Source organism: Danio rerio, chromosome 21 (assembly GCF_052040795.2).
Source record: "Danio rerio strain M-AB ecotype USA chromosome 21, GRCz13ab, whole genome shotgun sequence".
In the NCBI taxonomy this organism is placed as follows: domain Eukaryota; kingdom Metazoa; phylum Chordata; class Actinopteri; order Cypriniformes; family Danionidae; genus Danio; species Danio rerio.
In genome coordinates, this window is record NC_141041.1 from 22,219,475 (window position 1) to 22,363,653 (window position 144,179).

General features: G+C 35.6%; 7 protein-coding genes and 1 pseudogene across 13 annotated transcripts; 3 read left to right on the forward strand and 5 right to left on the reverse strand.

Annotated features, from left to right (window-relative positions):
- Positions 1 to 8,482: 8,482 nt before the first annotated feature.
- LOC141379860 (uncharacterized) lies at positions 8,483 to 15,262 on the reverse strand. Its single transcript, XM_087301189.1, has 2 exons — positions 15,038 to 15,262; positions 8,483 to 14,903 (listed from the first exon to the last, which is right to left on the reverse strand). Exon 2 carries the CDS (start codon positions 14,806 to 14,808, stop codon positions 9,115 to 9,117), a length of 5,694 nt encoding a protein of 1,897 aa, XP_087157315.1. The 5' UTR covers positions 14,809 to 14,903; positions 15,038 to 15,262; the 3' UTR covers positions 8,483 to 9,114.
- Positions 15,263 to 32,175: 16,913 nt separating this feature from the next.
- Positions 32,176 to 40,402, forward strand: LOC797311 (succinyl-CoA:3-ketoacid coenzyme A transferase 1, mitochondrial-like; annotated as a pseudogene). The gene is made up of 12 exons (XR_015520299.1): positions 32,176 to 32,584; positions 32,722 to 32,871; positions 32,961 to 33,067; positions 34,492 to 34,543; positions 34,654 to 34,761; positions 36,222 to 36,270; positions 36,646 to 36,718; positions 36,797 to 36,872; positions 36,953 to 37,049; positions 37,397 to 37,477; positions 37,566 to 37,667; positions 40,125 to 40,402. The product of XR_015520299.1 is annotated as a succinyl-CoA:3-ketoacid coenzyme A transferase 1, mitochondrial-like (transcript).
- Positions 40,403 to 42,542: 2,140 nt separating this feature from the next.
- On the forward strand, positions 42,543 to 57,026 carry c7b (complement C7b). Of its 3 annotated transcripts, none has more exons than NM_001386266.2 (18): positions 42,543 to 42,807; positions 44,506 to 44,558; positions 44,646 to 44,721; positions 46,249 to 46,390; positions 46,614 to 46,749; positions 46,834 to 46,972; positions 48,213 to 48,347; positions 48,430 to 48,673; positions 50,826 to 50,939; positions 51,039 to 51,205; positions 51,287 to 51,515; positions 52,995 to 53,166; positions 53,692 to 53,779; positions 53,890 to 54,022; positions 54,737 to 54,925; positions 56,034 to 56,127; positions 56,212 to 56,393; positions 56,748 to 57,026. In NM_001386266.2, the coding sequence occupies exons 1-18, from the start codon at positions 42,769 to 42,771 to the stop codon at positions 56,915 to 56,917; spliced, it is 2,502 nt and encodes an 833-aa protein (NP_001373195.2). In that variant the 5' UTR covers positions 42,543 to 42,768; the 3' UTR covers positions 56,918 to 57,026. The 3 variants fall into 3 exon arrangements, 2 of the variants coding, with proteins under 2 accessions (NP_001373195.2, XP_087156336.1); XR_015519671.1 differs by having other exon boundaries at positions 42,559 to 42,807; positions 51,287 to 51,743; positions 52,099 to 53,166; XM_087300210.1 differs by having other exon boundaries at positions 42,781 to 42,807; positions 46,834 to 47,356; positions 47,452 to 48,347.
- Positions 57,027 to 57,193: 167 nt separating this feature from the next.
- c6.2 (complement component 6, duplicate 2) lies at positions 57,194 to 74,399 on the reverse strand. 3 transcript variants are annotated; one of them, XM_087299369.1, is made up of 18 exons: positions 74,238 to 74,399; positions 71,245 to 71,402; positions 71,017 to 71,173; positions 69,169 to 69,313; positions 68,907 to 69,054; positions 68,622 to 68,754; positions 65,221 to 65,325; positions 64,901 to 65,141; positions 64,645 to 64,767; positions 64,402 to 64,568; positions 63,763 to 63,988; positions 62,782 to 62,950; positions 61,555 to 61,672; positions 61,340 to 61,472; positions 61,036 to 61,230; positions 59,629 to 59,716; positions 57,642 to 57,883; positions 57,194 to 57,550 (listed from the first exon to the last, which is right to left on the reverse strand). In XM_087299369.1, exons 2-18 carry the CDS (start codon positions 71,388 to 71,390, stop codon positions 57,369 to 57,371), a joined length of 2,718 nt encoding a protein of 905 aa, XP_087155495.1. In that variant the 5' UTR covers positions 71,391 to 71,402; positions 74,238 to 74,399; the 3' UTR covers positions 57,194 to 57,368. The 3 variants fall into 3 exon arrangements, with proteins under 3 accessions (XP_087155495.1, NP_956932.3, XP_087155496.1); NM_200638.3 differs by having other exon boundaries at positions 71,245 to 71,419; positions 74,238 to 74,340; XM_087299370.1 differs by lacking the exon at positions 61,036 to 61,230 and having other exon boundaries at positions 71,245 to 71,419.
- A 691-nt stretch (positions 74,400 to 75,090) lies between these two features.
- On the reverse strand, positions 75,091 to 80,441 carry rgs7bpb (regulator of G protein signaling 7 binding protein b). Of its 2 annotated transcripts, none has more exons than XR_015519496.1 (6): positions 80,089 to 80,441; positions 79,390 to 79,556; positions 79,065 to 79,303; positions 78,835 to 78,979; positions 75,909 to 75,979; positions 75,091 to 75,790 (listed from the first exon to the last, which is right to left on the reverse strand). XR_015519496.1 is itself a non-coding variant. In NM_001030069.1 (6 exon segments), coding segments are annotated over 6 exon segments (756 nt in total). In that variant the 5' UTR covers positions 80,239 to 80,441; the 3' UTR covers positions 75,120 to 75,698.
- A 772-nt stretch (positions 80,442 to 81,213) lies between these two features.
- Positions 81,214 to 86,774, reverse strand: rnf180b (ring finger protein 180b). Its single transcript, NM_001110404.1, is given in 7 exon segments — positions 81,214 to 81,824; positions 82,434 to 82,559; positions 82,644 to 82,857; positions 85,160 to 85,792; positions 85,865 to 85,957; positions 86,083 to 86,181; positions 86,606 to 86,774. Coding segments are annotated over 7 exon segments (1,377 nt in total). The 5' UTR covers positions 86,624 to 86,774; the 3' UTR covers positions 81,214 to 81,630.
- Positions 86,775 to 91,475: 4,701 nt separating this feature from the next.
- htr1ab (5-hydroxytryptamine (serotonin) receptor 1A b) lies at positions 91,476 to 92,717 on the forward strand. Its single transcript, NM_001145766.1, is given in 2 exon segments — positions 91,476 to 92,013; positions 92,044 to 92,717. Coding segments are annotated over 2 exon segments (1,212 nt in total).
- A 12,566-nt stretch (positions 92,718 to 105,283) lies between these two features.
- LOC108180727 (uncharacterized) lies at positions 105,284 to 106,413 on the reverse strand. The gene has a single exon (XM_087301289.1). The coding sequence runs from the start codon at positions 106,286 to 106,288 to the stop codon at positions 105,743 to 105,745; it is 546 nt and encodes a 181-aa protein (XP_087157415.1). The 5' UTR covers positions 106,289 to 106,413; the 3' UTR covers positions 105,284 to 105,742.
- Between the last annotated feature and the right edge of the window lie 37,766 nt (positions 106,414 to 144,179).

Here is a 144,179-nt window from a genome sequence, read left to right on the forward strand (position 1 = left end):
AAATCCAATAAAACAAGGTCTAATGGACCTTGTGCCATGCTAAGCAAGCGTCTCTCTCTTTATAGACGTCCGACCGTTTAAGCACTCTTTGGTTGTCAAAAATAAAAAGACACAAATAAATTGTAGTGATGAGACCCTCTATTTAGGATATAAATTTGCCATACATATAATATTTTTAGGTGACGCAGTAGGTAGTGCCGTTGCCTCACAGCAGGAAGGTCACTGGTTCGAGCCTCAGCTGGGTCAGCTACCGTTTCTGTGTGGAGTTTGCATGTTCTCCCTGCATTCGCGTGGGTTTTCCTCCGGGTGCTCCGGTTTCCCCCACAAGTCCAAAGACATGCGGTACAGGTGAATTGGGTGGGCCAAGTTTTCCGTAGTGTATGAGTGTGACTGAGTGTGTGTGTGTGTGGATGTTTCCCAGAGATGGGTTGCGGCCGGAAGGTCATCCGCTGCGTAAAAATTGTGCTGGATAAGTTGGCAGGTTAATTCCACGGTGGCGTGTAATAATAAAGGGACCAAGCCGAAAAGAAAATGAAGGAATAATATTTTTTAGATGCTTGAACTGTTATTGTCACCCTGAATGACCTTTTAGGGGATGTTTGGTGTCTTTTATTTAATTAGTTGTTTTGATGAGTGAAAACCTCCCCTTCAGTGTGTCTTTATGCCATGAACTATGTACTTTTTCAAAGGTCAAAAAGATACTTTCAAGAACAACATTGGCTTATTTTTTTGAGCCCCTCCAAATCATGCTAACAAAAAATGCTGAAAATACCACAATAAGTTCTACTTTACTACTGACCATATTTAAATGCCACAGTTTGACTTCTGACAGATCGGAGCTTTAGTGTGACATCAGTTAAAGCTGCACTAGGTGATCTGCCAAAATGCTAACTGGTTAGCATAATATTTCAAATACAATCCCTCCCCTGCTGTCCAAAGGCACGCCTCCTGAAATCACCAACGCGCACATTAAAGATGACGGACCCACTAGATCATGTCGCTCGCCAGTTAGAAAACTTGATAGTACTTTAAAAATACCACAATTCTGAACGAAAAACTGCATTATATCTAGCACGTTTTCAGTTAGCAAGCAAAACTTGTCATGATGTGCAATATTTCATGCATGCAAGGATCGCATGCAAATAAAGAGCCATCGGCCCTTAATTTTTGTCATAGAATTGTGTATTAGATTAGATTGTACGTCAGATCAACAGCACAGACTGAACTTATAGCACCAGGTTAAACTTTATGACCCCTTTATGGTAATCAAATTGAAAATGAACACAGGCCACAACTGACCATTGAGGATGATCTCCAAAATTAAACCAATGGACTTGTCCTGAACACATGCTGTCCACCAGTCTCCTTGAGGTTAGGTTATTAATATTAAATTAAAGAAAGGAATAAATGATTATACACACTATATAGCCCATGACTGTTAAGACTGTTGCACTCTTTGTGTTGGCAATATGCTCATGTTTATATAGGCCTATTGTTATGTGTGCAACATTTGTATATTTATAGCCACCTCTGAGAAATGTCGGGGTCACGATGGTTTTAAGAAAAGACTTAAAAAGTCATACATTTGAAATAGTGACTGACACCTGCAGAAACCATGGTTGTGATGTTCCATTCCACTATAGACATGGTTACATCAAAACGAGTATTAAATATTAAGCCAAGAATATAAAACCGAATTATGTATACGCTACTATTTTTATAAAGTGATATGTGCAAATAAAAATACACACTTTTGTCTTTGCAGACTTTTCATCTTTGCATAAACTTGTGTTGTATTACAGTTTTTTTTTTTCAGTCGCTTTGGTAAACTTCTCAGATTTGAAATTTGCTGAGCAGTGAGTGCATTTCTCAAAACAGCACATACAAATAGCCAAACAGCATGGATTACCTGCAGAGGCCAGTCTCTTGCTTAAAGTCCTTGGTTCATCTCTCAATGAACATGTCAGTGCCGTCAGAATGACAAGTCCTTGTGTCATTGTGTACGGATAAGACAGTCAAATTACTTACTCATGTTGTCAATGTAACAGCGTACTCTGGATGGACGTCCTCATGTAAGCTACGGCTAATTTATTTCATTGTTTTGCAGCTTGTACTGCGATTCGTTGCCAGATCATGTCATTGTGATACAGAAAGAAAAAGACAGCACTTCATAGGACAAAGAAAACAAAAAACAAACCCAAAACAAAAGTAGAAATGTGAACATAGGACAATCTCCTTTCAGATACACCTCACCTTCGTTAGACAAAGTCCAGATTGACCTGGGAGCAATTTACCAATTATAGATTTAGAAAAAAACGTCTAATGGAAATGTACAGAAAAATGCATTATGACTAAATAGTATGACAACTTGTTCCACTTCTTTTATATATAATATATAACTTGACATTAACTTTTTTCTCACACCCCACGGGTCATTTTTACGAGACAAAATTTTGTTGTTGAAAACTGTAAATTTGACTTTTGCATGCAAAAAGTACTTGAGTAGGAGACATTTTACTCGATTTGGGTCATTAAAATAACTCTGACTACCAATATAATGATATAGGTAGCCTATATCTGCTGTAGTAACTTAAAACCTACAGTAGTTTGACAAAAAAAAAGGGGAAAAAAAAAGAAAAAAAGACCAAAACAATACCCATTCTTGTCTTAAGGAAATTTTTATTGAGCAATTTTTTGAAGAACAGTAAGTTCATGACATGTTAAATATATAGTATATTCTGCTGGTTTTAAACATACATACGTAATAATAAATACAGTCATGTAACATCCATAACATTACCATTATGTCTTAGGACATCTTTGATTAACTTTTTACTACCTTCCCCAAATGTTGACTAATGAAGGTACATTTTTAACAACTATTTACTTGTTAGGCTACTTTATTGTCAAACCACGTTGCGTACAAATGCATTCAACAGACCTGTATGGCAGTGTATTGCTGTACATGACAAATAAAAACACGAGACAGGTGTTTAGAAAGAGAAGTTTATTTTGAACTTACCTTGGTCAATTTCTAAGAGCAGCCCCGAGAGAACTGACAACACCGAGCGAGAACCGCCGTGCTTTATAGGAATGCATATGCAAATGTTTACATGGCGACGTCACTGCTGGGAGTCTCGTTGTCATGGTGAGCGCTGAGGAGAGCACGCCTCCCATTGGACCAAACAGGCTCGGGAATCTCCGTCACGGCGTGACGGCGAGTTGCGGACAAAAACATATTAAATATACTGAATATATATTTTTACATTTTTTTTTTTTGGTGCCGTGTGTTATTCTGGGATGCAGTAGAATAGGGAGACAGATGATTATAATTAAAGACCAATGACTCTGACAAACTCCTAGTGGTGGTAAGCTTCTTATTATCCAAGATCGCCATCTAGCGGTCACATAACCTAATAGCATGTTACTTGGTACTCCACTACATCATGCCCGTAGCCTATGGAAGGCCGTTGGGGCCAAAACGTCTGCAACAAACGTGTTAACGCGTAATTGCGTGTTAACACGTAATTTACGCGTTAACACGTAATTTACGCGTTAACACGTTGGTACGTGTTAACACGTCATTTACGTGTTAACACGCAATTTACGTGTTAACACGTCTTTTTTTAAACTGGTCTCATTTTAAAGTGCTATCATTTACTAATTTCTCCAATTAACCAACTTATTATATGTATAATGTAATTTCACTTAAATCACAATAAATGTTTTGCAGTCAATGATCTGTAGCAGATATTTAGTATTATGAAAGGCCAGACATCTTCTGTTATGTTATGTTTGATGGCATAATAATGCATAATAATAATGTTTGTTATTCAGCTGCTGAGATTTCTTTGAAATATGTGTCCAGAGAAATCAGAATGAGATTTATTTGACAAGTGTCTGCAAACACACAAGGTGTTTTTTTTTCCAGAAGCACATATACATACAGTATATACATACAAATCAACACAAGAACACAGAATGACATAAGTGGATAAAGTAAATAATAAAACATTTTGGATACAAAATCATATACAGTAAGGGTTGTGTATATGTATGAATAAAACAGGAAGCAACTAATCTAATAATAAAGATGTATAGAGAAAGATATGTAGAGATCTGGAGGTTGAGCAGGTGCACTAATCCTCTCCGCTGTCCTGATAGTCCACTGCAGTCTTCTTATGTCTGATTTGGTGATTTCTAGATGGCACTTAGAGTTTTTTTTATCTGATCTTTTTATACATTTATTGTTTGCAAAACTTTACACTATATACTTTTGGTCTCTGTACTGGAAACTCCAAATCACCAAGACAAAACATTCTTGTGTGCAAACAATTGACAATAAATAATTGACAAGTTTTGATAAAACTGTAATTAAGCTCCTTTCTGCCTGTTGAGCAAAGCCCAAGTTATGATATACTAAATTAAAATTACAAGACAAAAAGTCAAAATAATGATTTATTAATTCAAAATAGGACTAAATAAATCTGTAGCAATGACATAACGACAATAGATGGCGACAACTCACCATTTAAATGTGTAACTTAATTCTCTAAAGAGGATTAATCTAATAAAACTTTTTTTTTTTTTATATTTCAGTTATTGAATCTTTAACTGAATGTCATTTTTTTCATGCATGCAGTTTTCATAAACAAGCTAATGAAAGAATTTAAACTCAAATTAATGGTCCATGGTAATTTGACAAGTAACTTTGCAATGTAGTGGGTAACACATGCAGTTTAAGTCAATTCAAAATGAAGTGAATTTAAAGTAATATTTCCCACATTGTCTTTAACTAACCAAGGACAATTTCACAGTATTATTATGCCACAGTATCCATAAAACAAATTCTTCTGGAGTCATAAGTCTTATTTCTTATAGTTATGTTATAAATATTAAGGCGCTGCAAGCAATTTTTCATCTTGACAGGCTGGCAAAATTCGGCATGTACACTCTCTCAAAAACAAAAACAAAAAAAATTGTGGTCAGGCATGCACAAAGCATCTTCTTCCTCACAATGAGTTTCTTACTTCTATCATTCATCCAACCAAGTTCATTCTTCCGAAGTGATCTGGGAACAAGGTCAGCGCTGCAAATAGCCTGTAAAGCCTGCCCTGGCTCATTTAAAGTGACCAGCGCAATGAATGATAATGTCATTAAAAATTAAAACAGTTTAAAACGGGCTTCTCTAGAACTGTAAATATTGCACATTATATAACAAATTGTGTTAAAGTATACAAGCATATAGCTGACTTGTGCACTTCATGCTATTCTTTCTTCTTGCTTATTTTGCAGATAACAGACCAACAAAAATACATTAAAATAAAGATAAAAATTATATCAAATGAGTTTCAAAAAGATATATTTTCCAAGAAAGATATAAAAGTGTATATCCTTTTATAAAAGTGTATATTTATGGGCAGGAACAAAGTTTTTGTTCCTGCCCATAAATAGATTTTTGTTCTGTGGGAAATAGGGGTTTATTTAATGTTACACTGTAATTGGGTTACAAGCCCGTCATTTGTTTGCTACATTTTTAATTTGTCATTATGTTAAAGATTTTCATAAGTATCTGATTTTTCCTTGTTCTAATGTGCTTTCGTTTTCTCCTCACCTGCTGCAGGAGTTTTAAAATCGTAAACAATAATGAACTCTGGTTACAGCACACACAAACCTTAAACGTGCGCACACTACAAGACCAGAAAACTGTGGCACAGCACACTACAAGATATTAGTAAGATTATGATAAGCCTGGTGGAGCACATAACCTGATTGCAGAATAACTCTGCTTTATGATAGGCTAACTAACAAATATTTGACCAACTGCCAGAGCGTACAGCCTGCAGAATGAAAAAAATGCTGCTTGAAAAGAGCACAGTCCAAACAAATGTCTAATATTATGAATAACAAAAATAAAACACAAACTACTATTATTATTATTATTAATAATAATAATAATAATAATAATAATATTATTATTATTACGGATCAGAGAGAAGACAAAGGCAGATTAACAGAGAATAGATATTTAATGATACTTCAAACAATGTTGAGGTTGTTCATAAAAGAAATAACCAATACCAACAAAAAGAAGACAAACAAACAGAACTTAACTTCGGGTTGTAACAAAAACAAGATGATGCCAGTCGAGGTAAACAGTACAGGATTAACAGGACAAGATAACAGACAGGATGACAAACTGGTGAGCAGGCAGGCTACATCGTCAGGTAAATGCTGTCACACCGAAGAGAAATAAGTCTGGCTAATAACAAATAAATCAAACCATAAATGAGTGAGTGTTCTAGGCTTATGTAGTGTGAGCAGTGATGAGCAACAGGTGAAGGTGATTAGTGATTAGTCTGGTGATTGGGGCTGTTCAGGTGCAGTGAATGAATCTGACAGTCCAGAAGGATTCCTGACAATTATTATTATAAGCTAATATCATAATAATGGGATGTGCCGTGCTTTGACTGGCTATTTATTTCAAAAGAAAAATTGTTAGTTGTTGCACTGCATAGCTTATAGTGTGGAAAAATGTAATTCACAATGCAACAAAACCCTGGTCTGCAGTTACAGTACTGTCTCTCCCTCTGAATTTTATTTTCTATACTTAAATTTTCTAAACCTTACATTTTAATGTTTAAGCATTTTATTTCATTGGCTACACATCTGGGTCATAGTAACCACACACACAGAATAAAGTGTGGCTAATGAAAAAAAATGATAGTCTAAGCATATTATAAATTAGCTTGTTAATTTATTCATTTGTTTGAAACCAACACAATTCCCACCAGCTTTTCTTTTTAGGCTTTCAGGACGTTGCCATGAACGGAATAACTGGCTTTATTAATAGCCTAATTGTTATAATTTGACCAACTGCCTATAGGCACAACCTTAAAATGGTTTCTGGCAGTTATAAAAAAATAAACGCATGCACTCAAGGTGTGCTGCAATTCTCTTTCATATATGAAATAAAAGTTTGTATGTTAGAGAGAAACAGAATTGCGGCTCATCGCATGCTTTTACTTAATTTTATAAAAGCCAGTAAGAGATATGCAAACTGGGACATAATGACACCTATTTTAAGGTTTTGCTTCTAGTGGCAGGTGATCAAATATTACCATAATAATCATAATAATAATAATAATTATTATTATTATTATTATTATTAGCAGGTTGTTGTTATTCCGTTCATTGTTATGACAAGGTCCTGTAAGCCTAAAAAGAACAGCTGGGGAGAATCATGTCACTTTTAACAAATAAATAAATATATAAGCTAATTTATAATAAGATTAAATGATAGTTTTTTACCCAAAGTGAATATATATATATATATATATATATATATATATATATATATATATATATATATATATATATATATATATTTAGTATTATATTTATGTTTAGTATAGGGGATAAAATAGTGTAAGTATAAAAAAAACATTTAGTCCCATAGCCTAAACCGAAACAAGTAGGCTATAGGCCATAAGATTTTTATTTTCAGAGAGATAACTGCAGGGCCGGGGTTTTGCATTGTGAATTATGTTTTTCAATACTATAGCTAACAATTTTGCTTTTAAACTACATAGCCAGTCAAAGCACAGTATAATAAGTAAAACTGGCCACAATTTAGTTTGGATGCGATACATTGATTGGAAAATATACATTAAATACAAAGGCTGGTTATTTTACTGGTGATGAGGCACACTACAGTGTAACCTTACATTTTACTCATTATTTTAATTTATATTTTGTTAATTAATACTTAAATGTAAAAATGTCATTGAATCTACTTATAAAGATTTTTTATTAACTTTTGTCTGGTGCAAAGTTTAATAGCTGTTAGTTGTGAAAGTTATTGATGTGCTCTGGCTCCTTTAAGAGAGGTGCACCGGAAAGTAGGAGAAAAGTTTGACAGATGCAATGCTGTTGTAATGCTGATTGTGAATGTCATGTTGATGCTCCAGATTAAAGAAAAAGAAATGAATGATCACCATGGTAACCCTCGTTTATTTATGATACCCACGTTGGAGAGACTGGTGTGTAAACAGCCAGAAATAAGGGTTACAACAGATTTTCAGCAAAAATATTATAAGAAAACTTATTTGACAACCACAGATCCTATCAATCTCATAACAAATGCCCTAAATTACCTAGCCTAGTTGACAGCAAGCATCAAGTGTTTATTGAGACTGTGTCTGTCATCTGTCTTTATGAAGCATTAAACAAAAGCGCATACGGTGACCGCAGTGATGTTCAGCTGACGAGGCGCATTGATTTAGCCTGTAACCTACCCTATAGATTTTTATTTTTTTTTACATGTAATGTTCTTAAACTTTTGTTAAAATGTATATTTATAGTTTAGATATAAAATATAAATATATAAAGGCCTGGATAAATTATGTATTTCATAAAATGATTGTTTATGGACTAAGCAAACTGTAGCTCCCTCCAGCAACAAACGAGCAAGAGTCTTTGGTTTCTACTGACTGGTTTATTTTCATAGCAAGTCTTCAGTTCTCAACATAGAGCAAACCACAAGACATCAGGGGTGTACCAGACTTAAGAACTAAAAAACATACAACAATGAATTACAACAGTGCATTTCCATATCAAATTAATCCAAATCACCACATTAAGGTCACACATAACACTGGATCACATAATCTTAACTAATACAATTTAACTTTATAAATAGCACCGCTCATAAACAAACAGTTAAATGCACACACCAAACAAACAGCAACAACAACACCACACTTCAAATCAAACAAACCCAACAAATCATACAAAACAAACATACCTCATTGGCTGGTTACGGAAGGGAGAAACTCAAGAAAAGCATAAGCATTCCTTAGCTTGTTGAATGCTTGGAAGTGAATGCATTGGTCTCTCTACTCACAGTGGTGCATCATTTTTATAGTTCCCCCTGAAATTAGCTCCGCCTTAATTAGTTCCTAGGTGAACTGGCATAAGATCTTAAACACACATGACATCTGCTACACTCCCACCAAATCACTTGTGATTTTTTCCTTTTTTATAAATCACACTTAAACACAATTATGAAAATTAATGCAACCCATGGAGTGATAGTGTGAAATCAAGCAGTCTTCAATCAGCTTCAAGAAGAATGACTACCTTCTGTATTGGACGCTCAAGGTAACTTGGTTTAGACAATCGCTTACCCTTTCCATCAAGCGAAGAGTCACTCATTAACAACTTGACTTGTCTCACTTTGCCATCCTTTCCTTGGTACACGTCTACCACCTTTGCCAATTTCCACTTGTTACGTGGTGAAACATCATCTTTAAGGATTACTATGTCATTCACTTTAACATTCCTGCGATTCTTATTCCATTTCTGTCTTTGCTGAAGATTTAGAAGATACTCTTTTCTCCAGCGCGACCAGAAGTTGTTGACTAAATACTGCACTTTGCGCCATCGTTTACGGAGATAAAGATCTTCTTTGACAAACTCTCCAGGTGGTGGTTCCACAATCATAGACTTCATTGTCAAGATGTGATTTGGGGTAAGAGGTTCTGGACCTAGAGGGTCATTCAAATGCTCAACAGTCAAAGGCCTGCTATTCACAATAGCCATAACCTCATACAACAGAGTTCGCAGGGAAGTACTGTCAAGTGCCCCAGGACACTGGTCAAGAACAGAAGTCAAAACATTTCTTACGGTACGGATCTGTCTTTCCCAGACACCTCCCATATGACTTGCTGATGGAATGTTCATGATCAACTCGCAGCCAAGTTTCTTTATCTGCTCTTGATCCATTGTTTTCAATGTGCTCATAAATTCTCTGCTTGCCCCCACAAAGTTCGTACCCTGATCACATCGAATTTGGCGAACTGTTCCACGAATGGCTATAAAGGAGCGGAGAGCATTAATAAATGCATCAGTAGACAGAGCATCAAGCATTTCAATGTGTATGGCTCTGGAACACATACAAGTCAACAATAACCCATAGCGTTTGAGTTGCCTTCTACCATCGGTAACATAAAAAGGTCCAAAACAATCCATTCCACACAATAGAAAAGGTGGAGTTGGCTGCACACGATCTTCAGGAAGATCAGCCATTTTCTGTTCTTCTACACACCTTCTAAATTTCCTACATTTCAGGCATTTGTATATGTGAGAAGAAACAGCACTACTGCATCCAAGAATCCATATACCATTGGACCGAAGTTCATTCACGGTCATTCCTCGCCCTTGATGTTGTACTCGTTCGTGATAATGTTTGATTAGTAATGCTGAGAAATGATTTTTCCTTGGAAGAATGGCAGGATATTTTACGTCTAAATGAAGAGTTGCATTTGCCAAGCGACCTCCAACTCGCAGTATGCCTTGATTATCCAGGAAAGGACTTAACTTGTACAATTGGCTTTTGGTTTGAGCATCAGATGTAAATGCTAGTTGTTTCTTGAGACTCGTCATTTCATGGGAAAAGGTTGCTTCTTGAACTAACCGAATGATAAAGAGCTCAGCATCTTTCCTTTGCTCCAAAGTAGTAGGTTCAAAAGCTTTGGATTCAAAACCTTTAGCTTCTCTTACATACCGTTTAAGTCTGGCAATGGCCTTCACCATCCTTGCCCAGTCCGAGAATTTGAGAAGACGTTCTAACAATGATTTTTCTTTATTTGCTTGGATATTGAAAACTTGAACCTTTCGAAGCTCTGGATCATTACTTGTGATCACATCTCCCACCTTAACTTCTTCACTGGGAAGATCTTTCTGCCACAAGAATTTTGGTCCCTTGAGCCAACTCGACGCCACTAGTTGTTCAACCATCAAACCTCTAGAAGCAGAATCTGCAGGATTGTCTTCAGTGCCTACATATTTCCATTGATTCGATTCAGTACTCAACTTGATACGTTGAACACGATTAGCTACAAAAACTTGAAATCTCCTAGCATCATTGTTGATGTATCCCAGAACTACCTTAGAATCAATCCAGAAACATTCCTGTAAATCCTTAATGTCCAATTCTTTCTTCAGCATATCACTGACCCGTACAGCGACCACTGCAGCTGAAAGTTCTAGTCTTGGAATAGTAGTTATTTTTGTTGGTGCAACTCGTGACTTTCCCATGACGAAAGAGCAATGAACCTCACCTGATGCACTGACTGTTCGAAGATAGGAGCATTCCCCATATCCTGAGATGCTAGCATCAGAGAAATGATGGAGTTCAAAACGAATGGCTTCGTTACTTATCTGTGGAACATAACATCGTGGGATCTTCACATCAGCTAAATTTGGCAGATCTAAAAGCCAACGTTCCCATTGAGATTGCAACTCTTCAGGCAATGAATCGTCCCAACTAGCCTTGTTGTAGCACAGCTGTTGTAGGATCTTCTTGCCCACCAAAATGAATGGTGCCATAAATCCAAGTGGATCAAACACAGATGCTATCGTTGACAACACTCCTCTGCGAGTAAATGGATGTTCCTTTACAATGACTCTAAACTGGAATTCATCAGATGCAATTGACCATTGAACACCAAGTGCTCTCTCCACATACATCTCACCCAGATCCAGATCCAAATCCTTTACTCCTTTAGCAAGATCCTCTTGAGGAATTGAAGCGATAACTTTCTTACTGTTGGAAATAAACTTGTGAAGTCGAAGTTTCCCAGTGCTACAGAGTTTCTTAGCTTCAGTCACAAGAGCAATTGCTTCAGCTTCAGTTGGCACACTTACTAATCCATCATCAACGTAAAAGTTCCTTTGGATGAACCTGATAACATCTTCATTGAACATTCCTTTTCCTTCAGCAGCAAGATGTTTAAGACCATAATTTGCACAACCTGGGGAAGAAGCTGCACCAAATAAATGAACTTTCATTTTATACACTGAGGGTTGAGCTTCCAAATTGCCGTTGTCCCACCATAAGAATCGAAGATAATCTCGGTCCTCTGCTTTGACATGAAACTGATGAAACATGCGTTCTATGTCACACATAATGGCAACTGGATTTTTCCTGAAACGACACAAGACACCCACTAGAGTATTTGTCAGCTCTGGGCCTGTCAAAAGATGGTCATTTAAAGAAGTTCCTTGAAACCTTGCAGAACAATCAAAAACAACTCTAATTTTTCCAGGCTTTTTTGGATGATACACTCCATGATGAGGAATGTACCATGCTGAACATTTCTCAGCTTCTTCAGGTGGAACCTTCTCAGCATCTCCACAGGCAATGATTTCATTCATGAAAGCAGTATAATCACTGTAATACTGCATATCCTTCTTAAATCTTCTTGCCAAACATTTGAGACGATATACTGCACAGACTTTATTGTTTGGCAAGTTAGGCCTGTCACCTTTAAATGGTAGTGGCATCTCATAATGTCCAGCCTTATTTAATGATGTACCTGCTTTCATTTTCCCTAGGAATCGAAGATCCTCTTGAGACATACAGCAATCCTCAGATTCTTGCTCACAAAAATCAGATTCAAACACCCTGATGACATCTATTGGAGAAACCACTTCTTTGATTTGTGTTCGACAGACATAGTGCATCTTCGTTTTGAGATTGACAGAAGCAGGTATACTTGGCATTACTTGCCTCACAATAATCTGATGACTTGTTCCATAAATATCGCCAGAGTCAACACATGGATTACCATGACCAATTACACTCCATCCCAAATCGGTCCTCTGTGCAAAAGGTTGATTTCCTTCACCAGCCACTACCTCTCGTGGAAGAAGAGCCTGTGGACAGTTGTATCCAATTAATAAGCCAACATCACAACCTTGTCGAGGAGCAAGGACATCTGCAATATGTTCAAGATGAGGCCATACTCTTGCTGTTTGTGGTGTAGGAATGTGATCTTTGCTGGCAGGAACAAACTCTCTTGAATAGGTTGTTGGCAGAGGAATCCTAGTTTTCGAATAAAATCCTCTAACTTGAAGACCCTTCATTTTAAAACAAGGAACGACTGTAATCTTTGAAGCCATAGTTGCAAGTTTCAATTGAACTGCTTCCTTCTTAACATTCAGTGCATGTGTAGTCTCTTCAAGAATAAAGGTTGTATCACTTTGTGTATCAAGGAGAGCATATACTAGAACCTCTTTCTCTGGTTCAGATGTTGTAGACACCCATACAGGTATAATAGAAGAAGTGCAGGTATTATTAATTTCTTGCATTACCTGGTTCGAAGTTGCCTCATTTAGAACTCTTGTGTGTCTATGCTGATAAGGATCTGTACTCTTCTTAAAGCTTTCAGTCACCCCATGATTTCCAACACTCCTTGAACGATCTTCATGAAGACAGGTAGGATGGTTTTTTGCACAAATGTCACAGACACTTCTGTTTTGACAAATCCTTGATTGATGTCCAGGCTTCAAACATCCAAAGCATAACATCTTCTTATAGACAAACTTGTGTCGTTCAACAACTGTCTTCTCCATGAACTTATGACATTTATGAAGACTATGATCATTTTTTTGACAAAAAACACAACTCACCAAGACGAGGTTGTCTCCACCAGAATTAGTCGCCAACACCTTTCCCACAGAGCTTCGAGTCTTCAACGTCCTTGTTCCTTCTTTATCGCTTGATTTCAGAGCATAAAGTGATGTTATAGGATTGCACACAATCTTGGCTTCCTTTGTAAGGAACTTAACAAATTGGCTGAAACTTGGAAATGTTTTAGTATTTTCTTCAGTTTCCATCACCTCTCTATTCCATCTTGAAGTTAACCAATCAGGCAGCTTGGCAAGAATTTTTTGGTTCTCATTACAATCATTTAACACTTCAAGTTCTTTAATTTGAGGAATGGCAGCCTCACAACTACGAAGGAAATCTACAAACTCTTGTAGTTCCAAACTTTCCTTGGGACCAATCTTTGGCCAAGCATAAAGCTTCTCTCGAAATGATTTGGCTATAAGAAATGGATTTCCATATCTTTCTTCCAAAATCTTCCAAGCTGAACAATAAGCCGAATCTGTTCCAAGAAGAAAATGGCCTTCAAGAGCCTTTTTGACAGAATCTCCTACATACCTCCGTAGATAGAAAATCTTCTCCACTGCAGGAATGGATTTCTTCTCTATTAACATTTGAAAGGACGTTTTCCAATCATTGAACTTAAGTGGATCCCCATTAAAAACCATTGGTTCTGGCACAGGAAGTCGATTGACTCTCATAGATTCAGTCAAAGCCTTGACAAGAGAAGTATTATCTATTTGTGGAGTTGTCACTGTTGGCTGTAAAGTGACATTTTTTGTTGACAAATTATCAGGTCTGTGGTGTCTTTTATCCACATGGATTTCTTTAAATTCACAATCATGAGACAAGTCACTCAAAAGTTCATCATCTTCTGAAGCTTCACTTTGTTCATATATCTGCATACGTGCTTTAGCTGCATTTAACTTCTTAACTGTCTCCAAACGTTCCAGTTCGCGGCGTTTATCTTCTAATAACTTACGTCTAGCTGCATTTTCCACCTCATGCTGAGCTTTCACCTTAGCCTCTTCTTCACGGCGCTTCAAATCATCAGCTTCTTGTTCAGCTATACGCTTCTTATCTTCAGCTTCAAGCTTCTGAAGTTCCTTAAACTGACGATCCTGTTCCTTTAAGACTTCTAAAGTGGCTTCATTAGCAGCAACCTCAGCAGCAGCTTCTTGTTTTTTGGCAGCAGATAAACTTGAAAACTTAGAAGATCTTGACTTACTTTGAGACGATGTAGATGTTCTAGAAATCCTTGTGCCCACACTGACCTCTTCAGATAACTCAATGTCACTCCATCCAGACTCCATTTCCTTATTCCCTTCGAAATAATGCTTCACCAAAACCTCCATTTTCTTTGTGACTGCTTCACAATGGTCTACTCGGCGGCGTGTATCATGGTCAGGAATACTCAAATGGCGTAGATCTTCATACCCAGTGCCTACAACTGCAGAAGCCTTTGTCATTCTTACCATAACATCTTGTATTGATTCAATTGAAGAAGACTCAGATAATAACCACTTTACTTCTTTGACAAGAGATTTCCATTTATCATAACTGACCTTGAATCTCTGTTCATACCTTTCCAACTTCTCTTCTTGCAACTTCTGACCCTTTTCAGTCAGCTTACGAGTCCTCTTTCCTCTTTCATACTCGCAATGAGCCTTGAGTTCTTACTGTAGCTCCCTCCAGCAACAAACGAGCAAGAGTCTTTGGTTTCTACTGACTGGTTTATTTTCATAGCAAGTCTTCAGTTCTCAACATAGAGCAAACCACAAGACATCAGGGGTGTACCAGACTTAAGAACTAAAAAACATACAACAATGAATTACAACAGTGCATTTCCATATCAAATTAATCCAAATCACCACATTAAGGTCACACATAACACTGGATCACATAATCTTAACTAATACAATTTAACTTTATAAATAGCACCGCTCATAAACAAACAGTTAAATGCACACACCAAACAAACAGCAACAACAACACCACACTTCAAATCAAACAAACCCAACAAATCATACAAAACAAACATACCTCATTGGCTGGTTACGGAAGGGAGAAACTCAAGAAAAGCATAAGCATTCCTTAGCTTGTTGAATGCTTGGAAGTGAATGCATTGGTCTCTCTACTCACAGTGGTGCATCATTTTTATAGTTCCCCCTGAAATTAGCTCCGCCTTAATTAGTTCCTAGGTGAACTGGCATAAGATCTTAAACACACATGACATCTGCTACACAAACTGTAATTCTCCAAATAGAAAATGACTAAAGTTGAATTTTTCATTACCTGTGTTAGTCTGGGGTTTAATTTCTCACGAAGGTGAAAAACTCTGATGCATTCAATCTCAGCATTGTCAAAATGAAAATCAAGCAAAAAGAGAGAGAGAGACAGAGTGCATGCGCGAGACGACTCTTATCTCCTTGGTGACGAATCTTCATTGACTGCAGATTCCAGCAGTAAGAGCAGACTGTGAAGGTTTAGTAGCACATTTTTATCCTAAAGTATTGCTGTGCACACAACATAATGAGTGACACATAGTTAAAAAAGAGGATAAACTGTTGGTGCGCGTCTCGCTGGCGCATCTGTGACCAAGACAGAACGTGTTTGTTTGAGATGATCAAGAGCCACGGTATCCAGAAACCACCAAATGAAAAAGATGAACCACATCCAACAGGAGGAACTGTGGATGCCAGGGGAATCTGTCTGAAATGGATGTCTTTGTGTAGTGAACAAGCATGAATAACATGCAGGTTTTAGAGTATTCATGTGAAATTCCTAGCTTCAGCTTACATGTTTTTCATGTTTGTTAACCATTTATTAATATGATTTACCATTAACAAAGCATTTGTTGGTGTAATTAATAACCTTATTGTAGTGTACACTCAGCATTATCTAATGTTACATTTGTTCATTAATGGTTCTTGTAAGCACTAAGGTGTTAACTAATTTATTAATTAACACTGTAACAGACGTTAATAAGAGTTATCTTACATTTCTTCATGTTTAAGGATCACTTTATTTCTATTGTTTATGGGGGACTTTTATTTTGACAAGAAATCGTTTTTTCAGAGCTAAAAAGTTATGATGAGAGAACAGTATGGATAGCGGACATTTCATGACGGTTTAACAGAGCTCGTGTTAAAAAGGACGGTTTGTAAGTTTATTCCTTGCTGCCAAATATGTTGAGCTTCTTTAAAGGAAGTGGAGCAGATGACGTAGGCTCAACGTAGCCATTACGATAGCTCGCATCACCACATTAATATTCACGAGAAGTATTACGAGCTGTTACGACAGACACAATCATCGTGACAACACAGCTACGTTTTACTTGAATTATTCATGATTCAGTGACCGAAGCACTACGCTTAGCTTACGGTGACCTTAGGCTCGTTTGAGGTGCGCCTCGCCTTGACTGCATTGTAAACGAGAGCAGGCGTGCGCAGTAAGAGGAGGGCTCAAAAATTACATCAGAAGTCGGACACCTGCCGAATCTCGCTGTTAAGCCACCTGGAAACGTCACCAGTGGCGGAGATCTCGTTCGCGTTTTTTATCGCAGACGAATGACCTCATGAAAAAATACTATGGTGATTTATAGTAAATATTATAGCATTTTTGAACATGTTTATTCAGTATTGTGTTGTGTTTATAGTTGTTGTGATACCAGAAATATAAAATTTAAATAGGCTATTTTATAACATGGTTCAAAAGCACTACAGTATACATTACTATAGTATTTTTTAATGTGGGAGTGGATGCAATAGAAATATCACTGTTTTTACATAAAGATGGTCAGAATTACAGAAGATGAACAGCTCATTAACTAAAAGGGTGTATTAAAAATATAATTCTGTATATTCAACAAACGTTAAAAGAATAACAAAATAAACAGCTTATACAGAAAGAAAGCTTTCAAGAAACCTAATTTGGCTACATTATAAATGAAGTAGCCATAGCAAGATGCTTTTGAGTGACAAGTCATGACAAATGTTTGTTTGACAAATAAATTCTTAGGGGGTTAATTATATTGACAAGCTTATTAGGTCTATATAAACTGATATTACTCCAGCCAGACTAAAATAAACAGCCCAAGACTTTCTCCAGAATAAAATCTATTAGACTGTAGGAAAAACTATCAAAATATTCTTGGTCTAATAAACATGACTTTTGACTTCACATACATATATATATATATATATATATATATATATATATATATATATATATATACATATGTGTGTGTGTGTCTTGTTTACTACACCCTTTTCACTTCTCATATGAAACCACACAAAGATAAGGCATAATGACAAAACAGTCTGATTATCTTTGTATTTCTGAATATATGTATATATTGGACTGACTTTAATGGAATAATGCTGCATAAAAAATACAATACAAAATTCACACAAACATACAAAAAGTGAAAATGACAACAAACAGGACTTAGAACTGAGAGAGAAATACACACACAAATCCTAATGATTTATTAGTAACATTTAGTTATATTACATAGGTCACGTTATGTTTTACAAAGATGTGTTTTGTTTTTGTTTGTGTGTAAATCTAAATAAATAACCATGTTATGCTCTTTATGACTTTTTTTTTAAATTATCAACGAAAATACAAAAAAAAAGGTATTCAACAAATCCAGGTATAAACCTTAGTAAAACAAGATAATGAAGTGTAATGTGTCAGTCTCATCCAATCAGCATTAAGCTGTGTCGTCAGCCAGTCGTTTCCCATCATGCTTTTGGTAACGCAGTCTTTTGAGAGCAACTGCGGCCGACTGCTCTATCCGAGGTACCTGCCTCGCGATCGCGAGAGTTTTTTGGCGCACGTCAGCGTGACATCAGAGCGAGGCGAAGGCAAGGCGGACACATTTCTAACCGGCATGCATCTTGCGGTGATCACCGGTGATCGATTCTGCGCAGATTTTGGCCAAGTCAAACGAGCCTCTTACCTCATCATCCAAGATCATGACGGGAGAGTAACGTACGCGGAAGTGCGTTAAGAAATACAAACCGAAAGCAGCAAAATACAAAGCAACAGAGTTTTGCTGCTGTTTAATGTCGTTCATCATGGGTAAAACTTTACAATAACAGCATGAATAATGATGTATTAATATGTAAACTAAACATTACTTTATTATTAACTAATGATGAGTTAATGCATGCCAATCATGAATTAACTTTAAGCATGAGTCACGAGTTCATGTGTGAATAACGGCTACCTTAATTGTTAGTACATGTTTATGTCTAATTTAACCATCATGAACTCATGATATGTTAATGTATAATTATATTGTGACTTTTCATGGAAGGGCACATCATCATTAATCCATTCTTAACTACTCATGAACTTCCGATGCACGTCCATCTAGTATTTTTACACTGAATAACAATTGTAAAGTGTGCTGGCAGCATCAACATGAACAGGAATTCATGAGTAGGTAATGATGAGTTAATGGTGATGTGCCCCTCCAAGTCATGACATAATTATACATTAACAACTCACGAGTTCACGTTAGTTACATTTAGCTTAAACTTAAATGTTAATTAGTACATTAATTAACAGCATGTACTAACAAGTAATTAAGGTAGCTGTTATTCACACATGAACTCATGTGACTCATGTTGTAGTTTACATTAGTTCATGATAATTGCATGCATTAACTTATCATAAAATCATTCATTCATTTTCTTGTCGGCTTACTCCCTTTATTAATCTGTGTTCGCTACAACAGAATGAACCGCCAACTTATCTAGCATATGTTCTACTCAGCAGATGCCCTTCCAGCTGCAATGCATCTCTGGGAAACATCCATTTACACTCATTCACGCTCATACAATACGAACAATTTAGCCTACCCAATTCAACTGAACCGCATGTGTTTGTACTGTGGGGGAAACCGGAGCACCCGGAGGAAACCCAAGCGAACGCGGGGAGAACATGCACACAGAACTCCACACAGAAATACCAACTGACCCAGCCGAGGCTCAAACCAGCGACCTTCTTGCTGTGATTCAACAGCGCTACTGCGCCACCACGTTGCTATCATGAATTTATAATAAAGTAATGTTAAGTTTACATATTAATACATCATTATCAATGTACTGTTATTGTAAAGTGTTACCAAATCAATTATATAATTAAAAAAATTATATAATTACAAATAAATATCAAGATATATCATTTAATTATATATATATATATATATATATATATATATATATATATATATATATATATATATATATATATAATCATTTTCAGATAATGATAACTCGTTACAAAGACATAATTTCATTAATTCTTTTTTTAAAAATAATGCAGTGACACATTTAGTTGGATCTTATATGAAAGCAATTGGCATGACTAGAACGCTAGTAAAAGGATTTTCACTCCAGTGTGGTGATACATTAAAGTATTTAGCGGCCTAAAAACACCAATATTACACATGGCCACATCTTATAGGACACATATATCACACAGAATAACAGAATAATGGAAATATATTTACTTTGTGCATGATGTATTCAAATTACTGTAAATATGATTTGCTATTAAGCCATATGAAATGTGTAAATCTGTAAAGTATCTGAAATACAAGTTCATATTTGAATTATATATATTTTTTTTAAATATTGAAAAAATGTCGCCTCACACCAGGAAGATTACTGGTTTGAGCCTCGGCTGGGTCAGTTGGTGTTTCTGTGTGAAGTTTGCATGTTCTCCCTGTCAGAGATGGGCAGTATTTTACATACAAAATTGTAATCTGTATTTCATTGGCTTTATGAAAATGGTTTTATATTTTGTATCAAAATACTTTAGTGTCTTGTATTTTGTATTTTTCAAATACTGTAAAATACTTTGAAAGTCTACATAATGACATAAAATGCGGCCTCTGAGTGATGTTTTCTCAGTTGTTTGCCCAGACTTGAGATCAGAACAGAAAATGTATTAAGAAGGTCATCAATGCTTGAAAATAACAGACAAATGACAGGGGTATATTTGAGAGCAAGGCAACAGTCATTGAAAATGGTATAATGCACAATACCATGAAAAAATATAATATAATGAAAAAAACACCTAAAGACAGTGTACTGAAGTTCACCAATTGGGTAAACGAAGACTTTAAGTTAAAGAAGAACTGAAAAAATCTTGAGAAAATTAGTAAACTGCACAAATAATAGTAGTTCTGGATGGATTGCTGATGTAGATGGCAAGACAATAAGACACACCACATAAAAATAAGCCCTACAGTGGTGACACCTATACTTAAATGGTTGTTTAAAAAGTCAGAATTTTGATCTGCAGGTGCACTTATATAGTTAATGAAGAGGAAAGATGTCTGTCTAAAGATAGCAAAGTGGCAAAATACAGTATATGAGACACACAAATTTAATAATACTCCAGCCTATACAGACTGGTCAAAAACTCCAGATTCCAGACTTTGCAAAAACAGATAAGTCCATTTTTACAGATGACATGTTTTATGTTTTGCATTGGTTACAGCCAAAACCTTATTTTATGTGTAGGCCCTGCATATTGTGTTGTGCTCCACCCTGCTTTTCTCTCTGTCTCTCACCAGCTCTCGGGTTAATTAGCTCCCAGCTGCTAATAATTATGAATCTGCCTGAATCAGAGTGGTTTGGCTTTAAATACAGCCCTCTGAAGCTAGAGAGCTGAGGAACACTTCTCCCCAGCTCTTAAGTGTAGTAGTAGTAGTAGTAGTAGTAGTAGTAGTAGTAGTAGTAGTAGTAGTAGTAGTAGTAGTAGTAGTAGTAGTAGTAGTAGTAGTAGTAGTAGTAGTAAATTTTATTATTATATTGTTCACTTGTGGTTGTGATATTGTTTATTAGTGTTCTTGTAGTTGGATTAAGCCTTAAAGCCAAGTTAACATTATTGTTGCATTTCCATTACTATATAATATTTTGTGTACTTTGAGATTTACTTCCAAGAGTGAATAAAGCGTGAGTATTTTATTTTGTATATCTTTACACCTGTTTATAGTTGAGAGAAAGCTTGGGGAATTTAGTAATTTGATTTTCATCTTTGTTTTTTTTGTTTTTTTTTGTATTCGGTAAGCTTGTCCTCTAAACTTTGTTAGCTGCTTTCTGTTTGTTCAGGCTATACTCACTCCGTTTGACAGTTTAATAGAAATATAGAAACTAATTCTATGGTTTATTTTTTTTCCAAACCATGTGTTGACTCTTTACTCTGGGGCTGAGGATTTAAGTGTTTACCAGGTTTTTAGTTCTAATTCAATATTTTACTAAACCTCTTCATATAACACCTTTTTAAAATATAAGACCGTTAAGAGATGGTGTCAATTTTTTTGGCCACTCAATGGATGGAAACACAATGATGAGATCTAGTCTAACTCATTTGCATTAAATGTTTTTTTTTTAAAGAGATCATCTTCAAGACTGTTGCTGTCAAACATTGTTCACATAGTATAGTCAGTGTAATGGTGAAGGAATGACCAAATATGCCTATTGTGGAGGGTTGGCGAAGAAATTTTCTGCTCTCTTGTAAATGTATTTTTTTTTAATATGTTTTAAAAATAATAAATATATAGTATTTTACTTTGATACATTTGTGCCTGCTGTATTTTGTAGTTTATATTGATACACGTAAAATTGATGGATTTAGGATTTTATTTTAAAATGTGGTTCAGTGTATTTTTGCCCATCCCTGCTCCCCGTGTTGGCTTGGGTTTCCTCCAGGTGCTCTGGTTTCCCCCACAAGTTCAAAGGCATGTGTGTGTGTGCGTGCGCGTGCGTTTTTATTTATTTATATATATATATATATATATATATATATATATATATATATATATATATATATATATATATATATATATATATATATATATATATATATATATATATACATACATACATGTACACACACACACACACATTATAATTACAAATATGTATATGAATGTTCAATTATGTAATACTTTTTAACTATATCATGTTTTATAATATAAAAATCCTATTTTCCCATAATTTTCAGTTAATGATTAAATAACTCTCTTAAAATAAAAAAACATCTTTTATTAGATTAATCATCTTTAGAATTATATTACATATTTAGATGGTTGTTTTTTTTACCGCCTATTGTTGTAATGTAATTTCTACAGAATTATTCAGTCATAAATTTGAGTTATTAAATCATTATTTTGACTTTATCTTGTACTTTTGATTTAGTAAATTATAATTTTGGCTTTGCTTACCTTACATCGTTTGCACAAAGTAATGTTTTGTCTTGGTGATTGGAGCTTCCAGCTATAAAAAATATATAAAAATATCTAGTGCAAAGTTCTGCAAACATTATATATATATATATATATATATATATATATATATATATATATATATATATATATATATATATATATATATATATATATATATATATATAGTTTAGTAATTTATGACATGTTATATACGGTATGAGAATGTAGAATCTGCAGCCACTTCATCTGACAAAACTTCATTTACTGTCTGGTTTGGATCAGCCACCAAATCAGACATAAGACTGCAGCGGATTGCCAGGACAGCGGAGAGGATTAATTCTGTGCACCTGCCCAACATCCAAATCTCTACACATCTTTATCGATCTTTATTATTAGATTGGTTGCTACCTGTTTTTATAGTCATAAATATACACAACCCTTACTATTTATGATTTGTAACCAAAATGTTGTATTATTTACTTTATCCACTTATGCCATTCTTTTTTCCTGTGTTCATTTGTATGTGTGTACTGTATGTATATGTGCTCCTGAAAAAAAAAACACAAAACATTTCTTGTGTTTGCACACACTAATAAATCTCATTCTGATTTCTCTGGACACATTTTTTAAAGAAATCTCAGCAGCTGAATAACAAACATTATTAATATACATTATTATGCCATCAAACATAACATAACAGAAGATGTCTGGCCTTTCATAATACTAAATATCTGCTACAGATCATTGACTGCAAAACATTTATTGTGATTTTAGTGAAATGACATTATACATTTTAAAATAAGCAGTTTCAAGAATGAATAAATGATAGCACTTTAAAATGAGACTAGTTTAAAAAAAAGACGTGTTAACACGTAAATTGCGTGTTAACACGTAAATGACGTGTTAACACGTACCAACGTGTTAACGCGTAAATTACGTGTTAACGCGTAAATTACGTGTTAACACGCAATTACGCGTTAACACGTTTGTTGCAGACGTTTTGGCCCTAACGGCCTTCCATAGTAGCCGGGTGGGGGCATGCCTAGCCCTAACCTAAACGTAAACCCAATTAGTACCTTACTAATTATTAACGAACAGCTAGTTAGTTTATTATGCCAGTAGTGTTAGTTTAATTGTTTGTTAATACTGTGAATTGTGACCTAAACTGAAAAAGTGTTGCCAAAAGGTCCAGCATTTGTCCTTTTAATTATTTTATGTAATTGAATATTATATATTAATCAAATAATGAATATAATATATTTATATTCAATATATATTCCTGTCACGTCAGTGTTTTTGAGGCTGTTTGCTCACTTCATTCGTTTGTTTGTTTTTTTTTTTGTTCTGATCAGATATCCATCCAATCGCTCAAACCACTTCAGAAGGTCATCTGGGATGCGTTTCAGATGAAACTGGACAGGTCTAATCATAACCTGAAATGAGCTTAAGTGAGAATTGGTGTCTGTACTGCAGTTCGTTGGCCTATGCTAAAGCACGTAGTTCAATAGGCCTAGATGTAGACTAAATGAGCAGTCAGTCTTGTTGAGGCTAGCCTACTCCTAATTGAGTGGAGGAACTATGACGTCAATTTGTATGCAAAAACCCGGAAGCGAGTTAGAATTTTAGCATTTCCGGTTCCTTCGTCCCAAAGTCAATGGGTTTTCTCGATGGGGTTTCAGTAAAATCGCTTAAATAAGGTTCGTGGCAAACACAAACTCAAAATACTTTCACGTTTTGTTCTACGACATAAAACACATCACTTACAGCACACTCTTGACTTTTTTAATGGGTTATGCTTCTTTAAAAAGACGCTTGCTATCAAGTTGCTAAATGGGACTACAGGCGGCGTGTCGGAGACATTATACGTCATCGAGCTGATCTGGTCTGGAGCGCAGCTCGCTCGTGTTGGGCATTTGGATTAGTCTGATATTTAGGTGTTTTCATGAATAGTATTATATAGTTTGTAGTATTATTCTAATTGGGAATTCAGATTGTGTGTAGATAATTCCTTCACTTGTAAAGGCTGACGAGACAGATTCATTTGCTAATCATTTATGCTAATTAAACAATATTATGAAGATAACGTCACTGCCTACTAGTGCAGCCGGTCTCTCTCCTGCTCTCAGTAATGCAAACGTATGAATAAACGTGTAGAACTACATGCATGTAGGTCAGTAAATGGTGAGTGCATTTTCATTTTTAGGGTGAACTATCTCTTTAGGGACTCAATACTTTGGTTGCCAAATCCAATAAAACAAGGTCTAATGGACCTTGTGCCATGCTAAGCAAGCGTCTCTCTCTTTATAGACGTCCGACCGTTTAAGCACTCTTTGGTTGTCAAAAATAAAAAGACACAAATAAATTGTAGTGATGAGACCCTCTATTTAGGATATAAATTTGCCATACATATAATATTTTTAGGTGACGCAGTAGGTAGTGCCGTTGCCTCACAGCAGGAAGGTCACTGGTTCGAGCCTCAGCTGGGTCAGCTACCGTTTCTGTGTGGAGTTTGCATGTTCTCCCTGCATTCGCGTGGGTTTTCCTCCGGGTGCTCCGGTTTCCCCCACAAGTCCAAAGACATGCGGTACAGGTGAATTGGGTGGGCCAAGTTTTCCGTAGTGTATGAGTGTGACTGAGTGTGTGTGTGTGTGGATGTTTCCCAGAGATGGGTTGCGGCCGGAAGGTCATCCGCTGCGTAAAAATTGTGCTGGATAAGTTGGCAGGTTAATTCCACGGTGGCGTGTAATAATAAAGGGACCAAGCCGAAAAGAAAATGAAGGAATAATATTTTTTAGATGCTTGAACTGTTATTGTCACCCTGAATGACCTTTTAGGGGATGTTTGGTGTCTTTTATTTAATTAGTTGTTTTGATGAGTGAAAACCTCCCCTTCAGTGTGTCTTTATGCCATGAACTATGTACTTTTTCAAAGGTCAAAAAGATACTTTCAAGAACAACATTGGCTTATTTTTTTGAGCCCCTCCAAATCATGCTAACAAAAAATGCTGAAAATACCACAATAAGTTCTACTTTACTACTGACCATATTTAAATGCCACAGTTTGACTTCTGACAGATCGGAGCTTTAGTGTGACATCAGTTAAAGCTGCACTAGGTGATCTGCCAAAATGCTAACTGGTTAGCATAATATTTCAAATACAATCCCTCCCCTGCTGTCCAAAGGCACGCCTCCTGAAATCACCAACGCGCACATTAAAGATGACGGACCCACTAGATCATGTCGCTCGCCAGTTAGAAAACTTGATAGTACTTTAAAAATACCACAATTCTGAACGAAAAACTGCATTATATCTAGCACGTTTTCAGTTAGCAAGCAAAACTTGTCATGATGTGCAATATTTCATGCATGCAAGGATCGCATGCAAATAAAGAGCCATCGGCCCTTAATTTTTGTCATAGAATTGTGTATTAGATTAGATTGTACGTCAGATCAACAGCACAGACTGAACTTATAGCACCAGGTTAAACTTTATGACCCCTTTATGGTAATCAAATTGAAAATGAACACAGGCCACAACTGACCATTGAGGATGATCTCCAAAATTAAACCAATGGACTTGTCCTGAACACATGCTGTCCACCAGTCTCCTTGAGGTTAGGTTATTAATATTAAATTAAAGAAAGGAATAAATGATTATACACACTATATAGCCCATGACTGTTAAGACTGTTGCACTCTTTGTGTTGGCAATATGCTCATGTTTATATAGGCCTATTGTTATGTGTGCAACATTTGTATATTTATAGCCACCTCTGAGAAATGTCGGGGTCACAATGGTTTTCAGAAAAGACTTAAAAAGTCATACATTTGAAATAGTGACTGACACCTGCAGAAACCATGGTTGTGATGTTCCATTCCACTATAGACATGGTTACATCAAAACGAGTATTAAATATTAAGCCAAAAATATAAAACCGAATTATGTATACGCTACTATTTTTATAAAGTGATATGTGCAAATAAAAATACACACTTTTGTCTTTGCAGACTTTTCATCTTTGCATAAACTTGTGTTGTATTACAGTTTTTTTTTTTTTCAGTCGCTTTGGTAAACTTCTCAGATTTGAAATTTGCTGAGCAGTGAGTGCATTTCTCAAAACAGCACATACAAATAGCCAAACAGCATGGATTACCTGCAGAGGCCAGTCTCTTGCTTAAAGTCCTTGGTTCATCTCTCAATGAACATGTCAGTGCCGTCAGAATGACAAGTCCTTGTGTCATTGTGTACGGATAAGACAGTCAAATTACTTACTCATGTTGTCAATGTAACAGCGTACTCTGGATGGACGTCCTCATGTAAGCTACGGCTAATTTATTTCATTTTTTTGCGGCTTGTACTGTGATTCGTTGCCAGATCATGTCATTGTGATACAGAAAGAAAAAGACAGCACTTCATAGGACAAAGAAAACAAAAAACAAACCCAAAACAAAAGTAGAAATGTGAACATAGGACAATCTCCTTTCAGATACACCTCACCTTCGTTAGACAAAGTCCAGATTGACCTGGGAGCAATTTACCAATTATAGATTTAGAAAAAAACGTCTAATGGAAATGTACAGAAAAATGCATTATGACTAAATAGTATGACAACTTGTTCCACTTCTTTTATATATAATATATAACTTGACATTAACTTTTTTCTCACACCCCACGGGTCATTTTTACGAGACAAAATTTTGTTGTTGAAAACTGTAAATTTGACTTTTGCATGCAAAAAGTACTTGAGTAGGAGACATTTTACTCGATTTGGGTCATTAAAATAACTCTGACTACCAATATAATGATATAGGTAGCCTATATCTGCTGTAGTAACTTAAAACCTACAGTAGTTTGACAAAAAAAAAGGGGAAAAAAAAAGAAAAAAAGACCAAAACAATACCCATTCTTGTCTTAAGGAAATTTTTATTGAGCAATTTTTTGAAGAACAGTAAGTTCATGACATGTTAAATATATAGTATATTCTGCTGGTTTTAAACATACATACGTAATAATAAACACAGTCATGTAACATCCATAACATTACCATTATGTCTTAGGACATCTTTGATTAACTTTTTACTACCTTCCCCAAATGTTGACTAATGAAGGTACATTTTTAACAACTATTTACTTGTTAGGCTACTTTATTGTCAAACCACGTTGCGTACAAATGCATTCAACAGACCTGTATGGCAGTGTATTGCTGTACATGACAAATAAAAACACGAGACAGGTGTTTAGAAAGAGAAGTTTATTTTGAACTTACCTTGGTCAATTTCTAAGAGCAGCCCCGAGAGAACTGACAACACCGAGAGAGAACCGCCGTGCTTTATAGGAATGCATATGCAAATGTTTACATGGCGACGTCACTGCTGGGAGTCTCGTTGTCATGGTGAGCGCTGAGGAGAGCACGCCTCCCATTGGACCAAACAGGCTCGGGAATCTCCGTCACGGCGTGACGGCGAGTTGCGGACAAAAACATATTAAATATACTGAATATATATTTTTACATTTTTTTTTTGGTGCCGTGTGTTATTCTGGGATGCAGTAGAATAGGGAGACAGATGATTATAATTAAAGACCAATGACTCTGACAAACTCCTAGTGGTGGTAAGCTTCTTATTATCCAAGATCGCCATCTAGCGGTCACATAACCTAATAGCATGTTACTTGCTACTCCACTACATCATGCCCGTAGCCGGGGTGGGGGCATGCCTAGCCCTAACCTAAACGTAAACCCAATTAGTACCTTACTAATTATTAACAAACAGCTAGTTAGTTTATTATGCTAGTAGTGTTAGTTTAATTGTTTGTTAATACTGTGAATTGTGACCTAAACTGAAAAAGTGTTGCCAAAAGGTCCAGCATTTGTCCTTTTAATTATTTTATGTAATTGAATATTATATATTAATCAAATAATGAATATAATATATTTATATTCAATATATATTCCTGTCACGTCAGTGTTTTTGAGGCTGTTTGCTCACTTCATTCGTTTGTTTTTTTTTTTTTTTGTTCTGATCAGATATCCATCCGATCGCTCAAACCACTTCAGAAGGTCATCTGGGATGCGTTTCAGATGAAACTGGACAGGTCTAATCATAACCTGAAATGAGCTTAAGTGAGAATTGGTGTCTGTACTGCAGTTCGTTGGCCTATGCTAAAGCACGTAGTTCAATAGGCCTAGATGTAGACTAAATGAGCAGTCAGTCTTGTTGAGGCTAGCCTACTCCTAATTGAGTGGAGGAACTATGACGTCAATTTGTATGCAAAAACCCGGAAGCGAGTTAGAATTTTAGCATTTCCGGTTCCTTCGTCCCAAAGTCAATGGGTTTTCTCGATGGGGTTTCAGTAAAATCGCTTAAATAAGGTTCGTGGCAAACACAAACTCAAAATACTTTCACGTTTTGTTCTACGACATAAAACACATCACTTACAGCACACTCTTGACTTTTTTAATGGGTTATGCTTCTTTAAAAAGACGCTTGCTATCAAGTTGCTAAATGGGACTACAGGCGGCGTGTCGGAGACATTATACGTCATCGAGCTGATCTGGTCTGGAGCGCAGCTCGCTCGTGTTGGGCATTTGGATTAGTCTGATATTTAGGTGTTTTCATGAATAGTATTATATAGTTTGTAGTATTATTCTAATTGGGAATTCAGATTGTGTGTAGATAATTCCTTCACTTGTAAAGGCTGACGAGACAGATTCATTTGCTAATCATTTATGCTAATTAAACAATATTATGAAGATAACGTCACTGCCTACTAGTGCAGCCGGTCTCTCTCCTGCTCTCAGTAATGCAAACGTATGAATAAACGTGTAGAACTACATGCATGTAGGTCAGTAAATGGTGAGTGCATTTTCATTTTTAGGGTGAACTATCTCTTTAGGGACTCAATACTTTGGTTGCCAAATCCAATAAAACAAGGTCTAATGGACCTTGTGCCATGCTAAGCAAGCGTCTCTCTCTTTATAGACGTCCGACCGTTTAAGCACTCTTTGGTTGTCAAAAATAAAAAGACACAAATAAATTGTAGTGATGAGACCCTCTATTTAGGATATAAATTTGCCATACATATAATATTTTTAGGTGACGCAGTAGGTAGTGCCGTTGCCTCACAGCAGGAAGGTCACTGGTTCGAGCCTCAGCTGGGTCAGCTACCGTTTCTGTGTGGAGTTTGCATGTTCCCCCTGCATTCGCGTGGGTTTTCCTCCGGGTGCTCCGGTTTCCCCCACAAGTCCAAAGACATGCGGTACAGGTGAATTGGGTGGGCTAAGTTTTCCGTAGTGTATGAGTGTGACTGAGTGTGTGTGTGTGTGGATGTTTCCCAGAGATGGGTTGCGGCCGGAAGGTCATCCGCTGCGTAAAAATTGTGCTGGATAAGTTGGCAGGTTAATTCCACGGTGGCGTGTAATAATAAAGGGACCAAGCCGAAAAGAAAATGAAGGAATAATATTTTTTAGATGCTTGAACTGTTATTGTCACCCTGAATGACCTTTTAGGGGATGTTTGGTGTCTTTTATTTAATTAGTTGTTTTGATGAGTGAAAACCTCCCCTTCAGTGTGTCTTTATGCCATGAACTATGTACTTTTTCAAAGGTCAAAAAGATACTTTCAAGAACAACATTGGCTTATTTTTTTGAGCCCCTCCAAATCATGCTAACAAAAAATGCTGAAAATACCACAATAAGTTCTACTTTACTACTGACCATATTTAAATGCCACAGTTTGACTTCTGACAGATCGGAGCTTTAGTGTGACATCAGTTAAAGCTGCACTAGGTGATCTGCCAAAATGCTAACTGGTTAGCATAATATTTCAAATACAATCCCTCCCCTGCTGTCCAAAGCCACGCCTCCTGAAATCACCAACGCGCACATTAAAGATGACGGACCCACTAGATCAGGGGTTTTCAAACCTTTTCAGCTGAGGGCCCCTTTGTGTAGGGCGAATTCTTTTGGGGACCCCCCAAAAATAAAAATGACGCCACCCCCTCAAATTAACAACTGTACTTAATTTTTTTTTAATTGTATTATTCAATACATTTATATTATTATATATTATTCAATAAATTTATATTATTCATTATCTGGATTAATTTTTGTAAGATGTTAGTTGAGTTGGCATGGTTTTAGTGCTTCAATCTATTGATCAAATCTTGATGCGCAGTACTCATTGTGGTTTGCTCTCACTGAATTATTCCATCAAGCCATATTTTGTGTACAAGTCGTCACGTTTACACAGTTTTTATGCCATTTTTATGCTTTTTTTCAGCCTATGCACAGCTAGACTCTTCTGTATTTACCCTTACAGCTGAGAGTCTAAATGTATCTAAAGATTTAAAGCTTTAAAGTTTTAAAGAGTTTTGTCATTCATCAGCCTGTTAACAGTTAACTGTACTGTTGTAACTAGCAATACTACAATAGAGGCTGTAGTGGTTCAGTGTGTTTTGTTTATTTTTATTCCTTTTTTTTTGTGCACATCATAATTTACTCAGGTCGACAATCCTGACTTACACTGATAAAAAATAATTTCCTAAATGCAATCTAGAATTGGGTATTCAAGTTCAAAGAGCCACAAGTTTTACTTTGCATAATTTTAGAAGCTTTGCTGACTTTAAAATGTTCATACCAGTTTGTTCTATTAATAATAATACTGAACATTACATTTAAATTAGTTACACAAACAAATATGGGAAAAAGTGGAACAAAATGCATTTATATTCAGAGTATTAAAATTTGATCAGATATGTTGAGCTCCATTAGATACAGAGCACTAATACATTTTAATATTTAATAATTATTAGCCCTATAACATAACACAAACAGATACATTATAATTTTAAAGGCTATAGTGCTTTTACTCAGTGTGTATACAATTTAGTTTTTTTAATCATCCAGTTATGAACCAATGTGAGTAAGAGGTCCACTGCAGAGCTCATCCAGCTGTCATTAGTGTAACAGGAGTGAAACTGAGCACTCGCTGATGTGATGACAGCTCCATTCATTGTTATTGCAGCACTTTTTGCTTTACAATTTTAATATGTTTGTTTGCCATGCTGCAAAGAGGACCGTCTGATATTTGTACAATGCAAAGTTTAAAAGCCTGTCGCGCTGTGGACGAGGTGCAATGTTGTGCCGTGTCTTTAAAATGCTATTTGTTCCCTATGAGTGAAGCCTGCGCAGAGAGGCGCGTACTCCGCAGCACCTCGGTTACTTAGGAACGCAAGCCATAAACAGGGTAGTGCTTTCAGCCACCGATAATGTTCTTATTGATCATGTATTTTAACTGAAATATAGTCAGTCAAACCTGAGCATTCATTTAGTTGTTAAGCGTAAAAGAGGTAAGCGTAAGTGAAAGGTAAACGCCGTCAGGTGCGGCAGACAAGCGCCAAAAATCACAGTCAGGAAGCGCCTGGCCAGAAGCGCTTATTCAATAAAAGTCCCCGTCCACGGAGGCGGGCCGCTGCGCTTCTTTTCCTGTGTCACGAAAATGTCAACTGCATTTAAATGACATAAACGCAGAATGAAAAAAGCTTCATTTTTGCAGTACTTTTGAGCTCAAATTATAATAAAAATATATTAACCTTCAGAATGATGCGGGACACAAAATTCATCCATGTGGGCTCATTGATCTAAAATTTCTTTGCGGCCCCCCTAGCGCCATCTGGCGGCCCCCCAGGGGGCCGCGGACCCCAGTTTGAAAACCCCTGATATAGAGTGTTTGTGATTGCAGGGTTGACAACTTTCGCCTGGGCATGCTTCTAAAAAAAGCAAACAGATAAAGCGCATGATATCGTCATATGTTGGGGAAAACGCAGAGTTTGGGAGACAATATCTTTCAGGCGAGCTGGAACTAGAGCTTACACCTCAGGTACTGTAGATCAATTTACTTATCACTGTTTACATGCTCCATGTTTTTTTAGTTTAGGTAATTCTGTAGATTAGAATGTGGATGAAGGATGTACATTACTCCTTACGTAAAGTGTTACTGACCTGTTTGTATGGCAGGGCACATTAGTAGAGAGGATCCGGGCTGGTGGTGCAGGAATCCCAGCGTTTTTTACTCCCACCGGATATGGCACTCTCATCCAGGAGGGCGGCTCGCCCATTAAATACAACAAAGATGGGACCATTGCCATTGCAAGTGAAAGAAGAGAGGTGTGGCAAATCATATTACTGTCTAAAAACATACTGTCTCCGAAAAAAATACATACCTGGCCCTAAATTTTTTTGGTTGTTTGGTCCAGGTTCGAGAGTTTAACGGCAGGCATTATCTCATGGAAAAGGCGATCACTGGTGACTTTGCTTTGGTAAAGGCCTGGAAATTTGATAGAGCAGGAAATCTTATTTTCAGGTAAAACATACGAATCTAATTTAAAAAAAAAAAAAAAAAAAATATATATATATATATATATATATATATATATATATATATATATATATATATATATATATATATTTATGAAAAAATATTATATTATTATATATATAATTTATGAAACGTTAAAATCATGTCCCTTTCTTGACATTTCTGTAATATTTAGTCTTTTCCGAAGTAGAGTTCTGAAGTAAGCCTACTTACTGTCCACTAGAGGTCAGGCTTCATCTGCTTATCAAATAGTCATTTAGGCATCTCTCCTTCGTGTCTTCCACTTTTTTGGAAAAATGTACTTGACTTTATTGGTGGAAGTGTTGATGTTGCTTCACTTTATTTAAAAAATGAATAGGGTTTTTGTACACTACAAAAATAAACAAAAGCACATATATTATTAGATTATTATATGTTTCTTTAACCAGATAAAAACCCATTGAGATCAAGATCTAATTTACAAGGGTGACCTAGCCAAAAGGTCCGCAACACACGACTTATGAATATTTTTTTAATAATAATAATAATAATGATAATAATAAATAGAAAATTGATATAATATAAAATACAATTTAGTTGTTCAGCTATACCACATTACATAATATAAAAAACATTGAATAATGGACTGTTGTTGTTTGTTAACAAGGATACTATTATTATTTTAGTGTCGCTGCTTAAATTTTTATTTTCAGGAAAAGACTTGCTTTGGTATATCTGAATCAAAACTGCCTTCAAAGAAACATAAGGCTATTTGAAGTTTGCTATGTAGGCTGTTTACTCACTCCCACTACTAGTTTAAAATATTTAATGCAACTTTTTTTAAATTCTAGTTTAATAAAAAGGAGAGAGGGTAATGTCCCAAAATACAAGTGTATTGGCAGAAGGTTAAAAGGGAGTAAAGTTTTAGTAAAGTGTTAGGATACAACATACCAATGCACCCAGTATTTATTTATTTTTGCTTGTTGGCTTTCCCCCGATCAGTTTAGTAAGTAAAATGGTTGCAGATTTTCAGTTGAAAACAGACATTTTCCAACAGACCTGGGCATTAATCTAACCATATCTTTAAAATGCTGTCAGGGGCTTTGTTGTAGTTTTTGTCATTATATTGAAGTTTAATTAATTATATATGTACTTTTTGTGTAATGTATTATCTTTTTTTAGCTGTCGCTATTATTTATTTATTATTAAAATTTATATCTATTATTATTTTCTATTTTTTTTTGTGAATAAAAATAATCTAAGTAAATGTTATATGTGTATACTACGTTTATAAAAACTTTAATAAAAACACAGTTCAAAAAAGGGAGAGAGAGCGAGGGATAATGTTCTGATTTGAATAAATAGTTCAAGATAAATACATTAAAAAGTACAGCTGCTATTGCATTATGACATTTATATTTTTTATACAGGAAAACAACCCGCAATTTCAATCAGCCTATGTGTAAAGTCACCATAGTGGAGGTTTGTGACCTTATAGTTTGGTATGAGCTGTGCAACATTTACTGGAATACTGTGTTTAAACTCATCTAAAAAAAACAAAAAAAAAACTGATAATGCTTTTTACCTTGTAGGTCGAAGAGATTGTTGATATTGGAAGTTTTAATGCAGAAGACATTCACATTCCCGGCATCTATGTAGACCGCGTGGTGAAAGGAGCCAGCTATGAAAAAAGAATCGAGGTGAGAAAGACTGAATAACCTGTCTGATCGTCACCGTTAGAATGGTTTAATGATTTCTGAGCATATTATACATTTTTATATAGATGGATGATTCCATATTAAGAAATATAAATAAAATCAACACAAACAGGAATACTTTACAGTATCGTACAGAAAATAATCATCTTCAATAATCCAGTGCTTGCCAAATACAAGTTAATTCTTTTTTACCTAATAAAATAATAATAATAAAAAGTTTGTCATTTCTGTCATGTCAACACTGTTATGCTACATTGGTTACAGAGTGTGTGGTTTGACAGTAACAGAATTGACCATTTTAAATGCATTTTAAAAGGCCAAAACTCCACTTGCTAGTATAAATGTTAACAGCCGGTGGCACTAATGGATTCCTCTTTAAACAACTTTTGAACAACCCAATGTGATAGATTGACAAAAGATTTATGGACACATATACAACTGCTCAAAAACAAAAAAGGGAACACTCCAAGTGTTTCCTTTATTTTTTGAGCACATTAGATATTACACATGTAAATACACATTACATTACATCAACACTATTTGTAAACAGTTTCAAATTCAGAAAAAATCATTATTTTAGAGGATTTAAAAATAAAGTAAATGAAATATCGGCCTAAGAAATGTACAATAACATCAACTTTCCTTCCTAATCTGCAATTGCCTCTGGCTATAAAACTAACTGTACTCAAAAAAAAAAAAACTTACATTACTAATGCTTTCCTTCTTAAACTTTGCACTCATTCATTGTTGCTCTTATAGTTGTGTAAATTGCTTCCTTGTCCTCATTTGTAAGTCATTTTTTTGGATAAAAGCGTCTGCTAAATGACTAAATGTAAATATCTGAATACACAGTATATAATGGAAAAATACACCTTTTCTGACAGCAAGAAATTATTTTCAGCCATGTAAGACACTTTTTGCTGAACAAATTAAATTGTTATGGCCTGAAAAATATTGTGATCCACGATGACGAAGAGTAGCACATTAAAATAACTAAAAATGCAACCTTTTGGGGAAAGAAAACCTAAAATGATAATGACTTTTCAAACCAAATGTACATGCAATTTTAGAATTTATAAGATTCAGGAGCACATTTTTTTCAGAAAAGGTTGGTTTAATCAGGCAAGGAGGAGAAGCCTAAAGTGAAGCAGGAGTCAGATATAACCCGGGAGAGAATCATCCGGCGAGCTGCACTGGAGTTTCAGGATGGCATGTATGGTATCCTTCAGTAGGCTGACTACATACTGCATACTATCACTGTCAATATGGTGGATGAGTGAATAGTGTCTTGTTAACACACACCTTGACAAAGTTTCTAGCTAATCTTGGTATTGGGATCCCTATGCTGGCCAGCAATTACATTAGTCCTGATATCACTGTGCTCTTGCAGAGTGGGTAAATGTATGGCACATTCAATTCCCAATTTATTTTTGCTCATTTAGGGCCCTTATCCAACTGAAAGTGAAGTGGATCCTGATTTAATCAATGCTGGTAGAGTGACATCTTCTATGTTTATCATATTTTATGGTCTGATATATATGTCCTACACATTCTACATAGCTTAATGCATGACACACAGTCAACATTTAATCTGATATCTAATTTAATTGAATTTGCTATTAAGATCTTCATTTAGAAATCAGAAGTTGAATTTTAAATGAGCATAATATGATATATTATAATTAACATAATATAATAGAATGTAACGTAATATAATATCCTAAAATAAATACAAATAATAATATCTTCAAAAATGACTCATATTAATATTGATTTGTTCAATTCTTTTAAAATTTGACTTAAGAACAACGATAATAACATTAAACCATGTGAACATTTTTTCATATCTCTTGATATGTCATTCAGGTAAGGAGACGGTAACAGTTTATCCAGGAGCTGCCTACTTCTCCAGAGATGAATCCTTTGCCATGATCAGAGAGTGTGTTCAAATACATCTATCAAGATTACAGGCCCAACTACTATAATTTAACTTCACCTTTTATGCCTTTTTGTTTAGTGGTCACATTGATCTGACCATGCTGGGAGCAATGCAGGTTTCCAAGTATGGAGATCTGGCCAACTGGATGATCCCAGTATGAGTTTCATGCTTGATTTTGTCTTATCATTCAGTGTGTTTACACTTGCTTAGACTGACATGTAAGTGTTTCTCTAGGGTAAAATGGTGAAGGGGATGGGTGGAGCGATGGACCTGGTGTCTGGTGATGCCACAAAATCAAAGGATTGTGGTCACTATGGAACATTCTGCCAAGGTAAACAGCCTAAATCTGTACTCTCTCACACTTACCAATATAAAAGGATAGTTCACACAGAAATGAAACTTTTCTCATTATTTACTCACTTTCAACTTGTTTCAAACATGTTTTGAGATTTGGTCTCCTGCTGAACACAAAAGAAGATATTATGAAGAATGTTGAAAACTAATAGCCATTGACTTCCATATATTTTTTCCCACTATGGATGTCAGTGTCTTCCGGCTTCCACTATCCATTTAACAACAACAACAAAAAAACTTAACTCATAAAGACTTGGAATTACTTGAGGGTGATTAAACAGTGAACACCTTTTTGTCACTAAAGTTTGTACTTTATATTTAAAGGGTGGGAAGCATAAAATCTTAGACAAGTGCACACTTCCTCTGACTGGAAAACAGTGTGTTGACCGTATAATCACTGAAAAGGTCAGTAAAACTTCTTTCTTATAAGTTAGACATTTTGTTAGGCTGTTTTTCATAGTAATCACAGACAGTGTGATGTTTCTTGTTTTAGGCGGTGTTTGATGTAGACAAGAGCAAGGGTTTAACTCTCATTGAGATTCTGGAAGGATTGACACCAGATGACATCAGAGCCTGTACCGGGACAGAGTTTGAGGTGAGGCTCACAGGCTCTGTTTATTTTTAAACAGGGCCACTGGTATTAAGATACCAGTAGAGTGAAAACCAGATAGAGTGTTTTCGATTATCTTATCACACTTGTATGACACTGAATGTAACTAAATGTAAACAAAAGGCAGTTGAAGATGCAATCAATTGGATCTGGTTGAAAGTGTTCAAAAGGTCACAAAAGACCAGCAACTCTCTGTCTACTGATCTGATTTGTAAAGTTCACGTGAAATCATAATTTACAATGTTTATTTTTCTAGTCTGTGAGTTAATAAAAGTATTTTGTAATCTTAAATGAAAATCTGACCATTTGCTTTCACTGGAATGGCAGTCTTTCTCTGATGTCAGTTTGACAGCTTGGATTAAATATGATTAGCTACACCCTTTCAACCATTAGATTGTTGGGAGCGAAAGGTATGAGGAGGAGTACATAGGCCTTTCACAATAATAAATATTGACTTATCGCACAACACATGACATGACTTCAATAATTTAGGATATGCATTTTCACATTTTGATTTCAGTACTAATTATTAAACTTTTAAAATGACTAATAAATATTCCTAAAAATGAAATAGTATGTGTTCTTAGGAAGAGTGTACTTGCATTGTAATATTATATTGTCATTCTGCCATTATATAATAAACGACATAAAATGATCTTTAAATGACAGTAATATTGTTTATAACAATATATATTGGTTCACTATATCTTACAACAAAAAATAGATATGGTGACAGGCCAAGGAGTACAAAACAAAACTCAGCCCCCCTACTTAGTTGAACTTGATCATATTTAAATAAAAGTCTGCAGCAACTTTCAATTCACGCATCAGCATGTCCACTGGGTCTAAAAGTCTTACACTTCAAAAACCATATTTTAGGCCTTAAAGTCTTAAAATCACTTAAATATTGTGTTGTAGGTCTTCAATTGTTTTAATCAGCTCTTAAATTTCCCATTTCTATCTAAAGCAACACCTATCCAATCATGAATAATCCATCTTAATAAATATTTGTTTATAGTTACCTATTGAGGACACTGACCTTTACAGACTGTTGTGACAGCATTTAATTTATTATAGTTTTTAGAACGTGACCATTTTTAAAAGTTATGTTGGGGAAAAAAGTGTATGTGTACAACTAAAGTTACTGTAGCTTGTTTGAATTATTATTTGTAATATATGGTATAAATATCTAAATAAGATTTTCTTTTATTGAAAAAGTACTAATCTTTAACACTGGTCATTTTGAAAAAAAAAAAACCTTAGTGTTTAGCTCTGTAAAAGTATGAAATTGCATTCTTAATGGTCTTTAAAATGTCTTGACTTGGGGAAACCTGCAGAAATCCTGATTGTTTTATTGTTGAAGCACACAGATGGGATTTAAACTTTGCTATAGTTTTAGTTTAAAAGCATAGACAGACGGACGGACGGACGGACGGACGGACGGACGGACGGACGGACGGACGGACGGACGGACGGACGGACGGACAGACAGACAGACAGACAGACAGACAGACAGACAGACAGACAGACAGACAGACAGACAGATAGATAGATAGATGGATAGATCTTTTATGTTCATATGTAAATTGGGCAAGCTTAAATTTTAATAGCTATTAGATAGAAGAGACAGTCAGAATAAAACAGCAGTAAACAGCAATGTTTCCCTGGTTGATGTTTTAAGTCCAGTAAAATGCATTAAAGGTAAAACCAGGGCTACAATTACTAAAGCACAACATGTTTACTAAACTGATGAGGTGTGTTAGAATTTAAAATATCATTTTTCTGAGAATGTGTTAGTCATAACTGTTGAATTACTTCAGTAGGAGCTATGCTGAAGAGGTAAATGTGATTAAAAATGAGTCATCCTGTAAATAAGAGTGTGTGCATTTGAAACCGTGTGTTTCGTAACCCTCTCACATCAGCAAAATGAGTGTTGTGGGGTGCAAAATATCTAAGTCAACATCACATTACGTGTTTCATTTTATACATCTTACATGTAATTTCATTTGGCATTTTACATTCATATAATCCTTCATTTTCATACTGAATCATCATTAGTGGCTGATAAAAGTAAATAATTTCAGCAAACAGAAGACACTCATGATCAGAGCTGATTATATCCTTTTGATCTGTTAAAAGTGAAAAAAACAAACAAATGCTCAATTGGGTGACAATCATGGCAAAATTGCAGATTGCAAGATCCAAGCTGCTAATATTATTGACCTTTTGATATAAGTGCTATGATTTACTAATCAGACTAATTAATGATACAGTTCATAAAAAAATATGTTTTACTCAAAAACATAACAGTGTAAATCCATATAGGTGATGGGGAAAGAAATCAAACATTATACATTACACTGTTAAATGTGCTTCTTTCTCACTTTAACTTTTGAAGGTTTGTGTACAGAATATCTGTTAAGTTATTCTGGTGTTTTTCAGGTGTCGCAAAACCTACGACCAATGCAGCAGATATGAGGATTTGTAGCGTTGAGCTTCTGTCAGTCTGCTGAGACACAGCCAGATGGAGACAGAGGACTGGACTGCGCACATTTGAAAAATGTCTTTGCATTTCTTTTCTTTTTTTTTTATATCTTTGCATTTCTGAATGTGGCATAAAAACCTAATTATGTCACAGTAATTGAAATAAAGAAAGAGTAATCTTGTACCACATTGCTATAAGAATACAAAGAGAAAGAAATATATTTGTTCTTTGTTACTGTCCCACTAAACAAAATATTGGAAAATACCAGTCAAAATAAAATGCTATTTAAAAAATGCTTTGTGGCCTCTCAATTTCTGAGCATAAACAACCGATGTTTAATAAAAAAGAAGATAAACTATTAAAATAAACAATTAAGGAGAACAGCTTATTTTATTTAGCAATGTATTAAATAGGGCAGCACAGTGGCGCAGTGAGTGGCATTCTCGCCTCACAGCAAGAAGGTCGCTGGTTCGAGCCTCGGCTGGTAAGTTGGCATTTCTGTGTGGAGTTTGCATGTTCTCCACGTGTTTGCTCCGGTTTCGCCCACAAGTCCAATGATATGCTGTATGTGAATTTAAAATAAAATTGTCCATGGTGTATGTGTGTGAATGGAAGTATGTGGGTGTTTCCCAGTGATGGGTTGCAGTTGGAAAGGCATTTGCTGCGTAAAACATATGCTAGATAAGTTGGTGTTTCATTCTGCTGTGGCAACCCCAGATTAATTAAGGAAGTCGAAAAGAAAATGAATGAATGAACGAATATATTAAATAATAAAAAGTAACGATACTATGAGTATTTTAAAATATAATATAACTTATAAGTATTTAATTTTTGCAATCTGTTTACATAAGCACGATTATATATAATTAATGAATAAACCATATCTCACTTACATGGCAAGAAATGTTTAGACTACAATAAGGTTGTATTAATTCATTAATGGGTTAATTAACACGAATTAACAATAAACAACACATCTGTTTAGCATTACTTAATCTTTCTTAATGATACAGTAGCTTAATCAATTTGTAATGTATTTCTTTAATGTTTACTTACGTTAATGTTTACACATACACTAATTTTTGTTAGTGGATTAGATAACATGATCTAAAAATAATAAATAAATAAATAATAAAATAAAAATAAAATAAATAAAAATACTAATTAATACATTAGTTAATATGAACAATGACAAGTGGCTCAGTCAGCACTATACAGTACAATCTTCTAGAAAGCTAAATTATAAAAAAAAATTAAGTTAGGTTAACATGAAAGTTTATGTTATGAGAATATAAAAAAGGCTAAAAGAATTAAACAAATTAAGTTAGGGCAACTAGAAATATGTTATTATGATAATTTGAAAAAAATAAGTTGGAGCAACTACAAAACTGATAATCTAAAGAGATATATTAGACTATGAATGTTAACCATAACAATGATTATCTAATGCTAATATGTGTTTACCATCAGTTCATGTTAACTAATGCATTAACTAACAAATGTTTACATTAACCATGTTCACATTAACAAAGGATAAGTAATGCTAAAGATGTTTTGCTATTTCTAATTCATGTTAATTAATTAATTAACGTAAAATAATACAACCTTACTGTAAAGTGTTATCCAAGAAACCCATATTAATGTTCTCTGTATTTACTGGATTTATTCAACACAATCTCACAACAATTCATAAGTTTTTGATTTAGTGGCTAATTTGTATGAATTTGTAGTCTCGTTTGTAAAATTTAATATGATTTGCTCATTCCCTAATGATGGTTGAGTTTAGGGGTGTAGGTGCCATGCCTCCCTTTAAAATCGTCTGTTTGGATTTAAGATAACATTTTATCCAAATTTCAAATAAAAATATAAAGCATTTTAATTAATGTTTTTGATGCAAGCACTGTACACAGTAACCTTAAAATAAAGACAAACCAAACATTTTCAATGTCTACTGGAGATTGTGTATCTCTAAATGTCAGTTTTTGTTAATTGTCCAAAAACAAAAGCTAATCAGCACTAAATAATGCAGCTGTGCAATTACTATACTTGATAAAGATTTGTTTACTTCTATAACACCACTTGTAATACAGTCATTTGCCTTGTAAGCACAGTCATTTCTTTCACTACTGTATAGGATGCTGCTCACTATTGTGTAAACAGCAATCCCACTGATGTCCTGAATTACAGAACAAAGCTGTATTATGACACACAAACAGAGCATTCAGTGGATGTTTTGACCCCATGTTAGTCAGTGATTGGTCATCGACTTGAACAACAAACATTGCACAACTCAAAAAAAAAAACAGAGGTCTATGTGTTCCACATGCATTTAGGACAAACTAGTTTACCCTCCTCATTACAATACAAAATGAACCCCATTTATTTCCCAGAATAACAGCCCAAGAACATCATACTCACACCACTTACTGAAATCGACGGATTTAAGATTGTGAAAGGGCGGCAACAGAAATGAAACTGGCACAGTAAGCATAAGGAGGTGGCACTGAATGTCCAGCAGTTGAGTCATGCTGGGAATTCCTTTCTGTGCTATAATGACGTCAAAATCAATGTAGGAACCCCAGTATAAGAGCAGGACCATCAATGCTGACCTGTATACTCTGCAGCATCTACAACATTAAGGTAAGGAGCTGTTTATGCAGAAATGTAATATATTTGGGATGTAGAGAATTTAAGTCATGGCCGGATAGTTTTTTAATGTTAATAGTTTTAATATAATTTTGAAAGTTGACCTAAAAATTCAAAATAAATCTATTTAAAAGGAACAGAAATGACTAAAGCTTATGTCAAAATAACTAAGACCTCAAGTGAAATTGAAACCGAAAGTGAGTCAGTGACATAACACTAATAAAATTCAATTTCCGTTTAACAGAGCAAAGAAATTTTTCACAGTATATATAAATTATATTTTGTTTCTGTAGAAAGTATTGTTAATTTTAGTTGTAATAAAAATTATAATTATAAAGGTCAATATCATTAGCCGCTTACGATTTTTAAGATTGGCTACAGAACAAACCACTTGTTTAATGACTTGACTCATTACGCCTTTAAATTGGACTTTCATCTTGGAAAATAACAAGTAAAATATTATGTGCTATCATCATAGCAAAGATAAATTAATTTAAATATTAGAAATTAGTTACTAAAATTATTATGTCTGAAAATGCGTTGCGGAAAAAAGAATCTATTCAGGTTTTAAGCAACTGTGTAAAAACAAATAAATATATATGTTAATGTCAGAATTATTAAACACTCTTTACATTTTTTTTTCTTTTTTAAATATTTCCCAAATTATGTTTAACAGAACAAGGAAACTTTCACAGTATGTCTGATAATATTTTTTCTTTTGGAGAAAGTCTTGTTTTATTTCGGCTAGAATTTTCTAAAAAACATTTTAAGGTCAAAATGATTAGCCCCCTTAAACTATTTATTTATTTTTTTTCGATAGTCTACAGAACAAACCATCATTATACAATAACTTGCCTAATTACTAGTTAACCTAATAATCCTAGTTAAGCCTTTAAATGTCACTTTAAGCTGTATAGAAGTGTCTTGAAAAATATCTAGCAAAATATTATCTACTGTAATCATGGCAAAGATAAAAGAAATCAGTTATTAGAAATGAGTTATTAAAACTATTATGTTTAGAAATGTGTTGAAGAAATCTCTCAGTTAAACAGAAATTGGGGGAAAATAAAAAGGGGGGGGGTGCTAATAATTCTGACATATTCATGTAAATTACTGTAAATAAAAGTACATTGTGTAATTAATGTACTTATTGAAATATTTAAAATGAATAAGTCAGCACACTAAATGTTTTACATAATTACAACTCCTTGCTGATAAATATAGCTAAATCTCAGTGTTTTGAAGAATGACTAAGAATAAATATTTATAATGACAATAAATTACTAGTTTGAAATTGCACTCTGATCCTTAATAGCCTTTTAATATGTCATTAAATTATTTCAGTTGTAATGTCCAAAGAAATTTGTTTACAATTGTTAAACTGGGGCGATGCAGTGGCTCAGTAGGTAGTGCTGTTGCCTCACAGCTAGAAGGTCCCTGGGTCGCTGGTTCGAACCTCGGCTCAGTTGGCGTTTCTGTGTAGAGTTTGCATGTCCTCTCTTTATTCTTCATTCTGGTTTTCTAAAAGTCGTGGTCAATATATATGATTTATAGTCATTACCAGACAGCACAATTGAAAAGCCCCCTTTGAAAACCCCCTTTTTTCACATATATAAAATTGAAATATAATGACATAACATTAACAAATACTTTAAAAAATTATAAACAATCTATAACACTGGTGTTTTTCAGATGTGCCCTCAGTCCTCTTTAATATTTCTTCTCACGTTTCTGCCTTACATTTGGTGAGTTCAGCTTGAAAACATCATTGTATGCATTGGTTATGCTGCATACTTTTCATCTATTAACTTGGCGTGCTGTTGTTGTGAAAGGTGTGAGCAGCCATTAAACTGCAGATGGGGACCGTATGGAGACTGGTCAGAGTGTGACGGCTGTACCAAAACACAGGTACAAAAAAAAGAGCCTAATTTATACCTTTTTAACATACTGCATTTGTTACATTATTAATGTTATTCATTATTTATTACATTAATAATTGCAATATTTGTTATAATATACTTTTTGGATTATATTTATATGCAAATGAAGGATCATTTAAATATTTGCACTAATTTGAATTTGCAAACATTTTGAGACCAAAATCTGGATGATGTCAGGTTCATTTGTATTGGTTTCTTTTGACATAGTATCAGTTGTCTTTACAGAATGAAAATTGGGGATTTATTTTCCTTATTATTCAGATAGTACTTGAATTGCCAAAAGAAAAAAATGTCAAAACTTTGCGTAGAAAGAAAAAGTATATAATTAGATACGTTCTTAATACAAAATCTCTAAGTTAAAACTTTCAGAAAATAAGTATCTATAAAACTTTGCAAGTTTGCTGCGTGTTAGTATTACTAAAGTGGAGATTTATGGCTCAATTGGCTGAAATTAAAGGTATAGTTCACCCATAAGGAAAAATAAACTCACTATAAAGTGGTTTTAAACTGTTATGCCTTTTGTGGTGAAAACAAAATAGGATATTTTGAAATATGTTGCTGTAATACTTGAATTCTGTAGTAGGAAAAAAATATAATGCATCGGCAGATTTAACCAATAAGCAAAGTAAGCAGCCACTTAGAGCCCCAGGAAATCGGAGGGCCCCAAAATAAAAACCTAGAAGTATAAATTATTCATTAATTTTCCTTCGGCTTGGTCCCTTATTTATCAGGGGTCGCTACAGCGGAATGAACCGCCACCAACTATTCCTCAGTGGATACCCTTCCAGCTGCAACCCAGTACTGGGAAAAGTATAAATTATAGCTATAAACTATAACAAACTGTTCTATCATATTTTGTACAGAGAGGGTATAAAAGATTTAATTTTAACGTAAATATTACATCTGTCCAAGTCCTTCACCCTAAATTATAGAGCAGTCCAGCAGTCAGATCAGTTTTAAAAAGCAAAGGAGTTCTTTTTTCAGTTTAAGAAAACAAATCATTTAAAAGTTTTACAAGATGATTTACATCTTATTATTATTTTGCATTAAGATAAAATGTAGAAAAGAAGACTAAGTGATATAAAAAAACAGCAAAATAAATGAAAGTACAAAAGGTGCATTTTAGGACTTTTGGGCCACATAGGCTGGAATTGCTTAGGGCCCTTAAATCACTAAATCCACCCCTGGTTACATATTTCCTACATATTTCATATATTCTTTATTGTTGTTGTTGTTGTTTGCTTTTGGGGGAGGGTGTGAAACTACTAAGAAATTAAAACGTGTACTGTAATCGAATTTTACAGACACAACTAGATATAGATAAGTGCATGTTGGATGTTGTCTTTACATTAGACTGAAGAAAAAAAAAACATTTTATGAAAAACCTAAATACAAATACATTTACAAATACAAATTACATACAAATATTTTTATCTTCAGGAACTACCGTGCTGACCACAAGCGAATGACTGACCTTGATTTTTTCTTCTCTCAGGTTCGAGTGCGTCAAGTAGAGACATTCCCTCAGTTTGGCGGAAAGTCTTGTACAGGCGAGGACATTCAGAAACAAGCCTGTTTACCGAAGAAAAGCTGCCCTCTACAGGCAGGATGCGAAAACAGATTTCGTTGCACGTCTGGTAATTCTCTTCAGTTTAGGCCTATTTGTGGACGAAAGCCAAAAGTCAGTTTAGAGCTGGGGTGTACAAACTTGGACCTGGAGGGCCTGTGCCAACCCCAATCAGACACACCTGAACCAGCTAATCAAGCTCTTACTAGGCTTTTTAGAAACATTTTGCAAGTGTGTTGAAGCAACTTGGAGCTAAAATCTGCAGTTTTGATTATTGGCTTGTTTGTTCATAGGTCAGTGCATCAACCCGTCTCTGGTGTGCAATGGAGATCATGACTGTGAAGATGGTTTGGATGAACAGCGCTGTACTGGCTCTATAGTGTGTGATAAGCAAAAGCCACCACCAAACTCAGACCTCACAGGAAGAGGGTAGAATATGCATTTTATGCTGACTGTAAGTTATTGCAAATGATGATATGACGCAATATAGTGACTATATTTGGCTTTCAATAGGTTTGATGAGTTGACGGGTGAGCTGAGAGCAGGTGTCATCAACACCCGTAGCTTTGGTGGACAGTGCAGGAAGGTTTTCAGTGGAGACCACAGAGAATTCTACAGACTTCCTCAAAATCTACTCAGATACAGCTTTCAGGTGAACATTTTTAGCATATGTGTATGTTATAATCATAGAAAGCCTTTTTGGGGGCTTTTATTCCCCTCGAATGCAGGCCATAATACTGAGGAAAAGTCTAAAGCACGTCAAAACTGCCAGATTATTAGCTTATGTTTCACATTTCTTATTTGTATTTTATTTCAAAAATTGATGGAAAAAGCTACAATTGTGGGATATAAACTCAGAAAAAACAAAGTCAGAATTGATAACAATAAAATCACAACTGCGAGGAATAATGCCATAGATTTTAAATGTCACATTTATGAGAAATAATAATTTACTCACTATTTACTCATCTAGTAGTTGTAAATCTTTATGAGTTTCTTTCTTCTATTGAACACAAAATAAGATATTTTAAAGAAAGCTGAATACCTGTGACTTCCATAGGAAAAATAAATACTGAGAGTCAGTGGTTACAGTTTTCAACTTTCTTCAGACTATCTTCTTTTGTTCAACAGAAGACATAAAAAATGTCAGAATTGTGGGATAAAAACTTGTATATCTATTTCTATTTAAAAAATATGCAATTCTGAATCAATCTATAATAATGACTTTCTATCTTAGAATTCCATCCTGCAAATTTTTCGTACAATTTTTCAATTTATATCACACAATTTTAATGTCCAAACTTGTAAATTTCACAATTGGGCTGTACACACTCAAAATTGTGAGGAAAATGCTAGACAAGAGAGCGATTCTGACGGAGTGGAAATCCACGACACCTCTTAAATAGCTAGCTGAAATGGTTCTTTATGGTTCTCTAATGGTTATGATTCTCTAGATTCGGCAAACAAAAGATGTATTATAAAATCTGGGGCCCCCTTCTTAGATGTAAATGTTAATAATGCCTGTAATTATTTATTTTTCTAAAATATTTTTTTTCTTTCCTTTTACATGTCATTTTATTTTGTTTTGTTTCTGATTCGATTAGTCTGGCTGGGATGTATTATTTTAATGATAATACTGTATAATTGCAGTATTGTTTGCTAGTGTTTTGGTGCATGTTCTAGTTGGTATCTAGTAAAAACACTGAGATAATCGTGTTAAATAAATACATGATGTTCTCTAGTGGGTGTTAAGTTTCATAAAAACTTTTATAAATAAAGTATAAAAAAAAGAATTTGGAGCAAAAAGTGTAAATATGCTGCAATTACTTAATGTACTATTAATATTTAGTTATTTCTCCTCCTTGTTATATAAACATTTTGTTTCCTTTTAGGTCAGTGTTGAAAACGATTTCACTGATGACTACTATGACAGTTCCTGGTCCTACATGAGGGATGAAAAGCAAAGAAGGATCATTCGGGGAGGCCATGATCATAAAACCTTTCATAACCAACTTAAACAGGACAAGGTAACAATGCATTCAATATATTAAACAGTAGAAAAGACTTGTTATAATGATATATTTAAAGAGTGTTTTTCTGTTTTTAAAGACCTATCACCTGCTGATAATAAGAAATGAGGTAGAAGTGGCTCAGTTCCAGAACAACGCTCCGGAATACTTGCCTCTGTCTGAAGATTTTTGGAAGGATCTATCAGCTCTGCCCATCACATATGAGCCATCAGCCTATCGACTATTCATACAGCGATATGGTACTCACTATATGGAGGAAGGATCTCTGGGGGGCCAGTATAGGGCACTGCTGGAGCTGGACGCAAATTATATGATGGAAATGAGTATGTGTTAATTTTCTCTTTTCTCTGGTAATATTAATTGTGAAATAATAGGGTATATAAACTGCATTACAAGTAGTGTGATTTACGCAATATTACTTTTCTTAGTAACGAGTGAAGTAATGCATTACTTTAAAAATGATAAATATTTAAGTTACTTTTTTATTTAATGCAAGTTACTTTTTTAGTTTAAGTTATTGTTTTTCTTTTAATTGACGTAGTAGTTGGTGTGTCAACACGTGCACTCCAGTGCTCATGGCGACCAGAGTTCAATTTTCACCTCGCGGTCCTGTGCCGATCTTTCCTCTCTCTCTGCTCCCCATGCTTTCTTGTCAATACTCTCTACTGTCCTATCCATTAAAGGTGAAAACCCTGAAAAATAATTATAAAAAAAATTGCTGAATTAAAATAAAAGAAGTCATGATGAATCACGCAGTCAATGAGAGAATGTGTTCATTATTTTGAACGCATCTAAGAAAAGGAAAAGGGCTTTGTCTCAATAAGACAGTGATTTTACCTAAGACAAATAGTAGAAAAGCACATTGCTTTAAACTGTCATTAATCTGTATATATGGCATGTATAGCTCTGAGGTCAAGAAGTTCTCTGATAACGATAATTTTTTTTTGTTTTGTTCTTTTTTAAGGTAAATTTAGGTGTAGGCTATACAGTGTGTTGTTTATTGCAGAGCTCCTGTATTTAAAAGAAAAGTACTGAAAGAGATCAAGCCTCAGCCAGGTAATAAAACGTAAAGCTAAAGTAACTCAAAAGTAACGTGACGCATTACTTAGAAAAAATTAAGTAATTAAGTAATGCAACTAGTTACTTTTTGGGGGAGTAACTCAATATTGTAATGCATTACTTTCAAAAGTAACTTTCCCCAACACTGGTGCTTAATATGTGCTAGAATTAGGAACTTGAGGGGACTTACTTATTTATGAACATTTATCTTTATCAGTCCAATCAATCTCTTGAATGTATTAGGTTTTATTCCAAAATCCTTATTTAATCCTTTTCTGTTTCATATTTGATTAGAATTTGGGCTTCTGAATTATGAACACTCAGACCTTTTCTGAAACATCTACTGGGTTAAAGATGAAAATGGGTTAATATACAAAAACAAAACAAAAAACAAAAAGAAAGAAATATAGGCTTATTAGAACAATATTAAATTGATGAGTTACTCTATAAATAGACTCCATTTGGATTACAATGCAGCTCTAAATGACTAAATATATGTAATTTTAAATCTTTATATTTTGCCACCATCTTTCAAATCACTAGGCTTTACTTAGTTATCAACACATAATTTTTTTATATAATTTAAAATTAACATTTCGTATGATCACTTATTATGGGATATGTTTTAATGATTGGCCACATAAATTTATCTTCACTATATCATGCTGATAGCATTATATCATAACATTTAATATTTTTTGACATTTTATTTTAAACAAATGATTTAAAGCATAAGCATTTCTTACATTTTATGTACTTTTTTGAATATAAAATTATTTTTATGAACATATTTTGATTCAGACACAAATATCTTAATATTGACCCTTGTGTCAGCTAAGTCGGTGCTTTCCAAAGTGCAGGGTCAGGTCGCTTGGTGATTTCCAAAAATCTAATTCATTTACAAACTATTAGAATTGCCATATTTTATGCATAACCTACTGAAGAAAAATAGTAGTTAATAGTTTCGTTAAAAAAAACATGCAAGTAAAAAGCCATCAGCCTTTTGATTTTTTTGCAACCCCTTGGGTGATTACGTTATATTAAAGACACAGCACATTGATTTTACAGCACTAGGTTAAACTTTCTGACCCCTTTATGACTGAACATGGAGGATCATCTCTAACTGGCGATTTCCAAAATTAAACAATGACTAGACTTGGGCCTATTGGTATGTGTGCCCCATTGTGTGCAAGGTTTATATATTTATAACCACCTTAGAGAATACTGGGGATCACAAGTCACTGGCATTGCAGTTTTGGAGGTTGTGGGCTGAAAAAATTGGGAACTCCTGATTAAGTGATACTTTATATTTTTCTATATGAAGTCAATGTGCTTTCAGTGTAAGCGCTAACCCTTGTATTGTGGGGCATTTGTGTAAGATTCATTCTGCTTAACTTAATGTCCTTTTTAATGCAGGTAGAACAGAGACTGATTTCCACCAGTGTATTACCCGTGTGAAGCGGCGTCTCTTCTATAAGAAGAAAACAACCAAGTGTGTGAAACTGATGAAGACCATTGAGAATTTCAGTGGTTAGTAGCACATTATTACTGATGCTCTGACAAATTATTATCACTAAAGGTGTGTTTAAATTTAGATTTGAATGTGGAACACTTTAAAATGTGTTACAGAGAACAGAAACCATAAGATGCCAATAAAAACAGACATTATAGGAGGAAATAGCGCTTATATTGCTGGCCTTAGTCTCCTGGACTTGGAAAACCCTGACAATAACAAACAAATGTACACAAAGTGGGCTGGGTCAGTAAAGGAGTTCCCTAAAGTTATAAAACAGAAGGTATGTCAGGCCTAAGACATTAGAAATATGTACTTAAAAGTATAGAGTAAATATTTACACTATGATGTGTCTATTTCTTAGTTGAGGCCGCTGCATGAATTGGTCAAGGAGGTGGCATGTGCAGGACTAAAGAAAGTCCACCTGAAGAGGGCACTGGAGGCCTATCTGGAGGAGCAGAGCCCCTGTCACTGCAGACCCTGTCAGAACAATGGCATGGCTGTGCTCAGTGAAGGGGTTTGTACATGTGTGTGTAGGCCAGGAACCAGCGGTAATGCCTGCCAGAATGGCCATGTCCTTGGAGAGCAACCAGGTAGGACTTAATTAACTTTTGAAGTTTGCATGAAAATAAAATGAAAGTTTTTTGTGTGTGTGTTGGTATCAGTCTGTTAGTATTAATATTATCCAATAGCTACTGTGCTCCAAAACACATACACAATTGTCATTAGAAGATTTAGTGAAATAGTTTCTCACTTCTGTCATTTTGGGTCAGTGATTTTTAATGACATCACTTTTGCACTTCAGCTAATGGTGGTCATATGTTTCAATTCAAGAGTTCACACTTAGATATTGCTTGACAGCTGTAAGCAGGTTTGGCATGCTGTCCCGGGAGAGAACCCTGAGCTCGGAGATAGTTGAGCCCAGGGCTCCCGCCAGGTCCATAGAGCATGTGAGGGGAGTACGAGATCAGGTGGTTCTCGAGAGCTCCCCTTTTTGTAAAGGAGAAAAGGAGGAGAAAGGGGTGGATGGGGGGTTTCTTCGGAAAACGAAGATAAGGGAGTAATGTCTAGCTAGGCTACTTATAGTGGGTTAGGATAGATCTGATTGGCTAACTAATGAGTGTAGATAGGTGGCCAGCTGCTGTCAATTATATCACGTGCTCCTCTCGAAATTAGTTTAAAAACTTCATCAAAACAAATTCCCGGTTAGTGTTAAAATTATCCTTTAGGTTATCCATCTGTTAGTATTAAAGTTATTATTTAGCTAATGTGCCCATTCTTCTCATTAGAAGATTTGTCAGTCTTTTAGGGTGAGATGTTAAACCGAGGTCCTGACTCTCTGTGGTCGTTAAAAATCCCAGGAAGTCCTTCGAACTAGAGTAGTTTAACACTGGCTTCCTGGCCAAATTTACTCCCTGGCCTCTGTCCACCATGGCCTCCTAACCATTCCCATATCACAATTGTCTTCATCACTCGGCCTCCTGTCCACCAATCAGCTGGTGTGTGATGTGTGGTCTGGCACAATATGGCTGCCGTCATGTCATCCAGGTGGATGCTGCACACTGGTGGTGGATGAGGAGATTCCCCCCAATGTGTAAAAAGCGTTTGAGTGTCCAGAAAAGCACCATATAAATGTAAGGAATTATTATTATTATTAATATTTACTGAGATACAGTTCCTCACATCATCACTTTTGCACTCTGGTATTTAAAGTATCTCGCCCCTACAAGACAAAATGGGTCACTTATTATAGGAAACTTGCATTTTAGGTGAGTCAGATATTGATTCAGGAACGGCTGAAGTGATTCAAACTAGTCATTAATTGCTTATAAGAGGTTATAGGAGCTTTTTAATTGGTCAAATATATATTATCTAAATTTTTCTTATATTAGACTCGTTCAGGAAATAAAATCACTGGTTGCGCTTCTTGTTTTTGATTCCCTATAAAGATCTGGTTCATAAGAGTTGTTTGTTCAGGAATTAGAAAAACGGATTCAGAATTAAAGAATGCTGTTCATTTGTTGAACATATCCTGCCTGTTCATTGTGTCTGAAATATGTCATGCTTTACAGGAGTGATTGAAGGAGGCTGGAGCTGCTGGTCTGCCTGGAGCAGCTGCTCTCATGGTCAAAAGTCAAGGACTCGTTCATGCAACAATCCTACGCCAAGAAATGGAGGCAAAAATTGCATAGGAGAAACCATAGAGCGCAGAAGCTGCGAGGAGCCGGATTTTGAACACCTCAAGTGAGGATGACAGTTTGTGCATTTAATATATATATATATATATATATATATATATATATATATATATATATATATATATATATATATATATAGAGAGAGAGAGAGAGAGAGAGAGAGAGAGTCGAGTTATTAGCCCATACACATCATATTTTACTAGATATTTTTTCAAGAAATTTGTATTCAGCTTAAAGTGCAGTTTAAAGGCTTAGCTAGATTATATAGGTTAACTAGGCAAGTCAGGGTAATTAAGCAAGTCATTATATAACAATGGTTTGTTCTGTAGACTATTGGAAAAAATACTGCTTAAATAATATATTTTTTCTTTTTTTTCTTTTTTATAAAAACTGCTTTTATTCTAGCCTAAATAAAACAAACCAGACTTTCGCCAGGAGAAAAAAATATAGTAAATACTGTGAAAAATATTTAAAAAGAAAAGAAAAAAAAATCACAGGAGGACTAATAATTTTGACTTTAACTCTATATTTTGGTGTACAATCATGGCCTTTTTTCTTCTCCATACTTTAGAATCTTGGAGCCCCATTGCTTTGATCCCACACTGACACCAGTGAAGACATGTAAAACTCCCCCTCCTTTGGCTAATGGGTTTGTTTTGGTAAGTATCTCCCTATTCAAGGCAAATGGAAAGGGTGTGGGAATACACACAGTAATGAAACTTTCAATACACAAAACTCACATCAAGCATGCATTCCATCATGTATGCAGGACCCAAAAGACATCTATACAGTTGGCAAGAAGATTGAATACACCTGCACAGACGGATACGATCGCATTGGCAATCCATTCGCTGAATGTACAGAAAGCCTGACATGGAGGATATCACCAATGGAGTGCAAAAGTAATTGAAAATGTTAAATGTATTATTTATGGTGACAATATTTTCTGGGTAGTTGCCAAATCAAAAAGTGTTAAGGTATTTGCCAGGAGAATAATTATTAAATCAGGGTTATACATGCTGTTCATTAAGTCTCATTTTTAGCAACATTTGGTTAATCAGAATGACCACAGTATATTTTGGTTAATAGTCTTACCGATGAAATGTTAAATATCTTCAGTTCTAATAGTTCAGATAAGTATTTTTGTCCATTAGTATATAGTATATAAAATGATAAATGTATTAGTACTAAAATGATAAAAGAACTATTATCTAATAAATACTAGCATGTGATAACTATAATCTGTTTAATTGGCATAAGAGTATAAATACTAATTTAATGATTAAGTAGCTTTTCACTGGTACAAGTATCTGAAAAATGAATACTTTTGATAAATCTAAGATGTACCAGTCAATGCTGTATAGTTGATGTTAAGAAATTTAGTTAATAAAGTATCTGATCAAGCTCTGCTATTCAACAGCATCATGTCGACAAACTAGGCAGTTCAAATGACATCATTTTGATATCATAGTTAAATTATAAAGAATATCTGAGACTAATAGAGATATGGTTATACAAATCTTTACATGTAACCCATTTAATGCAGTTCTGTGTTTTTAGATCATTACATTTGGCAATTGTTGTGAAGTATTTTCTTGTGTTTGTATATTTACCAGAATCAGAGTGTGATGCTCCAGCTGTTCTCAGAAATGTGATTGTTGTGCCCTTAAAACAATCCTATCGTATTGGTGACAGTGTGACCCTCTCATGTCCAAGCGGAATGCAGAAAGATGGTGAAGGAGAAATCAGGTGCCGGCTTGGACTCAGCTGGTATCCAGATCCTAAGAGTGTCCGTTGCAACCCAGGTAGGCTCCTATTAAAAAAAGCAAACACATACAGTGCCCAACATATCGGTACCCTTCATAAATAAGATCAAAAAAGGCTGTGAAAAAGTTTATATTATTTAACCTTTTGGTCATTTGCACTGTTACATATGTATATTATAATCCAGCAATCTAGTATTTGTATAATCTAGCCATTTAAATATTTTATTGAAGTGACAATGTAAAATGCGTGATAGAGAGCATTTGATTTTGTTAGTAATTGTTGTTGATGAAAACAATTTTTTTTACTTTTTTTAATACTACTTTTAAACCTCAAGCTGTGTAAAACTTAGAACTAATTAAAACTACTTAAAATTTTAAGCCATTTAAAACTTAAGAACTACTTTAAACCTTCAGTCTAAGCTTTCTCAAGCCAGCCTAAAGTTTGTGTTGAAGAACTTTTTAATCTAGTTACTAAAATAAACAGTTTGAGCTATTCTATGCAGTTTTGTCATATTATTGTTTATAAAAAGTAAATGAGAAATTCACTGAAATATCACAGTAACTGAGTTTACAAATAATTAGCCTATATATTTTTTTTTTACAAATTAATGAAAGAATAATAAGTTTCTTTCTATAAGTACTTTAAAGATTTTTATAACCGATGTCTTTTTGTAATGTAACAGAGTTGACCTGAATGTAGGTAAAGAAACAGAGTTTAAGGGTTCAAACCTGGAAGAGGACATGTGCTGAATTTTTCACAAGACAGTTAGGATGAAAGTTTAAGTGGCCAAATAAATCTCTTAAAACCACAGCTGGAGAACGGCAGAGGTTAGAAGGGTCATGGGATTGGTGCATAAGTCTCAAACTCAATTCTACTCGATATGTCTTAAACACCTTGATTAGTTGGATCAATTGTGTTTGATAAGTTTGATGACTGCAGCCCAATAGGAACTGAGTTTAAGACCTATGGATTAAAAAGTCTCACCACAAACATCTGTCAACTTCTTCCATTTAAAAAAAAAAAAAATAGATTGATCAAAAGATCCAGATAATTATTTTTCCACAGCGTTCTTTGCTCATATTTATCAAATTAATGGATGGCTCTAAATATGGCTTTAATTATGGCTAATATAATATTTTTGATTAGTTGAAGCAGTGCCCACCCAACCAAGCCTCCTCTGCAAACCATGGGAAAAACCAGGGACGGGTCAGTGTGTTTGCAAAATGCCTTTTGAATGCAAGTAAGTGCCTTAATTATGGTATTGAATATATGACAAAAAAAATCATACAAAAGCAGCACGTGTTAATGTCACATCTTTGACCAGGACGTCTCTCCACGTTTGTGCCACTGTGCGTCCGGGCCGGGTCAACCGAATGAGTGTCTGCCAGCTTGGGGCTCTGCAGTGTCTTGGGCAAACCTTTACTTTGCTGCAGGATAGTGCATGCAGTTGGCCAGAAACCAAATTCACATCCTGTCAGGACTGCCATCAGTGGGAGACATGCGATGGTAACACAAAAAAACAGTAACTTTCTCATACTGGTCATTGACACAGTGCACTTTGTGTGCAATTATTATAATTCTTTCAAAACACTATTCACGCACATAATGTGTTGGATACTCTGATTGTATGATAATTAATCATTTCCTTAAAAAAATGTCTATCAAGAAAAATATCCAGAGGCTTTAATTTTGACAGACTAATAAGTGAATAAAAAATCTGATACAAAAAGAATATTTATAATATTGTGACCATATTTTCCACAGTTCCATCTTTTGTTATTTTCATACATAATGAAGTAGAACATTTGGTCACTTTAGAGTTTAGAGTATATGTAAAACTGTATTTAAATGTGTTCTTAGGTTCGAAATGTGACTGTAAGGATCCTGAGGACTGCCCTGATGATTCCGCCCACGTGTGTGTCTCTCTGATGGGCGGAGCTCCTGAGATGATGTCAGAATGTGAGGCGGGAGCTTGGAGATGCAGAGGGAAAGAAATGAACGTGCTCAAAATTGGAGCCTGTCAGTCATAAAGTATTTTTTAAATATATTGTTTGGTGCAGCTCTATGATGTTTCTTTTTACTGTAATATAAAAAAGACATGTATTCACTTTGCAAATAAATTTTGTAAATAAGTGCAAATTTGTTACTTAAAGTGTTCCTGGATTGTGGGCAATAAAAAACAGCAAAGCATTTCAGTATAATTCACATGAATAGCTTATTTACAGTTATTTCTGACATGCCAGAAAGTAATTATTTTAACATTCAACTTTAGCAGATGAAAGAGTATTTAAATACTAGAAGGCATCTGAATGTCCGATTATATTTTATTGTGTTGTTCCAGATCAATATCAAGAATGCCCATATGCACAAACAAATAACTATAGCATGCTGTGAGTGATTTTAAAATGACAATGTGTTATCAATATGAATCAATAATGGCTGCAAATCTGTGAACATTTTTACAGCTTAAGTGGTGCACAATTAAGAACCTGCGCAAGGGCCTTCATGCTGAAGCTCAAACTCTATACTGCTGCACTTCATTGCAGCCATAAAACACAGATTCATGCTTCTTGTGGTTTGCGTCCTCACGATTTTCAGGCAGTATATTTTCTTCCCGTCTTTTGGACATTCTCTGGGCATCTTACACTCACACGTTTTGGACACTAAGAAGAAAAGACAATAAGACTGTTGAATTATTTTAGTTGAATATAATGAAAGAATGCATTATGTAAGGATTTGTGATTCGGTCTGTACCTGAGCAGGTCTCCCACTCGTAACAGGTGTCTGAACCGCAGGGCTCCTGCACCGAGCTCTGCTCAGATACACTGACCCTGAATTTGGCCCAGTCCAGACTGCGTGCGTCACTTTTGCACGGTCCATTATTCATAAAGTATAATCTGTCTCCATGACAACGGTCAGCATGAAAAGCACAGAGGGACATCATAATGGCAGTTTCCTTGCCAGCGTCATAAACGCACAAGTCTTCTCTGTAACCTCTGCAGGATACACAAATACATAGTGTTAAATGGTCAAAACTGCAAATAGCACTGCATTAAGGCAGCTATCTTAATGGGGGCTAATAATTCTGACCTCAACTGTATATGATTTTATATGAAAAAATATGATGAAGGCAAGTTAAGCTGTTAGATTTTCTACAAGGCGTTTGATAAAGTTGATTTAGTATTTTGCTTTTAAAAGCTAAATGAATTGGGATATAGTGATAATTCATGTGAAAGCATATCATAGAATGAAATGGTGGATTTAAAGAGGTGTTTTCGGATTGGGACACGCTGGCATAGTGGGTAGCACGATCGCCTCACAGCAAAAAGGTCTCTGGTTCGAGCCCCAGCTGGATCAGTTAGCCTTTCTGTGTGGATTTTGTACATTCTCCGTGTTTGCGTGGGTTTCCTCTGGGTCATCCGGTTGCCCCCACAGTCCAAAGACATTCGCTATAGGTGAATTGAATAAGCTAAATTAGCCCTTGTGTATATGCGTGAATGAGAGTGTATGGATGTTTCCTGGTAATGGGTTGCGGCTGGTAGGGCATCTGCTGCGTAAAGCATATGTTGGATAAGTTGGTGGTTCATTTCACTGTGGAAAATGAATGAATGGATGTTTTTGGATTAATTATTTGCCCATTTCATGTGGGAGTGTTTTAGGTCTTTTACTACTTTTGTTAGGAGTGTAACGAATCGCAACCCACAATTTGAAACACACGTACGTGACCCGCACTTGTAGATTGATCCTAAATTTGTGACAATCGTAGAGAGATCGCCTCTCGAGTCATTCAAATTGCATGTATGTAAGCATTTAAGAAACCCACCACATCCTGAATAAACTACCGCAAATTTTTTCTTCACAGTTATGTTTTACAAGAGAGCCTAGGGATATGAAAGGTGTTTTCTGTCTTAACTTGTTTAGCCTGCATCAATGCATTCAGTGTAAGCTGCACGATTAATCATTAAAAGATCAGGATCTCAACACCCACGCAACATAAATTATAAATGATAGTGATTCGCATGTTTATTAATCCCTCGAATCGCTACATTCAAATCTGTGTTTGAAAACACTTAAAATTTAAAATTGATTCAGGCTTTAGTCTTTTGATTTAGTTGTAAAGTTACAAACAGTCATATAACACAGAAATCCTGAGATAACAGTTTAGGGTTTGGATAAAACCACTGATGTTTATGTTAAAGATTAAAATCACCATCATATTTAACAACGCTCAAAAATGAGAGTTGTTGGCAGCAATTACATTATAATAACTGAATCATTTATTGAAAACAAGACTAAAAATAAATATGGATTGTGCAAATGATAATCTTAGATTTCTACATTTACTGTTATCAGCAACAGCAGTAGTATCAGTGACTTTTTCACAGTACTGAATATTTTACAATTTATTTTGATCCAGCTGATTATTTCTTAATTTTATTTTTAATACAATTACAGGTTCTAAGTTCTGTTTGTTAAAAACCAAAAGTGTCTTGAGGTCTGTCTTTGTAATAAATGGAAAGCAAATTACATTTGTCTCCTCCCTTTTTGGCAGAAAAATTATCCGATCAGTGACTAAAAAACCATTATGTGATCTGAACTGTGAGATTTGTGATCCGTTACACCACTAACTTTTATTATATTTCTAATGACTCAAAAATTCTAAGGACTTTTAATATTGTTTCTCATGAGAAGGAAAACAACATGATGAAATGAACTTGTCACAAATAGGAAAACTTCATACCTGCATCTTTCTTTAGTCATGCAAACACATTTAGTCCCATCATTGATCTCTCCAGGTTTGCAGCTGCTGTCTGGTACATAGGGTTTATCTGTGAAAAGAACGCACTGTTAAGCTTTTGCAAATATTTAATATAGTGTGTATTACAGTATATCTGTATATACATTTCCATACATTTCCAGTGGTCGAAGTTTACAATCAGTGGAAACAAGTCGTTAGTAATTACACCTTTACTTTCTGCACAAGCTTAGAAGATTTATATAAAATTAGCATAATACTGACTTATGATGTCTCCTGTGAACTTTTTATTATATTTCTAATGATTCAAAAATTCTAATGATTTTTTATATTGTTTTTCATGAGAAAGAAATTTTCTTAAGTAAAGAGATGAAAGTGGTCTAAAATTAATTTTGCCATAATAGGTATCCATTAAATTTGTGTAAAAAAAAAACCTAGCTACATAATTTAGCCTGGCAGTTCAATTGAAAAAAGATTAGAAGTAAAGATTGGAAATTTAATAATTATATCCAAAGAATGATGTAATGCCTCTTGGGAATGTCTTTATAGGCTTGTATTATATTTTAATTTCATTTTTAATAAAGCTAACTGTTCACTAACAACATGATGAAATAACATGTATAATGATAATATAAGTGCATATAACTTAAATTGTTACTTATACTGCATATATTAACAAAAAAGTGCATTCCAAAACAAACCTTTAAAAGGTCACAATAGAGGCATCATATTTGCATCTCAGAAGCTAAAGCTGTAAATCAAAATCAAGTTTGGCATTTATTCTTTGTAAGCTCCTATTTTGGGGCGGCATTGTGGCTCAGTGGTTAGCACTGTCACCTCACAGCAAGAAGGTCGCTGGTTCAAGTCCCGACTGGGCAAGATGGCATTTCTGTGTGGAGTTTGCATGTTCTCCCCGTGTTGGCATGGGTTTCCTCCGGGTGCTCCGGTTTCCCCCACAAGTCCAAAGACACTTGGTATAGGTGAATTAGGTAGGCTAAATTGTTCATACATATGTGTGAATGAGAGAGTGTTCCCAGTACTAGGTTGCAGCTGGAAGGGCATCCGCTGTGTAAAACATATGCACTCTATCCGCTGGGTAAAAAATATTCTGGAGAAGTTGGCGGTTTACACTATTCCGCAGTGATGACCCCTGATAAATAAAGGGACTAAGCCAAAGAAAAATGAAATGAATGAATAAATGTCCATACTGTATGTGTGTGTGTGTGTGTGTGTATTTTTATGTGTGAATGATTGTGTATGGGTGTTTTCCAGTACTGGGTTGTGGCTGGAAGGGCATCTACTGCATAAAACATATGCCGGAATAATTGATGGTTCATTCCGCTGTGGTGACCTCTAAAATAGAGAAGAAGCCGAAGGAAAATGAATGAGTACCGATTTTGCAGTATATGTCCTTTGGAATGCTCGGTTCCCAGATAAGACTTTTTCCACAAGAGTAAGACAGGCGTCCTGAAGGACTCGTGCCGCTCTCTAAACAAACCAGCATGATGTCACTTCCTACTTTATACTCCATTCTGTCTGGATTAATCGTCATGCCATCAGGCACAGAGGGTTTGGAGCAAACCTTTTCTGGAACAACATGAATTACATTGATTACAAAGTGTGTTAAAGGACAAAATGAGCTTTCAGATCATAAGTTGTGTTATTCAGATATTAAACAGGCATTTGTTTGGCTTACTAATACACTGTGCCTTTGGTTTCTCCCAGGTACCATCCTGCAAACAATGAATGAGCTGGAATCCCTGCAACTCAAATCCAGTGAAGCAAATAATCTCCTCGTGATCTCCATAGTCATACTGGCGCTTGTTGATCTGCACATATAAGAAATATAAAAGATATTAAAAGACAATGTAAAAGAGTTTGGCAAAACATTGTGATGTGATTTTTGCGCACTCTTAAGTGACTGTTGGCTGGTGGAAGAGGTTTTGCACAGCCAGAAGTTCCAGGAGGCAGCCGACTCTCACTGGAATCTTCAGTCACAAAGGCATCATCATTAATGCAGACGTTTTGCCTGTGAAAGATGGACAAATAGGAAAAGTGGGTCTCGTTAGCAAATAATTCTGTAGATTTTCATAGATGGGTACTTTTTTTTTGTAAAACAATTTTTAAGAAAATGTGTTATATTTATGTAGCTTGAAGTCTGATGTTTGAGAAGATATAAGTGTTCACTAAGTTTATCAATTCTTTTATTGTTTTTCTTTTTTTGTGATTACATTTTTATTGAACAGTTGGAAATAATCTAGCATACACTGTTATGGACAAGCAACCAACTGCATTTTCTATTAATGCTCCACCCCATTCCACCCACTTCTGGCGAAAATAATAAACAATTAACCAAAAAAGGAAACAAATAAGAAACAAAAACAAGAAGAGAGAATAATATTAATAATAATAATAGGTTACAATCAAATAAATAACTAAAGTAAATATATTTATCTTTGCATTTTACTTCTTACGAGAACACTTTAACACATACAGTTGAAGTCAGAACTATTAGCCCCCTTTGAATTTGTTTTCTATTTCAAATATTTCCCAAATGTGGTTTAACAGAGCAAGAAAATTTTCACAGTATGTCTGATAATATTTTTTTCTTCTGGAGAAATTCTTATTTGCTTTATTTCGGCAAGAATAAAAGCAGTTTTTCATTTTTTCAAATCTATTTTAAGGTCAAAATTATTAGCCCCTTTAAGCTATCTTTTTTTTCGATAGTCTACAGAACAAACCATTTTTATACAATAACTTGCCGAATTACCCTAACCTGCCTAGTTAACCTAGTTAAGCCTTTAAATGTAATTTTAAGCGGTATAGAAGTGTCTTGAAAAATATCTAGTCAAATATTATTTACTGTCATCATGGTAAGGATAAAATAAATCAGTAATAAGAAATGAATTATTAATTAAAACTATTATGTTTAGAAATGTGAATAAAATACATTACTCCTACGGAGAGTCCTTGTAAACCACCAACACCAACATGTGTGTGAGATACTGTATGGACAGACTGAATGTAAATGACTAGCTTCAGGCACATGCTACCCAAATTAGATCAATTCACATTCATCGACGTAACAATGACAGTACAAGCCTGCTTGTAGCCTACAAGGTAAATCAGGGCACTTACTCCTGGAAAATGGAGATGGTACATTCCTCCACCTGTTTTTCAAGGCCTGGGCAGGGTTTGCCGCCTCGCTGTGGGGCAGGGTTGCTGCAGGTACGAGAGCGGTGCTTCTTCAAGGTGGCATCACAAGGACTCCAAGAGCTCCAGCAGCTCCAGTGCCCATCAACTTCAACTGTGAGATGTGGACAGATGGTGTCAAAATTGGTTCAAATACAAATTAATGAGGTTTGTTCCTGCTTATCAAGTAGAAATGCTGTTCATTTTTGCTGATCAATGTTTATATGTGAATAATGTAATCTTCATATAAAACAATAATATCTCTTCTGAAGACTTTTTAAGGATTGAACTGCTTAAATAGTTTTGATTTAAAATGTTTTAAAGTGTAAATAAAAAAAAAAGATTTTCAACAGTGAAATCTCTCTGATTTCATAAAATATCTACAGTTTTGTTCTGAACATGAACAAAAGTCCTCATGAGGGTGAGTTAACAATGTTTTATATATAATAAACAGATCACTCAGACCATTAGGGTTGAGTAAATTGGAAATTCAGTCTCAAATTGAGTTCAGTCAAACCAGGGTGAATCGGCCTTCAGCTACTGCATCCCCCGCTGATGGAATCAGCTTCCAGAAGTGATCAGATGTGCTCCAACATAAGGAACATTCAAATTAAGACTGAAACACATCTGTTTAGCTGTGCCTTTACTGAATGTCCACTGTCCTACGTCCGACAGATCGTACTATTATGTCTTTTTAACATGTCGTTTAACACATTTTAATCTATTTTTATTGGATTTTAATCATTTTTATTATTTGATTTTATTTCTTATTGTTGTTTATTTTACGTTTCTGTCTTTTTCATGTAAAGCACTTTGAATTACCATAGTTTATGAAATGTGCTATATAAATAAACCTGCCTTGCCTACAAGGGTATTTATATTTTACGTCAATACCACATGTGAATATTTAAAAGCATGCACGTAAACCTGAGGTGTAGTCCGGTGCTCGTTTCTCGCAGTTTGATCCATATGTTCCAGTCTGGCATATACAAAGGCACTCGGTTCCTGAAAGAGCCGGCCGAGCATTGTTCGGACAGGGGGCACATTTGCAGGAGTCAAATTCAGTCTGGTACTCCTCCAGTGCCCGGTGAAAGTGGCGTCTTTTTGTCACAGCACAAGAGATGCCCCGCACCAAATTCACTAAAGGCAAAAGCTGGATGAGACACAAACATATTAAAATCTGAGAGCCATTTATTGATGCTGATTTGCTCTTCTTTTCTCTCTTTTTAGATAAAAGGCTGCCAGAATGATTAGCAGGTTAATCCACAGCCATTTTCAAACAACAGAAACCATCACAGAAGAAGACTCCCACTACTAAAATTAGTAGTAAGTAGTAAAAAAGATTTTAGCCATTAAAAGTAGCACATGTTGATGATTTCAAGTGTGTTTTGGGATACATTACATTAGGATGTATTGATTTGAACACAGCACCAATAGAAGGCCAAATAGTTGCCATTAAAGCCAGTATTATTTCTATTATAACCATTAAAATATCACAGATTCCATGATGGCCTCTTTTGTTTTGTTTTTACAGAAAGGGCATTTAAGTTTGTTGCTCTTTCTAACCTCATAATTAATAACCACTGGATTTTCTATAGTAGACTTGATCCAGTCTGTGTATACAGTGCTCTGTGGCGAAACGCCTTTCTTCTCCCAGGCCAGTGCTGCTGCAAATTCAGTTCGTCCTCCTTGTACAGATGTGATACACCTCTCTGATGCTTTTACCATTGACCCTGGAGTGGACACACATTTATATAACTAAAAACACAAGCCTTGTTTGCGTAAATAGTACATTTGTATGTCTGTTACCTTCGTATTTGGTTTTCATAGAAATATTTCCACAAGTGTTTCTTTGTTTATGTCTATTATAAAAAAATGTGACGAGTGTGTCATCATCAGACAAGCAGTACTCTGAGTCGCTTTCTTTAAGCCCTAAAAAGTGTAAAGATGTTTGGTAAAGATGCTGATTTTAATAGCAAGAAATGAGAGGGAAACAATAAAGTCAAGTGAACACTAATGATGTGCCACAACCGCTTCCTATCCGATAATAATAATATCTACTTACCAAAGGTTTTCAGTTCTTCTCGATCATATTGGAAAAGGAGGTCATACTTCCCTCCTAATGTCCCAGAGCTGAAATAATGTGTTCCAAACAGCTGGAATATATGCCTGTAAAGGGCGTAGTTGTATTCCAATGGTAGGCTGTTTAAAAACTGAAGGAACGGATCTGATAAATAGAGGTCAGAGGATTTTACTTTGAATGTTGATGTTGCAATAACTTGATGCACGCGGTAAAACACAGAGTCCTGAAAAAAAGAGAGATCTTTGTTTTAGCTGTGAACATATTAATAGGGCATAAAAGCATCATTGTTTAAGAACCTTCACCTTTTGTTGAGATGCTTTCACTGCTTCCCTGTAAAGGGGTTCGTTGGCCAGATCGATTTTTTGGGATTTGGTTTCTTTTGGTTGAAAATCCTCAAGGGTTTCGACCTGGAAATGCCATCAAATAAAAAAGCCAGTCATAAAAGGGTTCATTTGAAATTGAAATATTGTCCTAATTTTATCAAACTCATTCATTCCAAAACTAAACGTTTTTTGTTCTGAAAATAAAAAACATTTAATCAAATCTGAGAGATTCCTGTCCATCTGCTGAGATAAAAAAATACATTAATATATGCATCAAGTAGGTTTTATCTTTAGTCTTTAAACCATAGGTCTCAAACTTGATTCCTGGAGGGCCGCAGCTCTGCACAGTTTTGCTTCAACACTACTCAAACACAGCTGATCCAACTAATCAGGGTGTTCAAGAATACTAGAGACTATTAAGCAGGTGTGAGTTGGAGGTTATTTGGAACTAAAATATGTAAAGCTGTGGCCCTCCAGGAATTGAGTTTGAGACCATTGCTTTAAACACTGACAAGTGAATGTAAAAGGATGTTTGACTAAGTCTGCTTGACATGTGAACAGACTTCATTGGTTCTTGTTCAAGCTCAAATGTGCTGTGCGACATGCTTAAACCTCATTGGTCCTTAAGAATCAAGCAAGCATGCTAGAGCTTCTGTGACCAATAATGTATCTCTTTCACAAGACGTATGAAATACGTGAACATTTATATGCATATATGTATGTATTATATCATCTTTGTGTCAAATTACAAAAAACAAATTACCGCTTATGTGAGTTGTTTTTAAAGCAACGTCTATAGGGCTGAGAGTAAATTTGACGTTGTTCACTCCTCTGGCTGTCGTTATCAGTCTCACACTTTTTTTCCTTTTTTTTTTTTAAGCCTTGATAACACCATCCTGGAGTTTTTCTTTTATTATTTCAGCAAATAGAATTGTAAATATATATATATATATAAAACACTCTGTAGAGTTAGGAATAAATAGACATTAATAAAAGGACAGAAATCTCTTAGGTTAAAAATCTTTTATTTGACATCCAAAGATAAAAAGATTTGTTATGGAATTGCAAATAAAATCTGACTGAATTTTGATTAGTGGTAATAATTTTGTGACAAAACAATACAGCACCAATATAAAAATTCTGGCCACTACTTATAAGCAGATGATAATTGTTTTGACCAATAATTAAATATATTTATACAACAGCTCGGTCTGGTTCTTGAATCTGATTGGTTGATGGCTGTGTGATTTTCTGGAAATAACAGCACTCTTCACCCTTGTGTATTACTCCGCCCACATACAAAGACCATAGATATTTACATTAGATGTCGCCTATGCTATTGTTGTCCAATGGAAGCAATGTGTCAATATAACCGCCTTTTTACTACAAGGTAGCACTCAAGGAAATGAATGTGGGACCAAGGTGCAGCGGAGGACTGCCATCCAGAGCACAAGATATATACACATACATACATATATATATATATGATCGGGAGTTTTCCCGGTGGTCCGAATGCAAATATTTTTTTAAATTACAAAAATTACAAGTTTATATCACTTCATAAGTGATCGCATGGGTATCGCCGACAAAGAGTGTGTGTTTGTGTGCATGGAAATATATTATCCTCTAAATTTGATCTAATTCATGTCCTGAAACACATCTCCTCTCCTGCTTTCACTTCTCATTCTAACGAAGTAAGCGATTCATTTGTGAATGACTCCTATTCACTTAGGCAACAATAAGACAAGTTTCCGGCACCTCAGCATCTTGTTGTCATATTTCATTTACATTGTTTGCTTATTTTATTCAACAAAACTAGCATAAGTCTAGTATTTAGTGTGAGTTGGTGCTACTTTACCTTATGGTCAGTGCAGTAAGAGACTGTATTATCATCAATAACGTTATTTGTTGAGCACAAAAGTTTGTAACATACAAAAACGTGAAAAAACAAAATCTTACCTCTGAAATGTTCTGCCTTTATGGTTTGTTTGCTCGTTACTACACACGTACACAGTGCAAGTCCAGCATCTTCACATTGGCTTTAATCTTGACTAGTGCGGCTGAATGACATTTGTGCTGGGAGCACCGTACAAATGTGGCGACTCTATTGACACATGCTCAGGGTCAGTATGCTATATCTAGTGTATTTATCTTTGTACAGCGACAAGCAGAGCACAATCTACAGTTTGAAAAAATATTGCTGCTGTTGGACAAAATAATGTACTTTTGATGCTGTTTTAGTTGAGAATGTAGTTGTTTAGATTGCAATTTAAAAGGATAGCACATATTTTAAAATATTTATCCTTTCAGAGCATTAGATTTAGTATGTCGGCCGCCATCAGCCTGTCTGAGCAGACCAAAGAAAGTGACGGTTGATGTTACGCCACAAGATGGCAACAGAGACCACATAATAAGTCCTTAGGGAGAAAAACAGCATTTTCTCAGCATAAGTTTCAAACTGCAGCTGAACAAATCATTATAAATCAGGTTTTAAAGTTGTATTTTTTGTATTTTGTATTGTTGTATTTATACTACAGAAACTGATCGTGTTTGCTTTGCTCTGGCTTTTTCCGGGGTTGATTATTGTGAAATCCCGATTGCAACAGAGAAATACTGGGAAATTTCTGTAGACTGATGACACTTCATGCCGTTCATCCTTACAATTTTAAACCTTGAGCAAAAATCAGCTGTTTTGTCATCACTTTAGATATTATGCTAGAGAATCATTCAAACACTAGCTTTAGTGACGTTTGTCAACTAGCAACAGTTTCTGCCGTTCTGACGTCAGCTGCAGATGACTGAATGAGTGGGGTAAGAAAGAAGTTCCTCATACAAAAGCGTTTTTGAGACTTTTCCGTGTTTGATTTTCTTTTTTATACACACGATTATGCTGTCAAACTGTTGTATAAACGCAATATCACACTCGTAGCATTTCGAAATGGTTGTATATCGGCACTGGTGGGAGCACTAAGTAACTCCGTCTGCGGCCTCAAGCCAATGCACACCTCCCACCAGTGTCAATATATAACCATATCACACTGCTACTCATGTAATATTGCTCACATAAATGCATAAAATAAATTTTTATCTATGTTATTTTGCTGTACAAAATTAAAGAAATAGCTCTCCCCACACAAATTTGGCACTGCAAGATGATAATGTACTGTCCAAAACTCCATCAATTATAGCTTTTAAAATCATTTATAAGAACTATTAATAAAGATTTTTTGCAATACTTATTAAATGACCCATATTAGTAATTATGTGTTTAAATTGATCATAAATAATAATTATAAATGTATGTTACACATCCCAGTTATTTGGATATACATACTCTAGACAACTCAAATATTTCAAGCATGAAAAAAGTACTTTCTGACCTTGACTTCATATCTTTCAATGTTGGCTGAGATTCTGTAGAAGTTCCTCTTTTGTTTTTCTACAGTACAATTACTTCCCATGAACGAGTTGTCCAGAACAGCACCTCTCATCTGCTCCGCTGCAGCATCAAATCTGATTTAATCATTAAAATTTAAATCATTATCAGTTTTAAATCAAGCACATTCTCCGATTATCCAGAGATGTTTTGCTGACAACACCCTAAATGTTTTCCATTTAGCTTTTTTGCAGTCTCAGAAAGTAAATGATCTTAATCTGTAACTCACCCAAAACCAATCTGGTCTGCTCCAGGGACGAAAGCATACATCCGCTGATTTGAACACACACTTTTAATGCGCCCACAGTCTCTCTCATCAGAGTTGTCACCACAGTCGTTCTGATCGTTGCATTGCAGATCAGCATGTATACATCTTCCTTTGGTGGCAAAAAAAAACAAGTTGGTTGTCCCAAGTTTTCTAGAACACTGCATTGAAGGACTGTACAAACTTGCTAGATCAGTAGATTATGTAGCAGAAGTTGCTGATGTACCAGTGTCACAGGTGAACTTGTCTTTACAGTTCAAAGGCTCAATCCCGCATTCCTTGGAAGGATGACAGGCTCTTTCCTCCATAAGAGATTGACTGCAGTCGGCCCCTCCGAACTGAGATGGCCTCAACACAGACCTGATTCTGAACTAAATCACAAACAGCACAATATTTTGAAAAACAACATGGTTAAGAGCAGGGGTGGCAAACTCAGTTCCTGAAGGTTTAACATTTAACTTTGCACGGAAATGTGACAGGATAGACTTTAATACACACTGCTGAATAGACATCTGTTATGTTGTAGAAAATTAACCTGATTTAACGTCCGCAAACCGGGATAGAAGCGTCTTCTTTTATAATTGTACTGACATGTGACTGTAGTGATGAAGCAAAGATGGTAAATCGCTGTAATTCATTACAACCATGCACTGTTTTAAAAACCTTTTAAGCTTGTAAAACTCATTCTTGATCACATTTGATAATGATTGATGATCACAGAGTGCTGAACAGATCCTTTAATTCCAGTTGCTTTGTGCATATCTTGTCTTGTTGATATGAATATATTACTTCGAATACATGTTAATGCACGGCTGTCAATCAATTTGGTGGGCAGGGAAATCACACTCCTATGTCATGTTGCGGTGGGCCTCAAAATGGGATAGGATTTGGATCAGGACACACTATACCTACACACAGTTCTGTCCTAACTGCAAAAACAAGATTTTCGTAATAGGTGTCCTTTAAAATCAAGCTAAAGTGAGTTTTTGCATTGAAACGGGCCATCAAACTAGGTTTGACCTTATATGATGTGCCCTGAACTGCTGCATTTGCACAAAAGTCATTATTCTAGTCAAATTAGTAAAGCAGATCATCTCAATAGTGAGTTGAGCCACATACTGTGCAGAAGTAAAATGCATTGTCAGTCAGTGTGAAAAAGCAGCTTATCTGCAGTTTGCATTTTTTATAATTAAATACAAGAATAATAACGTCACTGCATTGAAGAAAAAATACAATGATATAAAATTTAGAAAGAAGAGAAAAACAACAACGACAACACACACAAACACAAAAACTTAAAGCCTCAATCATTAAGATTATCATAAGCTTTAAGAAACATATTCTTCTTATTGTTATTAATAAGCTTAAGAAAAACAAAATTTCAGCATGGAAAGTATTAAATCTAGGTATTGCCTTTAGGAACTTATTATTGTGTATAAACAATTTACAGTGTAACGCAAAAAAATAACAATAAAATTGAGAGCATGATCATAACCAGAGAAATACAGAAATATATATTTTATAGACAAATGTAAATCATATTTAAATAAGGATGATAAATAAAAAATAATGTTGTTTCAAAGAGTTTTTCATTATTATAAGTTTATTTATAGAATAAGTTAAATAAAGTCTCTTCATGTATATTGCAGAAAGTACACAAATTAGATATATCAAAATAATTAGCAATTTGGAAATTTATAGGATATACACAGCAGTTTGCATTATGCTAATTATCTGTACTGACCTTTTTCTGCTTATGCGCTCTTATTCTGCAAATGTTTTGTTTTTGATTTCTGATTCATTTCGCCTACAGCAGAATATTTTATGACTATACCTAGTAACAACACACGAGTTTGTAACATCAAGCTGAATTTTGTGCTGTTTTTTTTTTACAGCTAAAAATCAATGAATGTGAATGAGATCTGCAATGTGAGTCTTGAGCCAGTAAGGTTCCATTGACTGCACCCTCTTGAATGTGAAAGAAAAAAGTCAATAGAATGCAAAAACTCAAACACTGAAAACTATGTGAGCACCCAGAGCAACTCATTTTAAACTGTGTGTGTGTTTTACTCACTGATTTTTTGGCACAAGATGAACACTCGGACCAGGGTCCAAACTCAGTCAGCTGGCAGTTTATAGGGCAGGCCTCAACATTACACACTCTATTATCATGTATCTGACACAGCTGGGAACAGCTGTTTTTAAACCAGTGATCATCATACTGGACATCCCTGCAACAATACATGTACTTACATCACAACATTAAGCTTTACACATCAGATAAATGCTCAATAATTGTTACCTTAAACGTGATTGAGTACCAGAATCACAGGTTTTAGTGCATTGGGACCAGGTACTCCATGGGTAATGATCACAGAAACACCCCATAGTGGGACTTAAAGAAGCCAGGGTGGAGAGTAGGGCAAGGAGAATGCAAGTACAATCCATAGAGAAGAAGGCCTGTTGGAAATTGATAGCTTATAGGGAAACACAGAGTTTGTTAAACTTCCAATGACATACATAAACAACTGGCGTCTGTAGTCAAACACAAATCATTAGAATGAATCTTTTAGCTAACGAAAGCTAATTGTTTTTTTATATATATATATATATAAATAATTTATAATAAATAAATAAATAAATAAATAAATAAATAAATAAATATTGTCATCTTTAAGTCAGCAGATATCAGGGTTGAGTAATGGGATGTTTAAGTGTGTATAAAATGTAAAAAAAAAAAAAAAAAGGTAGATCTGATTTAGCATGTTACTAGCATGCTTATGTAGCATGTTTTACAGATTGTTAGCATAATTAGCATGCTTTGAGCATTGAAAACATTTCCAACACTAATTACAAATTGCTAGCATCAGCTGCTGACATTTTCTAACTTGTTTTAAAATGTTTACTTTTAGACACTGCAAACTATTGTTGAAAACAGGAATTGTGTTGAGAAATTTGGTCTCAGAAGCAGCTTTTAAATAGTAAAATCCTAAGTTGGATTTCCTGAGTAAACAAAGAGTAAAATAGAACTACAAATGTACAAGGTTGTTATCTTTAGTTTAAGCAGATATCTAGATTGAAGCATTGATTGTATAAGAGAATATTATGGCAAAATGTAAATATAAATTTCTATATATAAAATGTAACGTTAATAAGTGTTTAAAAAGCATGGTATTCATGGTTTGATTTAGCATGTTGCTAGCATGTTTGTTGCATGGTTAACACATTGTTAGGATAATTTTAGCATTGTAAACTTTTCCAACATGAATTAACTATTTGTTAGCATAAGCTGCTGACGTTTGCTAACTTGTTTTAAAATCTTTACATATTAAGACACAGCAAAACTATTGTTGAAAACAGAGATTGTGCTGGGAAATTTGATCTCATAAACAACTTTTAAATAGTAAATCAGTGTGTTGTATTTTCCCAAGTAGTTTTTCCAGTTGGTTTATTTTTTGGTATTTATCTTCAGGAAATCATTAAAGGCATATATTATGCATAATGATCTAATGGGGCAATAAGATCGTAACTTTACTGCGCTATACTACAGCAGACACTGTGAAAAGGTCATTCCCAGTCACCAGACTTTTCTGATGGGGTATTCCAGTGTCATCGAGTGTCTGAATGCTGTGGGACAACTGTACAGGAGTTATGATTATAAATAATATATCGCAAAATTTTGCAGTTTATATTTTAGCATTTTTTTAAAGCATGACGGATAAACACAAACACCATTATGAATGTATTAAAACAAGATTGTTTTTAGTAAAAATTTGTAATAATGACCAAAAATACTAATTTGTGGATCTCTTTACTTCCGAGTGCTGCCATGCTGCCGTTATAGCTGGTGTATTCTGGGAAATTTTCTTACCCCTTGGTTTCGAGAGTGGTCCTGAAAAATGTCTGTTTGAAGAGGTATCTAGCCCTTCCCCTTAGCCCTACACCTTTAAGCTAAAGAGAACTGGAACAAGGGCTAGGGGCTAGAATTGGGATTTGGTCTTAGCATGTTGCTAGCACGTTTGTTGCATGGTTAATACATTGTTAGCATAAATTAGCATGCTTCTAGCATTGTAAACATGCTTCCATATTTAGACACTAATGTAATGTAATGTGTATTTTTATAGTGTGTTTATTGTGTGTGGCCATGCACCCAAAGCACTTTACAATCATGAAGCACTAGTGTGCAGCATCCACTTGGATGATGTGACGGCAGCCACAGGATAACAGCACCAGTGCGCTCACCACACACCAGCAACAGTGATAGAGCCAATTTGGTGGGCGGGTATGATTGGGAGGCCATGATGTCTAAGGGCTGATGGAGGGAACTTGGCCAGGACACTGGGGTCATACCGCTACTCTTTACGAGACGAGCCATGAGATTTTTAATGACCACAGAGAGTCAGGCTTGACGTCCCATATAAAAGACGGTGCCCACTGACAATATGGTGTCCCATTTAAGCTAACTGGGCCATTAGGACTCACACAGACCACAGGTTGGGCGCCCCCTGCTGGCCCCACTAACACCACGTACAGCAGCAACCTAGTTTTTCCATGTGGTCTCGCATGCAGGTACTGACCAGGCTAAGACCTGCTTAGCTTCAGCGAGTAACCGGTCTTGGGCTGCAAGGTGATATGGCTATGGCTGCAAAACTATGGTTAAAAACAAAAATTGTGTTGAGAAATTTGATCTCAGAAGCAGCTTTTAAATAGTAAATAAATATGTTGCATTTCCTGCCTAAACACATAGTAAAATGTACTGCAAATGTACAAGACTGTTATCTTTAGTTTCAGCAGATATCTGGATTGAAGAATCAATTGTAAAAGAGAATATTATAATTTCTATATTTAAAATGTAAATAAAAGTGTTTAAAAAGCATGGTTAGCATCATTATAGTCTGAAGTAGCACATTGCTAGCACGTTTATGTGGCATGGTTAACACATTGTTAGCATACGTTAGCATGCTTTTAGCATCGTAAGCATTGTAAACATCAGCAACGTGAATTAACAATTTGCTTGCTTAGGCTGCTGACGTTTGTACAACTTGTACAATTTTAAACATTTAGACACTGCAAAACTATGGTTGAAAACAGAGATTGTGTTGAGAAATTCGATCTCAGAAGCAGCTTTTAAATAGTAAAACAGTATATTGTGAAGCAAACTTTTACTTAAGAAAGGAATAAAAACATGATAAAATATGGACATTAAGCATTCAATAAAGTTAACACATATCCTCTGAACGATTTTTGAGACAAATTGCTGAAAGCTAATAGTGTCTGAGATTGAGGAATACTCACAGAATTACAGACTCCTCCAAAAGTGGCACTTTCACGAACAGCTTTTGTGTCCAATCGCAATAAAAGTAAACATGAAAATGATCAAGAATCAGTTGCTCTGGAGCTTATTCTGTCCCTTATGAATTGTCTGTCAGCACGCCTTCTTGACTCTCTGTCCAGAATATCTCCATCCCCCTTTACTTCCAGTAAAGCCCTACAGCTGCAACTCTTCACTTTGACATTTGGCTTGGCTTTAGACAAAGGGAATGTGAACAGGGAGTACATGGAAAACATGTTATTACAGGACTAATTTATTGCCTTTCTACATGCCAAAATAGGGTTTGCTTTATTCTTATTAAATGTTATTTTCATTATTTCATCAAAGCCCTCCAAAAATCCATGTTCACTTATAGCTGTTCTTGGGATATTTAGTATCTTAGAGATGTTCAATAAATATGAAAGACAAGCCATGTTATTTGGTATGGTATCACTGCCAAAAAGGGAATTTTGAGAATGTGAAAAGCTGAATCTGTACCTAAATTTGGTACGTGGGGAAGAGATCTCGTAAACATGATTGCTTTGGAGAGGTTGGTATTAATAATTACCCCACTGGCAGATTATTTTGTTTGTTTTATGAAAAAAACAACGTAATCTTTCATTTATATTTTCGGGAATTTTTTTTACATGCTTACAAAATGTTTTTTTCATTTAAGAATCTTTAGATATCTGGACTACAAATAAGAAATAACAAACTACAGACACAAACTCTAAATAAGAAAAGCTTTTTTGCAGTGTCAAATCAAACCCTCAGAAAAAAAGATTTCTTCACACAAACCAGATGTCTAGAATGTAAAAACGAAAAATAAATCCTTCGTAATAAATACAATGTTTTATTTACAATTATTGGTATTATGTACATAGTGAATTTTATTGTGTTATATTTGTTTCAAGCTTAGAATGAGAAAGCAATGGCTTTAGTGCAGAGCGCTCTTGTGCCCTATAAAATGACTAGTATCCATTTTTTAAACAACAATTCCCCTTTATGGAAGACTAAATTAAAAGCATTGCACAGTGAGTAAATTCATATATAAAAGAACAAAAAGAAGCAATCTGATGAAAAACAGTACACATCTTACATTTAAACCTGCCCTTCATTTCACTGACAACTAGCTCTGACTATGAGAAAACAAAATCAGATACAGATGTTATTATTTTACTTCATTCACTTGCTTTTTTTATACAATCAAATGGTTTCACAGCACAAAACAAACGAACCTCTGGGTAACTCAAATTGGACAATTGATTTAGCTTAGGTATTCAATAGGCAGGGATATGAGTCGAGGGGATTCTGTCATCCAACAACTGATTAAGTAGTTTTGACACTGTCCAGAGACAAGTTACATTAGCGAAACGGTTCCAGAGACATAAAGGAGACGAGTGAAGCACTAACTGATCAGATGAAGACTGGAGAGCATTGAAGGGTCAGCCAGACACAAGGCAGCAGAGCCCCGAGAATCGCCTCTTCCTCTGCCTCACCAGCGGATAAGGAGTCAGATTCAGCAGACTGCTGTCATCTACACACAAGAAAATAGAGAATTAAACAAAACTATTCTGGTCATATGAACATATCATTACGAGACATAATACATTTCTCACAAATTGAGCATAAAATCCTGGGTGTTTGAGACTGACCTTGATTTTTCAATGGCAAAGGCATTGTCTCCCTGAGTTTGCTTAGAAGGTTTCTCATTTCTCGCATGTCACTGGAAGACATTTCACAATATAGGACATCAATTGAGCTCACTGCAAAAAGGAGTCATGGTTGAATTGATTTACAAGCATTCAGTATTTTGGGGTAAGGGGGCTCTGGATCTGTCAGCTAATAATCAACATTGACTGATGATAATTTCCTAATACTCAATCAATGATCTTTCAATTTACATTACATTATTGATAATTAAAAGCACATTCATTCACTTTCCGAAGGCTTACTCTCTTATTTATCAGCGGTCGCCACAGCAGAACGAACCGCCAACTATTCCGGCATATGTCTTATGCAGTGGATGGGCTTCCAGCCACAACACAGTACTAGGAAATAATTAAAAATATACTCTATACAATCTACACTTAATGGCCACTTAATTAGGTACACCTTACTAGTACCGGGCTGAATCTCCTTTTGCCTTCAGAACTATTTAAATCTTCATGGCATAGATTCAACAAGGTACTGGAATATTCCTCAGAAATTTGGGTCCATTTGACATGATAGCATCACGCAGTTGCTGCAGATTTGTCGGCAGCACATCCATGATGCGATTTCCCCTTCCACCACATCCCAAAGGTGCTCTATTGGATTGAAAACTGGTGACTGTGGAGGCCATTTGAGTACAGTGAACTCATTTGTTGGCTACTTCTGAAGGGAAGTAGCCATCAGAAGAAGGACACATTGTGGTCATACAGGGATGGACATGTTCAGCAAGAATACGCAAGTAGGCTGTGACATTGACACGATGCTCAATTGGTACTCATGGGGCCAAAATGTGCCAAGAAAATATCCCCCACACAATTACACCACCACTGGCAGCCTGAACTGTTGATACAGCAGGATGGATCCATGCTTTGATGTTGTTGACGGCAAATTCTGACCCTACCATCCGAATGTCGCAGCAGAAATCGAGATTCATCTGACCAGGGAACATTTTTCCAATCTTATATTGTCCAATTTTTGTGAGCCTGTGTAAATTGTAGCCTCAGTTTCCATTTCTTAGCTGACAGGAGTGGCACCTGATATGGTCTTCTGCTGCTGTAGCTTATCTGCCTCAAGGTTGGATGTGTTTTGCAATCAGAGATGCTCTTCTGCATACCTCGGTCGTAACAAGAGGCCATTTAAGTTACTGTTGCCTTTCTTTCAACTTGAACCAGTCTGGCCATTCTCCTCCAGAAACTGTAAACCAGGGCTCACCAAACTTGTTCCTGGAGGGCCGGTTTCCTGCAGATTTTAGCTCCAACCCTATTCAAACACAGCTGAACAAGCTAATCAAGGTGTTACTAGGTATACTTGAAACATCCAGGCAGGTGTGTAAAGGCAAGTTGGAGCTAAACCCTGCAGGGACACTGGCCCTCCAGGACTGAGATTGGAGACCCCTGCTGTAAACCCTATAGAGATGGTTGTTTGTGAAAATTCTAGTAGATCAGCGGTTTCTGAAATACTCAGACCAGCACAACCACCATGCCACGTTCAAAGTCACTTTAATCACCTTTCTTCCCCATTGTGATGCTCGGTTTGAACTGCAGCAGATCACCTTGACCATGTCTACACGCCTAAATGCATTGAGTTGCTGCCATGTGATTGGTTTACTAGAAAGTTGCGTTGACAAGCAGTTGGACAGGTGTACCTAATAAAAGGGCCGGTGAGTGTAAAAAATTCTACAAATTTGAAGTGAATTCATAGTAAAAAAATTTAAACATGTTGTTCTTACACTCATAAATACTGGTTATAAACCATTACTATTATATTTGGCCATTATTTTATTATTATTATTATTAGCAGTAGTAGTATTACCCACACTGATCATATATATCACAATTTAAATACGCGTTACTTTAATTCAAAGTAAGTCAATTCAGGAAAGATTGACTAGACTAGTGGTTTAAGCCATACAGAATGGTTTAAGATAACAATGTGTAATTTTAGGCATGGTTTGGTCATGATCTCAGACCTCTGATTAATAAACGCTGCAATTGAATTTCACTCAGCGTCAGACGATTTGAGGCACAGATTTGAGATTTGACAAATATCATATCAATATTCCATTGGAGAACAGGGGTCCATTCTTCGTACCTCGCTTAAATGATCTAAGATGATTTGGCAGATCCTGGATCTTTTCATCTCGATAACTGATCTCTCGCTAATTTGGTTCTTCAAACAAGTTCGCGAATCAGATTAGAATGTCTGGATAAACTGATCTGAGATCGCTGCGTGTGTTGTGAAGGATCTATCAATCCTCGAAATCATGATCAGCAATGCAACGATTGGCTGACGGCACAGCAGCGTAATGACATCATCTGATTAATATTCAATTATCCATGAATTCAGAACATACTTTCTGTATTATCTTTGCTTGAACTGAGCCGATCTAATCCTGTTTATATGAATTGAACCTGCTCCCGATCAGGTTTGACCTAGCCGAACTGTTGCTATGACAACAACTCTCGGATCAGCTTTGAAGAACGAAACGATCCTGGATCGTGTCAAATCGTCAATATCCAAATCCAGCTAATTAAGTAATCCACGTACGAAGAACGGACCCCAGAACCTGATTATGCACTGAGTGACGACAACAAAACACAACACTTGCTCAACACATATCATCAAGACAGGATCAAAATGACACTAGAGATCGTTTCTATTGCATAAGAAATTGGCTTAGAGTCTTTTGACATGTTTCTAATAAACACTGAGATTTCAAAGTGTTCACAAATGTTAAAAGACAACTAGTAATTGCACTGGGTGAAACTGGCTTTAGCATTGCTTATTGAGAAACAGCTCGAAATTACTACCAAAAAAATGAGCAGAGAAAAAAAAATGTCTTTCTTAATCCGCTGGTGTTTTTCATACCTCTCTATGTTCTCAATGTCTGCGCACACCACCCAGGAGTCCTGTGGAAAATCCACCGGTGACGACGATCGATCTTCCAGCATGGGCACATCAGAGCTTTCGTCTACCCTGCAGTCCATGTTTAGCTCAGGACACACGTCATTTCCTGAAACAAAGACGGTTTTAAGTTATGCTTTGTTGTGACGTCCCAGAGGAGCTGCTTTATGTAATTGTTGTGCAATCCCTGCCACCTTAAAACTGACAGTAGTATTTCGGCATGCAGTACATTAGCCCTATGTACTCATGTCTGCTTATTTAAAGAATCTGCTGTCCTCTGCTGGCAGTCATTGACACAACACCTTTCCTATGGAGCTGCAGAACGCCCAACAGACACATCGACTTGAGCATCTCTGTAATGTACATCTCCAGACAGCACTGAAGCTGGATGAAGAGCCTGCATATTTCTGGGTGGATTTCGCCATCCTCTGGCCTACGAGAGATAAACAGACACAACATTAGATATATCATACAGACAGATATTTAAAACTGCATGTCTATTCTAAGATGAATGCCTACCCAGAGATTGCAATGAGGTTTTGATAAGCAGCCTGGGCCACGGCGCATCCTTTGACGCGAGTCTTGTGCATCTGTGCCCTTAAAGAAGGACAGTCGGTTGTATTCTCTCCTATGGAGATGACCTGCTCACGATGAAGAGCCACGAGAGTGTTGAACTCCTGAACCGTCTAAAAAAATTAGACAAATCCTTCTCAGTCTATTTTTAGACAGTGAACATATATATCTTTACTGGAAAATCAAATTTTGGAACATGGAGGCTGCCTTGGTACACCAGTACCAAAACAGTTAACTGGTTGTCAAGCTTATAGCTGGTTGAACATTTTGAACTAGCTGCCATGTTCCAAAACACACAGCTTTAACTGGATTTTCCAGCAGGGTAAGCAGGAGTTTAGCTGCCATCATCTAGATGCCACATAGCAACACATGGGATTGTGGAGAGGAATGTAATTTCCAAACAATGGTGCAATATGAAAACGCAAACAAGGAACAATACACTTTAAATGAAACGTAAGATGTTATTCTTCCGCAAAGGGAGTCAACAATTAATACATCGACATTACAGTATTCCATTAACGTGTTAATATCAGTCTACTGCAATTGTCCATCACTAGTATTAAACAAAGTATTTTAATGTGAAGACACCAACGACAGCTTAGCATCCATGGTGGAGTGAAAGCTGTTGTTTTAGAGTGCGCTCACCGTTCGACAGTCATCCATCGCCCGCTGAGCTCTCCGCGAGCTCTCGGTGCTCTCCCGCCGCTCCGGATCCCTCACCGAGGACTTGCCGATCTGAAAAATGTTGGCTGCGGATCTGGGGCGGTTCTTTCGCCCGTTCGGTGCAGAACACATGCATACGCATCCACGAATAAAACCCCTTCACTTAGAAAATGGCTTTAATCCGTGTGTCATCGAGGAGAAGGTGAGGTGGACGCAGGTTGTCGATGATTAGAGTGATTTTAAGGAGCGGAGCGAGTGTCCGCGACGCTTCCTCTGCATCTCGCGCACCAACAGGCGAGTCACCTTCACCCTTGTCCAGGCCGAGCGCCGCTGCTGGAGCTCCACAGATGCAGGATCCGCTATAAGGATAAACGAGCTCGTCGAAAAACACAAAAGTATGAGTAAAAAGAAGAAATAAAGATTTTGTTTAAGCGGTGCTTAAACCGTGCGGATTCGTTGCTTGTATATTTTATTGTTGGCAAAACAACTGCTGTCTATCAAACCTCTTCGAAACGTTGCAGTAACGTTAATATTGGGTTAATGGAATGTATTTAAAAAAATCTGTACAGGTTCTTTAGTGAAAACACCCTCTCGGGAGGTTTATGTATTGTTGAATGTGGTGTCACACACAAATTGCAATATTTTATTAGTGTTTAGTAGCAAAAAAAATAATTAATTAATTTAAAAAAAATATATATATATATATATATTTAATTAATATATTTAATTAATTTAGCTCGGTTTTTACTTAACGATTTAAAAAAAAATTCCTGATTTCCTGAAAAAAAGCTTGCATGGTATTTTAAAATGCCCATTAAATTTAGTGTCTAGAATAGTTTTCCAACACTGTAGGAATCTTCGTTGTTTCATGAAGTTCGGGGTTCATAAAAAAAATAATTTTTGAAAAAAAGTTTTGTCAGGTATTATATCATTTTAAGTCCTCTTTTCACTGAATGTTGGGTAAAAAATATTCTCTTTGCTTTGAGAAATGGGACTTGGCAGTGATTGTAGGTCACCTCCAAAACATTCATTAATTGACCCACTCATTAAAACAGAAACAACAAATATTCTCAAACAATTTACTGTGCAAAACAGGCCATTAAATATATTGCACAGCAGCTTTTAATAATAACCCTTGGTACAAGCATTAGACAAGCATCTAAAAAGCTCAAATTACAGCAACAAAAATACAGGCAACCTATTTAAAAAAATGTGTACAAACAGATTAAGCACTATGTCCTGAATTATTGCTTATTTTGTTTTTACCACATTATAATACTGTTTACAGGTCAAGTAAAGCAGATGATATAAGGCAACAACTAAAACGTGATATCTATGAATTGCACAAACCCCGTAAGACCTAAACCACAAACACACAAAGGATTCCCCACAGGAAGAACAACGTCTTAATAACAGTTCATCATATTTGAAGCTACATTGAAACAAAAGGATGAGGCACTTGATAAGATGTCAACAATCGTTTGTCCAGCAACAGAAAACAAAGTAAGCTCGAGGATCCAGATATCAGAGGAGGAGGAAGTAGCAGAGGCCACAGAAGATGATGAAGGCCATCACCCAGTGCAGAGAGTAAACAGAGATGATCACAAAGTCAATGTCAAACGGCCAGCCCCACATGTCTCCCCAATCCAACGCATCCAAGCCAAACGCTCTGTGGGGAAACTGCCAGCGATTGGCTGGGCCTCCATGTCTCTGAAACCCTAAAATAACACAGAAAATAAATATGGCTTGTTGACGTGATGTTGCGTTTTATATATAATTAGTATTGTCATCATTTAAAATGCAGTAAATTGTTAAACATTTCTTTGTCTACCATGAACGTCTTTATAAAAACTGCTGTTATTACATTTTCAAATCTCAAAATTGTCATATGGTGGTGTGACTGTCTCAAGCATAGATAAAAAAATACAGCTCTTATAAACCAAAACGAAATCGTAAAATCATTAATAAATACAGTGAGCAATAAGTGGCTAATTTAGCAAATATTTTTTCTCCATACATTTCTAAAAACATAGGAGCTCGATACATTTTGCCACTGAAAAGCATGTCTTCTGCTGTGATACAATATGCTCATTTTAAATCGGCAATTCCAATGAAAACCTAAATAGTTTAAGGACCCCAATGAACATCATGTGACAATGTGAGCTATGAAGCACATGAAGTGCACATGCTGTTTTTGTCTCTAAATGGTGTTTTACAAAAAGAGCATTTTACTGCTTATTTGTGCATTCTGCCATTTTACAACCCATATGAGTGGCCAACATGAAATTACAAGAATGTTTAGGATGTGCAAATGCCACTTCACAAACCCCAAAAGATGCGAAAGCGCTTCGGACAGTTGGGCAGAGGCCATTTGGAATAGTTGATCTTCTGAAAGGTCTCATGTCTTGAACGATACACTTTCGGGAAGCAAGTTTTTGTAGTTTGATTAAGCTCTGAATGAAAAAAGATCATCAGGTGGTTAATGTTCTTCCAAACAATACAGATTTGTTTTTAAATTGAAGATCTGTTCCTCTCACCTTCTTGGAAGAGCACATGGGATATAAGGGTCCTACAAAGTGGACAGGGGGTATTGCTTGGCCTGTTCTTAGCCAGAGTTCTCAAACAGGGCTCACAGAACACATGATTGCAAGGATGGCACTTGTAGGGACTGTAATACACATCTAAACACACGGCACATGTGTATCCATCTCTTTCCTCATCATCGCTGCCAGTCAGGTCCCACTTCATTGCCTGCACATAAAACATCAATGAATAAATAGTTTAAAATATATTTAAAAAAAAAATCAAAGTCTCAATGTAAAGGCTTACTTAGGATCAAAACAAGAAAAAAAAGCAAAATCCCCAATATAACAACATCTGCTGAAGGAGCGATGTGCAGCTGTGAATGCCTTTAAGTTCCTCAGGATTCTTGCAGCAGCCTATTAAGCAGATTTATGCCTGTCTTGATCCACGGATCTATTATTGACATTTTGCCAGAACTTCTTTCATCACAACACAGCTCTGCGTTTAATAGCCCTAATCCATTCATAGCTTATCGGACACCTCGTGCATTAAACAAACTAGAGCTGTTCACCATTGTTACTATTAATAATAATACTTTACATTGGTATAGTCATTTTCTTAGCACTCAAATAACGTTATATTCAGAACTGAGCAAGCAAACAGGATGCTGAACTGTAAATGAAATGCACATTTTCCATTTTTCTCCATTTTACATTTTTTTTTACATTGAAACACCAAAGATGCTTTAATATGTACTTCGTTTTATTAGACTGCACAGAAACTAAAAATGTTTTATTATGATAACACAGCACTGTTTCTGTTGCATAATAAAAGCTCCACTGCTTTTAGGCAGCATCTCACATCAGCAATTTCTTCAGCACTCTGCTTTGACTTAGACAACTCTCTTTCTGCCTTATGCTGCATTTACACTACGAGTGACTAGCAGCAAGCGACACTTTATTTTAACGCAGAGCGAGCGAAACAGCAACCATTGGTGACAAGGTGGGCATGTTGAGCCACACAACAAAGCTGAGAATCCTTCAACTTTATGCAACTGAAGAGCGACTTTAAGTAAAAGTATTTAAAGTACATTTTATAATTTTAAGTTGTATCTGTTAACACTGCTTAATAAATGAATAAACAAGGTATAATTAAAGTATTTTAAATGTATTTCATTTTTAAAGGAGAGCACATTTTTTTAATAATGTTGTTCAGCATTGTTTTACTTGTAGTTTTATGCTTTTTTTTTCTTTTGGTATGATTTTTTATTGACTGACTGATTGATTGGTTGATTGACTGATTATTTGATTGATTGATTGATTGATTGATTGATTGATTTATTATCAGCCTGTTCGGTCCCTCATTATTGGTTTTGGTAAAATCCAGTATCAGTCAACCCATTTAAAATCACTATCAGAATTTATTATTATTTTCCCCCAGCTTATGAACAAAAACAAAATGCTAACAGCAGATCATATTTGAACTTGAGCATTTTGGTTATATATATAAATAAATAAATATATATATATATATATATATTGAACGATAACCACATATACATAATTTAATATGAGGTGTTAATGCTTCCAGATTTAAAAGAGTACCCCAACAATAACTGAAGCCACAAAAATTAGAGGGTCAATTAAATGGCATAACATTTTTGGCCGAAAAATATTCAGTGCATCTCTAATATCAACAAACTTTTAGATTCCCATTGTTTGTTTGTTAGCTTGTATACTTTATTGTCCCTCAAGGAGAAATTTTCTGTGGACTCACACAGCACTTCAGCAGGTTCTGACACAATGACAGTTAAAAATAAGCCAACATGCAAAAGAATTACATACATTATCGATCAGTGTTCAACAGTCTGATTGACACTGGAATAAAGGAGTTCTTAAGTCTGTTTCGCTTCCAGCGGAAAGTTCTGTATCTTCTACCAGAAGGTAAATGATCGTAAAATGGAAAGAGTACATGAGATGGATGGCACATTTCTGCTGTGTGATTGGCTCTTAGATCAATATATAGTAAAAAGTCCAGAGCTTTTCATTGTTATTAACAAAAATGTTTATTTAATATCATTTACCGGCCCAGAGTACCTCCATTGTGGATTTGTTTTCAGTTAATTAAGTTAACAAAACTTGATGTAAATTATTTTATATTGTTTTACTATTTTAAATAGTTATACACAATAATAAACATATGTTGGACAGTTTGTTGTTATGAATGTTATGCAAAAGAAAAAAATATATATTGTGTGTTATTTCCTATCATTCGTAATGAATCAAATCAATAAATTGAAAAAATTATCGAAAATTATTTTCAATTTTTAATTACTTTGTTTTTATAACAAACTTTTTTGGGGGGGATCAGAGCAATGTCTATCAATGCAATTCCTCATCCTGCCAATTCCCAAATTCTGAACAATGACCAGAATTGCAAGGCAGACTTCTCAAGCCAGCTGTTAAATTCACAAATTAGAAAAAGAAGCAATTCAGACTTTGGCACTGCCTATGACTTTGAAACATCTCACCAGATCTTTGGCCTCCTGCTGTCTCTGAACCCAGCGTTCCTTCTTCCTTTGCTTCCTTCTTAAGCTTTTCAGGCGGTTTTTCTCTCTCTTGGAAAGCTTTGGCTCTAGGTTGGGTGAGACATTTCTTAATGGCTCCTCCATCACTCCAAGTCTGACCACTTCTTGATCTACTGCACCATCCAGAGAGGTTCTGCTATCAAAATCCGCATGCTGTTCCTCGATTCTCTCCTGATAATCAGACACTTGAGGTGGCAGTTCATAAAGTAAAGGAAGATCTGTGTGTCTCTCAACAGTATTAGGAATCTGTTGCTCTCTACTTGACTCAAATTCCGTTTCAGCAGCAGAGACTACATGAGGTACAGTACAGGAGAAACTGACGTTTGAGGAAGTAGATGGAGATGAGCTTATTGTTTGAGACTCAGCATCATTATTCCTCCTTCCCACATCATGTTCTCTAGTCCTTCCTGGTCTTGTCAACATAACCGGAGCTTTAAAATCCTGATCAACGCGACTCTTACTGAGATGCACAGTTGTATCAAGTCCGCAGGTACATTTAGAGCAGTTTATGAAATTAAAACCTCCTAAGCGAGCTCTACAGACTTGACAGTTTAATTTCCCGATGGTCCAACTGGCCTAAAAGGAAGAGTAAATTTATCAGAAGAATCACTCATTATTCTCAAAGAGTCGTCAACAATGAATATTTACCTGATCAACACTTGCTAAAATCCAATCTGGCAAAAATTCAATGTTTAAATGCCACACATTGCATGTGGCTGCAGCTTCTGTTGATGTAACAACCTGTAATAGTATAAAACAACATGTTTCTGTAGATTATCATTGTTATTTGATGTTTAACTGTTCACAAATCAGTATAACATGTAGAACTGAGCTCTTTTAAGACAAGTTAATTGTAATCCACACACCTTAAGAAGGCTGGTTGTGTCTATTAGACATCTGCGGCACTTTCTGCAGCGAAGGTTTGTTGAATTTTCTACTGTTCTTGATTGATCCTGATCTTCAGTCTGTTTGTGCATCAGAAATTATTTTAGCTTGTCTATATAAATGAATTGATAGCTTAGTACTATATACAACCAGTTGACTGTTCTTATGTAATCTCTATGGTTGTCATCACTGTATGGTTTTCTAATCAGCCTTTTATTGCAAATTAAAAAGAACTTTTGCTTTGGCATAAATAAAGCAAGGAGGATGTCTTTGCAACAAACAACACTAGAAAAACACAATTTTTGATGCATTTGTTATTTGATTTTCACATCAAGTCTGCACCCAGATTTAAGCTGCAGTTTTCTTTAAATAGACTCTACAGCAATAACGTTAGTTCTTGTAACGTTACTGGCCGGCGTTTTATCCGTCATTATTATTATATACACACATTTCTTTTCGCCTGAGTTAACAAGTGGTTTGCGTACGAACAAAAACAATACGTACCACGAGAGAGGTAGCCATTTCCTTCTTCGGGATTTCTGTAGAGCACCTCAAGTTGTTTGGCTAAAAGGCTAAAAACACCAGACTGGCTCTGTACTGCCTCCACCACAGTTTCTTCCGCTACGGAAAGCGCAAAGGGACAAAATTGATTCATCAAGCCGCGGAGGGAGTCGTGGGACCAGTGGTGTAAAGTAACTAATTATAAATACTCAAACTTACTGTAAGTAAGTAAACTTTTAGCGCTGTATTGGTACTTTTACTCCACTACATATTTACTTAATCTGCAGTCACTTCTTTATTTTTTCCTGTCTATGGGGATTAGGAAAATCAGTCCTGTGATTGCTGTCAAATCGCACATAGAAATTAAATCGCATCATTATGTAGTACCTTAAGACATTGCCGATTTATAATTGCAGAAAACTGCAGCATTAAAGTGTCAAAGAAAAAATGTCCAAAATCTTTACACGCATTGACTCAGTGTCTGTTTAGATGCATGTTACTGATGAGAAGATGAAGAATACTGTATGATGACCAAAATGACCTTAAACACTCAGCAGACATAAGACATCAACATGACCTCATATTGACGTTGTACCCCATCGTCGTGGGGATGTTGCATTTTGTTTAGAAATAGAAATCCGGTTGACACCAGGACTTAATTCCAGGCCGACGTCAATGTCTCCAAACCAACCAAATATCAACGACTAATGATGTTACAGCTTGATATTGTGTGGACTTTGGATTTTGGTTGCCATACTTGACGAATAAATGTTAGTATTTCACGTCAGTGTGACATCGGTTTAAGATGTTGGCTTAACGTTGGATTTTGGTCACTTTCTTCAGAACCTAAAATCAATCAAACATCATCACCATTTGACGTCGTTATTGGACATCAAAATAATGTCCTTAGACACTGGCTAGACATTAAAATTTGGTCATCTGATATCACAACCTAAATCTACCCTAATATTGATGTCTTATGACGTTGTGTACCTGCTAGGCAATAACTAAATGCACTACAGAATGTTACGTTTACACACATGCACAAATGACTTGAATGCATCAGCTTTTTACAGCGCACTACTCACTACTCTTGAGTACTTTAGAATGGTCTAATATTTACAACATATACTTTTACTTGCACAACATTTTTGGGCAAGTAATGGTACTTTTACTTAAGTATGCTTTTTCAGTACTCTTTTCACCACTGCGTGGGACCAATTGTTTATTTATTTCTCATTCATAGTTACTTGTTCACTTTTTATTAAACTTTAAATAAATACACAGAAAAGTAAATATACTGTTTTTGAAACAGTAACGTTTTGTGGTATATTTGTGTAGTGAATTTATAATGGCCTACATTTACTAATACAGCCTAATTGCAAGCAGTCTGTCATAGAGTAAATTGTTTATTTTTTAGTTCCAATTTCTAAAGTTGTTGATTTGTTTATTCGATGATTCAGCTTCTTTAAACTTGCACAAAAAATACAGAGTAAAGTGAACACAGAAAAGTATATTATTTTAAAAACACATTAGATAAAAAGTCTTGTGGTATATTTGTGATGTACATTTACAATTAATTGATACGTAATTGTGCTTACCTCCTCCAGAAAACACAGCATGTTACCCCTAATATTAGTATTCTGTAATTGGACATTTTACATATTGTAACAGAGGTTTCCGCCATTGACAGCACAGAGAAAAAAGAGTGAATTAAATGCATTTTTTAATTCCTCAATAGTGTCCACCAGCAGCAACATCTCCACTAATAGCATTTTTAAGTGCTGCTTGAACGAAGGCTTGAGCCACCACTAACGCAGTTGTTTGAAAGAATAATTGAGAATAGCACCAAGAGGAAACCCACACAAACATGGGGAGAACATGCAAACTCCACACAGAAATGCCAACTGACCCATCCGGAGCTCGAAGCAGTGACCTTCCTGCTGTGAGGCGATCGTGCTACCCACTGCGCCACCGTGATGCCCTGCTTTATCTTAGACTACACTTTTTGGCTGTTGTACTCTTTTAAGTGATTTAAAAAGGAAATATGAAATAAACTGCAAGTGATGTTTAAATATAATGCATTCAAAACTTAAGCTGTGAGCTTCCCTGAAAATTACTGCACACCAAACACCTTAAAGTTCTTCAGAAAATCATACTAAAGCATTAAACTGTCCTGTAATATAAGTTAAATATAATTAAGAACCTTCCTTAATGGTTACTTTTGGATTATTGTTGTATACAGTACATTAAAAAAATAATAATTTCCTAAACGATTGGTTTCATATGAAGCAACACAATTGACCTGTTCTATCTTTAGCTTCATGCACCTGGAGTTTGGTATTCTGTAAAACAGGTTGCATCACTTTTAGTTCAAGTCTTCTATATGTGCTAGGTTATGTAATTTTACTCAGGCTTTTCAGTGAAAACTATATTTTTAAGAAAATGTATATCTTCTTCTCATTAACATTTAGATATTAAAGGCATAGTTTAATCAAAAATTAATATGTCTGGTTAATTTGCTCACCCTTGAGATTTTTACATTAAAGAATATGTTTAGTTAAATATGTGGTCCTTGGTGATTCTCATATATGGCAGTGATTACATTTTTGTCCATGCACTGCTAACTGTTTGTCCAGGCTGTGGATTATAGTTTAAAACATTTTTTACACAGATCAATTGGATTGCTTTACAAAAAGAAAAAAAGAAAAAAGAAAAAAAGAAAACATTAAAAACAGTGTGTTATCAAGCACAGCCATAGCAATTGATTTAGATTCATTGTTATATGTTTATTTTTAATCTTAAAAAACTGTAACCACTGACTGTCAAAATAAGAATCACAAAAGGACCACACATTCAACAGAAAATCTTTTTTAGAGTTCTACTGAAGATGATGTGATCTTGGATGATCCGAGGGGGTGTAAATTAACAGGAAATGTGAATTTTGCTGTGAACTCTTTAATAGAATAATCATAAATTATCAAAAATAATTTTAATAAAACAAAACAATAATGCAAAGAGCTGACTTATCTGGATGATATTTCATACTGCTTTAAGACCTTCTTTGAGAAGCAGATATGATACGATTTTCCGGTTTGTTTGTGCGACATTTAGCTGAAGCATATGTTATACTGCTTCTACCAGTCAAAAGTTTGGGGTCAGTTTTTTTTTCATGTTTTTTTAAGAAAATTATTCTGTTCATCAATGCAGCATTTATTAAATGTAAACAAAAATGTATTACAATTTTAAATAACTGCTTTCTTATTGTATGTATTTTCAAATTAAATTATTACTCCAGTCATTATTACTATTACCATTAATAATACTAATAATAGTAACAATAATTATTAATATTAGAGTGATTTCTGAAATATCATGTGACTCTGAAGACTGAAGTAATGAAGCTGAAATTTCATCCTTAAAATCGCTGGAATAAATGATTAAATAAAATAATAAACAAAAAGTGCTCAGGGGTAGCTTAAATAAGGTGTCGGTGCTCTTTGGGTAAGGGATTCATCAGAATAAACAGCAAAAATTAGTCCAAGACACTCAAAAAAATTGGAAAAAAAAAACATAAAAAAGTCTTTATTGTCATAGCTAATCCTTAAAAACCTGTGTTTTTGGCAAAGAACTGCCTTGTTCAGGATTAGCCATGTAATTAAAGGCTTTTTAATATTTTGTTCCACATTTTTCGAGTGCCTTGAACTGATTTTTTGCTAAATTCTAAATTACTTTTGAACAATTTTACTATCTACTGTATTTTAGATTAAATAAATGCTGCTTTGGGGTGACGCGGTGGCACAGTAGGTAGTGCTGTCACCTCACAGCAAGAAGGTCGCTGGTTCGAGCCTATGGGTCAGTTGGCATTTCTGTGTGGAGTTTGCATGTTCTCCCCGCATTCGCTTGGGTTTCCTGCTGGGGCTCCCGTTTCCCCCACAAGTTCAAAGACATGCGGTACAGGTGAATTGGGTGAGCTAAATTGTCCGTAGTGTATGAGTGTGTATAGGTGTTTCCCAGTGATGGGTTGCGGCTGAAAGGGCATCAGCTGCGTAAAAACGTGCTGGATAAGTTGGTGGTTCATTCCGCTGTGGCAACCCCAGATTAATAAAGGGACTGAGCCAAAAAGATAATGAATAAACGAATGAAATGCAGCTTTGGTGAGCAGGAGAAGCTTATTTTAAAAATCCTATTGACCCTAAACTTTTGACCAGAGTGTATCTGAGGACAGCTGAAAGAGTAACGTTGTAAAAGAATACATTGTGAAGCCCACACCAGCCACCCAACCTTTGTTTTGGCTTTCTCTGAAGCAGTCCAAGCATCAATTATGGGTTCAAACCCCAACAATTCTCACCCTTGGAGTGGGGCTGGTATGCACTCTATGTGGGGGGTTGATGTATGTGAGGCGTTTTCTCCAAAATGTTGAGTTTTCTCTGAAGCAGGCGCGCTACAGCAGGTGGCAGCAGCAGCAATGCAATTTTCAGCTCGACGGGTGTCGCCACAGCGGTGCAGAGCCTATCGAATATAGGCTACTATCCGGAAAAAAAAGTTCATTTCTGAAGAAATTAAGTGAAATCATTCAGCAATTCAAGGAAATAAACCTATTTTCTGACAAACTACAAGACACCACCAATTGGAAAACCCAGAAGATACATGAACCTTACGAAGAAGTTAAGGCGCACGCATATGCCGAGCCCACCCGATACACCTGCGTAGGTACCTGACGTCTGGAGCACTTCTCATATAAATGCTGCTGCGTCGTCACAAGTCGTCAGTAACAATGTTGACGGTTGGCATCGCCTCCAAGTGTACGAGCTCCTCCGAATGGAGTAGCGCTGTTTGCTGAAGCTTTTGCGTATTTCATGTTCTACACGACATGGAAGAAAACAACGACACGTCCTTCTTATTCCAGAACGACAGTGATTTAGATCACCAAACCGACAATGTGACTTTACCAGTGAAGGTCCCACTGAGTTATCAGATTTCCACATCTTTGCTGATCGGCGCGCTCATTTTATGTTCCATATTTGGAAACGCGTGTGTTGTGGCGGCTATCGCGTTGGAAAGATCTCTGCAAAATGTTGCCAACTACCTGATCGGATCTCTCGCCGTGACGGACCTGATGGTGTCGGTGCTCGTGCTGCCGATGGCTGCTCTTTACCAAGTTTTAGACAAGTGGACACTTGGACAGGTAACTTGTGATATTTTTATTTCTTTAGACATTTTGTGTTGCACTTCTTCCATTCTGCACCTGTGCGCTATAGCTTTGGATAGATACTGGGCGATCACCGACCCTATAGACTACATGAAGAAAAGGACATTAAAACGCGCTGCTCTGCTGATCACCGTCACCTGGTTTGTCGGCTTTTCGATATCAATCCCACCCATGCTGATTATGAAGTCTCAACCCAAGAGTAGAGCAGAAGACATGGCCAACCCTGAAGCTTGCATGATCAGCCACGACCCCTGGTACACCATTTATTCCACCTTTTGCGCATTTTACATCCCTCTGATTCTCATGTTGGTCTTGTATGGACGCATATTCAAAGCGGCAAGATTTCGCATTCGCAAAACTGTTCGCAAGCCTGAGAAAAAGAGGGTCAAGTGTTTGACTGTGTCGCCTGCACTTTTCAAGCGCGCCAACGGAGAGTTGAGCAAAAACTGGAAAAGCGCAGTCGAGCCCAAGCCCGCCGCGTGCGTAAACGGCGCGATCAAGCACGCGGAGGACGGCGAGTCTTTGGAGATCATCGAGGTTCACAGCAACTCCAAAAACAACCTGCCTCTGCCCAACACACCAAACTCTGTCCCTCTGTTCGAGAACAAACACGAGAAAAACACCGAGGCGAAGAGGAAGCTCGCCTTGGCACGCGAGCGCAAGACAGTGAAGACTCTGGGCATCATAATGGGCACTTTCATTCTGTGTTGGCTGCCATTCTTCATCAAAGCGCTCGTGATGCCTTTCTGTCCGACTTGTGTAATGCCTTTGTGGCTCCAAGACGTCATTAACTGGCTCGGCTATTCAAACTCGCTTTTGAATCCCATCATTTACGCATACTTTAATAAAGACTTCCAGAGCGCGTTCAAGAAAATCATCAAATGCCATTTTTGCAGGCCATAAATGTTTCAGTTCTACTGTCAGAAACACGAGTTAAACAGTATTGATTGCTCTGAAGAAATAGTGGTGTATTTTAACAGCACTGAAAACATCTTTAGTACCGTTATAAGTATGATTTTATATATCAGATGTATATGCTCTAACACCATAATGTGTACTGAAAATGTTTATTTCATGTCCATGACAAACACAGATCATATCCATGATGTGGAAATAAAAAGTCCCATTATGTTTACCATGCGTTCCTGCTTTCTGTTAATTGTTAATATTGATATACTACAAAAGAGATCACTTGAGTGAGGATATACAATGCTCTGCAATGAAAGAAAAACAGCTGAACTGAGTAATTTAAAAAATAATAATGATCTCTTGATTATTACATTTTAAAAATAAAACCTTTTAATGAACTTTTAATGTACAACAACTGTATAGATATATTGATCGTACATAAATGATAACATATTTTTTCTTAATATTTGACAGATTAAGTATTTCAATAATAAAATCACAGAATGCTCACATTCAGTAAGTGCTTTATCAATATTTGATACTCTAAAGACGGCTGCTGCCTTTTTTCCCTCAAGAGGCAGATATACATTTATCAATGTGTCATTTTCCAGTCCATCATTGAAATGCGTCTTCATACTTTTCCTCTTTGCAAGCACTTTAAAACCCATTAATCCTGACTCGCACCTCCATCCTCTGTGTAAACCCAGCATCAAACAATGGACACAAAGGAGCAACGGGGAGGCCAAAGATCCTCTTAACAAACACATATGAGAATGTTTTTTTACAACAAGATGCTCCACTGCGCATATCTCTTTTATAGAAATCTCAAGGCTTTTTACATGATCAGGAATGTGCCAGTGCAAATTGTTCCAGTGAATTACATTAACAGGTCCTCAGCTCTCCATGTTTATGTCAACTAATGAATTCTTGTTGGAACAAAATCATCTGTTTACTGAAAATGAAAATGTGCGAAAGCCAATAGAACAGTCAGATGTGCACCCTTTGGATTTATGCCACTTCAATTGTGTTCCAGCAACAGATCCAGTGGATTTTTGTAGTAAGCCATTTTATTAATTTAATTCATAAACCATACAATGAACACAAATGATTCATTGGATATGCAAAATTTTTATGGTAAGCTGTTAAAAGCTAATTATATGGGCTGGATTTAAACAAACAATTTAAAATTGTAATGTTTAACTTAATTTGTTTGTTTAAATTCAGCCCATAAAAATTGTTTCCAACCACTTACCCCAAAAAAAAATATATAATATAATATAATGTAAATATGTATATATATATATATATATATATATATATATATATATATATATATATATATATATATATATATATATATATATATATATATATATATATATATATATATATATATATAATTTGTTTTAAGGTATCCTTATTGCACCTGTTCTGTATTTACTATGGTAATTACAATTAATTATGCATGATGATGTATGTAACTAATCCTAAACTAAACACACATTTAACCATATAATATGTAATTAATAAATTAAACTCAGTGGTTAAATTAATAGTTATACTGTAAAATGGACGGCATAACATTTTTTAGGTTGAATCAAAAAACCCTAGGGTTAGAAACCCTAGTCATTCTAACATAAGTCACATTAAAACGACTTAAAACATACTTAACTTAAACCATATTTAAATATGTATAACTTAAACTTAAAACATAAATAAATATGTAAATATACACAACTTAAATTTAAAACATATATAAATATGCATAACCTAAATATATAAAACTTAAAAAAATTAAGTTAAAACATCATTAAATTAGTTAAATAAAGCATTTATGTCGTCATGACGTCATTGATTATATGGTTTACAGTGTGAGGCCTATGTATTTATTAGATACTAGTATTTATTTAATAGACACTGGTTATTATTGGATACAGTACCCATTAAATAGATTACTTATTTCATAAGTGATCCACAATTTTGTTGTCAGGGATTTGTCATTGAGATATCAATTCAGTTTTGACGAGTATTTATTTCTGTTCTGACTTGTAAATTTTTTTACATACTACTTTTTTCTTTATACTATTTATTTTTTAAATGGTAGCTAACTTGCTATCATTTAATACTCTTATTAGTAGTAACATTCTAACATTTATTTACTACAACACTATAAAAAATTATATGATCAATTAGTCCTGACAACATATGTTTTTAGGTTTAACTAAGTTAATCATGTTCTAACTTAATTTTATAAGTTACACAAGCTGTTTTAAGTCAGTTTAACATAATATGAATTCAATGGACCCATAAGGTTAATTTAATTCAGCTTAAAAATTGTTACTAAAATTTTACTAAAATTACTAAAATTTTACTAATAATTTGTTATTTAACTAAATTATTGTATTGATCTATATTTTGTCTGTAGACTAATTATATTGAAAGACATCTAAAACAGCAGATCTTACAATATAGATATGAATTGTTACAATAATAAATATGTTCTAATACCTACTGTAATAGTTCTAATACCTACTGTAATAAAAAAGTTCTAGAATCTGCTTAATAGTAGTCAATAAGTATAATATCTGTAACAACTAATAATAAAATGTAATGAAAGCTTACTATTTAAACATTTAGGCTACATGTTACTTTTGTAATTATTAGCATTCAAAAATTAATAGAAAGATCAAGTAAAAAGTTCTAGAATCTGCTAAATAGTAGTCAATAAGTATAGTATCTAATTATTAATTACTACTAATAAAATTAAACTATTTAAAAATTTATAGGTTACTTTTCGTAATTATTAGCATTCAAACATTCATAGAAGCACATCAAGCAAAAAGTTCTAACACCTGCTAAATACTAGTGAATAAGTACATCTAATTAATAATTACTAATAATTGAAGAGTTTTTTTTGTGAGCATTTTTATCAGGCTCCTGTGTTTATTTTCAGCAATATCACTTTCATGGCAAAGAATAAGTCCTTTTCCAGGTCTTTTAATATAACATAAACAAAGGAGGCTGAGAAAAATATTCATTTTTGATGGAAATTTCAGATGATTTTTGCATCTAAACTCTTCAGTTTTTAATGAATGCTTACTATTTAAACATTTACAGGTTACTTTTGTAATTATTAGCATTCAAACATTCATAGAAGCACATCAAGCACAGTGCAAACAAAATATGTAACAGTCACAGCTTCCATACAAACGCCCTATCCTAATGTCAGATTCCAATAGAAGTCAATGGCAAAACAACAACAATTGAAACAGTATTATTTATTAGTTACTTTTGAAACAAGTACTCGTTTTAAATTAAATAGCACCAAGTAAAGTAAGTAAAAACATATTAATATAGCACCTTTCACATACAAGTCATTACAATGTGCTTTACAGTAAAAGAACACATAAAAGGCTACAATCCAAGTACAAACAACACCAAACAGCTCACACTACTTTTAAACAGGATCTAAAGCAGGACGGCACAGTGGCTCAGTGGTTAGCAATGTTGCCTCCCAGAAAGTTCACTGGTTTTTGAGTCCCAGCTAGGTCAGTTGGCATTTCTGTGTGAAGTTTGCATGCTCTCCCCGTGTTCGTGTAGGTTTATTATGTGCTCCGGTTTCCCCCACAGTCCAAAGACATGCACTAGTGAATTGAATAAGCTAAAAGTGTATGTGCTATAAGTGTATGTGTGTGAATGAGTGTGTATGGGTCTTTCCCAGTACTAGGTTAAAGCTGGAAGGGCATCCGCTGTGTAAAACATATGCTGGAATAGTTGGTGGTTCATTCCACTGTGGCGACCCCTGACAAATAAGGGACTAAACCGAAGGAAAATGAATGAATAAATGTAAAAAATGAATAGTATAATGACTAGTGTCTGTTTAATAGTTACCCAGTATAACTAACGAGTACTAATATCTAATAAATAACAAAAATAACTAGTAATTCAATAATATGAATAAGTAAGTACTACTCAATTGGAAAGATAGTACTTAAAAACCAAGTAACTCGCATGAAAACACCATTACGTATAATAAATTGTGTATTAAAACAGCTTGCCATAATTGTTTGCCATAGCTCTGGTGTCTGAATCTGTAAAAGCCACTCCAGAGAGCAGACGCAGTGGTGCTGGTCACCATAGAGACTCTCAGATGTTTCAAACTCTGGGTCTGAGGTGCAATTATCTGATCAAAGGCCTGGGACAATAGAGCAGACCCACGTGCACACCCACAGCTGGCATCATTTACCCACCTGAGGATCCACAGTTATTTATTACAGTGAGAAACCTCCAGAACCCCGCAGAGACACCACTGCTGATCGCAAAACAAACACCCGTGAGCTTCGTGATTGTCTATTTTGGGTCACAACTGCACCACGGGAGCTTGTAAGCTTAGAGTAAATATACTGCATAGACAAGAAAAAATCTAAGCCAAAATAGAGTCTGTCAGGTAAGTCCACAGACAGTGCAATCCCTTTACACAGACTGTATAGTTTGGTATTAAATTACAGATATTTATTTATTTTTTTCCTTATTTGGAAAATCATGAAAACTCTAAATAAAAATGAAGATTTCTATAAAAAATGTCAACAAAGTTGTTGCAAACAATTTATGTGCGGAATTTTAATAAGCAAATTAAATTTAGTAATGTTTATCTTAATTTGTTTGTTTAAATTTAGCCCAAATAAATTGTTTAAAACACTTAACTTAAAAAATGCATCCAATGAATCATCTTTGAATCATTTTCTTCAGTGTATTTTGGGCTGCTTTCAGTCAAAATTTGTCCTTTTAATAATCTGATACATTCAAAATAAATTGGCTGCTTGTTCAAACTACTTATTTAAAATGAGCTGAATCAACACAATTCTTAATTTTCTTTAACACAAAACAACTTAATTGTTTTATGTTCAGTCTACTTAAACTTCTAAAAACATTTAAGTTATAACTTAATTAATTTTTGTCTAGACCAAATGACAAAATTGTGATTGTGTAAATTTTTTATAGTGTAGTTCTCCCAAAAATGAAAATTCTGTCATCATTTGCTCACCCTTAACTTGTTTCAAACTGTTTTGAGTTTCTATACTGTTGAATACAAAAGAAGATAAAATGAAGATTGCTGGAAACCTGTAACCACTGACTTCTATTGTGTCTGTTTTTCCTACTATGGAAGTCAATGGTTACAGGTTTCACTGGAATAAAAGCTTTCGTTCATCCAATTACATTTTTTTAATGTTAATGGTAATGTTTCACATCTAAACTGTATCACTTGACCCAATGAAAAATAAATAATTTGCCTTAAACAATATTTTCTATCTTCAGAACCATTTTATATAACCTGGTACAAATGCCAATTAATTTAAATTCTCTTTTTGTTCTAAACCAGAAGATATAGCTTTAATAACCAATTAAAACAGTCATTCATCCAATTTAAAAATAGGATAATGGTTTCACATCTAAATTTAATCTCTTGAGCCAATGTAAAATACATAATTAGCCTTAAACACTTTTTTTAAGTCCATGAAAGTACTAAGCATATTGAGTTTCTGTTTAATATGCATGCACTGGCCTGTGTGAATTACGTGAACATTTTATATTGGTCAAACAAATTCTTCTTAGTTGAGCTCTTTTAAGTTGAGCTTCATTTATATTTAACTATATATTTTTAACTTAAAATATATTACTTGAAAAATGTAACATAATAAATAATAATTAACAAATAATAAAGAAAATATTTAAATAATAAAGATAAATAATTAAAATGAAATGAAAGATACATTTTTAATTGAATGAAGCTCTGCTTGAAAGTTTTTTTTCAGTGTTTCAGCTTTCTTTAAAATATCTTTTTTGCATAAAAAAAAAAATAAAGAAAAAAATTCAAAACCACTTGAGGCAGATTAAATAGTGTGTAAACTGTCATTTTATTGGACGAACTATGCCTTTAAGAACCTTTTGTGAAACAAAAAAAATTACTAAAATGTTCTTCATGGACAAACAACAAATTTCTGATTCCAAAAAGCCTGAAAAGGCTACAGTTTTATCAGAACCAAGACCAAAACTTGGTATCCAATGAACATGAATGAACATAATGAATACAGTATATGTCGAGTGTTAGCATTCATTCAGAATTCTACAGTTTGAATAAAATCTTAAAGTTAAGATGAGCTCAAGATTAAATATTGCTAAAGGTTACAAAATAATTACGATTTAAGACTATAAAATAAAACAGTAATGTTGTGAAATATTATTTCTGTTAAAACGTGAAAAGTGTAAAACCAAAACCAGACTTGTATTAAAGGAGTGGTTCTTTTTTCTCAAAAAGTGGACATTTTTGCAGTTTATTCATTTTCAACCACATTTCCGGGGCCGGGTTGTGGGGACAGCAGTCTTAGGAGAGAACCCCAGACTTCCCTCTCCCCAGATACTTCCTCCAGCTCCTTCAGGGGGATCCTGAAGCGTTCCCAGGCCAGCTGAGAGAGATAGCTGCGTCACACTCGGTAGCAAACCGCCCCAGAGCATGCTGAAGGTTCATGTTTGATAAAGCCAACAGAACAACATTGTCTGCGAATAACAGAGATGAGATCCTGTGGTCCCCGAACCGGACTCCCTCCAGCCCAAGGACGATAAAAAATTTATATCGTCCTTTTTGCAGTTATTCGCCTTATTTTCTATCAAATTATAAGGTTCAAATATTGCATTTTATTAACATTTTAAGCACAAATTTTTGCTTGTTGGATAGTTATCATTACTATGCATATTTGATGTAACAAATATATTTCTTACATTTTCGCAAAGTGCTTAAATCATACAATTTTATGTTTACAAAAAATTGTGTTTATTTACAAATGTGCAAAATGTACATTATTACAGTGTTATAAATAATGTAATAATGAGTTTGGAGTTTTAAATTTAAATAAAATGTTTGAACAAAGAAATATTTAAAAAATACTGAATAAAATAACGCTCATTTATTATCATCCATCATAAAAAGAAAACAATTAAGAGTCTTTTGAATCTATTTTAAATGACCAAATGTAACCTACAGGGAAATAACAAACTGGCCAGCTCATTTCCTCAGTCAGAATTTATCCATTTTAATAATGATAATTAAATTTGTCCTAAAGATTTCTTCTATTAGTTATTTTGACCGTTTATGATGGCATACTGTTAAAAATCGAACAAATAAGCTCATATAGGGGCCAAAGTCTTGACTTTGTTAGTAGAGGGGTGAGTCTTTCAAACCACCTTAACCCCCTCCCTGCCTACTGGCCTGAAAACCAAACCTGAAGTTTCATAATAAAGCCCTCTATGCTTCCAAATTTCAGAGTTTGAATACAAAGTCTTTAAACATTAAAAATAAAAGCATTAAATGATTTGTAAAGGATCATGTGACTCAAGACTGCAGTGATGATGCAGAAAATGCAGCTTTTCTCAGGTTTTCTACTAAGAGTTATGAGAAGCAGATGCACCGTCAAAAGAAGAGATTCTGGATAGTCTCATATAATCCAGGCAGCTGATGGCTGATTCTCCAGAGGACGTCTCTTCACAGCGGGCAAGATACAAAGGTTTAAACCCAAGACCACAGCTCAGCCATTCAACAACTACAACAACAAACAAAAACAAACAAAAAAACTTCTTGTGCCCAGTGCCAACAATTGTCAAACAGACCTGCAATAAACCAACAAACACACACAGCAGTTCTGCTCTTCACAATCACAGCTTGAGTGTGTGTCAACGAAAGCTCTCCCAGAGGTGGCAGGTGCCGCTATTCCAGCTTCAGTTAAAGCACATATGAAAGGTAATATTTCCAAACCACTTCATTCAAAATCACCACTGAGGTAAAAGAAAAGTGTCCCCATGCTATGGAAAACAACAGCCTTTTTCCCGCCAGGCTGTATTCATGAAAATTGCGATTTATTGTTCTTTGTTATTTTAGTTTTGGGCTTTTGCCATTTTAATGAAAGAGGCAGCTGAGAGGAGGCAGGAAATGAAAGAGAAGAAAAGTGCAGATGATGCTGAACCAAAGCCTCGTCTCGTGCGTATGAGCCACAGTAGACTTAGTCAGGGTGGAATTTATTTATTTTTTGACAGATGAAATGAGTACAATACATTCAGTGGTTTGTAGTTTACCGTCATTTATAGTCAAAAGCATCTAAACCAAGACTAAGACCCGGTTCCAATTCTGTTTTATACCAATACACCTACAGCTTGCCATTGTTCGTTGAGACAGAATGTGAAGGGATGAAAATATTCCCCTAAGAAATGGGACACCACCCGCACATCATTGAGTCTTCGCAAGCTCATACGTCATACAAGATTTCATCTGCAGTAGTCATTCCAGAAGTCAAAAACACAGTAACTTCTAGCAGATTACTCACTCTGCAAAGTTGTTTTGCTGTGCTATGTATTTACACAATGCTAATATAGGGAGATAACCACAAGAAAACAAGATTACCATTATATGGTAATTATATGGTATATGACTGGTGTATTATATGGCACCATTATATTATACAGCAGGATAGTGCTCCTTTTCATACTTCAGCCTCCACATCAAAGTTCCTGAAAGCGAAAGAGGTCAAGGTGCTCCAGGATTGGCCAGCCCAGTCACCAGACATGAACATTATTGAGCATGTCTGTGTAACGGAGGCCAGCTAGTGTGTGCTGTGCAGGTAAACCTCACTCCTCTGACCTCTAAAGGTGCTCTAGCGACAGATGCTAGAGGCTATGGTCTTTAGCCTCCTTGTTAGAGCAACCAACTCCCATACGGAAGGTCGCTGGTTCAATACCAGCTCAGAGCGGGTTGGGTGGCGTAGGACCCGGCGGGGTTACAACTGAGGTTATATGAAGGAGGAGGCATTGAAGATGAATCCAAAGACTGTTGATGAACTCTGGGAGTCCTGCAAGGACTCTTACTTTAGCATTCCATATCATTTTATTAATATGTTATTTGAGTCATTGCAGAAATGTATGGATGCAGTCCTCCACGCTCATGGGATTCATACACAGTATTAATAATTTTTTCAACTGCACCATGACTTTATTTTCAATACTGTAGATTATTTCTGTTTAGTAACAAGACTTATGTCTGAGCAAAGTCAGAACCTTACTGTCATAATTAAATAATTAAAAGTCAAGGCATGATCCTATTTTATTTTGGTAAAATAAGCGTAATCTAGAGGCCTTTGCCTTTTATACAATCCATTTCTGATACCAAATGATCAACTAGAAGTCAAGTTATAATTTGTTGATCCTAAAACTTGGATAGATGACAAGACTTTTGTCAGGTATAGTGTATAACTACACGGCTTCACTTTGACAAACAGGCAAAGAAGTTCCAGCAGACTATAAAAAGTAATACTGAAAATTAGAGAATCGTTTTAAGCTATAAACAAACACAACATCTTTTATCACACTCACAGGATGGACTACCGCAGTTACACAGGAAGAAGCATTTAAATCTGACCAAACCCAAAAACAAACTCATTAATCAGGACAGAACAACTGTAATAATAGTAGATTTTAACATAATCAATCATTTGAATATCACTAATCTATCATGATTTAATCTGCACTGAGTAAAACAAGTTGTTTTTAAAAATCATAAAAAGCTTGACAACTTTTGCTCTTCAATATTCCTCTCACAGCTATTTAACAATGCTAAATTATACATTATTGGCAAAGGGAAGTGGTGGAGAATCATCAATTATTCAAATCTACTTTGTGGCCACATTTGTATATGAACAACACATGAGCGCAGCTGTGGTGTGCTGTAATTTACACAGAGACTCGCGTTTTCACTGATGACACTGTTATAGATTTAATAATATATTCAGAAAAGTGTGGGGTCAGAGATTTATTATCAAACTGATCAAAGAAGACAGTGAAGAAATGTAGAAAAGACTTCAGCTTCAAAAGCTGTTCTTTTAAAAACTTTCTATTTATCAAACACTCATGATTAAGTCGGCTTTCTTTAATAAATATTAAACAGCACAACCTGAACAGCATCAAATCAGCAAATTAGAATGATTACTGAAGGTTTATTCACTCTGAAGTAATGACTGATTTGCCATCTCAGAAATAAATGACATTTTAAACCATATTAAAAATCAACATAGATAGTAAAACTTTATTTTCATACTTGATTATTTGATATTTACTTAGTGAGAGAGAACGAACGTTATAAGAGGCAGAGAGGAACAAAGCAATGGAAAGTCTCCTCAGGAAATCCCACCCTTTAAAGGAAATTACAATGCAGATTCAGGAAAAAGAGGAATATGTTGTTTCAAAATAAACCCCCTTCCTGTTAGTTTTCCTCACACAGACAACACTTGAAAGCTTTTACATGTAACACATTTGGAAAATTACAGGTAAAAGGGGTAGTTTACACCAACATTTAAATGTATCAGGGACATACTCTAATAATCTAAGTTAATATTGTAAATATTTATTAATTTCTTGCACAGATCGTTAATACAACATCATAATGTATTATCGGGAGCCATGAGTATTCATTTATTTTGCCTGCATATGTGTTTTTGACATTTTATGATAAACCATTAGCAGGTTTTCAGAAAAAAACATTGAAGAAAATAATCTCATTAACATAATAAAATTAAGAGCAAAATTAAATATTTGGGGTGAACTACCACTTGATTTTACTACAAAACAGTGTGTCTTTATGATCTGCTATTGAGATTTCAAACTGGTTTCATGTTGTTGATTTTTTCTATGGCTGAAGTGAAATAATCTAGCAACCATGTTCCTGGAGGACCACCAACACTGCATGTTTTGCATGTGTCCTTTGTCTGTCACACCCATTACAGGTCTTTTTAGTCTCTGCTAATAAGCTGATGATCTGAATCAGGTCTGTTTGGTTAAGGAGACATGGAAGATGTGCAGAGTTGGTGGTCACTCGTGCAAATGCTAATACCTGCTGAAAGAAAACTGCATATGCTTGTAATGTAGGTTTGGATGCTGGTTTAAGCTGGTTCTTTGCTGGTCATGAGCTGGTTCTTCCAGATTCTTTAAGCTTGTTTTTTTTTTTTTTTTTGCTGGTCATGAGATCAATTTTCCACCCAAAGTATTGCTGTCACAGATTAAAAAATTAAAAAGCTCAAATTAAAAAAAAATGAAAACGTGTCAAATTATAAAGAACTTCTTTTTCTTTAACTGATAGGCTCAAGGAGCAGCTACCAGTCTAGTTAACCAAGGATGACGCTGAAGTCAGAAACTACTTAAATGAAAATATAATATCATCGTTTTAAAATGGTAAATGTGGAAACAGGACAATGGGGTAGAAGGTTATAAAAAATTTAAATACGAGGAGAAAAACTTAATTTTTGTGCAGTTTCAAGCCTATAGGGGGTTCAGGTTGGTTTGAAAGACCCACCCCTCACTGACAAAGGTCCAGAATTTTTCCTATTTTGACTGCTAATTTATTGTAATTATTGAAAATAACCCATCGAAAAGGCTTTAAGACCAAGCCTAATTCTGTGTTGGCTGTCATGACTTCAGCAGCTAATCTGTTTTGACCAATGCGAACAATTATTTTTCATGAGTCTAACATCCAGCTGTGCAAGAAAACACACAATCTGATGTAAGTGACATGATCTTTTACTACTGTATTGTTTTTAAAATACAGAAAACAGTTTACAAGGACATTTTTTTTTTTTTTTGCTTAGACCTTATTCATGACACTAAATAATGACCAATATAAAGGTGTGAAGCACCAAAAGTGGATCATATTAAATTTAATTGGAAGACAATTTTGGCTATTTTTATTATCTATGAATTTTTAAATGTACGTTTTTTTTTTTGTTTGTTTGTTTTTTTTACAAGAGAGTCTAGAAAATTAACAGCACTACATTGTTAAATTAAATGTATTCATTATTTATTTATATTTATTTATTAATTAATTTTTCTATTTTTATTTAATTATTTACTTGTTTATTTCAAATGGCCAAATTCTGACTGAGGAAAGTTGAAAATGCTGGCTAGTTTGTTATTTATTTACCTAATAAATGACAATAGCCTTGTTTTTAATTTAAAATGAATTAATTTTTTATGATATATGATGTAATAAATTTGTATTTTAAAGATAAATATTTGAAGAGTTCAGATGCAAAAACCTCTAAATGTCATCTAGAATTTTCTTCTACAATGAGCATTTTTCTCTGCCTCTTATGTTTATGTTCAGTTATTTTATATTAAAATCTATCAAAATAACTTATTTTTTGCTGTAAAAGTGAAATTAATGAATCAAGACACAGGAGGCTGAGAAATGTGCAGAAAATATTTAGATGGCATTTAGAGTTTTTTTTGCATCTGAACTCTTCATTTCTTTATTCTAAATCAGGGGTGTCAAACTCAATTCCTGGAGGGCAGAAGCCCTGTACAGTTTAGTTCCAACCCTGCTCCAACACACTTACCTGTAGGTTTCAAAAAAGCCTGAAGGAATCAATTAGTTTGATCAGGTGTGTTTAATTAGGGTTGGAACTAAACTGTGCAGAGCTGCGGCCCTTTTGGAACTGAGTTTGACACCTGTGTTCTAAATCTTTAGGAAATATTTTTGGTACATCAAAGTGTGGTTATGATGACCATCTGACAAGCTAAGGCTTATAAGAATAGTGCTTAAAATCTATTTAACTCTCATAATTAAATATAAAATGAGGCATGTAACTCTAAAAACGCCCACTTTTTGAGAAAAAACAACCAAGCCTTTCACCAGGCTGGCTATAGGCCTCAATTTGTAAATCTTTGAGTTCAAGTTTCAGCCAGGACCAATATGGCTAGCAAAGCACCAGCAACATCCAATCTCAACCAGATCTCAAGCTAACATCAAACCAGCACATGCTTGGGTTTTTTTAAGCAGGGGTCAAGTTGCCTTTATAATAATCATTCTAGATGTCTTGAAGTTATAGTCTCAAAATAAGTATCTATATCTTTTTTTACATTGTTCAACAAAACAGCCTGAAAATAAGTAGCCACTGTAAAGAAATCAGCTGTAGTTGTACTTGAAAGACTCAAAAAGCTGAGTGTTCAAACAGGATCACCTGTGTCTGACTCACACTGCAGGGTCTAGAGGGTCGCAGGACACCAATCCGCGAGTAAACCTCTGCATCCGAAGCGGTTCCACATGATGGATGAGGACTGGGTGGTGTGGTGTGGATGAGGGGAGGCGTCACATATAACAATGGTGGTGGAGGTGGAGTGACATGAAAAACAGGTGGAGGAGGAGGAGGAGGTGGAGGTGGAGAGGGAGGAGAAGTCATAACCACAGACATATTGGGCTGTTTTAAATCATACTGAGCCATGCGATAGAAACCAAAATATTCTAGAGCATTTCCGGCCTGAGCGATGCGGAGCCTGTGGCGAAGAAGAAGCACCCAATATAGTAAAACCAAGATCAAAATCCCAGCCAAGACTATAAACGGCACAGCCAAACTGAGCTGAAAGTCCCAACAAACACGAGGCAGAGCTGAAGTCCGACAGCCAACACTTGATTGATTCTTCCTTGGAGGAGCGTCTGCCAAAACACTCAGGTTTCTGTTTGTACTTTCAGTGGGCATCTCCAGATGTGTGTTTCTCCACCTAAAAGTGTCTCGGCAGAGGCGAAGGCAGTCATCCGTTGCTGAACATCTGTTTAGGAGAAGGTGTAGATTGAAGGAATCGGATCAGGGCCTGGTGGCGACTCCTGCTGCTCAATTAAAACAGCATTGGAACAGAATGAGTCTTTGTGTGATTGACTGAAATATGTAAGTGGTTAACCTGCTGAGATCAGTCTAGTGCGCTGGCCATCCTGTGGAGATCTGGGGTCTAATATAGAATTTAATCAAAGGCTTCGGTGAGCCTTGCAGACCTGTGAGCTGCTGAGGCCGAGCCAATATTGATGTCAGTTGAACTGTTTCTTTGAGATTTACTGTAGAGCGACAGACTTTACAGCGTAGTGTAATCATTCTGTTGTCTAAGGTTTGCATAGCTTGTGTAATAGTATATGTGACCATGGACCACAAAACCAGTCATAGTGCTTAATTTGAGTCGGATCTTGCTAGATCCTGTTCCAGGAAATGTCAGATATCAGTGGTTTGTGTTGCGGCATTTATTTTAATTGATCCGGCATTAACTTTTTGTGTGGTGAATACCTGCATGTGTGAGAGAGAATGTGAATGAAATCGAGTGATAAGCAGCAAACAAAGCTGTGTGGATTTTCTGTGCTCGCACACGCATAAAGGTAGTCACTTTTGATCAGTTTTCTTGATTGGTCAAGATCAGTTTCTTATAATAATTCTCATTGGTTGTTAATTATTGTTTTTTTGCGCACAGTGAGCAGCGAAAATAAATAATGGCATACTGGTCTTCCTAAATAATATTTGTATTTTCAAAATGCCAAAGAAGCAGTTAAGCATATATCATTTTTGTAAAACCACAAGTAAATCTGACAATGAGCCTGATCAAACAAGATCTCAAGAAAATGAAACTGCACCCCTGGATCAGGATAGGAGACAGAAGCAAAGCGATCTCAAATCAGCCAGGAAACATGACAGAAGAGCTAACTGTGGGCTCTTCTTCAAGACTAGAAAGAGTGAGTCATTTTCGCTTAGCACATAATAGTGAAGTGAACTGAAAGTCAGTGATGTTACTAAAATTAGTAAATGATTTATGTTTGTAGCTATATCTTTGTTTGTTTTTTATCCACGGTTGACCCATAATATTGTATTGCAAAAAACCGTTCAGAACTTTAATGCATTTTTTCTCTCTATAACTGCTCAGTAACAACATGTCCCAGGTAAACTGAAATTTTGTGGCAGACGACAGTAACTTATATTTCCTGGTTTTGTTCCAGAAATTATTCATTTACAAATTAAGCACTGGTTATAGGTATCAGTTTGTAGACATTGTCATTTATACATCAAGTTTATAATAATAATAATATTTTTTATTCATATTGCGCCTTTCCAGAACTCAAGGAAACTTTACAAAGAATGCGACAAAAGAGATTGTACAAGCAGATAAAAGATACACAAACATACAGGAAGTCAAATATAACAAACTGGAAATACAAAAACAAGACCTAAGAGACAAATAAGCAGAGTGCGGGTGGATCAGATAAAGTGGTCAGTTTGTCAGATCAGAAGCATTCAGAAAATAAATGAGTTTTAAGTAAGGATTTGAATTCAGAGTAATTATTAGCAGAACGGAGTGAGCATGGTAGAGAGTTCCAGAGTTTGGGTGCAATAACACTAAATGATCTGCCCCCCATTAAAGAGAGGTGGTACCAAGGGACAGCGAGAAGGCCAGAGTCAGCGGAACGTAATGAACGAGTTGGGGTGTAGAAGACAAGCATGTGGCAGAGACAGGAAAGAGCTAGGCTATTTAGGGATCTAAATGCAAGGAGGAGAATTTTGAATTTAATGCAGAATTTAAAGCTGAATTATTAAGATTTCTGATGATGTTTTATTTATTAGGGTTGGATAATATTTGGCCTTTTCCCAGTCATGGGTTGCAGCTGAAAGGGCCTCCGCTGCATAAAACATATGCTGGATAAGTTGGTGGTTCGTTCCGCTGTGGCGACCCCAGATAAATAAAGGGACTAAAAAAGAAAATGAATGAATGAATGAACGAACACTTGGCCGAAGAACAAATATCTGTAAACTTGGAATTTGACGATTCAAAACAATTAACACTGGGAAAACCGCCTTTAAAACTGTCCAAATGAAGTGCTTAAAATAAATAATACTAATCAAAAAGTGAGTTTTGATATATTATTTATGTTAGAAAAATTGTAAATATCTTCATGGAACATGATCTTAGTATTTTTGGCATAAAAAAAACAAATGAATCATTTAGACTCAAGCAACGTATTTTGGCTATTTCCAAGAATATATCTATGCAAAACAAGACATTTTGGTCCAGGGTCACATATACAGTATGTAGATTTTGTACTGTACTTTACAGTGATGGTATTCCAAGCACAAGTAGCTTGTAGCAAAACTTAAAAGCAACATTTTTTACCCTCATGAAAACCTGCAGGCTTTACATGGGTGACTCTTTTGGAAGGAAAATTAAAAAAGATGTTCTTGATAGATTTAATAAAGAATTTCATTCCAGAACAGAAGCAAATTTTTAGCTTATATAACTGAAGATTTATAAGGCAAAGATGAATTTCAGTCAATTAACTTCCACAGATTATAATTCATTTTGAAAGGAGCAGTGTGATTTAAAGTCAAAGCAAAAATAATGCATTTCTGAGGTACTGTTCAGGTTTGAGAGTGTGATTTTTTGTGCTCTTTTCCCGCCACTATTTGTCATCTTTAGACTATTGAAAAGAAAATATCTAAAATACACATTTAACTGTTTTATTACACTTTATTGGTTTTCCTTTATAGATTTTAATTACAATACATTTAATGTGTGATTTAAAAAAATCTATACATATACACTGTGTAATAATTATGACCCAGAAATCTCCACTTCAGTACCACTTACATAAACTCAGTAAACATCCATAGCATACTGTAACATTTAAATTCACAATTATCTTGAAGAACTGTAAATAATCAACAGGAAAACACTTTTAAATAAAAAGGTTCTTAGTCACACTTTACAATAAGTTGGTATTAGATAATGTTAGTTCATGTATTTACTAACACGAGCAAACAATGTGCAATACAACATATTATTCATAGTTCAACATTTATTAATGCCTAACACTTTAAGTTTAGGTCACAACTCATGCTATTAACAAACCGTTAACTAACACTACTAGCTTAATAAACTAATAATTAGCTGTTTATTGATAGCTGGTAAAGTAGAAGTTGGCTTTGGTTTTGGGGTAGGATTAGGGATGCAGAAGATCAAACTTTATCAAACTACTAACAAACAGTTAATATCATAATAATAGGCAGGTAATATAGCAGTTGTAAATAGCATGAATTGTGACATAAGCTAAAGTGTTTCATTAATGCATTATTAAAATGTAAAGTTTAGCTAGTTACATTCAATAATGCACTGTGAGTTAACCAAACAATGAATGACATATTGTAATGTATCGTTCATTGTTTGTTCATGTTTGTTAGTAAACACATGAATTAACATTAACTATTGGATTGTACTGTCCTTCTGTAAAATCTTCTTTAATGGCATTGATGGTTCTATAACCTTTAACATCCACGGAGCCTTTTCATTCCACTAACGATCCTTTATTGTATAAAAATGTTCCTATATTATTAATATATTCTTCAAACTAAGAAATAAAAAAACATGCACTTAAAGGATCTTTGGCAAACTAAAACTGGTTATTTTGAAGTATCAGTGAGAGAACTTTTATTTATAAGAGTAAAGCACAGTGAGTGGTTTCTGTGTTAAAATGAATAGCCTATTCACATTAATCCTTTGTTAAAAAAGAAAACTTTATAAAATAAATATAAAATAAAAGCTTACTTTTCACAGCATTATTCCATAGAAGTATTCCCAATGAGTGTAATGACTCAGAGCTGTGCAGCAAAAGAAAAAAGGCAGCAGAGTGTTTGTCATGAAAGGAAATTCATAGAGAGTTCAGGAAAACATTCCACACGGTCCTGCCTGGGGATTGGCTGAACTCACTATCTCTATGGTTACAGGAAACTGGCAAAGGATGTTGGTCGGTATCTCTGAGGAACTCAGATGAAAGAATGGCCTTAAAAAAGTCACTGTAATATGAGTCAAATTGTTGACACTTTTATAGTGATGTTTACTTTTTGTGACTTTAAATAATAATTTTAAAGTTGAATTATTTAAATAGAATATTCTTGCTTTGCAAGTTTGCGACACTGTTATAAGAAATCTTACAACTAATCTTATAATAAGAAGATTTAGGAAATCCAGGGTTTCAGTGGCCAAATAATTGCTCGCGTTGCAAGGCAAGAGCGTCCTTACCTCAGACACTTATTCTGGTATCTGATTTAGGTCTCTATTATTGGTTAAAAATTAAATTGAATTCATATTGGTTATATCTAACAGCTATTAATTCTGGTCTTTATCCTTTGTTATTTGTTACAAAGAAAATTAATTTGACTGTGTGCAACATTAGTCTATTTAACTGTCTATAAATTACATCATATCTTTAAAAAATCCCCTTTGTTTATTTGACTTATTGGCAAACAATTGTTACATAATTGTTTATATCAGTGTTTCACAACCACATTCGGAGGAACACCAGCTCTGCACATTGTTCCAGTGTCTCCTTAACCAAACACACCTGATTCAGATCATCAGCTCATTAGCGAAGACTGAAAGACCAGATATGGGTTTGACAGACAAAGAAGACATCCAAAACATGCGCTGTTGTTGGTCCTCCAAGAACATGGTTGAGAAACCCTGGTTTGTATCATTATTTATCATTGCTCAATAAATTATATTGTACATAAATAATAGTCCTATTAAAAATAGTCTTTGTTTGTAAGTATGATTGACAGTTGACTGCATTTTTCAGCCATTAAAAGCCTCTATTTAAATGATTTAGGCGCATGGTCCAAATCCACTTTTGCTATTTTAAGGATGGAAAAATACAGGTTTTTTGTCCAACTCTTTTCCTAATGAGTTATGGGTGTGTTTTGAGCATAACATTTATTAAACCGGAGTTACATTTCACATTTCCTTCATGGCAAATTTGCTGTTTACATGGCGGACTTTGTAGGCGGGAAAACTAAACGCTTCATTAGAGAGAAAATGAATTGAATGAATGAATTTGCTGTTCAAATAATGTGTCGCAAAACATGAAAATTAGAGTTGCCCTGATCTCAAAATAGCAACAAATCACACCATGCATGTCTTGCACTTTATTGCGCCGGGTGTATGATAGGGCCCAGAGCCTATTATATTGACTGGAAGCTAAACCCAGCCAATTTGAATGTTATCACTCGATTGAATGGCATTATTAGTAGTTATCAGATGATATATATTATCATCCATCCACATGGTTAATCAGTTATAGATCACATACGGCTGCAGCCGGAAAGTAACGAGAATTATTTATATTATTTATTAAATTTTCCATTAATTGTATTTTATTAACTTCTACCTCTACCCCTACAAACCCAACTGTCACAGTTATGTAAAAACCGATCTGGATTTGGAGTCTTCTCTATTAGTGTAGTTGATTAACCATGTGGATGAATGATAACAGCCTTCTGAGCTTACTAGTAGGCACAGAAGGCCCCTTACAGGCCCATATTTATCAGCTGATAACCACTGATAGTGCCCATTCTATCGAATGATAATATTCTAAGTGAGTGCTAAACCAGCATTGTCATGAGAAATCCTCATTACGTTTGAAAGAAGACATCAGCCAGATATTCATCACAACACAAAGTGAATCTTTCAAAGATTGTAACTTAAAAAAGATCATTAGAGTGGCTGACTGTAGTATTGGTAACCTACCAACCAACAGTAAACAAGGTAAGCATAATGGAGTGGGTATAATGATCACTATATCTAAGTTTATTCTGCAAATGCATTTGCATCTTCCATTATTCACGTAAACCCTCTCAAATATGCGTAAAAATAGTTTGTGAATTAAGGGATTTAGAATTGTGTTATTTTTATCACTTGTTTCTCATTCAATACAAAAACAAAATGTGTATTAACACAGGGAGATAGAAAGTCTGATTTTTGTTTTCCTCAGTGGACATTCAAACCAAAGCTGTGTGAAGATGAGACTAATCCAAGCTGAGCCCGATTTATGGTTGTTTTTGCTTTTATGGGTTACTTTTGGTGAATTCCCAGATGAGTTACAGTAATACAGACAGAACTCTGCTGGTTTATTGATTTTATGTAAATTTTGAAATGTATAGCTGACTCACAGCAGCCATAGCTCACCACTACTCTTGTGATATTGCTCATTTAAGCTATTCAATCAAATAAATAATGTAGCCTTGGTGCAAATTCTTTCTCAGAACCTTTTTCTTTCACTGTAGGATTCAACTTGCAGTCAAAAGAATAAAACGAGAAATAAAAAAAAACACATTGAAAACGATAGATTAATCAATAATTTATTAATTACCCATCAACAATTTTTCTTTTCATGTGTGGCTGAAAGACAACTTCGATGAGAATTAATATACAGTATTTTCGGTACCACTTTATATTGTGGCCTTAACTTATATGTACTTACATAGGAATTAATAGTTTGTTACATGTACATAGTGTAAATACATGTATTTACTGTGTACTTATGCTTGATTAAATACATGTATGTAAATACATTTGTAAATACATGGTTGACCATCCCTTACACCTTAACCTACCCATGCCACCAAACCTGTCCATAACCCAACCTCTATCTAACTCAAAAGCACCACAAGTGTTCTCAAATACATTATAAACACATTAAGTACATTGTATTTATTTTTTTGATGTAAGTACGTAGTAGTTAGGGACACTTAATATAAAGTGGGACCGTATTTTCTTGTGTGTACAGTACCGTGTAGGCACAGACCGTACAGAAAATCAAATAATTAGGCATCCGACTTATGCGGTTCTCTGTGAAATCTGCAGCTGTATTGAAAAAGGCAACTGAGTTGAAGATGTGTGAGTGCTGGAGTGGTTTAGTGTACTGTTGGCATCGACTCCGCTGTGGTCTCAGCCACCTGCAGCCTCCCCAGGCACACACAGATTAAAGCAAGCTCACAGTCACTCATGTGTGTTCCCCATGGACAGGTGGGTCAGTATGAACCCAGCAATAATGGAGAAAAAAAGGTGCAACAGCTCTCAGAGGGCACTGTGGGTTATCAGAGTTAGGTGCTGCAGGACTCTAGCTATATACTCTCAGTAGACACTTTATCAGCTACAGCTGTCCAATTGCTTATTAACGAACATTTTTAATCAGCCAATTGCATAGGAGCAACTCAATGCATTGAGTCACAACGATGTAGTTAATAGAATCTGTGGATGTTCGAACCAAACATCAGAATGAGGAAGAAATGTGATTAAAAGTCGCCATGAAACTGAAGTTAGCATAGATTTGATTTAAACAGTCCTGAAATGAGAAATAAATGTAGAGTGGTGCATGATTCCATCCTTTTGGGAAGTTATTGGATCATTGGCATTAATAACAAAATGGAGGAAGGTTGACAAATGGACGAAAGCAGTGCAGAAACAAAACACACCCTGGAAGCCTTGCCCTAAAGGCAGCTTTTTTGAGGGGGAAGGGAAGGTTATGATTATTGATTAAAGGTTATGAGAGCAAAAATAATGAAATGCACAGATACTGTAATTATGGGGTTGACGACAGGGGTCGGATCAAAATGCAACTTTATTAGAATAGTCAGGCATGCAAAGTTCAATAGGGGAGCAGACATTAACATGTGGATAATTTAAAGATTAAATGAGGTAACAGGCAAAAGGTCAGGGCAGGAAGCAAACAATCATAAACAGTATAAGCAAACAAAGGGTCAAAAACAGGACATGGCAAGGCGATGAAAAAATAAACATTACAGTGAATTCAGACTTTGAATGTGTGTGTGTGGTGTATATATAGTCCATGTAATCAGTCACAAAGAGCGTCAGCAGTTTAATCGGGAGTTGAACTGTAGGGAACGATGGGATATGTAGTCTAGGTGAATGACAGAGTGTTCTCCAGTGAACCACAAGGGCTACATCACGATTACAACAGATTCATCATTTTTAACAAGTAAGAAGACTACATTTAGACTTCATGCTGACTTTAAGGAAGTTAGATTGTGTTATTGGCTCTATTTCAAAAATTTCTTATGTATTGGGATTTTCACACACAATCATCTCTTGGATTATCAGAGGTTGGTCAGAATAAGAGAAAGAATCCAGTCAGTAGCAGTACTTCAGTGAGTGGCAAAAATGCTTTCTTAATATCTGAGGTCAGATGAGACTGACCAGACTGATTCGAGATGGCATCTCAAATAACTTGTTTGTCTAAATTGCTGTAGAGAGGATGACCCTTGTCACAGAATCTAATCTTTAAAATATATGGACAAACAAAAAGAGGCAAACTGAATAGAACTTGTGTTTCAGAGTTTCACGGTAAACTAAAACAGTCTGATTTTAAAGCTACTTTAAACCTAAGAATAAACCTAGCAATTTCCAGGTAAAAACATATATACTCTTATTTTAAATGTGAATTGTTAATTTATGGTCTATTAACAACCAGTCTACAAATATACTAATATACATATAGTAGTAATTTAAGGCACAAATCAACCTAAAATAAAAATTGTTTAAAATTGCCATTTTTTTGTCCCAAACCACTGAGATTTTCTTTCATCATCTGAACACAAATTAAGATATTTTGGAATAAATCCAGGAACTCTCTGAACTTCCATAGACAGCAAGTCCAGAAAGGTACTAAAACATTCTTATTTTTAAAGCTAACCACTGAGCCACTGTGCCATTCCAGTATTTTTCCATAGCTCTATATTTGTCCCAATGTATAGTCACCAACGAACAGCAGGAAAAAGTACTTTCACTGATGGCATTAAACTCACTTCAGACTCACTGTTACAAGGATGCATGTGACGCCTAAACATTGAAGATTTAGGGATGCTGTGAATGGCAGCCTGTGATTGGTGCTTGAGCTGATGGCTGGCAGACTCTTCACTCTGACTGACGCACATCATGTCTCTGTTTTAAACCTCTCTAGCCTTCTTCAGAAACCCATGTCCATTTTATCACAAAATCCTAGAAGAAAAATCACACCTTTGAGGATTAGATACTCTCTTAAAAATAGAGGTGTCAGGAAATTTTTTTCAGAGAGGGTTTCATGATGATGCCAAAAAGAAAGAACTCTACAGTGAACTTTCTTTAAAGGGCTCCTATTTTACCCCTTTTTCAAGATGTAAGAAAAGTCTTTTGTGTCACCAGAATGTGTCTGTAAAGTTTCAGCTCAAAACACCTATCAGATTATTTATTAAACCTTTCAGAATGTTGGATTTTCAGCTCTGAACAAACTGTAGCTTTTGTGGCCTGTGCCTGTAATGCTAGTTCTCTCCGCCGACAAAGGCTGTGCAATTAGGGGAAAATATCTAATAGTGATTTTTTTTGACAGATATTGTGATTTCGATTTGATTTCTGATCTTATTTTTTAGTCAAGCTTCAGCTCAATATTCTATATCATAGCTTTGTACTGCTAAAATGCAGCGAGTGTTATTTAAAAAAGGAATTAAAAATATATTAACTAACTTCAACTATTATTTAAATTTGTTTACAAATAGTCAAAAATTAATCACTATTTTTTCTCTAGAGCAAACAGTAATGAGTTATGTTAGTAGTTAGTTATCTCCTGGTGCCTTCATGATGTTTTTTTCATATGGTGTAACAGCTACAAACAACTCTGAAATTGTACTTAGCTGTTGCTAGCTACTAGATTGAGTGTCACTGGAAATATTTTTTAGTTGACGTTTTAGCAAGACAGTCCTCATGTAGCCGCCTGTGGTGCTTTTTTAGGTGCTGGTTGTTGTATTTTCTTGTGCTGTGGCTACAATTCTGGGACAGTTCTGGTTTTGTTTGGTGTCTGTGACTTACACAATTCTGATTGGGCAGAACGAAAGTGTGCTCACTCAATTGGCTAGTAAGAATATCACACACAGATGGCAGTCACGCATTTGCTCTGCGTGGGGAAAGTTTTATAATCTATATACATTTCATATCGCAGCCTCTTGTGATTAGCTTATCACAACATTTTAAATCGCGATTCGATTTTGAAAAATTGCACAGCCCTACCACCCACCATTTTCACGTGCCTGTCAGAGTGCGCCTCAACCTCCGCCTCGGCTGCTTCAGATAAACAGCACAGTGAAAGACATGAAGGAAGCAGATCTCAAGTAACGTTTGTGAGAAATACTACAGTAAGAACTTTCCCAATAATTGTGTGATGTATTTGTTGTGGAGTTGCAACAATGAGTCACCTATGACGGTAAATCAATGTCAAAAATAATAGCGCTCAGCTGTGAGGTTTACCCACAAGGAGAAGTGAACCGTGGGCAGATTAAAGGTCTATACGTGAGAAAACTACAGCTCGCGCATGCACAGAGGATGTTTACGGGTTCTGAACTCATCCACCGTGAGGTAACGAGTGCTCATGAGCTAGACGTAAACCCTTGTGCACGCACATCATCATCTGTGTGCATGCTGTAAGCTCTCGCACCTACAGCACACATGTGCAATCAGCTCTCTTCACTTGCTCGCTGGCTATTCTTTCTGTTTGCGCAACATTTTTTGGATTTTTGGGAAATGGGTAACCAATAGCATTTGAGAACAAATAAGTGAAGTTTATTCATAAACTAATTTCGAGAGGATCACATGCTTATGATTTATCACGGCCAGTCTTGCATTTGCCAATCACTATCTTCCAATCTTATGAGCCATAAGCTACTATAAATAGCCACAGTTTTCAGTTCACTTTATCTTCGTTTGGAAGAAACCCCCCTCCTCCCCTATTCTCCTCCTTTACCTGTGATTGGGTGGCACGGCGGCCCAGTGGTTAGCACTGTGAGCCCCACAGCAAGAACACTGCCGGCCCTGGTTCCACATGACCGGTGGGTGTTTCTGTGAGGAGTTTGTATGTCCTCCCCGTGTCCGCGTGGGTTTTCCCCGGGTTCTCCGGTTTCCTCCCACCATCCAAAGACATTCAACATGCATAACAATCAAGCTTGTCTAATCCCTTGTGTTGCCTTAGCTACCGCAGCAGGGGAGTTCTGAGATTCACTGAGCTCAGGCTCCCCTCTTGCTCTGCCAACAGGAGGAAGCCCCGGGCTCGAGGAGCCCTTGAGCTCGGGGCTCTCTCCCGGGACAGCATGCCAAACAAGCTTTTGTAAATCATCAGCTAAGTGTGAACTCTTGAAACCAGTAATAAACAAATAAAGTCCTGCTCCAAGACAGACAAAAATCTAAAAGTTTCATGCGAGCAGAGAGAAGAGTCAACAAGCAAGCGGAGAGAACTGATGGCGCACGTGCACTGTAGGCTTGACCTCGCTTGCAAGAGCATACATCGTGCGCACAGATGATGATGTAAGCGTGAGGGTTTACCACAAGCTCACTAGCGCCTGTTTCTCACAGTGGATCAGTATTTATTTAAAAAATGTATTGTGTTTATATCATATATGCCAGTGGACGCACTATACCTACACAAAGTTCTGTCCAAACAGCGTACAAAAGATGATTTTCATCATATGTGCCCTGTAAATAACTTTTTTCATAGTGTGAAGAACATATTAATTATCTGCACAACTTCTTTCCCACTATTGACCTTATTCTAAAATGCGGAAGTGCGCCTGTTTTCGCGATTGTCTTAGAACTTCCGATTCAGTCGCCTATGGGAGAAATGACTAGAAATAATAAACGGCAGAAAATGGCCAAACTACTTACTCAACAAACAAATGTTTGCATGACTACACAGACCAAGTAGCATAATATAATAAGAAAATATTAAATTGCAACATCAAGCAGCGTAACGAGCAGTTGTTAACGTCAAAAAATGAATGGAAGTGAATGTGACCGGAAGTCGCGAGACAAAAAGATTCAAATGGCAGCGCCCACTCGTCAGCTGAGAATAAGGTGAATAAAGAACCTTTAGTGGGAGTATATTTACTTTTATGTGTAGATTTACACACACACACACACCCACCCACACACACACACACGCACACACACACACACACACACACACACACACACACAAACACACAGACGCACACACACACACACACACACACACACAAACACACACACACACACGCGCGCGCGCACACACACTCAAATGAACTTTCCTATTATTTGTTTCCGAGCAAAAAACACACATTTCAGGTGATGACTAATGGTGTCAGCAAAAAAAAAAATCTCACACCCATCAAGTTTTTAACAGTTGCTGGACATCATCAATCCATTACAAGCAGCGCAAGTGTGAGTGTGCGTGTCTAAAGCATAAAAAAGTCATGATCAGCACTCTTGAGTTGTCACTTCATACACATACAAACAGCCCTCCTCATGCATTTTTAATAGCTGAACTGAGCAGGATGGCATATAAGGAGAAGACAGACAGACTGTTGTCAGGGAGCGAGTGCTGTGAAGCAGCTCATGTCCAGAGGCTCATGGGATTTATCTGTCAGATCATCTTAACACACAGAGATGGACAGGACAAGGTCATCCGGATATCACCTCTGGACACAGGCTAACCCATCGGCGGCAGCAGTAGCAGCAGCTGGGTGAATGAATGCCTATACCTTCTCTCACCCTTTACAACCTTCACCAAGTAAAACTCAGAGAGAAACTGAAGGAAAACACCGGGAAACTTTTGCAGAGTAACTAAATGGCCAAGTCAGCACACCTTGTCAAAATGGGGAGTTAGTAAAACTTTAGGAAGGCAACAGTTTGCACGACTTTTACATTACATATTTATCTATTTTAGCAAATTGATGACCAATTTGATCTCAAAATTTGGCTTTTTGTTTGGCAATAAATATGGCATGGTGGTTCAGTGGTTAGTGCTGTCGCCTCACAGCAAGAAGTTTGCTGGTTTGAGTCTGAGCTGAACCAGTTGGCATTTCTGTGTGAAGTTTGCATGTTCTCCTTGTATTGGCATGGGTTTGCTCCTGTGGTTTCCCCCATAGTCCAAACACATGTGTTATAGGTGATTAGAATAAACTAAATTGGCTGTAAATTGTGTGTGAATGAGTGCGTATGGATGTTTCCCAGTACTAGGTTGCAGCTTGAAAGGTATCCGCTGTATTAAACATGTGCTGTATAAATTGGCGGTTTATTCCACTATGTCTTTAGTTTGGACTGTGGGGAAAACCGGAGCACCCAGAGGAAACCCACACAAACATGAGGAGAACATGCAAACTCCACACAGAAATGCCAACTGGTCCAGCTGGGGCTCAAACCAGGAACCTTCTTGCTGTGAGGCGACAGTGCTAACCACTAAGCCACCGTGTATAGCCCATTTTTCTTAATTTGCTAGTGTTTTTTGTACTTACCTGTGCTTTCTTAAATTGCAGCAATTAAATTTGAGCTCTCTAGGCTATGATAAGAAATGCTTTTAAAACAACCAGATTTAAGACATTTTTGGGTTTACTTAACCTAATGGTCAAATTGTTGTTTAGACTTGTGTACATGTTTGATCAACATAACATTTTGATTAAGACAAACTTTTAGATGAACTTAAAATGTTAAGTTTAGTTGACTAGAAATACAGAGTTCTTATAATCTAAAAAATTAAGCTAATAAAGCATTTTTGCCTGTTTACTGAAAATTATTTTCAATTTATGAAACTTTAAAAAGACCCCCTTGTGAATGTAGTTAGTTAATATGTTACAGCAGGGAAAATAAGTATTGAACACGTAATTTTTTTCTGGGAAAAATATTTTCTAAAGGAGCTGTTGACATGGAATTGAACCAGATTTTGGTAAAAACCCAAACAATACAAACATAAAAATAAAACAAAACTAAAAAAGGAGTTGGGTGTAATAACAATGAATGATGGTTCTGTTTGTCTCGTCTATCAAATCTGAGCATTATTTGGTATTTTCTATCGGATTCAAGTCAGGTGATTGGCTGGGCCATTCTACAGCTTGAATTTTTTTCTTTTGCCAATAAAAATTTTCAATAACGAAGGGCCGAGTGTTGCTGAACAACAACAAAGAGATTTCAGCTGCTGTCTGGGCTTTCGCTAACTTTGTGTTAACTTTGTGTAACTGTGTTATTTTTTATTTTATTATGCAAAACTTAATTTGTAAAATAGATTTGTTTTCTTTGGATATATGGTTTTCTTTGGTTGTTTCCAACATCTGGGAAAAAAATAAAGGCAATAGCACCTTTATAAATATGTTTTTTGAGAAAAATAGAAAAATATTTTGAGAAAAAATTCTCCCACTGTATACACTGATTCACAAATGATGAAATAAACTAAAGCAAATTTAAATTAAATAATATAATACTTCCCTTGGTGGTGGAAGTGGAAGCTGATAGAACCTTGATATAGTAAATAAGCAACACAATCGCATTTATATTTTCTTAAATGTTACTTCAATAAATAAAACATAAATATATCCAAATGTTCATTTTCAATTTATATTTCATGATTATTTCCTTGACTCGGCCCACCAAAACTCATTTAACTAACTCCACAACGAACCACCAGATGTGTTCATTTGGTGCAATTCATCATTGGTTCTTGAGGCTTCAGAATGTGGACTTGCCAGTGAAGACTAAGAGAAAAGAGGCTGCGATGGGACTGAAGGGACTCTTAAATGCTGAAGAGGGAAAGAGGGAAGTGCAATTTGAAATATTTGGAGGCAATCAGCTCTCTTTGAAATGAAGACAGCAGCATGTGGAGATGTTTTTTTTTACATGTGGACACAGCAGCCCACTGATGGGTACTTGAGCGAGCCCACGCCGTGAGCCGCAGACGTGGATCTCACTCGCCCATATGACCTCACTGATTTGCCCTGCCGTTTAATGAAGCCCCTCGGCCCAAAGAAAGTCGCTTCAATCGCCTCCGTCGCCGGCTCATAAATATTTATCTCATCAGTGACAAAAGGACTTGCTCCCTGTCATTATGTCCTTTGTAAGTCAAATAGAAGTGCAGCGTATGTGTGTGTGTGTTTGTGTGTGTGAGAGAGAAAGATGGATGGGAAAGAAGAGAAATCTCAACTTTTGCCATTGAAAATTGAGCAGAGAAGTGATTTCTGACCTTCAAACTAATCATAAATGGCATCAAATTGTATGCATGCGATTTATTATTGCAATTACAAAATAGATGCTGAGTTTACTACAACACTATAATCATAAATAACATGTACAGTGGGGTTCAAATGTCTGAAGCGGCAGTGTAAATGATGTTGAGCCAGCAGAAATGATCTCGTAGGAGTGAGAGGTAACAACAAAAATTTACAGAGATAGTTGGCTGCTAGCTCACTGCAACTGTCACTTGGTCGCTAACTGAAGCTAAGCAAGACTGCGTCAGGATGGGAGACCATATGGGAATGCTAGGTTGCTGTTGGAATTGGTGTAAGTGAGACCAGCAGGGGGGCTCAACTTGCAATCCGAGTGGGTCCTAACACCTCAGTATATTGATGGGGACTCTATATCGTTCAGTGAACACCGTCTTTCAGATGAGATTTTAAAGTGAGGTCCTGACTCTAAGAAATCACAATTTCCCAAAAATTGTTGTTAAAAATCCTAAGATGTCATTCGAAAAAGAGTAGTGGTTTAACCCAGGCATCCTGGCCAAATCTTTCCACTGGCATCTGTCTGTCATGGCCTCCTAACCATCTCCATATCATAACTGGCTTCATCACTCTGTCTCCTCCAACAAGTAAATAACAGGGTAAGAATGTGGTAAAAATCAGACGAGGGCTTTTCTTTTTCTGGATGGCTTTTGTAAATTGTTGGTTGGGTTTAGGGAAGTAAGCGGGTGGTTGGGTGGGTCAATCGGTAAAACTGGTTGAGTTTAGGGAAGGAGGAGGGTGGGTCAATCGATTAGCCGGTCTGCTGACAGTGAAAATGTAGATTAAGTCCTCCTATGCAGAGTAAAATGTGCCATAAAGCAGGTCACACTATTCTGCCAACAAAGGGAGGAGCGAGGATGTGAGATTTCTCTCAAGTTTAAGTTTGAGTTACTTTATTGGCATGACATTTTGTACAGTACTGCAAAAGCATTTGAAATATGTATCAGATGTGTAGTATATCAACGCTATCTCACGGCAATTCATAACTTTTGATTTAGTTTTCGTATTCTGTTTTCTGGAGGAATGGGAAAAGTTTCTGTTTCTGATAGAAACTCCTTCTGTCAGTTTTCTCACAAAAACAGAAATGCTTGAAGTTTCTGTCAACCCGACTCTGCATCACAACTTTTCAATCCAGATGGATGGGGCAACCACTACTGCATCCAAATTGGTGAAAAGCCTTGGAGTAATGATTGATGAACAACTAAACTTCTCTGACCACATCTCTAGAACTGCTCAATCGTGCAGATTCGCACTCTGCAACATCAGAAAGGTCCGACCATTCCTATCTGAACCTGCAGCTCAACTCCTTGTTCAAGCTCTTGTTCTCTCCAGACTGGACTATTGCAACTCTCTACTAGCCGGGCTCCCAGCTAACTCTATCAAACCTCTTCAGATGCTTCAGAACGAAGCAGCACGAATGGTCTTTAATGCACCTAAAAGAGCACATGTCACTCCGCTACTCATCCGTTTGCACTGGCTGCCAGTTGCTGCTCACATCAAATTCAAATTCAAAGCTCTGATGTTTGCTTACCAATCGATTTCTGGCTTTGCTCCTTCTTATCTGCTCTCACTTCTGCAGATTCATATGCCCTCCAGAAACTTGCGTTCTGTGAATGGGAAGAAATCACTTTCCTGACCTCTCGCGCTCAATCTGCCCAGTTGGTCTAATGAACTCCCTAACTGCATCAGAACGGCAGAGTTACTCGCTATCTTCAAAAACAACTAAAAACTCAACTATTTAGTCTCCACTTTTCTTACTAATCTGCAATTGCCTCTCTGGCTTCTCCACTAACTACCACAAAAAAATAAAAAATTACTAATGTTTTGCTTCTTACATTTTCTTTACATACCTGAAACTTGCCTACAGCACTCATGCATTGTTGCTCTTATAGTTGCGTAAATTGCTTCCTTGTCCTCATTTGTAAGTCGCTTTGGATGAAAGCGTCTGCTAAATGACTAAATGTAAATGTAGTGGCTAATTCGCATTAATTTGTACAATCTAATTTGTACATTTTAGTACGATTTGCTCATTACGCAATGATGGTTGGGTCTAGGGGTGGGGTTGGGTGCCATGCCCCCTTTTTAAAATCATACATTTTTATATGACTGAACTCGTATGAATTTGTACAAATTAGCCACTAAACTGAAAAAACGTAAAATACTTACGCTTTCTGTGAGTTTGGATTCGTCTGATTGGTAAATAATGTGATATCTAATGCAGGACTAGCTGTGGGCAATCTTGCTTGTGATTCTCTCAAAATTAGTTTATAAATAAACGTCACTTTTCAAATATTTCTCAAATGATGTTAAACAGAGCAAGAAAATTTTCACAGTGTTTGCTATAATAATTCTTCTTTTGGAGAAAGTCTTGTTTGTTTTATTACGGCTAGAATAAAAGCAGTTTTTAAGATTTTTCAAAACCCTTTTAAGGTCAATATTATTGGCCCCCTTAAGCATTTTCCCAATTGTCTAACAAGTCATTATTATAAAATTACCTGCCTAATTACTCTAGCTTGCCTAATTAACCTAGTTAAGCCTTTAAATTGCACTTTAAGCTAAATACTAGTATCTTGAAAAATGTCCAGTAAAATATTATCTACTGTCATCATGAAAAAGATAAACGACATCAGTTATTAGAAATTAGATATTTTCTTAACTGACAATAATTCATTGGATATTTTTCATTAGATTTGAGTATTTACAAAAACAAATATAGGAACACAGCAAAATGCATTGTGCCAAACCAGCACCTTTCATTGTAAATATTTAACAAATGCCTCCATAATCCGCTGCATTATGTAACTCGATGGCAGATCAGTTCCTCTAAGCACAGCTGGACATGTAACAGACCATGATCAGCAAACGGCTAATTTCCTCAGAAGCTCATGGACACCATGTCAAATTCATTATGAGGTTTCAGAACTCATCAGAGGTATTTAATAAGAGCATTCATTAAACGGACATTAAATACTTAATAGGCACAGAATGCTGTGTGCAAGGCCATTTAATCAGGGCCTAAAAGGAAAAGCAATTTCCATATTCAAAACTTATGCCCCGAGGTCACACTACAAACGCCCTTGGAGGATTCAGTCGACCATATTTCAGTCAGCAGAAAGAGACAGATAAAGAAAAAATCAGATCATACATCAATAACATGACAAATATTAACAAATAATTATGGATATAGTTATAGTTGACCCAAAAATGAAAATTCTGTCACTTGTTCAAAACCTATTTTAAGTTTCGTTCTTCTGTTCAACACAAAAAAATACGTCAAAAGAATGCTGGTTGATGGGACTTGTTGACTTCCATAAACAAGATTTTCAAAGTCGATGGCATCCAGTAATTCTTCAAAATATCTTCTTTTGTGTTTAACAGAAGACAGAACTCGTAAAGGCTCGAATCCAAAAAGTAATTTAATTTATGGCATAGCTAACCCTATAAAAGACAAAACACTGCATGTGAATATGGTAAAAATGAAACAACCGTTATCACCAAAGTTCATTAGTTTATTAATTAGATTAGTAAGAATTACTAACTTTATTTGCGTTACAATTTTCTAGAACATCATGTTTAAATGTGCAAAGGATGCATTATTTCATTAAATATGCACTAATTTGCAAACATTGCTTGCACAAAAATCTGATTAGTGTAATGTGTATTTATAAAGCACATTACAATCATGCGCTTCACAATCATGAGGGAGGGTCTTTCCACACCACCGCCAGTGTGCAGCATCCACTTGGATGATGCAATGCAGCCACAGTCAAAAATGTAGTTGTTTAGGTTGCAAAGGTGCAGTTTATTTATAAGGATAGTGCCTATTTTAAAATATTTATAATTTCAGAGCATCCGATTCAGTGCATCAGCCTGTCTGAGCAGACCAAAGAAAGTGACGGTTGACGTTCTGCCACAAGATGGCGACAGAGACCACGTAATAAGTCCTTATGGGAAAAAAACATACATTTACTCAGCGCAAGTTTCAAACTGCAGCTGAACAAATCATTATAAATCAGGTAAGTGTTATTCTGAGTCGGCCTTTCTCTTTTGTATTTTGTATTGTTGTATTTATACCACAGAACTGGCGGTGTTTGCTTTGCTCTGGCTTTTCCGGGGTTAATTATTGTGATATCCTGATTGCTATAGAAAAATACTGGGAAATCTCTGTAATGTTAGATTGATGGCATTTCATGCCGTTTAGCCTTGTTCTCTTAAAATGTGAGCTAAAATCAGCTGTTTTGTCATCACTTTAGATATTACGCTAGATACTAGCTCTAAAGTGATGTCTGTGAACTAGCAACGATTTCTGCTGTTCTGATGTCAGCTGCAGATGTGAATGAGTGGCGGAAAAAAGTAGTTCCTTGTACAAAAGGGTTTTTGAGACTCTCTGTGTTTGATTTTCTTTTTTATACACACGATTATGCCGTCAAACTGTTGTATAAACCTAACAGCACACTTGTAGTAGTGCCATATGGCTGTATATCAGCACTGGTGGGGGCTCTACGGCACTCAAAAGTTGCAAAGGAGTTTTTGGGAATTTCTTTTTATCACTCTATAATTAACTCTATGATTAAAATCAAGCAAATAAAGTGAAACTTTGACATTCACTTTTTATGAGACTGAAAAAAACACACTTTAAGAAATTGCATAAAAATGTATTTTCTTGCCTGCAATGTCTTGCCTTTATCGCAGCCTTGTAGAAGATAAAAAGGGCAAACAGTCAATTAAATCACATTTTATAGCACTTTTTCATAGGAGATAAGAGGAATGTTTGACCTGCTAAAAGGCACACGCCAATTACTAACACAAAAAAAAGCTCACACCAATTACAGCTGGCAGAACAACAGATATAGGCAAGAACACAAATCACTTTCTGCATTTAGTTAATCAGCGTGACAGTTTGACATTTCACCGGCCCACCACACACAACCCCAAGCCTTGCTTCAGCAAAAAAACACACTGTAATGACGAGCAAGTGGAAAACAATTATGAAATTATTAAAGCAGCTAGCATCTGTATAGGTCAATCTGCTGAAGCGTATCTGACATATGTGTTTCTACGGTGCACATGTTTCTCATACAACATGTTTGTCTTTTTTTTTTAACTGGCAATTAGAAGACAAGGTGGAAAAGAAGTGCAAACCTAAAATCCTTCCACCCATTAAGCAAATGATGATTCTTCTTGATTGGCTTATTATTATGCAGCTAATTTGCAACCCTCCTAATTGGCCCTGAAAGAAACAGTGAAAAATGTAAATGGAGTGTCTAACAGGGTAACTGCTCATCACCGAATCAATTTCAAGAGCTTTAGAAAGCTTCTATCAGCCTGTTCATTGGCCCTGAAGAAAGTGTGTGTCTGATATCCGCTGACAGAAGAGACGACGCAGTTGGGTTTCACTCACACTTGATATTTTCATTGTGAAGTATTTACTTGTGATGTTGTCTTTGATTTAATTGAGAATCATCTTTAACAACAGAGCTGCCAAATGAATATCAAGAGAGTAAAGGAATTACGAAGTCATTTTATTGTGAAATTAACTGCAATTTTTATTTTTGCGAATTGTAATTTATTTATGTTGTAAAAAAAATGTGTTTAATTGTGTCCACATTAAATTATATAAAAATGCTAATATTGATAAAATATTCTTGAGAATAATGAGATTTCTCTAAAATTATGATGTATAAAATGTCATTTTTGTTTTATTCTGTAAACTACCAATGACTTCTGTCAAACTGTAAACTAAAATTGTTGTCATTTAGAGACTTTTTTTGGCAAAAAATATCAAAATAGGTGCCATTTTCATGTGTCATTATTATTCTTTTTTAGAAAACTTGATAAATTCAGACTCAACATTGCACATTATGATATCGATGCTGAAACAATAAAAAAAAATCTAAATGACAATTTATTTTTCTATTTTAAATTCTGAAGAAATGCCGTCAGACCATCAGATATAATTTAAAAAATCCAATATAAACATTTTCACTTAATTTCTTCATTTTTCCCCATAGCTCTATGAAAAGAGTATTACATGCAAATTAAGTATTATTGTTAATGTCTTTGGATAAAACGGAATATTGAAATAGGTTAAATAATGTTCCTTCATCAGTGACTTATTTTTTAAACATAATTTTCCAGTATTTAAAAAAAATATTAAATGATAAATTACCAAAACCTTATCACTATGTGATCTTTCAATAGAGTCTTTTAATTCAACAAATGATTTGTTTTACTATGTCTAATAAGATTTCAATAAATAAAGAGAACTATTGCTACACTAATTGATATTTTTGAGAGTGTCCTCTGTATATAATATTACTTATTTTATTTGTTGATACTCAAAATCCACTTCTTGTCTAGGACCCATTTACTTTCCTCCATTTTGTGGTGAAATGAACGCCTAAAACATAATTTCAGCATCATTTTCAATATAAAGGGGATAATTCAAACTAAATAGGGCTGGTATGAGGCATATTCACAGCCACAGTAAAACAGAAATTCACACCTGTCTCTGCAATCTCTATAGTAATAAATCAAGTTGCTTGGCAACAATAATAAGGCTATACTTAGCAGTAGAATTGTTGTAGATTACTATTAATCTCAAAGGCTATAATAACTACGGTTTTTAGGTAAACCTGAAAGAGTCATTTCCTCAGGAATATCTTTTGTATTTTTATATTTACTTTCATGATTTTATTATACAAGATAAAGTACATCAAATATGAATTTTCAAAATCACTCAATATGTTTTTTTAATTTATCAAACGTATGAAATTCGTGATGTTTTAAATTTGTGTTTAGTACACATGTAGTTCAGTAGTTGTCCAGAAAATACAGGAAGTGACAAGCACATTTTCAAAATATTTTAACAACATGTCTATAAAACTGAACTGAACGACATAATTTTAATGATGCATTTAGTATGTATTAGATGCATGTATGAGCCATGTAAGAAATCCCAGGGAATGAGGTACATCATTAGTAAGGTAGAAAATTGGGCCATTAGTTGCCAGGTTTTGCTAGAAAAAAAAGCAATCAGTAAAACAAAAAAACAAGCTGATGTTTAACTTAAGTCTTAAACCCAAATAAATGAGAAACATACTCAAATATTGTGACCTGCAGCTGCCTTCTTTTTAAATGCAAAGACTGAATCAAATCCAGGGATGCAATTACCAATGTTTAAATTAAGAGGATATGGCAACACTTTACTATTTCCTCTGTGAAGCAGCCTTCCAGACAAAACAAAACACATTGCCTGTACTTAAAAATAAAGTGAATAAACCTGTTGCCTTTAAATTATTAAGTAAAAAAACAACATCAAATATAAGTTAAGTCAACTTAACAGTTCCAAGTTCCAAGGTTACTTATTTTAAGCCTAAGCTTAAATTTCTACTTAAAGTTAATTCTTCAATTTCAGCTCATCCCTTTTAAGGCACTGGGTTAACTTGTTTTTAAAATGTATATTATATAATTTATATGTATATATATATTAATGTTAAGAATGGTCTATGATCCATGGAAAACATGCTGGTCATTTGCAGGTCAGGCCAATAGATGGCGATGTCACTTAGTTAGGTAAACCCCTGATGATTTTGTTATCACAGATTAAAGTTAATCTGTGATATACGCCTAACTATGGCAGCCACCTACATAGGTCGCCTCTATGGATGCGCCGGCCCTGATTACATCACTTTTTTCACAAAACTGAGACATTTAAGGTCCGTTCCCATCAAACGCACCAACTATTAACGTATAAATGTATAAAACATTCTGAATTTAAAACAATAGCAGAGTTCAGACCACAGCCAATATGACAAAGATGTAGAAAAAAACGATGTACTTGATCCCTTTCAGTATTATTTTCTTCACAGCTAATACATGATGAAACACTGACGGTTATGGCGTGTTTCCTCTGGCACATTGGCAGCGTTTTTAGTTCATTCACATGAAAGTTGAGCGTAAATGGAAAATGGAAGTTGAGCCCATGTAGTACATTATGGGATTGAAAGTGGCACAGAAAAAGCATTAAGAGCAACTGACATAAGAACATTTTACACGCACCAGAGCAGTGGCATCATCATAGCACAATTCTGACACTAGAAACAAGCCGTTAATCAGAATCCACAGAACTATAAAGCACTTGTGCAATTTAAAGCTAAAAAACAACATTGTTGAGAAGCCTTTCAAAACTTTTTAAAGATTATTTAAAGATAATGATAATTTAGAAAACAAGAATAAAATACAATCATACAATGATAAAAATACATGGAGGTAATGCAAGACAGACTTACAAATTTATGTATAAGAATAAAAGTACTTCAAGTATGCAGAGCTAGTTTCAGCGTCGTTGTGTTGCTTCCTTCAAAAATGCTGGCGAAAATAGTCTGTTGGTTGTAAATCCACTACACTAAGTTGCTAAATTCGTTTAATTAGATTTAATAAGAAAGATTCAATGGTCAGATGTGCTAGAGTCACACTGACAACATTTGCTGGTTTCCAATGCTGAACAAAAGCATGAGCTAAAATAAACTGACATTTAAAGCATGATCTCACAGCAATTCTTAACATTTTGATTTAGTGGCTAATTTGTATAAATTCGTACAATCTCGTTCACACAAATTTGTATGATTTGCTCATCACCCAATGACGGTTCGGTTTAGGGGCTGGGTTGGGTGCCACACCTCCTTTTTAAATCATACATTGTCATACAACTAAACTTGTGCAAATTTGTATAAATAAGCCACTAAACAGACAAAGCGTGAAATAGTCACCTTTCTTCATGAGATCAGGCTGGATTTTATGATTCGTTAGTGTGGACACAAATATAGTTATTGTTTTATTTATATTTATAGATATAATGCTTGGTGTAAACAAGCTTTAACAGTATCGTTTTCAAAAGTTTACATACAAAACATGTTGTCATGAAAACAATAGTGATGGGAAGTTCAGATCATTTTACTGACTCGGATCTTTGAATTTCGTTCATCGAGATGAACAAATCTTTTTTCGAGTCATTTCGTTCATTTGGTTCAATTTGCCAAAATATTATTAAAATGTTACGAATTGCTTCCAAACACATCTACAACTAGCCATAAGAAGGAGAAAATAATAATTCAATGTTTACCTGCTCTTTTGTCTATGAAGGTATTATTGTCTCTTTGCTCAGCTCACTTGCAGGTGATTTTTTCAAATGTCAATGTTTCGTTCACGTTACACTGACAATCACATATAATCTTAACCAATGTATACAGTCTGAGTTGTCAGGAGCCATGATAATTAGTTAACCTATTAAGTCTTTGGTTCTTAAGTCGTTCGTTCATCACATCACAGAAGGACTCAAACCCGAGGACTTGAGAGATGAACGGTTCAATTCTTTTTCCGGCTCTAAACGCATATGATTGGCCCGTGCGGAACGAATGACTCAGACCTGATAGAGGACTCGAGAGATGAACAGTTCAATTCTTTTTCCGGCTCTAAACGCTTATGATTGGCTTCTGCCTTTCAGCGATGAACGACTTAAAATACTTTAAATAAACGATACCACCTGCACAAATGTGCGCACGCGCAGATGAACAAATCACTCCCTGAGAGGACTCGTAGTTCCTGAGTCATATTGAAGCCTGGTTTAAAATGAACGAATCGTTCATGAACGACCCATCACTAGAAAACAAAACATGAAACATTTGAAAGTGATGATAAATGTGGATGCATGCTGCTTCCGTATGACCGTGTAAGAAATCGCCACTTAATTGGGTTGCTAGAAAAAAAATCTGCAAATAAAAATAATGTTGCCACACGCTGGCAGAGTGGGTAGTGTTGTTGCCTTACAGCAAGAAGGTCGCTGGTTCAAGCCTCAGCTGGTCAATTGGCATTTTTGTGTTGAGTTTGCATGTTCTTCCCGTTTTCGTGTGGGCTTTGTCTAGGTACTCTGATTTCCCCCACAGTCCAAAGACATGCGCTTTAGGTGAACTGAATAAGCTAAATTGGCCGTAGTTTATGTGTGGGTGTGAATGAAAAAATGTATGGGTGTTTCCCAGTTGCGGCTGAGAGGGCATTTGCTGCATAAAACATATGATGGATAAGTTGGCGGTTCTTTCCGTTGTGGCAACCCCCAATCCACCCCCCCATATTTTTTTAAATTGTGTAAATATTTTTTATCACCATGTACATAATCACCATCCTTCCATACAACTTAAAAACAACAATCCCAAGCACTTTAGAGAAAATAAATTGAATGTTTTGTTTAGTATTTACAGCATCTGAGGTCTGCATTGCAGAAAACACAAACTGTAGCTCAGACAGCACAAACCTTTCATTCTTGTCCTTGAACAGACGTAATGGAACTCAGTTTTCATGCGAAAGCTTTAAAATACTCTTCTAATGTTGCTGTTTGAAAGTATCAGAGACAAACTGAGGACAGCCATTAAACCGAAACTCACAAAACGGTGTAAATAAACAGCCCAAAACACAATTCTGAGGTACGATAAAACCAATTCATCATGACACCATTCAATCTAACAAGCTGCCAGTTTTAATGTAAAACATCCACACATGAAGGCGGGATTGTGTTTTGTTTACCAAACCATATTTTCAGCATCACTTAATGTCAAGCTTGATTAACTGGAAATGTTTTGAATCTGCTCTCGATCTGAAGAGCTTTTGTGTTGGTGCTAATACCAGCCAAACTCAACAAAGCGGTAAAGCCATTGGGATGAAGATACTCACAAAGCATGTAATTGTTCTTTTCCTTTGGGGATTGGACTGTTTTAAGGTGTTACAGTCAGTGGGCTTGGAGTGATCAGGGGACCATACACCGACTCACACAGCTTGATATGCTGAGATTGACCAGCATCATCAGTGTCTTGCCAGATCAAGCGTAAACTGAGAAAGCCCCATGAGGTTAAAGCAGACAGGATTCACAGGCGTCTTTCCACTCCAAAGAGTGTTTCTTGGATATGAGGCTCTCGGTTCATCGTGTTGAGAAAATATATATATTGCATTGATCCTGCTTTAAAAAGACTAAAACACATAAAAAATGTTTGCGTGTGTAAACCGTGTTCCTGCTTATGATTTTTAATTTGACAGAAATTATATTAAGAATAACTACAATATGAACTACCCTTATAACTAAAATGACTACATTTTCCATATGCATCATTGCTCGAATTCTTTTTAAACTTATTTTATGCTTTTAAAAGAGAAAGTGAAAAGGTCATATTTTAAAATATTATTATGAACTCAAACATCTATTTCTTATTTTAATATATTTTAAAATGTTTGTTTCCTATAATTCAAAGCCAGACTTTAATATCATTACTCCAGTCTTCAGTCACATTGTCCATCATAACTCATATGAAACATTTTCTAATTAACATGTTAAAACAAGCTTTTAATAGTTAACAAACATAAAAATGACAGAAGAGTTAATAATTATGCCATCAAGTGTATGTCTCTATAAATACACATAGAGTACACTTGATGTCATAATTATCGATATATACACTCACAGCCACTTTATTGCTGTGCAACTGCTCATTAACGCAAATGTAAGTGCCAATCACATGGCAGCAACTCAATGCATTTAGGCTTGTAGACATGGTTAAGACGATCTGCTACAGTTCAAATTGAGCATCAGAATAGGGAAGAAAGGTGATAGGAACACCTTACTAGCACCGGATACCCTTTTGTCTTCAGAACTGCCTTAATCCTTCGCGGCATAGATTCATCAAGATACTGGAAATATTCCTCAGAGATTTTGGTCCATATTGACATGAAAGCATCACGCAGTTGCTGCAGATTTGTCAGCTGCACATCTATGATTCGTATTGCCACTCACTGGATTTTTTTTTTTTCAGACCACTCTCTTTAAACCCTGTGTGTGAAAATTCCAGTGTGAGATGGTTGTTTGTAAAAATCCCATTAGATCAGCAGTTTCTGAAATACTCAGACCAGCCCGTCTGGCACCAACAACCACGCTATGTTCAAAGTCACTTAAATCACCCTTTCTGATGCTGAGTTTAAACTGCAGCAGATCGTCTTAACCATGTTTACATGCCTAAATGCATTGAGTTGCTGCCATGTGATTGGCACCTAAATTTGTGTTAATGAGCAGTTGAACAGTAATAAAGTAGCCAAGAGTATATAAATATATATATATATATATATATATATATATATATATATATATATATATATATATATATATATATATATATATATATATATGTATGTATATATTTTTTACATTTAAATTTACAGAAGGGCAGATAATATTGACATCAAGGGTACGTCTCTGTGTACATATAGAAGGCATAATTATTAACCCTTCTATTCATTTTTTTTTTATTCTTTTAAAATTTTTTAGCAAGTAATATTTACTCAAGGTAGATGGTTTCAACAGATTTTTCAGTAGTTTTTTTTCAAAACAGAATAGTTTTACTAGTGCATAGGTTAAAGTGCAATTTAAAGTTTAATTAAGTTAACTAGGCAAGATAGGTTATAATTCATTGGACAACAGTGGTTTGTACTGCAGCTGTAATTGAGTAAAAATTATATCTTAAGGAATGGCTGATAATATTGACCACAAATTGTTTAAAATTTTGAAAACTGATTTTTATTCAGTTTAAAAAATAAAAAAAGGAAATGATGTAAAATTACAACACTCTATTAAACATCACTTGGGAAAATGAATAAAAAGGATGATGCTTTCTTTCTTTCTTTTATAAAATGGCAATTTTCCAAATGTCCCCCATCTCTCCCATGTGTGCATGTATTGTGTGTTATCAGGGTAGTAAGGAGCTGCCACACTCACATGAGTGAATATTGATTTGCTCTTCTGCTCTTTGCCTCTGGTAAACGTCACATCCACTCACTGCCTCATTGAGTGATGTGGTCAGTGGCGTTCATCCACCTGACGCCCAAATCAACAGATCCTTAATCATTTCTCCAATGAGAAAAACAGACAGCAAACCCCTCTCAGCCAATCAACACAGCTTTGACCAAACAAAATTAGGTTGCTAATGGAAATACTAAATCCTATTTACTATCTTTTATTTAGAGACTGTTTTTATTATGACAAGCGTTGGGGAAAGTTACTTTTGAAAGTAATGCATTACGATATTGAGTTACTCCCAAAAAAGTAACTAGTTGCATTACTTAGTTACTTTTTACGGTGTATATAAGTAATCTCTTTCAGAGTTTGCCAGTTTTTTTTTCCTCTTTTTAATAGAGGAGCTCTTCATTTAACAACGCACCATATAAACTGCACGTTCACCTACAGTTTAAAGCAATGTGTTTGCTATTTGTGTACTTGTTGTCTTATTAGTAGGCCCACACAGAATATGCACAGGCAGAAATCCAAAGATATTTTGCCTATAAATGAGTCTACTTATTTACATGTGTAAAGTGTGTAAATTTTTATTTATTCAGTTTTTAATATAATTGCAGTAACATTTATTGACAAGTATGTAAATGTTAATTTCTTTTATTTACAATACAGTTTTAAAAAGTAACATTTTCAGTCTTTTAGTACATCTATTATCTGAGAAACTTGCTTTGTTTACCAAATAAGTGATTTGCATTAAATAGTAAACATTTAATAATAGTTAAAAAGGTATTTTTAAATTTTATTTTATTTTTTTAAGTTAAGATACTCCCAAAATCCTTCTGCATGAATCTGCAGATTCTTTACAGAATTCCGGGAAGAAATAGCAAAAAATGTCCGCAGATTCTGTCTGGCCCTGTTTATTAGTTAAGTAAAATCACTGTCTATTCAGACAATCGCCTTTTCCTTTTCTTCAATGTGTTCAAAGTAATGAATAAATTTTCTCATTGGGTGCGTGATTCAGCATGACTACATTAATTTTGATTTAACAACTTAATTAAAAGCTGATTAGTTCAAATAAAAAGTAACTCTCATTACATTTTTTTAAAAAGTTACTTAAATATTGTTAATAATTAAATTGCTTATTTTTTTTAAGTAATGCGTACTTTACTTGACACTCGTTGAAGTTTTCGACTGTTATTAATGTTACTTAGAAAAGTAATATCATTTCGTAACTTGCGCTACTTTGGCTTACCTCCTACACTGATTATGGCTTCATTGATACTACAAGTTCTAGCACTATTAAATATTCCTAATATTCAACCAGCCATTTTTCTATGTGTGTACATAAAAGCTGACCAAAACAATGTTGCTGGGTTGCCATGTAGTCCGGGTTTATAAATACGCTGGGGACCTGATTATGTCACTTAAACACAGAAAAAGTTAAGATATATCTCTTTGATTGGAAAAATCAGTGTGTTTGCAGCTAGCTCTGAGCAGCTCTCACATGGTCACCCACTGAAGCTAAGCAGGACCACACCTGGTCAGTACCTGGATGGGAGACCACATGGCCTCTATCCATCATAGCCTCCTAACCATCCCCATGTCATAATTGGCTTCATCACTCTGTCTCCTCTCCTCTGTGCGGTCTGGCGCAATATGGCTGTCCTCACATCACCCAGGTGGATGCTGTACACTAGTGGTGGACGAGGAGATTCCCCCCAATGTGTAAAGAGCTTTGAGGGCCCAGAAATGTGTTAGATAAATGTAAGGAATTATTATTAATATTAAAAAATGGATGAGACAAGCAAGGTCAGGAATAACTAAACATTTCACATATCCTTCAGCCTGACCGAACCTCCCACAAGTGACAGATGTTGTCATTTTCTACCTGTCCAAATCTCCAACTGCATGACTCACACTATTGCCGTCATTTTGGAAAGGAAGTCTGCACAGATCGCCAAAAAATGGTGTCATTTTCTGAGCCAAAGGAGACACAAACCTCCCCCCATCGGTCAAAAGGACACTGGACATGCGTCATCTGTACATAACATGCATGAACTTTCTTTCGTTGGGCCAATTCTACAATGACAGCAATGCACTGTGCAGATTATATTGTGGAGATTGGACTCCAGAGTTGTGACATGGCAGATAACAGAGATCATTTTCTCAATGACAAATGCAGTGCACAGCTGTTATTGTGGCGGGATGAGATGACTGCAATCAAAGCTGGAGAAGACCTGTCATTTCCGACAGCTGAGGAGACTCTTACCTTGCCCCTCAGCTGATTGATGTCATCACTGACCATCATAATGAATGCCAACTAAATGACTTCACACAGGCACCGAAAATTCATATTATACATTGGTTTTCAGTGAGGGGTTTTGGGTTATCGCAGCTGTTTTGTACGGATGTTTTTTTTTCTTGATGTTTATCAATGAGACACTTTACTGGACTGCAATATGCAATCATGAAGTCAAAAGGAGGCTTTTACATCCTTGCAACACATTTTAAATTCTGTATTATTATTTTTTTATCCATATTTGGTAAAACGAAATGATGAAAAGTGATTTTTTTAGAAACTAAATGTATAACACTGATTTTTTCATTAGAATGTGTCCTATTTTTGAGTAAAAAAAAATAACTGTCATACAAAAATGCCTACATACTTTTACCAGTCTGATCTCATAAGGAAATGTTGTGTATTTTCAGAAAAGTGGCAAATTGGTACAAATGTATAAGGTTTCATTTGTACAAAAATCTAAGATTTTTAAAAGTATGACCAACAAAACCATCCTTACAAAATTGTTTAACTATCTTAAAAGATTTGGGGCATAAATCTTAACAGCATTGGGCAGGTGTAAGGTGAGGTTCATATACAGAGGGCTAAGTCCATTTTAGCAGATGAGAATCACCCACTTTATTCTAAGTTTTGTCTCCTGCCAAGAGGCAGAACGTATACTTACTCCAGACAGGCTAGGTCCAACAGATTCATCTGTTCCAACTGCAGAAACTGGATTAGTTAACAAGCTTTAATTTGTTGTATTTGATTATATATACAGTTAAAGTCAAAATTATTAACCCCCCTTTGAGTTTCTTTTTCTTTCTTAAATATTTCCCAAATGATGTTTAACAGAGCTCGGAAATGTTCACAGTATGTCCGATAATATTTTTTTCACCTGGAGAAGGTTTTATTTGTTTTATTTCGACTAGAATAAAAGCAGTTTTACATTTTTTAAAAGCCATTTTAAGGTCAAAATTATTAGCCCCTTTCCAGCTATATTTTTTTCGATAGTCTACAGAACAAAACCATTGTTGAACAATGACTTACCTGATTACCCTAACCTGCCAAGTTAACCTAATTAAACCTAGTTAAGCCACTGTAAGCTGTATAGAAGTGTCTTGAAAAACATCTAGTCAAATATTTATTACTGTCATCATGGCAAGGATAAAATAAATCAGTTATTAGACATGAGTTAATAAAACTTTTATTAAAACTACTCTATGTTTGTTCCAGTGTTGATCTTTGTCAGCTACTACTGTTAAACAAATTGTCACTTAGGGACAATAAATCCAATCCAATCCATCATTGAGGATAAGCAAATTGTACAAACAAATATGAATGAGATCAAACAAATTTATATGAATTTACCACTAAATCAGAAAGTTGCAACTGACTGAGAGATTTCATTGAACAGAGGCGGTACTGAGGGACAGCGAGAAGGCCAGAGTCAGCGGAACGTATTGATGAGTTGGAGTGTAGAGAACAAGCATGTGGCAGAGATAGTAGGGAGCTAGGCTATTTAGGGATCTAAATGCAAGGAGGAGAATTTTTAATTTAATGCGGTATGCAACTGGGAGCCAATGGAGGTCATACAAGATTAGGGTTATATGAGCAGAACGTTTGGTATGAGTGAGAATTTTAGCTGCAGAGTTTTGAATATACTGTAATCTGGAGATGAGTCTGGCAGGCAGACCAATGAAAAGGGCATTACAGTAGTCGATGTGTGAGGAGACAAATGCATGGATGACAGTGTCAGCATCCTTGCTACTGATGAAGGGGCGCAGTTGGGAAATGCGACGTAAATGAAAGAATGTAGATTTAATAACAGATTTAATGTGAGACTGAAAAGAGAGTGTGGAGTCGAAGATTACACCTAAATTTTTTACAGAAGTAGATGTTTTTAATGTGCGAGACAGCAATCTCACAGAAGAAACTGGTGGAAATATTGCTGGTAAGTGCTCGGGTGCCAATAAAAATCATATCAGTTTTGTCCATGCTAAGTTTCAGAGAATTTGAGGTAATCCAATCATTAATGTCCTTCACACAAGCAGAGATGATGTCAATTTGGGCGGATGAAGTAGGTGTACATACAGTGTAAAGTTGAATATCGTATATCGTCTCGAATAACTTTTTTTTTTTTGTCGCTTTCTTACTACATTCAGTCATTTAGTAGAGGCTTTTGTCCAAAGGGCTTACAACTGAGGCGGCATTCAGCAATTCAACGAATAAGTAGCACACACAAGAAGTGCTAATTATACAAAGAAACTGATAGTGCTCAGAGAATAAAGTGCTTGAATAAAGGAGTTTTTTAGTTAATAGAAGCCCCGTTTACACTAGTGCGTTTTACTGTAGTTTTAAAACGGCGTTTTAGAATGAAAAGGATCTGCATCCGTATTTGAACAACTCTCCGTCCACACCAAAACGCTGAAAACGCACATCACGTGACCACACACACTCTCTCGGGCAAGCACTGCAGCCTATCTACCCAGATGAGAGCTCTGCTCGTCGGACTGCTCATCAAGCATCTTCTGCTGGATCTAATCTCACTATATTTATTAAACGTGATGTTTCATTCATCTTGTTGTCTATATCTAACGACATTTTCCCTGACTTTGGTCATTGGAATCTATTATTTGTTCTCAGGTAACGTGTTTTGGTAAGCGCAAAGATAAGTTAATAATTAATGTTACCACGTAGCCTACATTCTGTATATTGACTGATCGCTTGCCTTTATTTCCTATAATATATAAACATATTGTATGTTATATTTTTATAATGGCCATTATCGATTATTAAAACTGATATTCAGCAAAAAATGTTTCGTATTTTCAGTGAAAATGAAAGGAGGCAGTAATGTTATAGGATTCGTTTTGTTATAAATATCCACACAGTGAAGATGACGCTCATATAAGCAGCACAACGCCTCAACAATTCTGCTGTCTGTTAAGTTGCTAATATCGAAATGAAAATAGGCAGTTCCTTAAATCATGTTTTCATTTTATTGTTGAGAAAGTGAAACAACGTAGCCAGGGTGATGTGAATGAAGTTATAAAGTACACTGTTCCCTTTGATGATTTACCCGTGTCCTCGGTAGTCTGTTTTCCATATCAAACTGAGGAGGGGGAGACTGCCGCCTTGATTAAACTTGCGATGTCTGAACTTACAAGAACAGGATGCAGGACTGAACTGTGTGTAACGTTAGGCTACTTAATATTTAGGAAAAGCCCCAATCAGAATGTCGGCAGCCCCGCCTCTGTTTTCAGATGTCTCCGTTTTCCCCCATTCACACTGAGACAGAGCAGCAGCGTTTTAGAATGAAAACGGCCACTTCAGTGTTTCCAAAACGCTCCGTTTTCAGGACTCGAAAACTTCGGCGTAGTGTGGACGGATATCGTAACCGTAGAAAAACGTGTGCGTTTTAAAATGAAAACGCATTAGTGTAAACGTGGCCAGAGAGACATGTAGTTTGTCAAGCACACTTCACAAATGCAGTGTTGTTGTTTTTTTATTTAATAAAGTTTTAATAAAACCTTACACATTAATTAGCAGTTACTATAACATTAGCAGAATATCTACTTAAAATCTGCCAATGTTTTACTTTAATGGTTCCTCAAAAGACATTATAGTTTGTAAGTTCGTCAACTTACTCAAATAATCCCTACCATACACGTTACTAACACTTTAATAAGAGTCAGTTGACATATAGTTGTAAAATTAATAGTCAAGAAACAATCTAGACCATCAAAGTGTATCCTCCAAAAAAACCTTTTAAAAAGCAGTCCTATAGTATTAAAAAGATAAAAAGAAGAAAAAACAATCCCACACAAAAGAAACCCTTTCCCTGAAAGAATAAAATTGCCTCTGTCTTGCAGCAAAGTCACACCGTAATTCATCTAAACCCAAAGGTTCAAAGAGAGCTCTGAAATAGCCGTTTCACAGGCTCCTCTGCAAATTACAGGAGTAAAACACCTCTGAGAAACCAACAGATTGTTCAAAAGAGAGCGATTCTTGTCATTCCGCATGCAGCAGGCATTTCAAAGGCATTGCATTACAGAATTTGACGTAAGCATTGCCCCATAACTTGAGGACAAGAGGCTTTGTCGGATTTCACTCTAAATTTAAGACTGTCACCGCCAATCAGAGTGAAATTTGTTGACAAGCAGAAACAGATCGGGCTCTCTATAGCATGATAAACCAGACTGACAGTTTATCCAAGAAAGCCTAATTCATCTCTCCTAAGCCTCTTCCACTCAAAAGAATGTTTATTTCTTCATTTCGTCCCACATTCACCAATGGAACTATTTGGCTCCAAAGCTACGGTGCAAAATCAGAGATAAGGCAGCAGGGTGATGTTTGCCCGGCCAGTATTATCACCCACTTCTATGGCACGCATATCACAAACACACTGTTATTTGGCCAACATTCAGGCCACTTTTGAGTACAGAAAGGTAACCTCAATTTGCGCACCGGTCCTGGCTTAAGGATGTTTGTTTGGACTTGACATGAGGTTTCTGGAAATCTTTGATTTAAAACATCATAGGCGGGTTGGCAAGAGAAGACTTCCAATTTGTGGAGAAGTACACCTTTTAAATGAAAGCAATTGGCTTTGATCTTAAAAATAAGGCACACTTTCATCTGCGGGATGTGGCTGAAAACCATAACTTTTGTTTACATCGGTCTTCCTTTTCTGTGACTCAAAGCAAAGTGTTATGAAATCATCAGTCAGCTTTAGATTGTGGCTTTTTGAGAGAGTTGACAATTAGGAAAATAACAAGGGACTGCAAACTGATTCACAGATCTACAAATAAAGAGATGATCCTCTTGAAGATATAAAACACTTTCATCTTTCCAGAATCATTTACACGTTTACACTTTTGTTTAACAGTTTTATTTAGCAAGGACCGAAACTGTAAAGATGTTTTCTATTGTTTTGAAAAAAAAAAAAACAATATGCTGTGGATGGAGGCGACACGTTGGCTCAGTGATTAGCACTATCGCCTCACAGCAGGAGTGTCGTTGGTTCGAGTGCTGGTTTGAGTTGGCATTTCTGTGTGGACTTGGCATGTTCTCCCAGAGTTCGAGTGGGTTTCCTCCGGGTGCTCCAGTTTCCCCCACAGTTTAAACACATGCGCTACTGTATGTGTGTGAATGAGTGTGTATGGATGTTTTCCAGTACTGGGTTGCAGCTGGGAGGGCATCTGCTTTGTAAAACATATGATGGATACTAGGTTAGCAGTTCATTCCGCTGTGGTGATCCCTGATTAATAAAGGGACTAAGCCGAAGAAAAATAAATGAATGAATGAATGAATGAATAAATGAATGAATGAATGAATGAATGAATCAATGAATCAATGAATATCGTGCATGATTTTTTAGAATGTTTTCTGAAGGATCATCTGACACTACAGACCAATTAAAACAGGGAATTATAAAAAGGAGAAGAAGATCAATTCAATCCCATAAGTATATTATAATATAAATGCTTTTCAGTGCATCAAGAACAGAAATGCATTCAGTGCATTCACTCAAAAATCTCTCTTAGCTTAATTTTAAAATGTTAAACAGAATAACGAATTTATGAATTTATGAATTTAAAATAATATCTAGAATATATCTACTTCCTAATAAGTTTCCAATTAATCTTTTTTTTTCTGCCAACCAGAAGAAAGAAACCAGTACTCTCTAAAAGAATACTAAACATTAAAATCTGTTCAAAGATAGTGGGAAAGCCTATTAAGAAATTATAAGACCATTTGAATTACAAGAACAACACAAGGTGGCAAGGAACATCATTTTGAACTCAGGTCATGAGTTGAATCATGAATTTATTTATGCAATTAAAGTCTAAGCGTTGATTTAGAGTTCCAAGCTTTAATAAAGTGAAATTAAAAAAGTCCTTTGTATATCAGGCTGTCTTGGAGCTGAATAGAGCCGGTGTAAAATGAATTGTTTTTTTTTTTTTCGTATGTCTTTGTCTCTTTGCAAAGAGTATTTATCATGCTGGTATGCAAGAAAAATTCCAGATGCAAGTCTGACAATAAAGAACTGTATTGTATTCACAAAAAAACTATGACATGCTTATTTAAATTAAACTATTCCCTTTGGCTTAGTCCCTTTATTAATCAGGGGTCGCCACAGTGGAATGAACCGCCAACTTATTCAGCATATTTCACACAGCGGATGCCCTTTCAACTGCAACCCAGTACTAGGAAACATTCATACAATCTCATTCACACTCATACACTCAGCCAATTTAGTTCAATTAGTAGAATTCAATTCATCTACAGCACATGTCTTTGGACTGTGGAGGAAACTCACATGAAAACGGGCTAACCACTGAGCCACCGTGTTGCCATAATAAATTACTTATTAATGATAATCTTGTGAACCTATGTGAAATACATCAATGGTTATCAAAGTGAGTATTTTGACCAAATGTCTAAAAATAGACATAAAAAACAGTCATTATCCAGGCCGAAGGCAAATGTTCCCTTTCTGTCAATTCCAGATGCCCTTAAATTCTTGATGTTTACCGTGGCAAACCGAGAGCGGCATATGGCTGGCTGTGGTGGAGAGAAAAGGACAACAGATATATTTCTGACCATAATAGAAAAGCTTATATATATTTCCTCAGCCATCCAATATAGGATCAACTGTGACCCTCATCAGTGCGAAAGTAGAAAACCACAGATCAGTTTCGCTAATGTTTTACACAGTAGATGCCCTTCCAGCTGCAACCCAGTACTGGAAAACATCCATACCAAGTGTGCCACATTCCTGCTTTTGAATGAAGGTCCCGGCCGTTAGATCGCCCCCTGGGGGCTGGCAGCAGTACAAGTCATAAAGTCTGCCTCCTCCGTGTTAATGAAGGAGACTTGAGCCCAAATTAAAAAATGAACTACTTGCAATTACATTTCCCGAAAGATGGTTCTGGTCAATTAAAGCACTGGTTATCACGCTGATATGGGTGCAGATCTTCATTTTTGTAAAGAAGATGTTTTTAGCCATTAATTTAATGCTGGGTGTGTCATCGTGATTGACATTTGTGATTGACAGTTTCTCTAAGCTGACCGTCGGAGCTTCGGGAGGAGATTGAAGTGTTATTATTCAATTTCTGTGTTTACCATGATAAAAAAAAGTTGTTCAGCAGTAAACTATAGTTTCTGACATATAGGATCTGGTGGAACACTGTTTATTCAGTGAGGTCAGGGCTTTATTAGTTTGCTGATACACACCTAACCATGACAGGGAAAATGCAGGTGATCGTTACCTAGCAGTAACTATCTAATAAGTTCTCAATTAATCTTTCCAACGCTCTTTAATGTCTTTTTGTTTAACAGAAATTATTGAGTAAACTATCCCTTTAAATGTTTACTATGCTCTCTCAAAAATGCTTTTCTTGGAGCTTTTGTCTTGTTTCTTAAATTGTAAAATATTCTTAAACCAAGAAGCCTTTTCAAGACACCTACAAAATATTGTTTTGTTTTAGTAGGGCTAGGTGATTCATCTAAAAGTAATCGAAATTGACATTCAGACAATAAAATTGATTACATTTTTTCAGGATGATTTTTTCAATTACTTTCAATACGTGTCATGTGACCCCGCTCTGTTAAAGGCTGTG

Coding starts and splice junctions, on each gene's coding strand:
- LOC141379860 (XM_087301189.1), bottom strand. CDS start 14,808: ATGGAGGTTTTGGTGAAGCATTATTTCGAAGGGAATAAGGAAATGGAG.
- c7b (NM_001386266.2), top strand. CDS start 42,769: ATGCTGACCTGTATACTCTGCAGCATCTACAACATTAAG. Junction 46,973..48,212: donor TACTCAGATACAGCTTTCAG/GTGAACATTTTT, acceptor GTTTCCTTTTAG/GTCAGTGTTGAAAACGATTT. Junction 54,023..54,736: donor ATCACCAATGGAGTGCAAAA/GTAATTGAAAAT, acceptor TATATTTACCAG/AATCAGAGTGTGATGCTCCA.
- LOC108180727 (XM_087301289.1), bottom strand. CDS start 106,288: ATGCCCACTGAAAGTACAAACAGAAACCTGAGTGTTTTGGCAGACGCT.
- c6.2 (XM_087299369.1), bottom strand. CDS start 71,390: ATGGATTGTACTTGCATTCTCCTTGCCCTACTCTCCACCCTGGCTTCT. Junction 69,314..71,016: donor CATCTTGTGCCAAAAAATCA/GTGAGTAAAACA, acceptor TTTGTGATTTAG/TTCAGAATCAGGTCTGTGTT. Junction 64,768..64,900: donor AGAAGAACTGAAAACCTTTG/GTAAGTAGATAT, acceptor TACACTTTTTAG/GGCTTAAAGAAAGCGACTCA.